Here is a 126,181-nt window from a genome sequence, read left to right as displayed (position 1 = left end):
TAAAAATAGATGGTGGCGGTGATGTCGTGTTCGCTCGTCGAAGTTGACCTAGCCATCCACCATTTCGAATGAGGTCGTTTTGTCCCCTGGTTTGTTGAAAACGGTAGGCGTACGCCTTTTTGTGTCACGTATGGATACGCTTTAATTGTCACACAAGGGCATACGCCCCGCGGTTGGCATAAATCACGTGTGACAAAGGTTACAAAAAGACGGTACAGAGGTCCATAAAAGGTCCACAAAGGTCCGTGGGTTGCGCACAGGATCAGCATTCGCCAACTCACAACTACGCAAGACTGGCTCTACAGTTGAGAGAACTGAGAGAACCGTGGCTAGCTATGGAGTCTGGCTATGGAGCCATACCAGTGCTATATTACTCTACAGGGATGATTCCAGCTGCGGTCACCGTAAACAACCTGAAACCACCGAGCATATCCTGAAAGAATGCCACGCATACAACACCATGCAGGAACAACAACAACAATAAATGAAGGAGAAGTGATGATGACATGGGATGTTTGCCCGTGGTAGCCACTGGACCCTACCCCACTTCACAGAGGATAATATGAGAGGATGAATTATGGTGAACACGAAGCGACAACAGCTTGGAGGTGCGGCTTTTTTTTAACTATTTTTATAGCCCTATCACAGAAAAGACATGTATATTGCATGATACAGCCGACAACAAGGCCCGTTAGCTTTTACAACGCCATACAAAGTGATTTACGTAAGATAATGCGATGTCTCGCCGTTTTGGAGTGGATGTTATGATGGTGGCCGTACCTAAACGTGTGAATATAAGTCACTGCCAGGGAGCAAGTTGCAGTGATAATGATATATAGCTCATGCTATAGGCGATACAAAAACTAAAAACGCGGCGTGTTTACGCATCTCATACAACACGTCTGCTGACGTGTCAGGCGGCACTACAGCTATACTTGCGGATGCAGGTGCGCTAACGAGAGCAATATCCGGTATATCTGAGCCCCACAAGCACAATAGAAACCTCACTACACTGACTCATGCAAGTTAGGAGATTTCTAACAAGAGTATGAAAAAAAAAAAAAACAGCCCCCCACTCCTGCGATGACTTCACTCGCAAAGGGGTATAGAGTATACGCTCTTAGAAATGAACTTCACCGCATAGCACGCTCCTAGCCAACCATCATCTTTAATGATATCGTTATCTGCCCTGATTTGTTGAAAACGGGAGGCGTACGCCTTTTCTGTGACACTTATGCTGTTCATAACTGTCACAGAAAAGGCGTACGCCTCCCATTTTTAACAAATCGGGGCAGATAACGATATCATTCGAAGTGATGGTTGGCTAGGAGCGTGCTATGAGGTGAAGTTCATTTTTAAGAGTATACACTCTTGGAAAAAAAGGGTGGAGTAGTTCCACCACTTAGGAGGTAATAGTTGTCGCGTATGTTGTGCCTAAAAGGTTGCAAAGTTCTACACTCTTAAAAATGAACTTCACCGCATAGCACGCTCCTAGCCAACCATCACGTCGAATGATATCGTTATCTTCCCTGATTTGTTGAAAACGGGAGGCGTACGCCTTTTCTGTGACAATTATGAACCGCATAAGTGTCACAGAAAAGGCGTACGCCTACCGCTTTGAACAAATCAGGGCACATAGCGATATCATTCGAGATAATGGTTGGCTAAAAGCGTGCTATGCGGTGAAGTTCGTTTTTAAGAGTGTACCTGCTACCTCACTCTCTCCCACGAATGATAGGGTTCCCGCATTCTAAAAACAGGACTTCACCGCATAGCACAGTGTGCGCAAACCATTGCCACGAATGATAGGGTTATCACTTTTGATTGGAAGGACAGAGGGAGGCGTACGCCTTTTTGTGGCAACTTTCATATATTCAAATTGCCACAAAAAGGCGTACGCCCCACTCTCCCTTCGAATCAGAAGCGATATCCCTATCATTCGTGGCAACAGTTGGTGTACAGTGTGCTATGTGGTGTGAAGTTCTGTTTTTAGAATGCGCTTATGATTCGGTGAGCGAGGGGGGCGTACGCCTTTTCGTAGCAATTTTGATATATGATAATTGCTTTCACCACCGTTTTACACCCTTTATCAGACGCTATGTTGACCGAGGTGGTAACTATAAAAGTTACCACTTTTTTCACACCCTTTTTCTGGCGATGAAACACCCAATTAACATCATCAAAATAAAGTTCTTGTTGTTGTTCTTGTTGTTGGACCTCATTCGCATCGCAACACATAAATCGTTATTAAAACATGATGTGTTAATTATACATACACGCAGGGCTGGGCAGGAATACTTAAAATTTGTATTATAATACAAATACACAATACTTGCTAGAAAAATTGCATTATAATACTAATACACAATACATTTTATTTTCAAGTATTATAATACATAATACTATTACTTCCCTGTATTACTCAAGTAATACTAGTAATACTTTTGTGCCGGAATCCCATAATAATAGCAGTAATAGTAATATAGCAGTGCATGATGGCCAGTAGATAACTACATGTAGTTAAACTACCTTATTGTAGTTAAAAAGTAGTTATCAACTACTTGCAGAAATGTAGTGGCAACTGCTAGTTAAACTACTATTTTAAGCAGTTAACTACAGTAGTTAGGTTACTGAAGGCGCCAACTACGGCACAATTGTGCTTCCGAGTTTTAACTTGAGCTACTTGTTTGATGAGAACGGAGGTGCAGAGCGATTATGTCGTGCATGTGTACTAAATCTTCACTTTTGTTGCTTGTCTAGTGAAGCCTCATTTGCTGTGAAATAATTCTGCAACTTAGTTTATCGCGTAGGCACAGAAAGAATCCTGCTGCAAGATTTGTATTTGACGGTCGTAGCAATGGCTTGAGCCAAAATTTATCATTGCTCGTGATACATATTTAGGTGTTCAAGAACACTACAAAGGATTGGTGGACAACGTTAAGTAGTTATAGATGTAGTTCAACTACATTGCAGTAGTTAAAAAAGTAGTTTTGACTACTCCCCTCAAAAGTAGTTGAACTACTAGTTAAACTACTCAATCGCAAAGTAGGTAGTAGGTAGTTAAACTACCGTAGAAGTAGTTAGTGGCCATCACTGAATAATAGTGCAACTATTACGTCTATGTTTTCTGAACGGCCACGGCAATGCACTCTGCATGTCGGCACATGTACCCACGAGACAAAGGCTTCCGTAAGACTGAATGATTGAATGGCCTGTTCCGGTCGATCTTCTGGTGCAATACAAAATAACGAAAAGAGACGAGGATAACCTTAGGTGATTTATAGGTACTGCGAAGGTGAAAGTAATTAAGTAATTTCGGCTGGAAGCCGCGCGTCACAGGAGGTGTTTACATGGTCCGTTTGACGGCAAGCCACCATCCTGCCCTTCCGGAGGTCATGGCATCAACGTTGATGCTGTCATCTTTCGAGGTCACTTTTATCATGCAACAAATACATAATAGACCTTTCGGTTTCTCTCGCGAAGAAGAGTAAGTCGTGAAGACCGCAGGCGATCGAGCCAAGTCAACGACGCCACTTGCCCCAGTCGCTCTTCCTGTAGCCGACCCGTTTTTACTTGTTCCGAATCGTAATGGGTTACACGCTTTCGTGCATAATGGATAGACGTAATAATAGAAGTTCCCTCCGTCGATCCGGGTTGGATAGCGGCTCCGTTTATTCCTCCTGTGTATCCTGTGTATTTTGCGCGGTGCAAAATAATTCGATATGTTCTTGCGGAGAGCATCCCCTATTATGCCCTTGGCAACGATCGGCTGATAGGTAATACCCCGTCGCTAACTACATCACTACACGATTGTTGTAACGACCCTATAAGACTCGTAATACTTATTTTAGCTTGAATTCAAGCAAGTCCCTTAAACATGATGGTAAGTAGTATCTGCTCCTGCTGCTTCTTGGAGTTTTCGACGACTGCCATATGTTTCAAGTCCTTTGAGTTTGAGAGGGCCACTTGGTCAATGGTACTCGTCTTTACGCCGTTTGACCATCAAAGCTCTTGAACATTTCGGACAATTACGGATACGGGACTCGCCTTTCGTCTTTAACCCTATCACGATATCATGTCAATGCAGGTGCGGTTCATTTGGATGTATCACACAGAATAGAAAGTACTTTTTACATATACAATACACCAAAGCGATACGCTACAGATTCCCCTCCCTCCAGACACCCTTTAGTTCTTCCTTGTATTTTCATCCTTCCTTCATCATCTTCACATAATGTTCCACGTGCAATGGGGTAGGGTGCCGCACCCCCGCGGTGAAACACCCCATCTCATCGTCACCATTTATTGTTGTTGTTGTTGTGAAGACCACAAGGTAGTGGATTCGAATTCCCGTACGGCTGTGCTGTCTTGATGTTTCCCTACACTCTTAAAAATGAACTTCACCGCATAGCACGTTCCCAGCCAACCATCGTCTCTAATGATATCGTTATCTGCTCTGATTTGTTGAAAACGGGGGGCGTACGCCTTTTCTGTGACAATTATGAACAGCATAAGTGTCACAAAAAGGCGTACGCCTCTCGTTTTCAACAAATCAGGGCAGATAGCGATATCATTCGAGATGATGGTTGGCTAGGAGCGTGCTATGCGGTGAAGTTCATTTTTAAGAGTGTAGGGCTTTCCCGCGCACTCTCCAAACGGTTACTGACCCTGAACCTGTGGTCCATGTCGTACACTGAAACCCTTTGTTCCGAAACGACTTCACCCTCTTCATCTAGTCACGTCTGTTTGCCGCTGTATGCCTACCTACGAACACATTCACTTTAGTTTCAGTCTGAGTAGCGCGCACTGGAACATCAACGGGTGCGACCGGTTAGTTGTGTTCTGGGGTTAGCTGTCCTCGCTTTCGTTATCGATCCATTGAGATGCCATTGACACTGTTAGTGAGCGTTTTCATTCCAATAATTTTTGCTTGTTGTTTGACCTTGCAGAAGGTCGTACTGCGTGTAACAAACAACAAGGGGACTCTTGGAGGCAAGTCTCTGGAGGGTAGAAGCACAAACAATTTACACGCACGCACGAGAAGCATCGACAGAGAGAAGGCGAGAAGGGTGACCGAAGGGGATATTTGCCTTCGAGGCGAGTCACCTTGCTCGAGAAAGAAGGTGAAACATAATGGGTTTCTCCTACAATCTGAAAACAGAAAGGAGACACCTTCCTTACCAGACACCACAGACTCGTTTAGCAGTACTACACCCTAAAGACAGAACTTCACCGCATAGCATGCTGTGCGCCAACCATTGCCAAGAAAGATGGGGTTATCGCTTCCGATTCGAAGGGAGATGTGTGCGTACGCCTTTTTATGGCGATTTTAATATATCCAAATTGCCACAAAAAGGCGTACGCACACCTTCCCCTTCGAATCGGAAGCGATAACCGTATCTTTCTTGGCAATGGTTGGCGCACAGCATGCTATGCGGTGAAGTTCAGATCTCTTAAAAATGAACTTCACCGCATAGCACGCTCCTAGCCAACCATCATCTCGAATGACATCGTTCTCTTACCTGATTTGCTGAAAACGGGAGGCGTACGCCTTTTTTTGTGAAATTATGCACTGCATAAGTGTCACAAAAAAGGCGTACGCCTCCCGTTTTCAACAAATCAGGGCAGATAACGATATCATTCGAGATTATGGTTGGCTAGAAGCGTGCTATGCGGTGAAGTTCTGTTTTAAGAGTGTACGCCTTTTTGTGACAACTATGAACAGCATAAGTGTCACAAAAAGGCTTACACCTCCCATTTTCAACAAATCAGTGCTGATAACGATATCATTCAAGATGGTGGTTGGCTAGGAGCGTGCTATGCGGTGAAGTTCATTTCTAAGCGTGTACCACAAGACCTATAGGGCAACACTTCGCTAATATTTTGCGCCTCTAAACAGCCTAAAACAGGTGGTGGTGGTCATAGAAGTCGTCCCAGGACGCACATTCTCCCCAAAAGCGTTAGTCGTAACGTTGTCCACATCTGCGAGGCTCACAACGGCGAGCTCTTTCATTAGCACAACCACCGCCAGCTCATTTTTAAGACTGTACGGCAAGTACCACCACCACGGTTTCTCAATGTAATATCTCAGAACTTCTCGAATACCTTTCAGGCTACAAGAAACGAGGAATGCAGATACGGAAGCCTCTCATGATATACAGCTTGAGACCACAGATTATACTGGAGGGAACTTCAAATAGAGAGAGCCATGGGAAGGAAGACGCTACGAGGTTAACTACGAGAGACACCAGCGACATATTAAAGACAAGAAGACCGTCATGTTCACCATTCGCTCCTGTAGACTTTCACGTTGCTACCTCCGCGCTACAACTTCCTTATTCAATAAATCAACGAGGAACACATTTATATCACTCGAAATGACGTCCTGCCAGACGGTATATACTGTGACAGTCTAGAGATTGAGCAACGGAGTTATGTAAGCGAGAGGAAGGTAACAAAGTCATCTTCGTCCGCGTATCTGGGATTCCGGGATTTTGCTGGCATCGGGTGACACTTAACGTGTATTAAGTACCGCGGAAGGAAGTGTACCTCTGTGAAGAAGGGGGTATAGCGTATATACCTATACCAAGGACAACAACTTCATTTGGCGATGATGAATAGGTGGGATGATTTGGATGTAGGGACAAGAGATTGACTGTCTCAAGAGCCGCGAAGCGACTCTGGCTATATGAGCGGCGTACAGACATGGACAGACGGAGAGAGGACAAACAGGAAACATCCCAAGCAGCACAACATCTTGTGGGTTATATAGGGGGACCGTCCCTTGCCAACTTCAAGGGGAACTGTGTCGATATTCGTCCGGAAAGTATGCCGGAAAACCCAGGGAAAACCTGAGACAGCGCAGAACCCACCAACCTCCAAGTTTTCAGCACGACCGTGGCTGCCCTCAAGAAGCTGAAAAAAAAAAAAAAAGATGCAGAAAAGGAGAAAGTAAAAAAAATAATAATAACTGGTTCAAGACAAATGGTAGGACATTATGTTTATCACATGTAAGTTCAGAAGTAAGGGCCGTCAGTTGCGCATGCCGAGAGCCGAAATAATGTTTTGTGGAATGCGCGGTGATGACTCCTTATCCCCTTGGGTCCCCAACGCGCTTGGGTGCCCTATATCCTGAAACTGCCTAATATTTGGCGACGTAGAACGCGAGTGACTATCAATCTTTAACCTTGCTCCTCGTTAATCCGTTGCGCGAAAAACATCATCCTCACCTGCCTTCAGGTCCATTTATCATCCATGGCGTCATGATACGTTCATTCGAGGGAAGCTACGCGCAGTTAACGTCACGGATGCCGTATTCCTGCTGCTGAATAACCATAAAGGTTTTTAAGTGGTTTAAACAACATTCCTCGATCTTAAACGGATACTGGAAGATATGAAAAGGCGCTGTGGGTTCAAGGCTGTACCTATTTTCCTCGTGTGGAACACGCTAAAAGAAGGATATATGGGAAAAATTGGTTTGGCGCCGTCTCAGTGGCTCGCGTGCTCGCATGCATGATCACAAGGTTGAGGGTACGGTCTGGAACGGCGAGAATATAGGAGATGGGTACCATCTTCTCTGAGACATACGATATGGTTTCATCGCCATATTGGGGCAACCTGGTGTGATCAAAATTATTCCATGGGGAGGGGAGTATGTTTATTCAAAAACGAAAGGGAGGAAAGGTTAGTCAGGCGTAAGCCGACTTACTATTCCTTCAAAAAAAAAATACGGACACACACACATAAAAAAAGAAAATAATAAGGTGGGTGGGGTGCTTAGAGGCTGGTCGAGAGGCCGGAGGCATGAAGAAAGCGCAAGAGGGCAGTCGTAACCGCCCACTGTATGTGCAGGACTGGGCCGAGCAGAGTGGCCAAAGAGACGTTGAGGTAACCAAGTTGTCGTAAGTGGCGTTGGAGGACGAGTCGTTGAGAGAGATACAGATAATAGAGAGAGATATAATGAGATGCAGTGTAATAGATAGTGCTCTATGTCGGCTTCCACGCAAAAAGTTGTGCAGTTGGGGGAGCTCGTCTTGGGACATTCCATACAGCAGGAAGGTGTTGGAGGACAGGGGGGTTAGTATGCGTCCTGGGCCGACTTCAGGGGGAACTGTGCCGACATTCGTCTGAAAAGCCTTCGGAAAGCACAGGGAAACCCTCAGACAGCACAGCCGGTGGTAGGATTCGAACCGACCACCTCCCGTCTTCAGCACGACCACCACCGCCGTGGTATCCAAGGAGAGACGTCCCGTGACATTTCGAGCAACTTTTTAAACGATCATTACATGTGATATCCTTGAAACGTGACATTTTATTCTCAATTAAGTGGGCGGACATTCTGTTTCCGAAATGGCGGCGGCGGTGGTGAAAGGGGTCGCCGTTGTCGGCCTCACAGAACCCGGGTATACCTCCCATTCTCGTGACATATGACCAGCACGCTAACCACTGAGCCATGGGAGCTGAGACATGGGCATAGCCTAATCCTATCTAAGTCGAGCAAGTCAGTATAAGTCAGTCAGCTGCAAACAATTTTTCGACGTCAACTCGAAAACTTGCCGCCTTGGAGACGAAGAAATACGCGGTGATGAAGAAGATGATGATGATGATTATATTTGTGGCGGCACTGTCGTTCGTGGTTGCGTCATTGCATTGAGAACCTCAAACCATCAAGAGGCGACAAATTTCCACGAGATTTTCTTACAGACCCTCGACGCATAGGTTGTCCGCACCTCGTGGGACCCTCTGTCGTTTTTACGCGTTGGTAAAGATCACTCTTGGCAAACGGAGGCGTTATATAGATGACGCTGCTCTTAAAAAACACTTTGCTGGTCGAATACACAGCGTTCGTCTATGTATCGACGTTAAGCGTGCGGGCGTGACAAATCGTCGACAGCCTCGCGTGCCGTTTACGCTGGGACCAACAAGAAGGAAGTCCACTCATCCGGAAGCGTCACCGATACTATGCAGGCATGCAGATCTCTTTCTTCCGCCAAACTTTTCCTCGATGGGTAGAGAGAGTACGCGACGCCGTTCATTCTCAGCGTAAACAGGGAGGTCGAGGACCTCGGTGTATGCACTGGCAGTTACATCAATTAGGGCGACCGTATAGTTATGGGACGCGATAGTTGGGGACGCATTGACGTCATTGAAAGTAGTCTTTCGCTGTCCGAGATGGGCGTGAGTACGTTTTAAGAAAAGAAGAAGCAATTCGGGAAGTAATTATACAGTTTCTGGCGCTGTGCAGTCCCCTTGATTGCAATTACTCTCAATATATATAGTCCTCTGGTCCTGGAATTTACTCCCGATCACAGCGAATAGTATCTAAACTTCGCACCGAGCATATAGTTTCGAAAGGGACTATATATAATGCTTGCGGCAGTTCATCGTGTCCCCGAAATGACTAAAATTTAGAGATGGGACAAATCCAGATTTATCCAAATCCAAGGAAGGTTCTGCGAATCCACGAATCTTACGAATCTCGAATCCTTTCTTAACGAAATAATAGTTTAAAAAACCAGGAGGTAAAACACTTCTCCTGAAAAGTGTTTTGAAGCAGAATATATCTTTGTTTAATGAGAAACAAATTAAGTACTAGTTCACTTTCAGGAGAAATCATACCCATATACTTCTTAAATGTAATTTATTTAACCTGTTGTTCATCCACTAATTCTGGAGTCTGAATTGTTTTCATAAACAATCAAAAGCAAAACCATGCTACATTTAAGCCTGTAATGTAAGAGTTCCTGCCTGAACTCTTTCAGTCCAGAGCAATGTAAACAAACAAACAAACAAGAAAACACTCACCGGCCAATCAGGCTTTCGGTGGCCTCCGCAGCTCCGCTGAGCTACGGCTTGATGTTTCTGTTCAGGATATATATGCCGAAATATATATGCCGGATATATATGTGTCAAAGTACACTTGTGCAGTACAATTTCAATACAATTGATGTTTGATGTTTCTGTATACTTTGTAGCGCAGTCTCGTCATATAGCGGAGCCGTATTGTTGATAGCGTTGTTCCTTTGCGAGCAAACCGCCAACTATTGTCTCTTCTCTAATCGTTTCGTCATTTCGATAATTTTTCCAGCATTCGATACGTAATGAAAATTTAGTAATGATCATCCTCCTTCTGGATTTTTGTGCGGCGAACTCGCGAGCGACGCCATCGGTCTGTGGATTAATTTTGTAAACCCGCGGGTGTTCTTTAACCGCGCACTGAAGTCTCGGCACGTGATAATGGAAATGTATAAGCTCTCACTATCGAGTGTATTCACCTACGTCACGTTGTGACGTGGCATGCGCATAACAACAACAACAACAACGAAATCATGACTATGGCCTGGGGTGATTCACCGCTTGAGAGCAGTACCCTACCCCATTACACGAGAAGCATGAGATGTGAAATATGAAAATGAAGTTATGTGCAAGTCCAACTCGAACTCCCGTCGTCTGGTTGCGCAACGCTATACGTCGCACAAAAGGAAGAAGCACATGAAAGAAGCGCCAATGGTCCTTGAGATGCAGGGGTGGACCCTAGAGCGTCTGGAGCAAGCCGGTAGCCAAGAGGAACTCCAAGAACATCAGAAGTCCTCGACGGTGTTGGACATGGCTCTGACATGGGCCAAGAATTGCAGCCAGGTTGAACGTCTGTCGGCTAGCACCACTCAGCTGAGCACAGAGTTGCCGCCTCTCCGTTTCGTAGAGCTTACATTCTATTAGGACGTGCATGCGCATAAGCTCCTCACACTGGTGGTCACTTTTCGTGGTAGCGGCCTTGAATTTTTGAAATATGACAAACTGCGCGATTTTTCGATGCGGCAACCATAGTTTTCTTAAAAGAAAACGCGAGAACGACAATGACGAAATGTCTTCGGGATAAAAGAAGGGGATGGACGCGACGGGATTTCAAAACACAATTCTCGGCTTCGTTTTCGAGCGAACACCGAAAAAATGACCACAACCATGGCGCATGTGGCCAGACGCGTTCGCTTGACGTCATGTGAACTACACCCAAAGAGCCGCTTTCTCTGCTACCGGCACGTTCGAGATCCTCATCCGTGAAGAGTGTTGAGGCGCACTTCGTACTTCGGAAGCAGCTTATTCTAATCGCCGTGAAGAAACGCAACCTTGCGATGAAAAAAGAAGAAGAAGAAGAAGGAAAAGAAGGAAGCACCATTTAGGACCGATTGGTGACCGCGACTCTACAGAGTCTCTCTCTCTCTTTTCTTTCTCTCTTTCTTTCAGCCGAAAACCACGGAGGCGAAACATTCGACAGTTACCCGACAAGAAGAAGAAGATTAAAGAAACCAGGCTGAACTCGGTAACCGTCGTGCTCATTTTTCCTGTTCGGTCGCCTTGCAGCGCGACCCATTACCGCCTAATCGGTTTTATGTGATGTCGGTTCGGATCCTTTTTTGTTGTTGTTGTTGTTGTTGTTGTCGTCTTACGCAACAGGCAAAAAAAAAGGGGGACCCAAACACGTGCGTGAGGGTCACGTGAATGAGCGAGCGAACGGTGAAGATGGGAGCATCGAGGTGTGCTCATGGTCCTCGCGGACACGGATCATGTGCACCGGAGTTGCCACTCCGGGGTTGGAATGATTCCGGAATCATTCCAGATTTATCAGAGCCCGGAATGGAATTGGAATGGAATGGCGGAAACTGTCCCGGTAATGGAATGGGAATGGAATTAGGCATTTTTTTTCGCAGGCGGAATGGAATTGGAATGTAATGGTCTGGGTGCCACACGGTCAAGGGCGACGGTTTGGTTTGGTGTTCAGAAAGAAAAAAAAAAAGAGATTTTTGCTTCACTAGTGTGAGGCCCGCAAGCCCACATCATTTGCACCAGTTACTTTAGTGGAAAACTCCTGTAATAATGATGCCAATGAAGAGGAGGAGGAGGAGGAGGAGGGGGGCGAAATAACCTGTCTTTGTGCTTTTTCCGTGCTGGGTAATGTCAATCTCCTCTATAGCCTCCTGAAATAAAGCTGTTGTTGTTGTTCCTCTATAGCACTGCCTGGCCATAGCCTCCTATATACTGATCAGTATATAGGAGGCCATGGCCTGGCTAGCTAGTACGGCTACCGGTCCTAATTCTTTTATTGGTGGAATTAAAGGAATGGAACGGGGTTGCCAAGAGCGTTCCAGGAGCGGGAATTGACCGTACCTTTTCATTCCGACGAATTGAAAGGAATGGAATTATCACAAATCTCTGCTGAAAAAGCAATCAATTACTAAGTAATCGATTACTCCGAAATGTAATTGATTGCTCGAAAAATTACTTTGACAGTAAAATAACTCATTACTCGAAAAATTACTCAAAAAGTAATTGATTACAAGTAACGCAATTACTAGTAACGCGTTACGCACAAGTCTGGACGCGTGTTAAAAAAAGGACGGTGTATAGCACGCGGAACAAAAACGCTTGTGTGAAACAGCCCTTGCATTACTTGTTCACTCGCACGTTCCGTATACGCGAGCGATCCCTGTAGCTCCATAGGAACGTGACGCCAAAGAGATTTTAAAAAATAGACCGGTCTCGGTGGATAATACGCGTAAATTGCGGAGGCTGAATCAATAATTAGGACAAACACAACACAAAAAAATTTCACCAACGCCCAAGCAGTCCCGCTTGCCTCGGTTCGTTCGTCTGTGTACGAACGTGAGGGTGCTACGGAGGAAAAAAGTTCTGTCGGTGTCTTTGTGAACGAGGCGTTGAGACGTTGACCAGAGCACCATGTCGGTGTGGCTACATATGGCTCAAGAATAAGTTGTGTGAAAAAAAAAAAAAAAAGTCGGCGTAGCGTAATGTAGTGTAGTGTAGTGTATTGCAGCGTAGCGTAGTGTAGTGTAGTGTAGCGTAGCGTAGCGTAGCGTAGCGTAGCGTAGTGTAGCGTAGCGTAGTGTAGTGTAGTGTAGCGTAGTGTAGCGTAGTGTAGCGTAGTGTAGTGTTGTGCAGTGCAGCGCAGTGCAGCGCAGTGCAGTGCAATGCAGCGCAGTGCAATGTAGCGTAAAACGTAATGTCGCAGCAGGTGCAGTGCAGCATAGCGTAGCGTAACGTAAAACGTAATGTCGGTGTAGCGTAATGTAAACAGAGGCGTGCGAGTTCGATTCCCGTTGCCGGCAATCGCTGACTTTTCGTTGGCTGTCGTTCGGTGGTTCAGTTGATAACGTGTCCGCCTAGTGATCCCCAGGTAGCAGGTTCGAACCCGGTGAGGACACCAGCAGCTTTGTGGCGCGGTACCTTCGATAGCTGGTATGGCTTCGGTACCTGGTATAAATGTCTTCTTGCCCCAGCGAACACACAGCATCAAGTTCCAGACACAGCAGGCGCTGCAGTCATCTTCTTCAACATTGACATCATCCACAACATCCCATAGCAGTTCATCGGATCTCTTTTGCTACTCTAGACAACCCGAAGGATCCCATTCATCTAAAGTACCAGGGCAATGTGACAGATCTCTCGAAAGTAAATCGCAGCACAAAAGACGTCCAAGTGGTAAAGAGAGGTTGGATGACCGTGATGCTCTTACATAAGGTACTTTCAAGTACAAGTTAGCTTCCGGGAGCCGCATATCTCGTATCTCCGGCTGACATCTCACGATCAACTTCCTCTTCGATGAACTTGTGCGCTCTTTGCACAAACGAGGTTATATTTGGTAACACTCCAGTGCATGATTCAATCCCCATAGGAGATATACCCAGGCACTGGCGGAACGTTTGCTCCGGGTTTTATTTGATCGTTTCGAAAGAAGGTCCGCTTGACAACAGATAGTGGGTCTTTTGCAGACAATTAAGGTTACACGGCCGAGAGTATGTACACCCTCAAACATCCCGGATTCAGGAATTGAAAGATATATCTCGAGAGACCTATAGCTAAAAGCTGACACACCTCAGTATACTCAGTGTGTCAGCGATCTGTGGCTATGTCCTCATCATTAATGACGAAGCATGTACGTCAGAAATCCGCGAAAAAACAAGTAACTGTTCAGGTAGAGTTGAACTGTTGCTTTGCGATGAATATTAGTTGCTCGTTGACTATTCTTTTATATGTGGGGAAAAACGGCTGCAACCACGTTTTGCGGATTCATTGTAAGGGTGTTCCGTGACGTCAGAGAACTGTACACCTTCTGGATGACTTTGAAGAGGTTGTTGCAGCTGATGGCGCGACGTCGGTTGGGGCTACATAGGCGAGGCTACATAGTACGTGAGGCTACGGGACACCATTGCTAAAGTTGTCTGATGTCTATACATATACCTCGCTGTATAGCGTTGCAATACGGGAAGCCACAGTGCTTCATCGTGCAGTTTGGTATGGTTCCCCATACGGGTATATGCATTCGTTAAACAACAAACAACCTGACATCCCCCACTGTCCTCTGTATATAATAGTACCTTTTGATATTCCACGAAGCCCAACATCTAAATTCGAACGTAACACAGATACTGACATACCCCAGAGTCGTTTGTCTTCTGGAGCATTCTATGTATCTCCCACGTCAGCTGCTCACGACGTCATCGCTAAACGTGGACATATCGAAACTGAATGCCGCTCTCCCCGGTTGATTCTGTTCCAAATGAAATTCGTATTGGAGGTATGATCCTCAATTAATTGTGCTTCGGACGTTCCTCAAGCTTTCGCCCTCGGTCGGTGACGTCACACGCGTGATCGTACCGATAAGCTCTGACTATCAAGGTCACGCCAGCGGTCAGCGATGTAATGGCGCCACGGAGCTGAGGTGCACGTGATCGGTCCGTGGATGGAATGGAAGTGACCAAGCACGTGGACGAAGCATCAGAGCGTGCTTCAGAGGAGGCGGGAAGAGTATAGGTATTTCCGACGGAGCTCCTGCATTCTCGTAAAATTTCGTTTCCTCGACTATTACTGTCAGAATGTCAAGTGAACTCGTCTTGAAAAGGCGAAATTACGCAAAACGAGGAACATATAACGTAGCGCTCATAAACCGAAACCTGACCCTCCACGCTTCTGAAGTAAGCAAAATGCTACGATGACGCTGCGAGCTGCATGCATATAGCATGTACGTATATAGCATGTTCACGAAGGAGCTTTAGAGGCTTCAGAGGTATATTGCTGGCACCACCACCAGCAATGTGCCATCCAGCGAAACTTCTGTAATGAACTGCTTCACATCCGGAACCTCCGAGCACAAAGTCCCAAGTGCCTGACATGTCCAGGACCTCCAAGACAACACCTCATGGTTGTCAGAAACCGCCTAGCGACGCCTTGTCCTTTAGGCTCACCATATCTGTGACAGACTGCTGTGTGCAGTCCTTGCCACAGAGAGAGAGAGAGAACCCGATACAGGGGACAAGACGAACACAACACGATTCCAAACACAGCAACACTAGCAAACGACAAACGAACCATAGGTACCCAGCAGCTTACTGAGCGGTGGCTGTGAAGAAGCCGAAGGAACAGTGCAACACTGACGTTGTCATTGAAAGGTTGGTGTGTTTGATGTCCTTTTGTGTTCGTCTCGCTTCTTCCCCTGTCTCGGGTTATTTCTCTTTCATATTTCTGTATTACCAGCTCACCTATGCTCTTGCCCTTTTAGGAATTTCTCCGACCAAGGTATTCTTGCCTTTCGACGGTCAAACTTAGCAAAAGGACGAACGTGCCCCATGGGTTCCTTTCGTGAATTCTGTCCGTCCCCGTCTCGTCTGCTGCAGCTCACGTCATGAGCTATTATCAACAGGTCCCTTGTATTATATGTATCTTAAGATATACGAGGGTGGTTCCATAAGTTTCCGGCCCGAGGTAGAAAATGCGCGCGAATTTGAAAATGCGATTAAGGACGCGTGGCGCCATCTGTTGGATGGCCGCAGCACCACCCTCAACCCTCTCCATGCTTTTGTCGGTTGGAGAGCGGGAGAGTTGGAGAAACGTCTTGCTGGTTTTGAGCCTTCGTGTCGAAACGTCTTGCTGGTTTTGAGCCTCCGTGTTGGTGTTTGTTTACGTGTCTTGCCCATCGCTCAGGCTTGCCTATCATGGAGCGGCATTTCAAACAGCCAGGGTTCACCTTTTGCACGCAGACTTTAATTTTGCTACCTAAGCGCAACAAGTTCCTTATTCACTTCGCCTTCATGTATTGTTGTTGTTGTCCTTATTAAATAAATCAACGAGGAACGCGTTAATCTACCCGAAATGATGGTATACTGTGACAGTTTAGCGATTAAGTAACGAAGGAGTTATGTAAGCGAAATGAAGGCGACAAAATCAACTTCGTCCATTTACTTTCTCAAGACAGTAGGTTGTCGTGCTAGTGGCACGACATCTGGGATTTCGGGATTTGGCTAGGACCGACTGCTACGGTTGTTGATTCGAAGTCACGAACACGTATACCGTAATTTTTCGGTGTATAACACGCGTGTTATAAACGAAAAAGTTGGAAAAATAGGCCGTGCGTGTTATCTATGAGTGCGTGCCATACACCGATACATTTCCGCACGGGACCACCAGTGACCTTGTGTAACACGCAGGGTCATGACGGGTCAAAACCCCGTTGAAATCAACGGGTGCGCGTTATACGTGAAGCGTGTTACACTCCGAAAATTATGGTGCCGCCAGTATACCGCGCAAAAAAAGTAACTTTGCCTTTCCGTTGCTGCGTTCAATGTGTTATTTATTGCTGAGAAGAAGGGGGTATAGCATAAACACTGGACAACAGCTTTATGTTGGTGGCTGGATTTCCTTCGTTACTCATGCTTGTGTCGGTCTCACCTATGTAGCTAGCACCATGAGTTATTACCACCGGGATCCGTTATGTATCTTTGGTAGCCAGCCAAGTGTCAACAATGGCAATGAAAGGAAGTCGTTGTCCTTTCTCCCGTGTTCCAGCATCCGAGCATCAATTCCATAATGGCGCGCAACACTGGGTAACGGAGGCAAACCAGTCACGTGCAGCTCATCATTTTCTAGATTGCAGAAAATGATGAGCTGCATGTGGCTGGTTTGCCTTCGTCTGTAATCCAGTCTTGTGGGCCATTATTGACACTTGGCTCGCTATACCAAGGATACATAACGTAACCTGGGGGCTTAATCGCTTCATCGTCGTTACGGTCGTTACAAGCTAACGAGTGGCGGGAAATTCAAAAAGGCGGGCGGGAAAATTTAAAAAGGTGGGCACGTGATAAAACACGTGCACGGTGCTCTTCGCGCGATACGTGAAGGCCGTGGTATACGTCACGCGCAATGTGTCACGTGCCCACCTTTTTGAATTTCCCGCCACTCGTTAGCTTGTAACGACCGTAACGACGATGAAGCGATTAAGCCCCCTGGTGGTAATAAATTACGATGTTATAGCTACATAGGTGAGACCGAGACAGACAGAAACAGAGAACGGTATAGCAGTGTTGGGGAGGTAAACATGGCTTCCATTACCGTTGTGTCGGAGATTTCCGGCGCACGTCAAAAGAACGTATCCCAGGTGGTCGAAATTATCCGTACTCCTACCCTGCAGCACGTGCTACATGTCGCCATAGTATAGGCAGCAAGCCTTACGTGTAACGTCACGGTATTATATTACTATTTGCTCATCATTTGAACGTGTCTTAGTTACTTTATATCAGAGTATACGTTACTTACATTTCAACTCATTCAAATCTATTTTATATCGCATTTTCCGACGTTTCATATTCACAAGATCGTCGCAAAAGCCGAAAAAAGTGAACAACTCTTCCTTCCCTGAACAAAAAATAAGGGTGGGAACACGATAAGCATATATTTCGTGCTCGGCGCGAATTAACGCCGTTCTTCCTTTTCGATTACAGGAAGATTAGAAAAAAGATATTCCCATGGAACACTGCAAGTACAGGAAGAAGTAAAACTTTACTACGCCTTACCCCCGAAGAATGTCCCAGTTTCTTATAGCCTGCTATCACGACTATACCGTAAGTCAACAACCGGCATTGCAGATATTGTTGCTTGTCCCTCATTTGTGTATCGGGAATGTATTACAGGAAGAAATCTAACTTTCACTATCGCCTTGTGCCGACAGACAGGCATAATAACCCTTTTTCCGCTCGAAGCTCTCATCCCCGACCACGTAAGTCAATGACCGGCGTTGTTGTTGTTGTTGTTGTTGTTGTTGATCCCTTATTAGTAGATCGAGAACTCGTATCACTCTTCCGGTGCATTGCTACAAACGCGGGATGCTATGCTGGATATACGGCAATTATCGCGGTAGATTTAACCCCACAAACTGCAACTTTCACTGCTCTTACGGAACGTCCTCGTTTTCGCCACCGACTTCCAGGCCACTAAGCCAATCACGAGTCATATCTTTGTTTGTGCATTGTTGGTGTAGAAAGCGTAAACACTTCCGCTGTACTGCTGGCTCTACAGGCGGCGGAACTGGAATTCGAGGACAGGAAAGGGTGCACGACGATCCCTCAGGGAAAACGGGGACCCATCTTTTCAGGATCGAAGGTACGTTCGCCCGCTGCATATTCACTACTTGTTTACATCGTCCCTACAGGCGAAAACGAAAGGTAGGCGATTAGCGGAGAAGTGGCGACCGGCTTGGAATGATGATGATGACTGCAGTTTTTATGGCGCATGAGCAACTAGACTGGCTTGGAACGACTACATCGCATGGTCCGAACAGGTCGATGTCCCTTGGGCTGGTGTCGATGAAGCGGTGTTTCACGAAAAGGCGTTCGACAAAATGGCGTTCGAGAATTAATACGGCGGACATTAAAACGGCGTCGACGAAAAAGCGTTCGAAGAAATGGGCGAACACCTTGTGAGAAAAGTGTTTTTTTTATTACGTGTTAGCGCCGCGAAGCAACTGTGGCTACGAGCGGCGTACAGACGTGGACAGATGGAGAGAGGATAGCAGGAAGGAGTGGGGGACAGCTAGGGGAGGTTAGTATGCATCCTGGGCCGACTTCAGGGGGAACTGTGCCGACATTCGTGTGGAAAGTCTTCGGAAAACCCAGGGAAAACCTCAGATAGCACAGCCGGTGACAGGATTCGAACCCGTGCCACATCCCAGTTTCGGCGTGAAAAGCGATCACTATATGCCACGGGAGCTGGTCGTTGAGACAACTGTGATTATAAGCGACGCCATATTAGTTGGTTCGTCGATTGATTCTTATTCTCAACTGAGGGTTCTTTAGCGTGCGCAGACATCTCTGGTAGTGATCTTTTCCGCGATCTCTGTTACTCTCTGTTTGCTAATCCCTTTCAAATTTACCTGTATCGAATCATTTTTGGATATCTTCCTTAAGATTACGGTCAAGGTAAATCGAAACATGCCTTCGGGCTTTTAACGTATTAACAATAAATAAATAAATAAATAAACGCTAGGAGGAAATCGCCTCAATCTATCATTGTGCCTTCTTCTCTTTTTTTTTTTTTTTTTTTCAGGAAATATAGGTTTTGACGCAAAGCATGTTGCATGCGTCTGGTTTATTATTTTATTCAATGAATATTGACGTGAGCCGCTCTTTTGTGAATATACCCTGTTTTGCCGTTGGTTACCACCAGGCCCATATACAAGCCTTTCGGCTTAGTCGGGCCTGTTGTGTTCTGTATACTATTTATTTTAGAACTTTTGCAACGATAAGATTAATTATAATTATTGTTATCATTATTTCAGCGCAACTCCTCGGCTTGGTTCGAACACGGAACCTTCCGATAAGTAAGCGAATACCTAGCCCTTATAAAAATGGGTGTTTCTGTTTACTTTCTACAGACCCCAGTCAACATGGGTAGCAAACTCTCTTCAGAGTTTTTGTAGACATCGGTTGACAGCGTATGGTTACTTCTTGTTGACTTATGGCCTTCAACTTTCTGTAGATATTTGGCTACAGAATAGCTGATAAGTAAGCGAATACCTTGCCAACTTATCCACAGCGATGCCGGTGAGTACGTTTGGTGGGAGAAGAAAGGAGAATGGAGGATGTGGCGCTCATGAAGAAGGCTCTCTACTCCAGCTCCCCGGATCGGAAGAAGAAAGAAAATAAATGAAAGGAAGGTGGGAAAGGTGGTGGATACATGTAATCAGAGAAACAAGTTGCATTCATAATCACAGAAGATCTACCAACTTGGTGACTCTAAAAAAACCTGCCTGCGCGCACAGAAGCCTATATGATTTAAAGATCTTTGGTCGCAGGCCGGGGACCTGGAATCTTCGTCGCGTCATGCTGAGATCCGTTGCTCCTATATTAAATCAGACACACAGCGCCCTGTTTCTTTTTGTTTTGTTTTTTTCTTTTGAGGAAGGGGGGAGGTTAGTAATGTGGCCTACAACGCTACCTAAGCTGATCACGCTCTGTAAGCTACGTAGTCTGTAATCAAATACAACCGTTGAACACGCGGTTTTCAAGTCCAGCTGCACCCACAGGAACTGCGAAAGGGCATGCAAGACAACAACAACAACAACAATAAATGATGACGATGAGATGGGCATGCAAGAGCCTGCTGATCGCCGGGCCAAAGCAACAACAACTTTATTTCAGGATGATGGGTGGGGAGTTTCTTCGCCGGGGGCGATAGCTAGAGCACTGCACGGGCCGACTTTTCCGGGCCCGACCCGGCCCGGGCGCATCGAAAAATGGCCCGGCCCGACCCAGGCCCGGACCTTCATATTTTTATGCGGCCCGGCCCGGCCCGGCCCGGTGACCCAGTGACTAGAGCCCGGCCCGGCCCGGCGTCTAAGCAAATAGAGCCCGGCCCGGCCCGGCCCGGTGACCCGGCGAGTAGATCCCGGCCTAGTATTTCCAGCCGCGACGTACGCGTTTCTGGCGATTATCAAACAAATTTATTAGTAAATTTATAAGGAGAGAAGACAAACATACAAGTGATGGCGGTTTAACACCGTAGCCGCACGAGACCAAATTAAATCCAGAACGCACGGGGCGTTATCGTTACACTGTCAAGATTTTGCGGAGATAGAGCATGCTGTCGACAAACTGCTTCTCCCAGTCCCTATCCCTCTCACCAAGCTTTGCCAAAGTGATTGTGAAATATGTGAGGAGTGAGGAGCAATGTAAAGTGGCTTGGAGAATGTTCTAGAGGGTCGAATCATATGCATAATGCAGTACCCTTTGCTTGTCTTTGCAAAATATGCACAGGAATGACGCAAGCGCATGATGATATGAACTAATGCGTCTCCAATGTGTGTAATTAGCTGCGTGGCCCTGCCGGGCCTGACTCTCGGGAACATATTTGTCGGCCCGGGCCCGGCCCGGCCCGCGGTGGTGGCGTATTTTAACGGCCCGGGCCCGGCCCGGCCCGCGGTGCTGCCGTATTTTGTCGGCCCGGGCTCGGCCCGGCCCGGAGCACACAGCCAATAACAAGCCCAGCCCGGCCCGCGGGCCGGGTCGGGCCCGGGCCGGGTCGGGGGCCCGGGCCCGTGCAGTGCTCTAGGCGATACACTCTTAAAAACGAACTTCACCACATAGCACGCTCCTAGCCAACCACCATCCCGAATGACAACGTTCTCGCCCCTGATTTGTTGAAAACGGGAGGAGGAGCCTATTTTGGGCCATTATGCACGGCACAGAATAGGCTCTTCCTCCCGTTTTCAACAAATCAGGGGCGAGAACGTTGTCATTCGGGATGGTGGTTGGCTAGGAGCGTGCTATGTGGTGAAGTTCATTTTTAAGAGTGTACTCTACCCCACCGCTGGAGCTGAAGCGCGGAACGAAGGAATGGGTCCCGTTACAATGAGGATCCAAGTCCTGTGGCGTCCAAAAAGGCGAAGAGAGCCAGTGAGGACAGAGCGTTGGTGAGCTGGACGCGGCCAGGGGCCAAACAATTTTGTGAGGGAGAGGGGACGGGAGTCTAGCTCGTTGAGGGAGGCGGAGAGTACGGAGCGGGAAGGGAGGTAGTGTGTGAGCAATCGCCGGGCCAAGAATCTTACGGCTTCTTTGAAAATGAAAGGTTATGCTAGTGATGGCGAAGTCCCTCTTATGGGTGCGACAGCTGTCTTCGTGATATGAGCAGTCCGCTTAGGTGGTGGTTCGTATCTTCACGACTACCAACACACCTGGAACCTTGGAACGATACCTTGGCCTTTGCAGAAGACCTGCACCCTATATGGTATACAACAAGACGCAGAACAAAACGCACTGAGTATAGCAGAGATATTGTGCATGCAAGCTGGTACTGGTACATACATTTTACGGTGACCCTGTGTCCGGTGACTTGCGGTTCTCGATTATGTCGTGGCGCTCTGAGTGTTCGTCTAATATAGAGTTCTTCCTAACTTCCGCAAGTAACTCAGGCCTCCTCCGCAACAGCAGTCGCTCTGCGTCACTATTACCGAAAACAAACAAACAAAAACGACGGAATTGTGCCAAAGTGAGGGTACTCATTAGTGAAGGTTGCAATGATTAGGGTCCCCAATGAAGAAGATAGATTGATAACAGAAAATACAAAAGGTTCTACCTCGCCAAGCTACATAATCGCTAGCAGTTTTACTCCATGCAAGAGGAACAGAAAAAAAAAGTTTTGTTGTTCAAAAAACAAAAGTTGTGTTTACCTCTACGGAGCTTGAATGCTAATTGTGCCTCAGACGTTCTTCCAACATTCGACAAATGCGGATGACGCAAGCGGTTTAAGGATAAAAGCTTACTATCAAGGCCACCATGCACCGCGCTCTTATCCTATATAACTATACGGCAGGGGTCTTACTATGACACGTGGCCTCTCCGTGGTCAGAATGAAACTGACCAATGGTGTACCGCTAGTAACAGATCAGCGCAGAGCCAACTTCCGTGACAAAATGGTGCGTGTAAGTATCAGGCAGAGCCGTTCCGATGGGGGGAATCGCCCCGGGCGCCCTCGCCAAGAGGGCGCCGAGCAGCAGGTCCTGGGAGGTTGGTTTGGAGTGGTAGAAGATGTTTCAGTAAGAACAGATCGCGCAATAAAGCCAATAGGAAAGTAGGCGTGGGCTCGTCCAAAGTTGTCGAAAACTCCCTGCCGTATTATCTTTTCGTGTCCCTACATCACGTTCTTCGAACACCTAGACCCGGCCCTACCTCATGCATGGTGACACGTATAGTATTACAGCATTCTAGGAGACATTCCTTCTTCTGATAAAGCTACATAACGTCCAGTTACAACTGCTGTAATGGAGCATACACACTGTAAACTGAAAAACACCCTTATGGGTGTAAATGGCTTGTCCTATAACTGACACCTCTTTTTACACCATATGGTCTGGAACACCGTTTTTAGAGGGCATATTCTGTGTAAAACACCCTTTGAAAGGGTGCTTTTCCTTGAAAATGCCTTCTGTTGCACTATTTACACACCCTTTTAGGAGGGTGTAAAATTGTTTATCACCCACCTAAAGGGTGTATAAAGGGTGGAAAAGACGGCATCTTCAAGGAAAAGCACCCTTTCAAAGGGTGTTTTACACGGAATACACCCTCTAAAAACGGTGTTCCAGACCATATGGTGTAAAAAGAGGTGTCAGTTATAGGACAAGCCATTTACACCCATAAGGGTGTTTTTCAGGTTACAGTGCACGGTAAAAGCGCTCTGTCTTTTCGTCGACGGCAACTCTTTGCAACAAGTCGCTGTAGAGGTTTAAGAGTGTGTGTCTTGGTTGGTTGGCATTGTGTTATTGCCGAGCGATCTGCCTGCTCGTGTGGCGGCACCTTGTATCTTGGGCCGACTTCTCTGGAAAGAAAGCCACGTAACTTATCTATTGTCTGCCTGCCTAGGGGAGACCTATAGAGGGATGAGGCAACTTATGGCCAGGGCTTGCAACGTTTCGTGTTCCACAGCCTGTACCTCCGTTAGGACTGTCCCGCCACTAAAGGTCACCCTAAACTTCATTTACAAGCCATGGCGCATTCCAGCAGGGTGAAGCACACGCGAACGGGTCCACGTAACTGGATATATCTCTCCTATTCATTTACCGCGGATACTTCAAGGGCGAGCATGCAGCGTCTGCTGTCTCGCTTAGGGAAGGGTTGACTGACATCGACAGTCACCTTCAAATATACGTGACGGGGACCCCGTCCACCTTCGAAGGGCTTCCAGCCCTAAACGTGGTCACCGGTAAGTTTTATACCTAGGATTATATAATACAGCGATTAGAAGGGAGATACTTATCGCTGGAAGATATACTGCTGGCTGTATGGGAACCCAAGAAGAGAGGTGCGGCGTTATCAGCACTCACTTGTCAACTTCATAGTGAGCAGTGATATGGAATCTGTATATTTTAGAACCGCATTCTATAGGGTGTCGTCGAGTTCTTCGTTCCTGTTAGTTTCTCGCAATTCATTTCACTTTTAGGGGATGCAGCTTATCGTGTGTACGTACAGTTCGGTGACCGGGAGGGGTGATGTTTTTTGTATTCTTATTTTCCCTTTCTGTGGGGTTCATTTTGAGGATCTTTGTGGGAGTAGCAGAATTCCTCAGGTGACGAATTGAATTTCTTACATTTATATATATATATATATATATATATATACGGGACTGTCCCGTCGAAGGCAGCGCTGACTGCCGAAACGTCAACCCCTATCCCTATATGTGTTAATAAACTCCCCTTTGTGTTTTCCTGTAAGCTCTTTGTCGTCTTCTGATTTTTCCTGCTTATTTCATTCTCGTGGTCAACCGCCCTCCTAAGCTTCTAATCTATATATATATATATATATATTCAAACTCAAGGAAGACACTGTCGATGCGAGAGGATATACATAATTTTGAAAAGAGAGAGAGAGGGAGGTAGAGAGAGAGAGAGAGACGAAATTGGTTCTGTTGTTATGATGTATTGAAGGCGTTATTTATAAGATTTTATTGTGTACGTCAATTAATTATCGATCGATTAAAATGGCCGCTGGGATCATAAGGACGTTTACGCCAACTGCTTATGCGGGTGCCAAATAAAACCCTCCCTGAGATCGGCTGCCCACCCAGTCTCGGGCACCAGCACTGTTATCCATCAGCAACACTCTGGTATTCCCCTGCTGGAAAGGACCGACCGCTCTAAGCTGCATATCTCTCGGTCATATTCCAGGACAGACACTGGCCGCCCTTGAACTGCATACGGTATGACTTCACGGAAGACGGGAGGTCTCCGCGGTTATTTGCATGCGTCAAGAGTGTGTCACGGTTAATATATGCGCCGTGGGTTGACGTACTGCTGTCGGCAAACCGTGCAGAGTGGCACCTATATCTTGAAAGGGTGCGGGACTAAACGGGTTCTCAATAAATGCTCAGTAATAAAGTTTGTTTATGGGAAATGAGTCATTCACGTCGTGTTACGGGATGCTATACTTTCGTTTTTAATAATATTCATCGAAACGATTTTTAAAAAATAAATAAAAATGAAAAATATGCGCCACAACATTTCAAGGTCATGCCAAAGTCTGGAGGGTGCTGGGGTAGAATCCTATACCATCGAATGCGAGGTTTTTCTGAGTTTTCCTGTACACTTTCCAGGCGTATCTCGGCACCGTGCCCCGTGAAGTCTGCCAGGGACGCATACACCTTTGGCCCCCACTCTTTGCTCCTGTTCTCCTCTCTCCATATGTCTGTACGCCGAACATAGCCATACTTGCTTCGCGGTGCTAATACAGGACAAAAAAAAAAGAGAAAAAACAGAGGACCCGTTGCACATCTATGTACAGCACCTAATCTAGTGCTTTGAGCACAGAAGTAGGGTACAAGCGAGCTGGTGTACATTCGATGTAGGTATCATTTCCTAGAGCCTGAGGGAGAACACACACACACATAAAAACTCACAGGACGACACGAGAGGAAAAAAAGCGTTGACGCCGGCTAATGTTGTCCCAGTTGGTGTCCTCGTTAATTAATAGAGTAAACGACAAAATGCCCGAGCAACATTGGTTGCAGTCTTCCTCATGTCGACGCCGCCTGGTCCAAAACGTGTGTACCCTTCCTATACGGGTACTACAGTCCCGCGGTAACCGATGCTAACCTCGCCACCAATGCGAACTGCGTTCCATTGCTCACTTTCATTCTGACCACGGCGTGATCACGTGTCATAGTAAGACCCAACGTCCACGTGATCAGGATCAGGGTGTAATTATGATGACCTTCGTGGTCGCCACTAATGCGGATTATGTAGCACGTCTGTCGTCACCGGCCGACGTGAAACGTTGGAGGAAGTTTCCCGTAAAATTAGTGTTCAAACCACGACCTACTAGATTATAACAACCATGTCATAATCGGCAACCCCTACACTCTTAGAAATGAACTTCACCGCACTGCACGCTCCTAGCCAACCACAATCTCGAATGATATCGTTATCTGCCCTGATTTGTTGAAAACGGGAGGCGTACGCCTTTTTTGTGACACTTACGCTGTTCATAATTGTCACAAAAAAGACGTACGCCTCCCATTTTCAACAAATCAGGGCAGATAACGATACCATTCGAGATGATGGTTGGCTAGGAGTGTGCAATGCGGTGAAGTTCATTTTTAAGAGTGTAGCCAACCATAATCCCGAATGATATCGTTATCTACCCTGATTTGTTGAAAACGGGAGGCGTACGCCTTTTTTGTGACAATTATGAATCGCATAAGTGTCACAAAAAGGCGTACGCCCCCTGCTTTCAACAAATCAGGGCACATAACGATATCATTCGAGATGATGGTTGGCTAAGAGTGTGCAATGCGGTGAAGTTCATTTTTAAGAGTGTAGCCAACCATAATCCCGAATGATATCGTTATCTTCTTCGATTTGTTGCAAACTGGAGGCGTACGCCTTTTTTGTGACAATTATGAACAGCGTAAGTGTCACAAAAAAGACGTACGCCTCCCATTTTCAACAAATCAGGGCAGATAACGACGCCATTCGAGATGATGGTTGGCTAGGAGTGTGCAATGCGGTGAAGTTCATTTTTAAGAGTGTAGCCAACCATAATCCCGAATGATATCGTTATCTACCCTGATTTGTTGAAAACGGGAGGCGTACGCCTTTTTTGTGACAATTATGAATCGCATAAGTGTCACAAAAAGGCGTACGCCCCTGCTTTCAACAAATCAGGGCACATAACGATATCATTCGAGATGATGGTTGGCTAAGAGTGTGCAATGCGGTGAAGTTCATTTTTAAGAGTGTAGCCAACCATAATCCCGAATGATATCGTTATCTTCTTCGATTTGTTGCAAACTGGAGGCGTACGCCTTTTTTGTGACAATTATGAACAGCGTAAGTGTCACAAAAAAGGCGTACGCCTCCCGTTTTCAATAGATCAGGGCAGATAACGATAACATTCGAGATGATGGTTGGCTCGGAGCGTGCTATGCGGTGAAGTTCATTTTTAAGAGTGCATGAGGGGCCCGTCCGCACGATCCGCTAGGGGCGCTTCTCATCGGTCCGCGAGATCTACATCATGATTGGACAATGGAAACTTGAATTTTGAACGCGTAGAAGCGGACGTAGGACTACCGTTAGCGTGGACGTGGTTAGCGTGGTTAGCGTGCTGGCCATGTCACGTCGAGACTGGGAGGTACCCGGGTTCGAATCCCGGTGCCGGCTGTGCTGTCTGGGGTTTTTCCTGGGTTTTCCTCAGACGCTCTCAGACATATGTCGGCACAGTTCCCTTAGAAGTCGGCCCAGGACGCACATTCCCCCAGGGCGTCAGTCGTGACGTTGCCCACATACGTGAGGCCGACAACGGCAAGCCTTTCGCCACCACCACCACCACCGTAGGACTACCGTAGCAGACGACAGCAAACGCCCAGAATGACGATGATAATCGACTTTAGAAAAAAGCATCTCCCGTGGGGACACCCACCGGCATTGAAAGATGAAAAACTGCGCTATTTTTTCAATGGGACAACCATAGTTTTCATAAAAGAAAATGTGAGAACGACAATGACGAAGTATCTTCGGAATAAAAGAAGGGTATACGGACGCGACCGGATTTCAAAATACCATTGAAGGCTTCGTTTTCGTGCAAATGCTAGATAATCTCGGCAGCTGCGCCGAAAAAGTGACCACCGCCATGGCGGCCAAACGCGTTCCTTTGACGTCACGCGAAAACACCCTATAGTTCGTCTCGCGACGTAACACCGTACGAATTACTATATCACGCATTATCATCGTGCCAACGGGCTTCCACGTTTGAAGACCTTATCGCTGCACTCTGAAACAAACACTACTGTATTATAATTCTCCGGCGGATTTTAATCTAACTTTGTATAGCAAATTAACAGCCTGTTCACTTTCTCCTATGGCATCGCGTCCTTGTGCAACCATAGTATGGTCAAGGCTGTGAGACGGATAACGATCGCGGGAAGTGAAAGATAGGTGATAGAACATGTAACAGATGCGTATCTACCGCCGGAACTACTTCATTTTTGTGCTGGTTACGTAACTCCGTACGAGTACGAAGAGCACAACCGCCGCGCCAAAGATAACGGATCAGCGTTTCGCTTACGACGGCGTTGAAGAATGGTGCGGGTCAGCCTTGCACCAATCGACGGTCAAGGTCGTGTTACGTCGCTGGCAGACCTCGGCACGTGGGTACTTTTTCATCCTACACTCTTAAAAATGAACTTCACCGCAGAGCACGCTTTTAGCCAACCATCATCCCGAATGATATCGTTATCTGCCCTGATTTGTTGAAAACGGGAGGCGTACGCCTTTTTGTGACAATTATGAACGGCATAAGTGTCACAAAAATGGCGTACGCCCCCCGTTTTCAACAAATCAGGGCACATAACGATATCATTCGAGATGATGGTTGGCTAGGAGCGTGCTATGTGGTGAAGTTCATTTCTAAGAGTGTAGGAGAGTGATGGTGCGGTACCTTGCACTCTTAAGAACGAACTTCACCGCATAGCACGCTTTTAGCCAACCATTATCTCGAATGATATCGCTATGTGCCCTGATTTGTTCAAAGCGGTAGGCGTACGCCTTTTCTGTGACACTTATGCGGTTCATAATTGTCACAGAAAAGGCGTACACGCCTCTCGTTTTCAACAAATCAGGGAAGATAACGATATCATTCGACGTGATGGTTGGCTAGGAGCGTGCTATGCGGTGAAGTTCATTTTTAAGAGTGTGTGTTCTGGGGCGAACCCAAGCAGCACAATGTACTGAAAGTCGAGTGCAATAGGGGTGGACGGTATGTGTCTTATCAATGTTCTTTAGTTTCCCGGCTCTGTTCAAGGCCTTCCCGGGTAGGTACCTACCCGTCCACCCCTATTGCACTCGACTTTCAGCACATTTTGCTGCTTGGGAAGGTTGTCTTCTGTCCCAAAGGCAATGCGATCAGTTCGGGCGGTACAAACAACCCCTATGAACAACCAAAACATGAACAACCGGATATGTGAACGTGTAAAACAAACAACAACAACGAATGTGTGACGATCAGTGATATAATAGACGAGTTCAGAAAATCCCTTAGCGTCGCTTTGAACTGTGGGAGTTTACTAATACGAAAGAAACGGGTGGCCTCCAAACTGTTCCGATTTCTCCCGTACCAGTCCATTGTCCACGACGTGTCGAGGTAGCGAAAGGGAAATGTGAAGGATAATTCTTCGTTTCCCTGCTCAGCAAGCGCCCAGGATGCAATGCGTGCGCAAAGAGCACTGGGATTTTCTGAACTCGTCTATTGGCCACTTAATTAGTGAATGGCTCCATCAGGGCGCATTCGTTCGTACGTGATAAGAAATGATGAATGTAGCATTAGTGTTTTGAGTATTGACTCAGTTCTGCGACCCACAAAGCTGCCTGTTGCGAACCTCGTCCTAGGCGCAGTTTTGCAGGAGGGGCCGCCAGCTATAGCTCTGCATTCTCTTTGTGTACCGGAGATGTAAATTCTGGACGTAACTCGGTTCAAACTCGGGATAAACCAACTGAAGTTACAGATATGCAAAGTTCATACGCAGCGAAAATTATTTTTTTCGTTTACCAATTACTTTACGTTACTAATTCCTCTCTTACTGAATATCTTACTAATCGCGATATGGTACTCGTCAAGTGCGCACTCTGCAGACGTCGACAAGCCAGAGGAAGGCATTGTCTCATCAGTCACACGTGCAGCGTCCATTACAACAGCAGCAGACAAAACACACGAAGCGAAAGACGTGATTATAGGCTTAGCGATCGCGTGGAAGTGCAAGTGCGTGCGCCGAACCGTGCAAACGGGGACGCCCTTCTAATGCAAGGTATGCTCTTTTGTGGCTGCACCCGCCTCAACCCGTTCCTTCTCTATGGTTTGTGTCGCCTAATACACGAATGTTCTAGATTGAGAACTGGGAAGCTGTGTTCTCTCGGAATATGCCCGAGGTTTTCATACGAGGAGGGTGTAGGACTCCGTGTATTCATGTATAAAATGTGCTCACATCAGAATTTTTTTTTTTTTTTCTGTTTTATAGGTGGTGCGTGAGATGTCTCCATATGGTTTAATTGGTTCAACCTACATATTAAAATTTTAAACATTTCAGCATTTAAAAGGGGTGTTTCGTGGATGAACATCTTCTTTATTCATCAGGCTCAAATAAGAGGTGAAATAACAGCGTTCAAAGGGGTGTTTTGCACCCATATACAGAAGTTTGTTTTCAGTCATTCATCACATCTCCTGGTGTTTTCTGTAGAAGAGAGAGAGAGATGATGACGATGGTGTGGGGATGTCTTCCGCTGATTGAGCAGAATGCTACCCCATTGGTGTTGGGGGAAAATGAAAAGATGATGCTGACGACGCTGACGACGCTGACGGGGTCTTAGAGGGAGTCGATCAGGCCGGTAGTTTCAAGGAATTTGATAAAGGGTCGCAAGACGGGCATCTGCTTTCGTTTGTACCATGGTCCCAAAATGAGTCTGAAGTCAAGGGGCCGGCTGTCAATCCGCGCGAAGTCCTTTGCCAACAAGTGACGCTCCCTCCTGTAAGTGGCACGTGCGATGATCACATGGTTTGCGGTCGCTGGCACACCACACTACGGGCACAGCTACTGGCACGCCCTATCTTGGCATAAAGGCAACATTCAGCCGTAAGCGATGTAGGAAGGACTTAATGACGCGCGGTAAAGATGACGGAAAGCGGCACGAGAATGTTGGGTCCCAGGTGTTTCTGTAGAAGATCCCCTTTGAAGTTGTGCTTTCTGTAGAATACGGCATTTAGAAGGGCGTTTTACAAAACATCATTCTGTATATGGTGTGAAGCCCTGTGGTGTGGTGTATATGGCAGTATATAAGGTGTGTGCCGCGCATGACTCTTACACTCGAAAGGTGTAAAGAAATACTGTGTGTATATAGGGAGGGAACGCTCGGAACTTCCTTCATGAAGCATCTTGCAACGTTTTCTTATAGTGAGGGCAGAAATAAGGCTTCAAGGCCGTATAGGGGCGGCACAAACAAACGCTCCGTAGCACATGCCTTCTCCAAAGATTGTCCAGGCTGAATATAGGATCGAGGACACGGCGTCGGCGACGCCGGTCTTACCTCACCGTGTACTGAACTAGAGTTTGTTACGACTTAACCTGCCTTTTCCCATCGCGACAACAAGATACAAAGAAACCCCGATGAAGCCTTTATCCGTCAACACACGTACACTCTTAAAAATGAACTTCACCGCATAGCAGGCTCCTAGACAACCATTATCTCGAATGATATCGTTATCTGTCCTGATTTGTTGAAAACGGGAGGCGTACGCCTTTTCTGTGACAATTATGAACAGCATAAGTGTCACAGAAAAGGCGTACGCCTCCCGTTTTCAACAAATCAGGACAGATAACGATACCATTCGAGATAATGGTTGGCTAGGAGCCTGCTATGCGGTGAAGTTCATTTTTAAGAGTGTACTGTACGATCAAAATGTCGCTTGTGATCCTCTTCCACATTTTTTAAGTTGATCTTATACGAGCCGTCATTGGGGTTAACACAACACTGTCCGACATCAACCAAATTTCAACATTTTTGCACACTCTTAAAAAAAAAAAAAGTGTACTTTCACTTCTTTTCCTTGCCACACATATCACTGCCTTTTGGCGAGTGCAATTCTCAAAAAGGAGTCCCCTCACTCCCTGAAGGGAGTGAAGAGACCTTTTAACTCCCTACTGGGGAGTAACTGTACACTCCAAAGGGAGTGATATATGTGGCAGGGAGTACTCCCCAAAAAGGAGTCACTGTACATCTCTTTATCTTTTTTTTTTTTTTTTTTTTTAGAGGGCATCGTGAAATCGTGTAGGGAAACTGGATACAGCGACCAGCGTCCTCTACGTCAGCAAGCATATCGCCCTTGACGACAACCACTGACACGTGAACGATAAAATGGAGGAAGCTCGGAGATCAAAAGACGTAGTCCTATTACCGTGTGGTATACTTAGGACCTAGGGCGCTATTGCGGCAGTTCGTCACGAGGTGTCGTCGCACCTGGCCACTCTTTCAAGCAAGACGCCAGTGTCTAATGGGAGGAATCACGCGCTTCTGAGGACCAATAGGAATCACCAAATCGCGAGCTCCTCTGATGTAACAGCTTTATACTCTTCGTGTGTTGTGAACTATGTCAGGTGGGAATATATATATATCTTGCCTGCCTATATATATTCTATATGTATGCCTATATATATATTCTTGCCTGCCTGCGTACTGCTGATGAGGTCCAAGAAGGCCGAAACAGCTGTCCAGTACTGGCATGGCGATGTTTGAGTTACATACATATATATATATATATAGAACAAATAGGTTAATATATCAGACGGCTACGAAGTTGAATAAAAGTGAAATAATAAGACTTGGACTACAGATTACAGGAACGTTAACAAAAACTAATTTATTTAATGGGCAATTTAACACATAGATTAAAAAAAGAATGGTCGACGTTTCGACAGTGGCACTGTCTTCGTCAGGACAAAAGAGGTACAAGGGTTGCACATTGCTTAAATAGGTTTCCTGGGTGACGTCACAATCGGTGCAAGTATGCCACGTGGCAGTTGTCTGAGTCATATTCTGGAACATTCCGCAAGGTCAAGTCCGGGTGGTGATGTCATCTTTCTTGGGGAGCCAGCTCAGGGTGAGCTGTACTGAGGCCATAGCTGAAAAGAAAACAAAGGAAAATAAAAGGAAAAAAATGGGAAAGTATATCCCATCTAGACGACCAGATTCCTTACTGTTGAAAGTACACCGGGATCTTCGTTAATGATTGATTGGAATTTGTAAATGAGGTAAGACTCTCGTTGTTCCCTGCCTCTATCGGAGCTAAAGTTTGATTGAAGAATAAAAAGGGCAACGTCATTTATTGAATGACCCGGCTGGTTGAAATGACGAGAAACAGGAAGATTTGGCTTTTTATTAACGTCCGACCGGTGGTTGTTGAACCTGATCCGAAAAGATGTTTTGGTTTGACCTACGTATTGTGCTTGACACGCGTTGCACTGAATGGCATAAATGACGTTGGATGAATTGCAGTCAAAGTCACCATGGATTTTGACGAAGAAATTAGAATTTGTGCTGTTAAGCACGTGGGCACTTCGCATTAGTTTGCATATTTGACATCTGCGGCCATTGCACGGGTGGCAGCCTGCCGTCGGACTTGTTGGTCGGTTGACTTTGGAGCTGACTAGATTATCGTGGAGGTTTTGCGAGCGCCTGTAGGTCACACGTGGCGGTTCCGGGAAGATTTGTCGCATGCGCTCTGACTGACAAAGAATACTGTGGTGGCGATTAAGTATACTGTTGATGTTGGAAACATTATTGTTGAATGTTACAACGAGGTTGACGGAACCATTGTCTGATTTGCGGTTGCGGTTTTGGAACAGAGCTTTGCGATCTGCCCTGCGGGCCTTCCTTATTGCGTCCTCAACTAAACTGGGTGGGAATTGGCGACTGATGAATGTTTGCTTGTGTTTATATATATATATATATATATAGAAATGAGAAATAGCCGAAGCTCTGTAGCTGCACGTTGAGCATATGTTTGTAATTTGATCGTGCACTCCCAGCATATATATATATATATATATATCGTCCTTTTGTCCAGACGAAGACAGTGCCACTGTCGAAACGTCGACCCTTTTGTTCGTTTAACTTTTAATTGCTGCCCATTAAATGAACTAGTGTTTCTAACTTCCCTAAAATCTGTTGTCCGCGTCTTTTTCCTTCCACAACTGTAAAAATTCGTGGCCGTTTGATTTTTTGTACTTCCCTCGACCTATATATATATATATATATATATATATATATATGTATACATTAAAGAAACAAGTAAATGACACTAGACGTATTTGAAATGAAAAATTACATGTTAAGATGGCTTCTATGGCTGCACGCAGAGAAACAGATACTCATGGAACGATGCGACAGCACCAGAGGACACGTGTTTTGCCGTGTTTGCGGCTCGTCAGCTCTGGGTAGCTGCGCATCGTTCGGAATTGGCAAACCAGGGGTCACTCAAAACGGGGCGAACACGCGAACACGAAACGCGGCGAAACACGTGTCCTCTGGTGCTGTCGCATTGTTCCATGAGTATCTGTTTCTCTGCGTGCAGCCATAGAAGCTATCTTAATCTGTAATTTTTCATTTCAAATACGTCTAGTGTCATTTACTTGTTTCTTTAATGGCTTTTTTTCCCCTTCATTATGTATATATATATAGGTCGAGTACAAATAGACTTTACTACAAATGGACGCGAAAAAGATATATACTACAGGTAATGAAGATACTTTAAGGATTGGACTTTAATAAGGACTTAATAATGATAAGGACTTTAAGGACAATTGCTACTTTTATTACATTAAGAAAATTAAATGGGAAGTGCTAGAAATAGATGTACAGTTACAGTTAGGGGTCGACGTTTCGACCTTTTTTAATGTAATAAAAGCAGCAACTGTTTTTAATCTTTATACGGCTTCCCTAGTCTCTTCATTACTCGTAGTCTATATTTATAAATCCCGTCATGTTATATAACGCGTACACCACGTAACGAAAGTCATGCCACAAAAGGAACAACAGTTACAGTTGTAACATCTTCCGCGCCGTCCTCTTTTTCGTTTCCCCGGCGCTCCATTGGTGTTCTTGACAGCGGGTGAAGAATACTCGTGACGTTGCCCACCTCCGTGAGGCCGACAACTTTCACCATCACCGTCATCACCACCACCACGTAAGAATAAGTTGACAGTTTGATTGGCGAATTAGTTGGCACATTGCACTAACTCTTGTTCCAAGTATATTACAGGGTGACTTTTTGTCCTTTACATCCGTAAGTAAAAAGTAACTCAATAAAACAACCGCTACACCTCTTGAAGGAAGACGAGAAACACGCGGAACGGAAAACCGAAACCAATCGTGATGCCTTGTCATGCACGCATTGAGGGCGTTGCTCTTCGTTCGAATTGAGATCAAATTATCCCCTCGCTGCTCACATTAGCATCTGAAAATGACAGCGTGTTCGACTTCCGCTTATTTCCGGAACGTTTCCAGATTCGGGCTCAAAATAGTGCCCAAAGAGCATTCCCTAATCGAGTAGACGTGTGCGGTTCTATTTTAAGAATGATTAGGCCACAGGTTATGCAATTTATGGGTAACCAGAACATTGTTTTTAGTATAATGTGCGTAGTGCTGCCTAGAGCACTGCACGAGTCCGGGATTACCTGAAAGCCCGAGCCCGGCCCGGCCCGTGGGCCGGCCCGGGCCTTGCGTTTTTTATGCGGGCCTGGGCTGTCTTGTATTGGAAATAAAGAAAAAATGAGATGGTGATCTCTTTTGTTCACCCAGTAAACCCTTCTACCTCCCATGTTACCCCACCCCCGTCAAATACAAAAAAAGAGACTAGGAAGTACTTTCTTTCTATCGATCGATCGTATATTTACTCTAAAAAGGGAAGAACGTCGAAGTCGAAAGCCGGAAGCACGCTCCATGCAGTCGGATATCCTTCCGCGACATCCCACCTGTTCACCTTACACACACCGCATCGCATTCAAATGAACCAGAATATTCCTGCGGTCGTATTCGCGCGAGCCAATTATCGATGACCACCATCTGCATGCCCTTCCCCGATAATGTCAACGCGTCGGCCGTTGTGTTTTAGATGTCTGTACCGATAATCCTTACCGTCGGTAACAGGAAGAGACGTTCTCTTGCATAACGTGCGTGTTTTTTAACGCAATTAATGCGGGACGTTAACCCTGCTGGTATATCTGCTTTCTTCTCCTCAAGGAGTGTTCTTGTGTGACAATACACTTCGGAGATAACCGTATCCAAGATTACTGATCCTTCTGCTTGTACTTCACCTATCCTGAGGTTAAGTCACTCGTAGAAAAAGCGGTCACTTGAATGGACGGCGAGGATCGCTCACCGAGGATAACGATTGTGATTTCGCAAGGGGGGACTCGCTCCCTGGAGAATTTTCAAACGTACAATAATAATAATGATAATAATAAATAATGGTAGAGACCCGAAGTGCAATTTATTGAGCGCAGTTTGCACCATCTGTCAGGCCAATTTGGAGTCTAAAGTGAACTAGAGAAGAGCCACCACGTACACAGAGCCTGGCACGCGCAAAATTGCGTTTTTCTTTTTAATGTTACTATTAGAGGTTGTTCATCGGAATTACGCCTTGGGAATAAGTTTGTTGTAAATTAACCTATCTGCATTCCAATGTTGGGCAATGATGAGAGATCGATTTTGCATGTCCACAATAATGGACTTCAGAGCTGATGGACTTCGTCTCGGAGCACCGTCCTTGTGGGCGTATGGTTATGTCCACGTGGATGTAAGTTGGTGCGACAACGTATATTCCAACAACAACAACAAAAATCAATTTTGAGATGTGTGTGAGATAAAAGACACACACTAAAAAAAAATGGAGAAACTGTCACCACTAACGGAAAGCCGGCTACTCCATATACCACGTGAACAACTATGAGCACATGAACGAACATATAGACACTTACTGCAGACACTCAGGTTCGAAGAGACACACAGAGTCACAAAAAAATCAGCGAAAAACGAAGAAAAATCAAAGGAAAAGAGAAAGGAACAACAGAGACAGAGGCACGAAGGTAAAAAAAAAAAAAAAATTTCGCCAGCAATTTCACGCAGGAAAGAGACCAACGCACGTAGTGCAAACTGGCTTTGATGCGGGGGTCGTGTGAGATGTGAAGCTTCTTTTGTGCGGTAATAAAAGAGAGCTGCTGTTTCGAGAGAAAAACGTCGTGATCCCTGCAAAAGGTAGTAATTTTCGTGATGACCTAATTTTCGCGAATATAACGAAGTCATTTTTTTTTCCGAAAAATTAAAATCCCGCGATTTTTTTCACGAAAGAGAGTTTCACGAAGTCAAGCTGCCCCACAAAGTGATATTTTGCGTAATTTACTGCACTCGTGGTATTTATCCAGCCTTAGTATTAAACCATGTCTAACGTCGTTATTCTGGCGAGAACAGCTGTGCATTTGGGAGTTTCGACACTTTCAAAGTGCCCGTATTCGACGGTGATGTCGATTTTCGCCGACTTCAACGTCGGTGATAATGGAACGCAAATTACAGAGGCCAGATTCGACTCCAGACAAGGTGTCGAACCCACAACTCCATACGCTCATTGTTCCACAGTTCACCGTGTATCGCCGAATTTAGAAAGACAAGCCGCCACGCCGAATCCGATTTCTTCTCCGTTGCAAATGAGATTCACGAAGTCGGAAGACGCGCCTTCCGCTCTCCCATTTTGTTTCCTTCTCTCCACCTATGTATTTGTCTGTGCTTGCTTTTGTTGCCTCCCGTTGAGAGCGATCGCATACTTAGACAGCCAGACACATCCATCATCCAAATCGTGAATGCCCCTGAAAAGACGCAACACTGCCTGCAAATTCGCCTGAAGCATTTTTTTGTAGCCTCGCACGAACGAACATCAGCGTTCTGCCGTTTGTCTAATTAGTTGTGCCTTGCGATTGGGAATCATCCGCGTGTTTCCCTAGAAGACCGCAAGAATGCGTCCGTATAAACAGTATATACTGTAGGATGGTATGACGTCAAACGCTTCGGAGAAAGCGCCGCAGGAGGGCATCACGTGCGATGGTCACCGCGTGTCTAGTATACCTTTTACCTGGCAACAATGTGGACCCTTTCTGAGAAACCTGAGAAAGCACGTGGGTATTGTCTTGACATAGCGAAGTCTGACAGACCGGTGCAGAAGCTTAATGACACATCGCTTTTAGTTATGCCGGACTAACGTGATACGTAAGTTTTAGCAGACAAAAGACGTCCATAGTGACGTTAAATGTAACGAAAAAAAAGAACATTTTGGAGTTTTAGTAGCGTTTGAATTGTCCATTATAAGTAACTTCTTATTTAGTGCGCATTTTTGTACGACCGTGCGTTGCGTCGACTCCGTGCCGGTCCGTGACATATGTAATTAACCCTAATAACTGTTACACTGTATATTTTCAGGACTTTTCATGTAGCACTTCATGCAGGTTTATTGCGCGCGTTTGTTTAGCGCGTGCTTGGTCGCCGATCAAGAGAGTCTGCAGTTTTCGAGGACCCTTGACATCATTGAGGACCATCCGAATCAATGGTAATTCAAAGTGGTCGTGTAGCAGCGTCCGGTTACCATTCAGTTTTATCGTCGTTCATTTCAAGGGCCATCGAAACGCCCGTATGACAGCGGTATAAAATCGGCTATACGTGCATCGATGTGAACCTGCATCCCGCAGGTTTTCCTGTATATGCATGGGGTAATAGATCGGTAGAAAAATCGACACCATCAATAGCGGAACGCATCCGTCTCTGTCATCATCGAAGACACACCCTCTATGAGAGACGGCCGGGAGCGAGGTCACGTGCTTTCGAGAACCAATGAGAATGGTCATTGTGTCCCACTAACTGTCTGGCTAAGTCCGACGACATCCAGAAACGCTTTTTTTTTTTTTTTTCGTCGATGCTCTAGTGTCAGGAGTACAACGCGTATACATGGTGTCCCAGAAAACGTGTCATTGAATTATAATTGAAAAAAACTACACCTAGAATCACGCGGTCAACGGCATTGGTTCTTACTAGGTCTTTGCCACCTCCTGATGTGAATGTCGCGTTACGTAAGTTTAATTATGTAAATTTTTGCGAACTGAAGTCGGAAATTTGTCACGGTCACTTTTTTTTTTACCACGCCAATGTGAAGAGCGTGTCTAATTTACTCAAATTAATGATAATTGACAGGGATATTCAGGAGCTATCCCATAGGAAAAAATTGCCGCACATCATGCTCTACGGAGCTCCCACAGGATAGCGCGCGACGAATTTTTCAGCGCAATCGTTCTCAGTAACTAGTTAATTTTTACAGTAACTAGGCATTGTTCTATAAAAGTGACCTGTAGCTGTAACTATAGTTATCGCTTTTTGTAAAAGTAACCGTAAAATGCATGGTTATATTTTCGTTACTTTTGCAAAAAATCCGGTATTGCCAGGTATTGAAATAGTTTGCACGCATCAGTCCCCTTGGTGTGATTTTGTCGAGGCTTGAGTACCCGTCGTTTTTTCTGCGAGTTGTCTCATCTCACTCGCAGCCAGGATGCTCGAACAGTAAAAGTGATAAATCAGGTTTCTGAGTTACATTCTCTGTTTTTGTTTTTTTCTACCCCGTCAAGTGGCCATGCAGTAAATGTATTTGTAACTAGATACATTTCAAAAAGACTCTGTAAACTGCAACTCAGTTACTATTTGTGCGGGCTAACTTCAACTGCAACTTAAGTTCCATACTTTTTACATTTTTCATTTACACTTTTCCATTTTTAAGTTACTTTTTTTTTAGTAACTTACCCATCTGACTGTCTCAGCAGGTCTGCCAAGTCTGCAGGTTCGAACAAGGACGAACAACTCACCGACGGTCGCTCGTGATAAAACCCAAGAGCATGTAGAGTAAGCGAGACCTCTTCGCTTAAACGACGTGACGTGTAGTCATTAAGAGTCCGCCAATCACGACCACGCTTCGGCGGCCGTATATGTGACGTTTGCGTCACATACGGCGTTGGTGCCGGCTGTGCTGTTTGGGGTTTTTCATGTGTTTTCCTCAGGCGCTGTCAGACATATGTCGGCACAGTTCCCTTAGAAGTCGGCCCAGGACGCACATTCCCCCAGAAGGTTAGAGTCGTGCAGTTGGCCACCTTTGTGAGACCGACAACGGCGAGCTCTTTGAGCTCTATCACCACCACCGGAAGGAGCATCAAGCCCGCTTTGTTGAGCATAGGTGGCGCTGGATGATACCCGGTATATACATATACCAGTATTCTTATTACTCAATGGTTTGTAACTGCTGCTAATTTATTTTGCTAACAGGTTCGCGCCGAGCATCCTGAAGACGATTAAGCGCATGTAGCGATCGCAATCTCGGAGAGAGTTTATTCGCGTGAAGGTCGTCACGATTTGTTGGCCACTTTCCTCATTAGAATCTTCTCCTGTGACGTCCGTTACTCGCTATTAGCAACAGTGAGATCAGATAACGCCAAAAAAAAGGAATACCAAAGGGGATTTTTCTTTTCTTTTTTTGTAGGGCAGGGGCAACCCTCTTTCTCTGCACCGATTGTCATCGTAGGTTCGTACCAGAAATAGCCGGGAATTTTAATGCAGCATAGCTCGGCGACATGTTATCGCGAGAACCAGGTATGGGGGAAAACTTTCAAGTCCACCTGCACTCTTAAAAATGAACTTCACCGCATAGAACGCTCCTAGCCAACCATTATCTCGAATGATATCGTTATCTGCCCTGATTTGTTGAAAACAGGGGGCGTACGCCTTTTCTGTGACAATTATGAACAGCATAAGTGTCACAGAAATGGCGTACGCCCCCCGTTTTCAACAAATCAGGGCAGATAACGATATCACTCGAGATAACGGTTGGCCAGGAGCGTGCTATGCGGTGAAGTTCATTTTTAAGAGTGTGGAGCCAGCGGCGCACTACACACTTCACCGCATAGCACGCTCCTAGCCAGCCAACCACCGTCTCGAATGATATCGTTAATCTGCTCCGATTTGTTGAAAACGGGAGGCGTACGCCTTTTTTGTGACACTTATGCTGTTCACACTCTAAAAGTACAACTTCACCGCATAGCACGCTGTACGCCAACCATTTCCAAGAATGATAGAGTTATCTCTTCTGATTCGAAGAGAAAGGTGGGCGTACGCCTTTTTGTGGCAATTATAATATACCCAAATCGTCACAAAAAAGGCGTACGTCCACCTCTCCCTTCAAATCGGAAGCGATAACCCTATCTTTCTTGGCAATGGTTGGCGCACAGCATGCTATGCGGTGAAGTTCTGTTTTTAGGGTGCATAATTGTCACAGAAAGGCGTACGCCTCCCGTTTTCAAAAAATCAGGGCAGATTAACGATATCATTCGAGACGATGGTTGGCTAGGAGCGTGCTATGCGGTGAAGTTCATTTCTAAGAGTGTAGGGGGCTGGAAGGGGTGCGGTACGTCCGCACCGGGTGACGCGACATGTGGTAGAGAGTTTGAGTGCATCGTACGCTCTCGCCTTTGGGTACGTAAGGGAAACCCTTTGGTGGTTCTGCGCACGCGCAAAACATAAATAGAGCTTCGCGCATTGCGCAGAACCACCACGCTATACGCTTGTTACGTCATCGTCAGTCATACTCACTAAAGACAGTACTTATCCCAATGGGAAGAGCGATTCTGGCAGTCCACCCCTGTTGTGTCGTCGCTGGGAACGAGGCTAAGGAGCGCACGGAGACTATAGTGGTTTGAGAGTAACGCGACAAGGTCTATAGCTTTTGCTTCATATAACAGATGGTGCCACAATTGTTTTTCTCCACGCACTTAGACAAACAATTGTGCTTCGTGTTACATTATGTTCTCTATCTGAACTACATAGTGGGGAGTAACGAACACTACGCAGTTTTCTCGCCCGGAAAGTTTGGAATTATTTGACTTGGAACGCATGCAAGAATGTTTCCATGCCCTTTCCAAAACTCATTTATCCGTTGAAAGATGAAAGTCACTGAAAAGGTTAGCCAGCTGTAGGACTCGAACCCACGTCTTCTGGATTACCGGTCCAGGGCTCTACCAATTGAGCTAAGCTAACACGCCTTCTTCTTTGAGGCTTTGTATGTGTTTGTCCTTTCTATGTTGTTCCAGCCTCAGAACATCAGTTCTCTCTTGTTCATTTATCCGTGCTTCACGAACATTTTGCCAAACGCTCTGTTTCTTACGGAACATGTCACTGCAAGTACTCAGATATACAGAAATGAAAAGAAGCAATTCCTGAATGTTGCAAATGATAAGAAGCGTATGAGGACTGTATCAAGTGGAGAAAATGCAATGCACACACGAAAGCCTGTACCTATTCGTGTCCTCCAAGTGTGCCATGTACGTTCTTTTTTATTCTTTTTATTTTATTTATTTATTCCTACGTAATTCAGTCCGCAGCAATACATACAGACCAAAAATTCCGCACGCTTTGGTACACCTGAGTGCCACAGTACAGCTTCAGGTGACGGAAAAGTAATCGTGCTCCCGCTTTGAGACATCTGGCATGGGTAACCGAAAATTCGCGGATTGTCTCGAGGTTTTCTAAGCACAGGGTAACTCGAGTTCTTTAGGCTTTCTGCCAGTAGGAGAAGCAGCATTTTTTGTAAGGGTGGTCGATGGAAACTTGTATTTAGGTACATGTTGTCTTTCTCGACATTCCGCCCGTGCTTACGGGCGATTCAGATGATGATACTAATCAAATCATTCATCAGCTGGCTTCGTTTAGATGCTTCTTTGCAGGGCCCTTGGGTGGGACAGCTGTAGGACATCAAAAGATATCGGCTCCGTCACGGGTTACGTTCAAAGGAGTCTGCATGCTCGAGGGTGGTGACCCTACGAACCGCTTAACGAAGAGGTAAAAAATAGGCCGTGATTTAGTTGGTCGGCCTTGAACCATGTCAAGATACAGCATAAATATAAATGTTCTACACGAAACTTATCAAAATTTCACCAATGCGCAACCAGGCGAGGGCATGGCTGTTATTCACTCAAGTACAGGACTGCCACAGAAGCCGCAGTCGATCAGTAATAGTATAGCAGATGATGTTCTCGTCGGCACATGCCATTGGTCCGTGGCTGTCACGTGACTGCCCTCCTCCAACCCCCGGTACTGCTTTCCTCCACCCTCGAAACGCAGCCACTTTCAGGAAGCCACAATATCTTCCTCACCATATGTCACTGTTATCGTACAGGAAGGCATAAGAGTCTTTCATAGTGCAGCCTGAAATCTCAAGCAAAATGACCGAAACTGTGGTCATCGGCACGGATCCGCGTCATCTGAACCGTATCATATAGGTGAAACACAGCGGCGCCATCGAGCCGTCATTCGGATCGTCTGCAACAGTACAGCTGTCCCCATTTATAATCAGCAGAAACATTTCATTTTCCCACTGAGACCTCATCGTTTCACGTATTTTCCTCGTACATCTGTCGCGCAGATAATATCGTAACGTTATATATTACAGCGTAATATTCCTTTCGAGTATTTTATCTAATACGTATGACACATTTCTCCCTGTAAAGCCTGTCAAAATGCGAGACATATGAGACGCCGTCGTACTGTACCTCTGACGTTTCCTTGGTCTCGGAAGTGCAAACGCTCCAGAACATAGTAAATCCACTCTCATGTCTTGAAGCACTATGTTAATGCGAACAAGGATCCAGGTATTTAGATATGAACAGTCTAACGACGAGTAACGCAGAGAACACGCCCTACAGGCTTGTTGATCGTCCTTGCCGAAAGCTGTCGTCTGCTATGACTGTCGTCTGCTTCAGAGCTGCGATCGCGGAACTTTCCGCAGACGGCAGAAAACGAGGAGGCGTAATATTTGAACACATCAATGCGAGCATTTTTCTGTGAAGCAGTTGTGTGAACTTTATCCATCGTCTCACTATCACATCACTGATGCACTGCTGTTACATTCTGGCCTCAATGTTGCCGATATCCAAATCCCACTTCGCATGTGTACTTACGGATTGCGAATCTGACACCCCGAAACTGACAGCAAAATAAATGCGATAAACTTTTCAGCTGAATCTTCTTCTTCTTCATCCCATTAGACTAAAGCAGGTCGAAAAAGAAATAAGGCGCGTGACGGTACCAAAATAACCCAAACAAAATTAAACATTCCCTTCCTTCTTCACACCCTTCGCATTTTTGTGGAAACAATATCCACACTTTCGCTTCTCCCACTGTATAAAAGCACACGGACAATTGAACACAAGGGAAAAAAAAAAGTGTTTCTGCTCTTTTCTCCTGTATAAACAACTATAATAACAGTCTCTCACTATCTAATCAGATGTTATCTTGGGCTGAGCAATTCAAACACAATTCAGGCTTCCTAACACTGCACTTTCTTTCTTCTGCCTTGTTTTGTCCCGGTCATGCAGAACAATAACAACGCTCACCCCCATTACTTCCGTCTCCATCTTCACTGAGAACGTAAGAGCGGCAAGAAAGTACAATGTGAAGAAAACGTTACGAGAGGCTGGGAGTAAGGACACCGCCCGCCGTTACAAGAAAACACAATCAACAAAGATACACAACAAAAAGCACATCAACAAAGGTACCGGAAAAAGAGGAAGTAGGAAGTTTTCGTACCTAAACAGAGAGCAGCCGAAGGATGCCGGCAGCACTTTCACTACTTCCGGTCGGGCCTTGAATAGTGCACGTTACGTAAGGGGACGGTATAAACGGCCATACCGGAAGAAAAAAAAAAAAAAAAAAACGAGAACCAAAGTCACGCCACAGCTTCGTCGGCTCCATCGAGTCGGGCATTCACACCATCTTGATGCGGGAGTCGCGCTCTGCGTGAAGAGGTCGTCGTCTGCTAATGAAAAGTGCGGCGGCCGTTGTTGTAGTGTTCCGCGCGCACACCCTCCGACTGTTTAGTTTCGACTACTCAGACAAAAAATAAACAAGAAGAGAAATCGCTTTTAGTCAGTGAAAGAAGCACAGCCGGCATCTACTTCTCCCGAAGTGCCACAGCTCCGTGACGTGGTCAGTAACGCGAATATGCGCGCCTCAGCTACTGCGTTTACACGACCGAAAACACTGTCGACTAATCGCCAAGGTCGAATGGCGGCCTAACGACGAATTAACATACTGATGCTGTTACTTTGAGTACCCAGTTATTTTAGTTGAACTAATAATTGGGGGTTTACGTCGCGAGACAATAGTTGGAGTAACTGCAACAGAGAGTTACATAGTTGAGGGCGACGCAATTGGAGCTAGAGTACTATATCACATGTCACGTGGCATTTTCAGATTTGAAAGAATTCAAAAAGAGGCATTCACGGCAGAATTCGTCTCGATGAACACCAAAAAATACGCGGAGGTTACGCAATAACAGACTGACAGAAACTGTCGTCTGCATCTGGCCTTCCCACATCCCCATTGGCCGATCGCCTCAAAGCAATTCCCCTCGCTCAACAGGTCAAAATCAGACCGACAGTTCTGCCACATCACGAACGTGTGCTCTTGGTACGTATCAGACGAGTGAGATTATTATTATTTCATTCCTATTGGTTCGCGGGAGCACGTGACCTATCCCGCGGCCGCATCAATGGTGCAGTGACGTCACATGCGAGAGAGAAAAGGCAGTTGCTCTCCCTCGCATTATGTATGGGCCGGTGAGTCAAAATTGCCTCTAAATCTGGCGTTCTTTTTTAGGCCATTTCTTCGCTCTAACTGGACTTTTTTCGCAACGGCTTATGCGCATGCGCATGACCTTGAGGCGCCGGAGAGAGTTATCTCCGTCTTCATTAGATGACGCAGTATGGGTCGACAGAAGTGGGGACCAGTGGGGAGACCGCACGAACGGCGCGAGCTCGTCGGTCTTTCGTGCTAACCACGTGGATTTGTTTTGACGCGCTCCGAGCGTAGTTCGCTGGAGAGCCGCTAGAATGCGAAGAGTATGTGAAAATGGTCCATTGGTTGAAACATTTGTCTGAAAATGGCAACGACATCAGCACACCAAAAGGAACAGATGATGCCAGGTGGTTTCAGAACCCTTGTTGCCATTTAATTTTTTTGCATGTTCTTCCCTGCCTTGCCAAGTTCCTTTCGGGTGAGGTCGTGACTTTTTCCCGTCGTGACGACCATAACCATGCTCAAATGTACTATTTATGCAACTTATTCTGTGTCACTTTATTATATTCGTCTGCTCGAAATTACAATGAGGAAACAAGTAGGTCACTTGTCACGCACGAGCGTGCAGGATGCAATTTTTCTAGCAGCAGTAGTGTACAAATAAACATCCCAGGACACCGACACAGCACTCGGCAGCCAGCCAGCAAAAGCCGCTAAAAGTTGCCCGAGGCAGAGGGAGCAAATATTCGCCGGACACTATTCGTCGGCGTACCTTACTCCGGCAGTCCCCCCTCCCCCCGATATCCCCCGAATGAAGTCACAGTGATTGGCTCGACTCTTCCGCGATCAACACAAAGATGAGAAGGATGAAGAACTGCTTCCATCGTTAAACCCTACCTATGTCTCTACAAGTTCGTACTTAGTGATTTCGGAACGTTAACTCAAAGCGAGCCTCCAGACGGCGCTGCGGTCATCGTTGTAGAAAAGCGCGTCGGGAGAGCCTTGCAAACCAAGGGTGGCAGGTCCTGAGAAGACTCCATTACAGATTTCGGTCGCCTGGCAATGAACAATTCTCAACACTCCACTCGTTGTTAAGAGCACTTAGATAAAAGCACTGTTAGTGGAGAGTCTCAAAAGGGGACACCTCTACAAAACAAAGAGAAAAGGAATAAAAGAACAGGGAAAAGAAATCTTGTGAGTCGAGAGAGCAACTTTATGTCTCTATCCTTTGAGCCTTCCAATACCTGAGGGGAGGACCAAGACTAGCAGGAATGCCAGACTTCTTAAAAATCAGGTGCAAGTGGCCTCGAGAATTTGGATATGACGGTGATCTCTGTACAGCAAAACAAAAGAGAAGGGCACCTCGCCCGTTCAAATGCAGCGATCGAATGTCACAAAACTTGGACACAAAAAAACACACAAAAAAGTGGACAGCTGTCTAGCAGCAACGGTTTCGGAGCTAATTTTTGCGACATTCTCACAGTCTGGGAACTCGGTAACTTGTGTTACGGCTAAAAACCAACAATGAAAGTAAAAACAACACGATCGAGTTAAGCCAGGAAAATGCCTCAACTGAGTTACGCTGGCTGCGCTGCCCCCACAAAAGAAAACCTGATTTTTTGTTTCCTTACTCGCGCCACCCCCATAATGCAAATGTGTGTGAGGAAACTGAGAGGCAAATGGTAGGATGGGGTGGGAATGGCTCAATGCAACATGAGGGGTGCGGATGGGACGTCGGGCTGCGCCAGGCCCTGAGGCGCAACCGCATCCAGTCCCAACTGGGCCAGGGTCCTCAGCACGGCCAACGCTGCTTGGTCATGGGAGGCTTCCAGGGTGGGGCCGGCGCCATGGCTCACCTTAGGGAGGATGCAGGGATGAGCTTCTTGTAGGCAGGTCCCCCAAACTCACGTCGGGAAAGCGTGCAACGAAGAAGGCCGCCACTAGATACCCCACTGTTGCCGTTCCGGATCACTTCAGCGCGCTAAGTTTAACGGCAAAATGTTTTTTTGTTTCTGCGAATGAATCTAGTCTTTCTATGTCCAAATAAGACGCGTATAACAACTTTCGGTGTCGTGTTTCACTTTTTGGTCCCATTTTTAAACGTGTTGAGCGATCGGAAGGATCTAGTGCACGGCTGCGTGCATCACATAGCGTACCTGTCGTACCAGGCGCCGCAGGCGCAGTCGTCCATTTCTCCTTCGGTGACTTGGCCTGGCTTGGATTGTGCTTCAACTGGATCTTTAGCGCGCTACAATCAAACGCAAGCCAACGTCTGGTAACAATGGGGTATCTAAGGGCGGCCTCCGGCATTGCACGCATCGGGATAGGAACAAATACATGGGAAAATGGCGACCTTGGGGGACCTGCTTGTAGGTGTCGTGAAAGAGCACACACACAAGCCCTCTGTTACATGCACGCTTAAAGGGATAGTTCGCTCTCCGAGCATAGATTCGTTTATTTCTGTTGTACACGGTAGTGAACCGAAAGGGATTGACGGGGAGTTGTTCATTCCTGGGGGAATGAACTATCCCTTTAACTCGACTGAATCCCGTGGGATAATTATCTGACACCCACGGAGCACGGCTTTTGTTGTCCGACTCAGTGGAAGCCAACAGAGAAATTGTGCATGACATAGACCATTTACGTTTACGCCCATAATGATAACAGAAAAAGGTTAACCGCACGAACCTATTAAAGGGGCACTGAAGTGCTTCCTCCTCGCACAATGAAAGATGCCATCGTCCTGACACCGACGCAAAAGGAACGCGATTCATCGGATGTGTCGTTTGTGAGTCTCATCTTCAAGAAGGCAGACAATGCAGATCGAGCTCTCATTGGTCCCCTCAAACGATTTGTCTAGTCATTACGGGAGACTGTCCGAGGAGACCAATCCGACCTTTCACTCAGTCTTTCACTCCGCAGCGAGAAATTTTTGCACTTTTCCCCCTTCAGCACAGTTTAGCAAACACACAATACAGGTAATATTTTCTAGCGAAAAATAACATGCACATCGTGGAAACACTAGAAAAGTTTTGAATATTTATAAAACATGTTTTTCTAAATAATATTTCTTTTTTCAAAACAGGCACTGGTATTTAATGTTTATGCACCTTGATTAGAATCTTCAAAATTTAGAGGAGTCTGTAACGCACCAGGCAAAAAAGCATCTTCTCTCACCCGCTGCTGTCGCTGATATTACAAATGCAAACAGACATATTTACTGTGTACCGGGTGTCATAGTGTCTTTTCAGGACTTTGTGCAACGACATAGGTAGTTGCACCGCAAGGCTGAGGTTTAATTAAAGCAATCAAAAACAACTCCAAAGTACCCTCTCCATGCTTCCTGGTCATTAAAAAAAAAAAAGGAAAGAAAAGAAGAACAGCAGTTTACATAATCTCACCTGCGGTGGGTTTGTGGTCAACGTAACCAGAGAGAGGAACTCCATCTTGTTACCCTTGGGGAAGTCCGTGAAGTGAACCTGGAACGTTCAAACCAGTGCTCGGACATTTTGGTTAAGTCGCCGTTGAGCAGTCCACGAGTACCTGAAACCCGAGGACGTCTGCCAAGTACATGAGCTGTTGCTTGGGGCGCACCGGGGCGACCGATTGAGCCGCTGCAGGGGCAGCCGTAGGTGGAGGAGGAGGCCTCAAGGACTCCGCTGTGGGTGACACCCCTAAAAAGAGACGACCTTCTGTGAGTGGAACACGAGTGGTAGCAGCACAGGGGCACAGGGTAGAGCCCTGCACGGGCCGACTTTTCCGGGCCCGACCCGGCCCGGGCGCATTGAAAAATGGCCCGGGGCGGACCCGGGCCTTCATATTTTTATGCGGCCCCACCCGGCCCGGTGACCCAGTGACTAGAGCCCGGCCCGGAATCTAAGCAAATAGAGCCCGGCTCGGCCCGCGGTGCTAGCGTATTTTGTCGGCCTGGAGCACACAGCCGATAACAAGCCCGGCTCGGCCCGCGGGCCGGGTCGGGGGCCCGGGCCCGTGCAGGGCTCTAGCACAGGGGGTAATCCAGGACCAGTGAAATATGGTACTTTGCTAAGACTGTCCTCGCGTTTGCTGACCAAAAGGGAAACAACGGTAATGCTGCGCCATCGCTTAGGCGAGAGCAGAGGCCTGCCCTCCGCGTCCTCCTATTGGCCGGCACCTAGGAGGTGGAGCCTCCCTCGCTCTTGGTCAGCAAACGCAAAGCTAGTCCACTGCTGCTACCATGAAAAAATTCACTACCTCCAGCATTTTAGTATATGGTGCACCTACTGCCTATGCTCTAGTAATAATACAGTAGCCGACCGGCTATTCAGACTTGTTCGATACTTCGGACTCCCACGGGGAACCGTGACGTTCGATTAATACGTGGGATTAATACGTTTTAATTACCATTTTTTTCAGTCCAGTCAATGTCCAAAGGCCCAATTTTCCGGATTAAAACGGTCGCAAACAATCACCAATAAGACCATTTTCTGCACTACTCCGAAAACTTTGAAACATTCCGAGCGAGCCACAGTTGAACTTGTGACGTAAGGGTCCACCCACCCTTGTCCAGGAGCTCCTTGGCAATGGCAGAAGTCGTCTGAAGCGTACGGGTCGTCAGGGGCTCCTGGCGCGGAGCGGACTTTTCCGGGACCAGCAGCAAGCCAGGCACCAGCTGGCGACCTCCACGTGGGTCGACCCGCGTCTCGCAGCCCTGGGTCTGGGGTGCCTTGGGAGTCTCCTCCCAGACGGGAGCCTGGTCGCCGCCTTCCATGACTGGGCGCGTCACCGGTCTGCACACAGCACGAGCATTATACCTCTGTCAGACGGGCACACATACGGCCTTTAAGGCAACAGCATTAATACCTCTGTCGGACGGGCAGATATACGGCATTAACGGTCACGGCCGTAAATGCATACTGTCATTAACTTCCTGCCAGACGGTCAGCAATAAGGCCTTTGCGACAAAACTGAGGTAGAAGGGCAACGGAGTTCCCGCAAGACAGATTACGGCATCCCATCGAAACTGCCCAGGCCTCGTTACCAAGCACACCATAAACAGGATTTAGCACATTTAATTCAATTCGAAATAAAATGCTTTTTACCCGACGTAATGTTGTCATCTTTTTTTTCGTGTTTTTCCAGCGTTTTGGTGCTTTGCTTCGCTTTTCATCCCATCTGTACAAGTGTTACGTTTGTAGTTACACCCTCGAACCACTGCACGCGGCATCGCACCGTGTCGTCTGCATCCAATAAGTCGGACGCAACTCAAAAAAATATCCAAAGCACTTAAAAGCAAATATAGTTTGCTGTTGTCTTTTGAAAATACCAACAAAACGTTGTTTTCGTGTACTTTCAGTATGAAAAAGCGTGATTTCGCTACATTACATTCAACGTTACAGACTTGTTTATCGACGTGGACATCATCGACAAAATGCCTTCACGGATACTGTCTGGCAGCTCCCCAGAGCTTAGGGCCGTATCTAACTTACGGCCATTTCTTGATGCCGTAACTTTAAGGGCCGTGTATGTGCCCGTCTGACAGAAGTATAAGAAAAGGCCGTAGCTGAAATATGGCCTTAAACCCTGGGAGGCTGAAAGACGGTATCCGTGAAGGCGTTTTGCCGGTGATATATCCACACCAACAAACACATCTGCGAACGTTGAATGAAATGTAGTTAAATCACATTTGTTCTCACTGTGAGCACTCGGAAACAACATTTTGTTCGCACTCAGCCAATTTGAAAAACAGCAAGCGATATTTGTTTTGAAGCAATTTCGATGCTTTGTTGCGCGCGCACAGTTTCGGATGCAGACGACGCAGAGTGCAGTGGTTCGAGGGTATCACTACAAACTGACGAGATATAATGAGAAGCAAAGTGCAAATATTCACCAGAAAAATCTCAAGGCAGTGAGCACGAAAAAAGTTCGCGGAACTTTACGTCTCATAAAACATTTTATTTCGAATTCAACGAAATCTGCGCCATCTTGTTCCTGGCGTTCAGTAACGGGACTTCGACAGTTTCGGGGGAACGCCTTAAACTGCCTTGCAGGAGCTCCACTGCCCTTCCATCTCAGTTTTGTCGCAAAGGCCGTATGAGTGACCGCCTCGCAAGAATTTAATGACAGTATGCACTTAAGACCGTAACCGTTAAGGCCGTAAGTGCGCCGTCTGACCTGGGCATTACCCTCTTTGTTTTCACGAAGCAGGGTCTTACTTTGAATATCCTAGGCACTGCAGCATAGCCTCTGCAGCGTTGCGCTTGGCCGTCTTCTTGTTTGGGCCTGTGCCCTGTGTATTGAGGTTCCCCAGGAGGCACTGCATTACAAACTCTCTCTGTCGGGGGTCGCCACGCTCCGCTAGCACGGTGTAAGTGGGCTCACGTTCTTTCTTCGCCTGCTGAATCTGCACAGCCAAAATCGCGCCACATGACTTGGACTTCATTTAGGATGGCCTAACACACTGGAATATGCAAGGTGCAGGATCGTTTGGGGAAATATTCCCACCAGCGTGAACAGGGGTCAGTATTACAAGCCTCGTTTACATGAATGTGATCGGAGCAGATCCAGTCAAAACTTGTTTTGAAACAAGGCGACGTGTCAGCATTTACAAATATCACATTACAATTCATCCGGACGTAAACATACAGTAGAATCTCGATCATGCCATCAGGGACGATATGAATTTCGCAATGATACGAATTTTTTTCTGGTCCCGGCCGGAATGCCTATTCTTTCCACGTATTAGAGTTCGGATGATACGAACATGTTATCTTGCCTTTACGGATGATACGAAATGAGCCGAGGATGCGACAGAGGTCGTTCCCCCGTGACGCGAGAGCGCGTGAGAGTAGGGTTGCCACCAGGCCGGTATCATACCGGCACGGCCGGTTATTTGCTTCCGGCAACCGGCAGCCTTTTGCCGGTATTTGTGGCTCAAGACCTTTCATAAGGGCTTTTACGGGGTTTTTCCTTCAACATTCCACTACAGCTTGAATAAATGTGAAGCACAGACCAAACTCCACAGTCACCAGTAGTTTTCTTAGTTATTCATTATTATTATTATTATTATTATTATTCATTGTTAATCATTACGTCTTGTGTTCGGAGGGTACAAGAGCAGTGGTTGTGCAAAGCTGTTGGTGGTTGTGTGTAGCCAGCTAGAACGTTCCTCACCCACTTTCCCTTTCCCACGAACTTTTCCCCCTTTCCCTCTATTCCACCTCCTCTCCCTCAGCCGGTATTTTTCACTCCGAAACGTGGCAACCCTACGTGAGACTCATACTTCTCCTCCTTTCGAAAAGGAACAGAGATCCTCACCACAAACTCCCATACATCCTCTTGCACAATGCAAGCAAGGACTCTCCCTTTGGTGGTGCTGGGGGAGATAAGCTCAAAGGGATTACACGGCCTGGAACGTTATCACCTTATCTCTGTTGTGACCCTTTTACCCCCCCCGCAACAGTAAACCGCGAAGCTGCGCGACATCGCACTAGCAGGGAAACGGTGACGTGAACACGTGGAAGGAACATATCAGGACAACTTCTGGCAACATTACGAGTCTCCATTTCGCAAGTCGGCTTCACCTAACGCGTGCGTGCTTTGGGAGAAGCTTGCTCTAGAACACTGTCACGCGACCCGTGGGTGGAAAGCACGTACTGGGGATTTTGAATCATTTGTGCGCGAGTTTGGGCAGCATTGGCCAAAAATGGAGACACAAAAGCGTTACGACCGACTTCTTTCACTGACAGTAATGGAAATATCTATTTTCTTGCCTCAATTTTCATGACAATGAAAAAATGGCTAGGAAGCAAGCGAGCTGGCGACATTATGCATCAATTTTCATTTTGGTTTAATTCGCTCGATACAAATTTCGGATGACGACGAAGTTTTTCCGCTACCCCGTGAGATTCGTATTATCGAGATTCTACTGTACCGAAAAAAATAAATAAAAAATCGATATATGAAATGCAAAAACCAAAATCTGAATTTCAAAAATAAATACACTAAAGCAAAGCTAAAAACAAAACTACGCGGTGGGACCGAACTAAGAACAAACCAACATACTAAACGCGGCAAACCCAAGTGCCGTGCAATGTCCCATCGCTGCGGATTTTTTCGAATCCTTTCCCCCGAAACAACTGATGCTCCCATACTTGAATGAGTCTCGAGATGGGGTTGAGAGCAGGCGGTGGCCCGCCATCCGTTCGTGCCTCCCGCACCAGGTTGCGAGCCTTCTTCTTGGTTGGTGCGGGCCGCCTGGGCCGGACGGGAGATGCGGGAGGCGGTCCAGGAAGTTCTCGCAGCTTTTCCAGCATGCCCTCGGCCGCCCGTTTCTTTGAGACCTGCGGGGACGATCGGCAGCGCCACCTTCGTGATTTGGGCGGCCACGTAAGAGACGTAAATTGGGTCGCACCTTTTTCCCGTTGCCCTCGCCCTCGGCTACGAGGTCGCCTACTCGGCAACATGTGACAAAGGTCCGCATGTGGGGTGGGCCAGCTTCCTGGATAACCTGCACGTAAAGGTGGTCGACGAACCGAGTTTTCTTTTAGAGTTCGAGACGAGTGAATGCCGAAACGTAATTATAAAGACTGATGCGACTGGCGTAGGCGGGCCTTAGAGTCACCGCATGCTTCAAACTGTTGCTCGTAGAGTGACGATGCTGCAAAAACACTCATCAGAGACGACGTAATATTTGCGTTAACAAAACACATGAATTGGCCTGGACGTCAGCCATCTTCTCGTACATCCCACTGTCCGTGGAGTATGTTATCTGTTATCTGCCAGATGTGGATGTAGCTTGTATGTTGCTTTGGAGTACATTTGTTTCGTTGTTCTCGTACTTCGCTGTGGATGGCTTTGAAATAAAGAGAGAGATTCCCCCCCTAAACACAACTTTTTCCCCTCACCTCGAAAGATACAGGCAAATTCCGCTTGAGTGCGAGCTCGTGCACGAGACTGACGGGAGACTTGAGGTCGTCGCCGTCTGCCCCTCCGGCCGCAGTGGTGCGCCCCTGGTCGGGTAGGGGTAAGTCCCTGAGTGCACGCAGAGCCTGGGTGGCGGCGGCATGACGTGCCGCCTGCTCAGTGGGGCCCTCCCCGCGGAAGCGACGCTGCCCCACTTCCAGTGTGGCACAGTAGCTGGGTGGCGGTGCTTTGGGGTAATGGTATCGCTGGTTGTACATTCCCTGGGTGAAAACCACTTTCACATGATTTTGGTTTGTCATCATCGTATCATTACGTTAATATCGCGTTAATAATACGTAATATCAATGTTAATAATAATCGTACGTTAATAATGTGCAACATCAATGTTAATAATTATATGTTATTATGTAATATCAACGTTAATAACAATTATATGTTAATCATATGTAATGTCAATGTTAATAATAATTCTACGTTAATAATACGTAATATCAATGTTAATAACAATTATATGTTAATCATATGTAATGTCAGTGTAAATAATAATTATATGTTAATATGTAATATCAATGTTAATAACAATTGAACCTCTGTATGCAATAAGGGGATAAGTCGACTTATCCGCTTTTTACTATTTTTGCTGCAATGACATCTACATACCAGTACGCACCTGCCAATGAAAATTTAGGACCTTATTGTGATTTGTTGGCCCGCTACAGCATGGTGAAAGACGGGAAATGCATGTGTGTCAATGGGACGGAAAATCAGATCAGGCCCCTCTTCTCTGTTTGGGATTTTTCGACTTATCCCCTTATTGCATACACAGGTTCAATTATATGTCAATCATATGTAATGTCAATGTTAATAATAATTCTATGTTAATATTATGTAATATCAATATGCTAATATATGTCATATGTTAATATCATATCGTTAGGATTATATATGTCCAAGGATTTGTGCAAGGTTTTCGCCTCATGAGAGTGGAGGCGTTAAAATTCCATAGGGAGGTGACACCCACATCTGCTGGCTTTGTGGGCTTTTGTTCCCTTTCTTGGAGGCAGTTGAGGGAGAGGGTGATGTAAAGTGTTGGGGGATGGGGGGTGCTAGTAAATCCCTGCACATTAATGTTAACCCTAAAACGTTCACGAAACAGGCAAGAAAGCGTACCTGGAAATTAAGAGAGGGCAGGTATGCCAGGCGAGGCACCTCGGCGACCCGATACGTTGTCAGCTCACCACGCTTCATGGCGAGAGCATTGAGTTCGACCGTGGGCGTGAGGGCTCCTCCCAGACCCCCACTCCCCGCCCTGCCCGTCCCACCGCCCTTGGGAGCGGGACGGGGTAGGGACGTCTCGTCCAGTGCCCGCTGCGCGGCCGCGTGCTGCGCTCTCTTGATGCTCGACCCCGACGCACGGTATTCCTCCTAGGGGTTACGGGCAATGCATTCGTGGATCTCAACGTGCCCTCGTCTAAGAATGAAGGAAGGACTCACGTGTGCGGCAAGGCGGAGCACCACGGTGAAGGTTTTCTTGTGTGGAGGGCCAGCCTCGTCCACCAGCCGGTACTGGTGTTGCACCTTGTTGAAGCGTGCCAGCTCGTTGACGAGGCACATGGGGGTCTTTTTCTCTTTGGTGTTTGCCACGGTCGCGGTGGGCTGCTCCCCGTCGACGGCCCCTGAGGTGACCGCTGCTGGTGTCATCGGGGGAGGGCACCCATTGCCTGGACTGCTGTTGCTGTTCGGCGCCAGCATCCCTCTGCTACTGCTGCCGCCGCTAAGGATTCAATGCCACGTCACGTACTATGATTAGGGCCTGACTTTTTAGGGTTAAACCCGTATCCGCCCGATATTTATCCCCCGAACGAAATCTGTAAAATTCGGGTTTAACCCGAATCTACCCGAAAACATCCGGGTTGCGTGGCGCACTCATAAGTGTGCATTAAAATAAAGTTTGATAACATTGCTAAACATTAGTTCTATGTTAAGACAAATTTTTATTAAACAAAAAAAAAATCACCAGAGTACACCCGAATTCCTGACGACAGAATATGCCGTAACGGGATTTAACCCGAATACACCCGAATTTTCAAACGAAAAATAGCGCCCGATATTTACCCCCCGAATTTGGCCAAAAATAAAACCCGAAAAAGTCAGGCCCTAACTATGATACACGATGCTGCTGGGTTGCGTAAAATTAGCGAGATATGGGGGGAAGCACCCCTCGTAAGGGAACAAAGATGGCGAAGTGTCCGGGAATGCAATTGTAAGTAATGACTGGTGCGGTGTTGTCGCCTCTAATCAATCTTCCGTTTCCGTGACTTGGCTCTGCTAAGTGCTCGATTGGCGGGTAACGAGAGAAGCAGTATTGGAAGCGGTATTGGAAGGGGGAATGGTATTGCATGTCGCGTGCACAAGCGTAGACAAAAAGAACAAAAAGAGAAAACAGACAATATGGTGGTTAATCTGTAGCATTCTTGCATTGTCCCCTTGTGCCCGTCTTGGGGCTTACCTTACACACTAGTACAGCTTGGGACAAGAGTTTACAGAACACGGCACTGGCGTATTTCTTCGTGGGAGCGGCCCCCTGCTAGATATAGAGAAGATATCGAATAAGAAACGGGTGTCCACCTATTCTGTCCATCTCTCAATGTGTGCATCCACCTCTGTTTGCTGCTAGGGCGTCGTTCAAATGAAGAAATGTGGCAACCCGGTGTTCCGTAAACTCTTGTCCCAAGTTATACAAAGGTGCTCTAACCAACCATTTGTCGAGGTGTGTTGGGCACAGTTTAGCAGCGTGCTCGTACAAGATTGTCGACTGTCACTGGAAGGGGCGTGGTATCAGCGAATGTTCCGCACCAAAATCAGACCGCAGTCAGATCATGGGAAAGGGGACATTGGTTAGAAGTGGTGATGACTGTATCTGTAATGCAGGTATGCAATTCTTCTGTGATCAAATAATCGTTACAAGCCTCTGTCCGATGCTCTGGACTTTCTTGTGAGTTATGATCTATTAGTACGAGAAATACAACGTTTGCTCGTACGGTGCACTGCTGCAAGTCATACAAAAGCAGAAGACACACTTGAGCTCCAGCCTATCAGACACTCTCAGAGCCAATTGCTTTAGAAAATATCATCTTTATATTTTCCCAGTGCTTTTTAGGATTATATCAACTAAATGCAAAGAACCTGCAGTCCTCGTGCAGTCTTTTCTTAACGGTGCAGCCGGCAACCAAAACGCGAAGCCGGCTATGTCGTTCCGCTGTACATAAACAATGCTGCGCATCTCTCTGCTTCGGTTCGCCAACGCAATATAAAACAGCGACCTTTGCCGTCGAGATAAACCATATTCCCCCTTCTCATTCATTCAGCCGAAAGCGTAAACGCACCGACGGCATGGGCGAAGCATGTGGAAGTTTTACAGACGACATTTCATTCAAACTATGCACCTCTTTGCTGGCAGCAGAAGTGACACTGAATAACGTCTCGGCAATTGTACGCGTTTCTCATACGACTACGCGACTACGCTGCAAATAATTCGTAGTGGAACTATCGCGGAATCTTAGGCCTACGTGTGCAATCGCGTCATCCGAGCGCGTTTCTGATTTTGCTTACCGTCAATATCGAAATAGAAATGACTAGATGTCGATGATTGTCCAGACAGTGGATGCGTTTTAATACCACAAATGGCTTAAAACAGACCACTAAACGTTGGCAAACAATAAAGAAAAATCCCAGGCTAACATGCAGCCATGTCAGCCTGTACCCGGGTTGCCGTCTGCCCGTACCCTTGCGTTACAAATGAACCAGACAGAAAAAAACAAACGCCACCAAAAACACGCTATATTACTCTTACAAAATCGTTATCGACAATGGAAGTACGCGGGTGCAAACTTGATTCGTAATATTTAATGGTTCTGAGTTCCTGATATGTTTAGCGGCTACTTTGGAGCACGCTTTTGAGTCGTGCGCGCTGGCCGCGCTGGCATACGCAAATGCGAGCCACGGAGCCATGGACCATGGATTATCTGAACATGCTCTTTGTATCACGTATCACACTGTCGCTTACAAGTGTCAAGTCCAAGCACGTGTTTGCATGCGCAGATTTCAACACGCAACGCGTGGCATTATGCATCATATTGTTGCTCTGACTCTGATGCGCGCCACTTGCCAGCAAGCAGCAAGCACATCAAGATCAAAATGAAAAAAAGGAAAAAGAAAATCAATTGTAGCCAACTATGACGGTAGATGTCAAGCCAAGCCGTAGTCAAGCCGAAAGCCAAACTCGAGCAAATCTGCGGTAACCGGTAAACGCACGTGCTTAGTTGTTTACCGATGGTCGTGCGCGCAGATATCCGTAAATTTCACCGCGACGTTACGTTGCTACGTCGCATTTTCACGCGCACCAAAGTTTTACGATGCGTGTGCGTGCGCCAAATGAAATCAGACGCAAAGGTGAGGTACCGATGATGGGCTTTCGCCGCGGTCGAAGATGTGGTGTAAACCGAAGTAGTATTTTAATGCGGTTATATGAATCTGAGACGAAGGGTCCACAACCAGAGCATGTTGTATGCACCGCACAACCGCGTATTACGATTTCGTGTCACGTTTAATCGGCGGGTATCCTCTTGTCAAGCCGTTCTTCCGCAAAAGGAACAGTAATATCCTCCACTGTTTCAGAGGAGTTTCCCACGCCGAGCATTCTCAGGCATTCAACCCACCGGAGTGCCTCACTTAGGGAATTTATTTGGGGCCATCCGACAGTGGACGAGGCTCCAGGATTCAGGCATGGAGTGCATCTTTAGCATTGTGGACCTCCATTCCATAACATTGCCTCATTACAGTACTGAAGAGCTCAGGTTGGGAGTCAGATCCAGGCATGCAAATTTAACTGGACGACGCGAAATTTGGGTTTCAGGTCCAATATCGAAGTGATGACAGCGAGCCTACTGGCCTGTGGAGTAGACCCAGAAAAGTGCATCCTGTTCCTACAGTCTCAAGTGCGCCTTTGACTAAATGTTTTTGTGGGACATTATTCGAGGTTTCTTTCTTTTTTTTCCCCTTTGCAGGTTCCTGAACATGGACAGTTAGCATGGATACTATGTTGTCTTCAAACTATGGCCCAACTTCAACATTTTCCGCAGCTTAAAGTAGGTAGCAATGCATGGACAATGTCATATGGGAGTCTCTGGACTCTGTCTGCATACATGTACATATAGTGGTCGAAGTATAGTGTGAGAATATGCTATGACAGTAGGCCAGCCTTTCGTGCCGCCCCTCAGCTATCCCCCAACGTAAAACGGTCTCATTGCTTCATCTTTTCATCATAGTGTTGTGGCCCGTCTGTGAATGCTCCCTTATTGCTGCTTTCTGAATGGAAAGATACCTTCACGTGCTTTCTCCAACCTTTTCTTCCTATCATGTGCAGAGACGTACTGTTGTAGCGTATTAGAGCCAGGCATGGCTGTAAATGGTGACCATGTTGAAAAGTACTTTTACCACATGGACCAGGCACCTGGCATAATTTGGGCAAAAACATGCGCTCGCAGGAAAAGACATCAGGGATGAAAGAAACGCCCCTCGGACTTTACCTTTACCCGGTCCTACAGAGTGCCGACGTCTTACTCTACAAGTAAGCGGAGTTCGTTTTTCCGTTTGTTGTGTTCTCCTTTCAGGTTTACGTGCTGGAGAAACAAAATCTTAATTCAAGGTCTTTCTTACCACTTCACTCGACAGGGGAACAGACGTTCCGGTCGGAGAAGACCAACTTCCGCATGTCTACCTCATGCAAGACTTGGCGGAAACATTCAACAAACGTTTTGGAACGGTTTTCCCACCCCCGAAGCCTCTGCTAGGTGAGGTGGAAAAGTGTATTGCCATGGGCTGACTAAAACAAATGAGCTCTTTGTTTATATTGTAAGAACTGACAATGAAATACTGTCACCCAATTTGAAATTAAATTCGAACAAAAACAAATGACACTTCATTTAATAGGAATCCCATTCAAATTGATGGGTAATTTATTAGCAGGACTGCAGTAAACTTTTTGAATTAGCGGTACTTTCTTAATAGAGCAGCACCAACTTTTCAAATTAACAGAATTTTAGTATTATCGCAGCAGCAAAGTTAAAAAATAATGGTGACTTATTAGCGGGTCTGTATAATACCTTAAGATAATGCTGATTAATCAACAGGACTGCAGCGAACTTTCAAATGAATGGCAACTTATTAGCGGGACTTGAGGAAGCGCTAAGATATTGGCAGCTTATTAAAGACACTGCAGCAGACGTTCAAATCAATAGTAGTTTTTTTTAACGGGTCTGCAGCGAAACCTCAGAGCTAACAAAGTTCAAAGAAACAAACTTTCTACCGCCTTCGACAGTTGAAGGACCTGCCGTGCGTCTACGTAACCTGCGTGATCCCACTAAGAAGATGAGCAAGTCCCACCCCGACCCAAAAGGACGGATCGACCTCGATGACTCTCCGGACCAGATCCGCAGCAAGATCCGGAAGGCACTCACGGACTTCACATCCAAAGTGACGTACGAACCCGAAGAGCGACCCGCTGTGGCCAATTTAGTTGCACTTCACAGCCTGCTTACGGACAAGACCCCCGAAGAAGTAAGTCCTACACGTTTGTAAGTGTACCTCGCGCAAGGCGTACACGACTTGTCTTGTGCCTTTGCAGCATTGACACTCTTTCAGGTAATTTTTAACATCACTGACATTGGAACATTGTTTCTTTGAGGCAAAAAATTTCTTTAGTAATTCGAGGAAAATAATAATAATAATTAGAGCCTGAAGTTTTAGGGTGTTAGCAGCCTACATTTGTCCTCTGTATCAGTAGGACTTAGACAAGCTTTTGGGTGTTCACATGGCCGCAGATGTAATGAGGTGCTACGGCAAATACGTGTATGGAAAAAGGGACAGGTTCTTCTTCCTTTCCAGATATGCAGCTCTGTCCAGCACCTCGATACGGGGAAATACAAGACAGAGGTCGCTGAGGCTGCCGTAGAGGTTTTGGTACCAATACAGCGACGTCTGCAGGAACACCTCAAAGACAGGGCACATCTGTGGAAGTTACTGGACAGAGGATCTCTCAGGGCGAGAGAGATCGCCATACGGACTTTGGAGGAAGTGCGCCGGGCTTCAGGGATGGCGCCCACGTAACTTTGTGCGTTTTGTAGATACGTCGTAGGTGGACTTTCTCTAACCGTTGAGGATAGCCAAGAATTTTTGTTAGCAAAATTAAACTGCGCAGTTGTCTAGGTTTGCAAATTACTGGAAGTATGTTGGTGAAGCTTCCCTGTCTAGATGTCCGGACACCATGGAGTTCGAGTCGTATATTCCTTGGATGACTTTGACGACGAAGGTGACAAATTGCCTGGAATGCTGACTGCAAAAAACCAACCTAAATGTGATATATTTCAAGTTCCTAGATTTTCGAACTTGTCATCTGCAGAATTTTGAAAAGGAGTCTGAAACAATTGTAATGACTATAGTCGTAAACAGCAGGGAGGATTGGGCAAGTTGGTACATTATGCCACAAGAACAAGCGCAAAAAACACAGGGTCCAGCAAAAAACGCACATCAGAGTTACTTCCAACTGTATTACGGGAAAAGCACTTACAAAAACACGAAACGCAGGACAGTTTGTCTGTACTGTACTGTATTTGTCTGGACTGTATGGTCCTGCGTTTCATGTTTTCATACGTGTTTGATAAGTGTGAAACGCAGGACCATACAGTCCAGACAAATACCGTACAGTACAGACAAACTGTCCTGCGTCTCGTGTTTTTGTAAGTGCTTTTCCTGTAATACAGTCGGAAGTAACGCTGACGTCTGTTTTTTGCTGGACCCTGTGTTTTTTGCGCTAGTTCTTGTGACTATATGACACTATGCTGCAGCAGAAAGTGCGCTCCCCTACTGATGGCACATAGTGGCGCTGCAGTAATTCTTGTGGCATGCTATTGTGTCTCCATATCTCTGATGGCGTATGTAGTTGACGGACTAGATTTCTTTTCCTTCTTAGCAGCCAGTGTGGAAGCAGTGAGAGTATGGTGGATTACATTATCTGGCACAGGGAGAGAGCATGACCTCTCTGCATCCAGCCATCCTATTTGCGGCACAGTAATATTTTGAGAGCGGACAACTATAAATATAACAATAATAAATATCATAAATCAAAGGAACAATTTTTTTTTTTTAATGAGGAATGGGATCAAATGCACAAATTTATAGTTTGCCAAGGCGAAAGCAGGAAATGTTTCATTCAAAAGAACCGTTGTATACTATGAATGACAAGCAACGATTAACCCCCTTTGTCACATCTCTGGTCCCGCATAACTTGCTTTAACACAATACATTGACACCATTTTATTGCAGTTGTATTGCCTCTGACAAAGTTTTTTTTTTGTTATGTACGAAACACTTCCGTATAAAAGCACCGGCAGGAGAAATATCTACTGGAAGCCCACATTTTGAAGGCAGCCCCCACGTTTTATATGATCTTTAGTCCGCGTATATCCGAATGTGGATTTTCGATGTGCTCTTTGCTCTGCACGAGACGTAGTTCTAGGGTGTGCGTCGGTAGAAGCCCGTCCTCTCCTTCTTTGCCCTCTTTGTCTTTCTCTTTCTCTGCAGGAGAAGAATAAATGTGATTACTCGCTTTTACTTGCACTATTTTCTGAAACCTATTTTAATGAAACTAAAAGAAAAGCAAAAAAAAAACAATTTGTGCACACTTCACAATTAATGCCAATGCTGTCTATGCTACCGAAGTTACTGTCACTGCTTTGTTACTTTTGTTTGCTACTGTTCACCCTGTGTTCGGACTATGGTACACTGACGTGATACATGATACTGTCACTCAAACTACAGACGAATTAAGAAAAGACTCTATTAACGTACAACACAATGTGACAAAGTTGGCATGCTTTTACAAATAGGTAAATGAGTGGATGCTCCATGGCTGCGCATGAGGTATGTGTTTACAAGCCAAGCCAAGCCAAGCGTGCCACAATCCCAAGGCCGTTTCAAGCTTGTTGGCTTTTATCAGTACAGCACATATCACATGCAGATTATATATATAAAGTTTTGTTTTTACCCGAGGCATACTTGAAGGTCCTCTGTATGACACCCTGTACTGTCGCCACTGCCTTTTCTAAAGCCTCCTGAAAATACAATGCAAAGTATAATCAAGGTGAGCCCAACACACACGCGGACAGTAACTACACTCGAAGATGCCAGACAGTAGTTGCCAGACAAGATCATAACTAGAGCCCGAAGTTTTAGGGTCTAACCCAATTCTTCCCCGAATTGACGGTTGCCTCTTTAGCGTGAGACACGGTGTTTACCAGCAAATTGCCCTCACTGAGACTTCTGTAGGAATGCACAGTAACTTGTTTGGCAGCAAATGCAGTTACATCACCGTTTCTACCAAGCCCAGTTCATTTCAGTAACTGGCCAGTACAGCTCGTTTCAGTAACCGAGTCCAATCTCTCCCCAAATTTAGCATATTGGAAGTTTTTCCACCCGAATTTGCATGAATTTGGAGCACATGTTCATTTTCCCGATTTTTATCCCCGAATTTAGAAAAGATATTCCCCAAAAGCTTCACACTGTGTGTGGTACATCATTCTTATTGTGAGCCCACTACCATATATGGACAGTTTTGGACGTGGATCTGATGAATGAGTCGTGCTAAATGACCTTGAGGTTGTTTGTGCGTGTGATCCACGCAAGAATGCAGGCAGCCAGCAGGTCGCCCGTCCCCGTGAACTTGGCTTCGAGGGCAGGGATTTCCACCTTGACTGCAGTGCGGACACCGCCTTTCCTGCTGCTCCCATACAGGATGATTTCCTGCGATGCCACAATTAAAAAATATATATATTTCTAGTTGGAGCCGAATGACTCGTCTCCAAGAATTCAAAGCGCCGACAAATTGCACCCCCAAACTTGAGAAAGAGAACAGCAGAGTTATTCTTTATGTAAAAATTCCACAATTTGATCTATTCCAAGTAGAGCTGTGCGTATATTCGAAATTTCGCATATGAAACGAACATCTGATCTATTCCAATGCTGTTCGCAACCTGTTTTCAGAATTCAAAATCTTCTAACATTTTTCGAATAGCACTGAAGCGAGGTATCGATATCACCACTCTGCAAGTGGGCTTTGCCTCATTACATACTTGAGTTAGGTGAAGCCCACTTCATATTGCAGTTCTTTTGGTGTGTGGCTCGGCTTCACCTCACTACTTTTGAGCGTTAGGTGAAGCCCGCTTTACACTGTTTACAATATTCTGTCCGAAGCGTGTACGAAGAGGGGAGTCAAGTCCTGTAGATCACATAAACAAAATATAGAAACTGACACTGAAGATTTTTTTTTAAAGTTTAATTTATACAAGCTTTCGCATGGAGGTCCACACGTCTTCAGGTACAAAGTGAAGTGTACCTGTACTTTGTACCTGAAGAAGTGTGGACTTCCACGCGACAGCTTGTATAAATTAAACTTAAACAAAAATCTTCAGTGTCAGTTTCTGTATTCTGTTTGAATATTCTGTGCCTAAAGTCTACAAAATTTGTGAGCTCATGGTCAACACTATACTCTGCGCATTGCAGGTTCCAGTAAATGTATTCCCAACTTTGAGAGTTATGTTCAGTAACAGATGGAAATATGTGCAGCTTTTAAAAAAAAATACAGGAAATTTACAATGTAAACACAGAAATGAGGAGATGCACACAAAGCAGTCTGCATGGAGCATGTTGACTAACTCTCAATGCAGTTCATCAAACTAATGCAGTCTTACCATACACGACACAGAGGGACCCTTCTCTCACAATATGTTATGATAGTTGAAAAGGCACACATGTTGGGGCAGAACATCATCTAATGAGCACAACACCAAAAAAATATTTCACCATGAGGTATTTAAAATTATTTGGATGGGACCATTTCTGATTATTTGAATTCGATTCGCTATCTGAAGAAATTATTCGATTCGCAGTGCAAGTGAAATATTCGTAAACTATTCGCAATGGAAATTTTGCTATTCGCACAGCTCTACTTTCAAGTATGTGTGTTACGATGCGCCCTTTCCCACTAAGACACTCATGCGACCCTAACTGTCCAGTATTTAATTGAAAACGGAACTGTGGTCAATGTGTGTGAAGAAGACATGGCCCACCTTTGGCTTTGCTTCACCAGGTGTGTGAAACGAGGTCAGTATCACTATGGGAACGCCTTTCTTGTGGAGGTCCTCCATTGCTTCTAGCACGTCAGTCTCCGTGATGATCGTTCTAACCGAGAGCTGCCTGCGTCCACACAGGCGTACACTCTAACATCCCCACCCCAAACAGGTAGAACTGCTTGGAAGAATTTCAGATTCCTCTCTCGGAATATTGTCTATACTCACTCCAGTTCAAAGTGGTTTGGCGTTATGACGTCTGCTAAAGGGAGCAGCTGGTCTCGGTAGATGGGCACCAAGGATGCTGGGACGTACTGTGGACAGGATGGTTAATGCGATTTATCGTTTCGTCTTGCAGTTTTCGCTTTATCTACAGGGTGTCCCAGAAAACGTGTCATTGAACTATAAGAAAAAAAAACTACGCTGCCTAGAATCATGCAGGTCAATGGAATTTCTTCTTACTAGGTTTTTGCCACCTTCGCATGTTACTGTCATGTGATGTAAGTGTTATTATGTAAATTTTTGCGAACCGAAATCGGAAATTTGCCAAGTAGAGGTCATTTACACCACCAATGTGAAGAGCGTGCCAATTTACTAAAATTCATAATTATTGACAGGGATAATGAGGATAATGGACAATTCCATCGGAAAGAACATCCGAACATAATGCTGTTCAAGGCCACCTCCCTGTCCGAGGCACCCCGCCTCCTTTCGTCGGACTGACAATGATTGCACTCAAAAAGTCATCAAGCGCTACGCCGTCGGTGCCCCGAAAAGCATGATGTCCAGCTATTTTTCCTGATGGGATAGCTGCTCAATATCCCTGCCAATTATCATGAATTCGACTAAATTCAGCACGGTCTTCGCCAGTGATGGCCACTAACTACTTCTACAGTAGTTTAACTATAACTACTTTGTGATTGAGTAGTTTAACTAGTAGTTCAACTACTTTTCAGGGGAGTAGTTAAAATTACTTCTTTAACTACTGCAATGTAGTTTAACTACATCTAGAACCACTTAACGTTGTCCATCAACAGCAATCCCTTGTAGTGTTCTTGCACACCTAAATATAAATCACGAGCAATGATAAACTTTGGCTCAAGCCATTGCTACGATCGTCAAATACAAAGCTTGCGGCGAAATTCTTTCTGTGCCTATGCGATAAACTAAGTTGCAGAATTATTTCACAGCAAATGAGGCTTCACTAGACAGGCATTAAAAGTGAAGATTTAGTACACATGCATGACACAATTGCTCTGCACCTCCGTTCTCATCAAACAAGTAGCTCAAGGTAAAAGTCGGAAGCACAATCGTGCCGTAAAGCTTGCAGCAAAATCGGAAGTAGTTAGTGCCTTTTCAGTAACCTAACTACTGTAGTTAACTACTTAAAATAGTAGTTTAACTAGTAGTTGCCACTACATTTCTGCAAGTAGCTGATAACTACTTTTTAACTACAATCAGGTAGTTTAACTACATGTAGTTAACTACTGGCCATCACTGGTCTTCACATTGGTGGGGTAAAAAAGTGACCTTTACTTGGCAAATCTCAGAGTTCAGTTCGCAAAAATTTACGTAATTAAACTTACGTTACAAGATATTCACATCAGGAGGCGGCAAGAACCTAGTAAGAAGAAATGCTGTTGACCACATGATTCTAGGTGGTGTCGTTTTTTTAATTATAATGCAATGACACGTTTTCTGGGACACCCTGTATAAAAAGACTTACCAGTCTTCCGTCGTCTCCCATCACCGGATCGCACACTGTAAATGATAAGATTAATATGGTAAGCTTGCGACAACCTAACTAAGCCATCCACATAACTTTCAGGAAGGAACGTACAATACATGAGGTTTGGGTTGTTTTGCTTCAGTTCTGTCACTATGTCGGCAACCTTGCTCAAAAGGGTATCAGAAGGAATATAGCCTGCAAAAAAGTGTGTGCATATGAAGAGGAAGCATAGACGACCAAAATTTGACACAATAATTTACCGGTTAAGACGTGAGAGTACTTGTTGATCCTGTTGAGCTTCAACCCATCGTACAGTTCCTGTAGTTCCTCAGCGTTGAGGACTTGCCCTCGAAACAAGGGATAACCTTTGAAGAGACAGTACTGTTCAAGTGTTATCTTTGCATTGAGGAGTGACGAGGCACATTCTTTTAGAGGGTTATCATCAAGTAGATCAAGTTCTCCCAATATGGTTTTTGACCTTGAAGCCACACAGCAGTAACACATACTCTCTGGGACACCGATCCTTATATGGGAAAACAGATCCTTGAGTATCAGTAGTCAATAAATATACCCAATCCCTCGCGTTTAAAAACATCACGCGCAGTTGAAACGAGATAGTTGTGGGCGAAAATCACTTCAAGGTTGCTCACATGGGCAATATCATGGTTCATAAAGGAGGAGGAGCCGGCAATAATGTACTGCCTCGGTACCGCAGCAATAAAAAGATAACAGCACAGCACAAGGCCGCGAAGACAGCTGACTCGGAGTTGCAGAGGATGTCCGCAGACTCGTTCACTTTGGACTGCTGAAAAATGATCGCAAAAGAAACGATAGTACGTACCAGTGTGGTTTGAAAACTGCACGGAGTTTATGAAATCCACTTCAAATCCCAGAGTCTAAAACGAAGGTTGTGCAGTGACTGTCAGTGAGTGTGGTATGTACGTGATGATTAACATATGCGAGACCCCTTCCATCCGCTTAGTGATTATTATTAGTATTATCTAATTCGCATGCACAGGAAAGGAAGCAGACGTACCTGTAGTGGAAAGCAGGCGCTCTTATTACCCACATACCCCGACACTACGTGGCTTTGTATAGAAAGTACTCGGTAATCACGAGCCATTGCATAAGACAACGCCTGCTAATCAGCTGCCAGCACTAATCCCGTGCTGCTGTGGCCACTGCGACTGCCGGTGTGTGCTGCGGCCGCTGGTTGCTATCCGTTCCGTCCGTTCTCTAGAAGGAGGTACGCGTTGCCATGGGAACAGAACGGGATATGACTGCTCCGCAGTGTTCATTGTGAAGGTGTTCGGTGATGGTTGTCTCTGAAGATGAATTAACGCAACAAGCATTACTCCCTAAATGTATTAATAATTCAATATTAAATGTTTAACGTAATACACATTAAAGTAATAATATGGGTAATACACACGTCACACACGTGCCACACGTGCCTTGCCTGCGATCCTATCCTATCCTCCAAAGAATCCAAGAGGTGTCGGAAGGAGAGCCAACCCGAGGACCCGAGTTTCTGGGGGGCCCGAGCCGTTAAAAAGTTGGTTTCTCCCTAATAAGCTAGTCTAAGTACCACAAGATCTAATTTTGTGGTACTTAGAAGGAACACGTTGTATTCTAGAAATATTTAATTTATTCTGCCGATGCCAGTTTTAAATATATCACGCTTGTTTCAACTGATAGAGATTTCGAAACCTCGCGCAAGGTGAATCCATTTCGGTCGCAATAGAAAACCGGCTACAAACATTGCGGTATTGTCACCCTTTGAGTGGAAAGATAAGTCAAAATAAGAGCAGCCTTCGAGAAACTGATAAGGTTGTGGAGTATCAAGTGGCGACCCTTGAGAATCTTATCTTGGGTGAGCAGGGGGTCACAGTTGTGATCGACCCGAGCTAAGTAAACAGAACGACTACTCCGTGTTTTGATGAACGTCCGTGAGCATGAGGACAGAACAGCTTCTGAGGCACGTATTGCCCATATTGAAGTGCAACTTCGGTGTGCAGCAGCAGCATGTCAGGTGTTTGGCAGCCACACATACCCATGGTGAGCATGACAGCTTCAGTAGCATGTTGGGGAACACGATATATATATTTCGGCAATAATGCACGTTTGTGTTACGATAACCCATCAGCGTTGTTCCGGCGCACGTAGTCTCGGGGATGGTGTACAGAAGTCTGGTTCACGAGTGTGCAATTGGTTACTGTGTACAAAAATATTATTACAAGGTGCATGTCTTTTATTTTGACAACAAGCACTTAATTATGAATGGACGTGCTTGTGAATTGAATGGCATGACAATCTTGAATGTGATACAAATTTGTTAAATGCTTTTTATTTTATTTTAATGCAGACGACGTGTTGTCTTACTACTGCCGGATGGTCGGCAAGGGCAAATTGGTTCCCGACGAGAATCAACTTAAAGTAGCCCAACTCCTCAGAGATCTCCAAACGCAATTGGAGAGGTATGAGCCTGTAACTCCAGGCATCTTGCAAAAGGTAAAACGTTCCTCCATTCTACTTTTTGAATAAATTGCCTTAATCGGAACAAAAATTTGAAGGTCATGCTTAAATGTGCAGTGGTTCTCCAAAACAAAACCCATACAGAAGCCACAAGGTCTCTACATCTACGGTGCAGTCGGTGAGCATTTTTACTTGTTATAGTTCATTTGTAGTAGCAGTAGTAGTAGTAAGTAATTAGTAGTAGTTCAGGTGACAGTTAGTTTCCTGCTGTATGAGGTAGCACTTGAAACTGCAGACACGAAAAATCAAGATGTGTGAATACGGATAATTTAGCCTTAACCTATGCTTTTGCTGCTGAAATTTTATGGGCAGGTCGCGGAAAGACAATGTTGATGGACCTCTTCTACGAGAGCACCCCCGTGGAGAAGAAGCAGCGCGAGCACTTCCACGAGTTCATGCTGGACGTCCACTCTCGCATTCACACCTGGAAGCAGCAGTCAGCCGAGCAGGGTTTGGGGCGCAAGTCTCCGCAGTACGACCCCATCCCCCCCGTGGCACAGGCCATCGGAGAACAGACGTGGCTTCTCTGTCTAGACGAGTTTCAGGTGACAGACATTGGCGATGCCATGATCCTCAAGCGCCTCTTCAAGTACCTCTTCGCAGCGGGAACAGTGGTCGTGTCTACTTCCAACAGGAAACCTGAAGGTTTGTTGCATGACTGAACTCCAAGAAAGAAAGGAGTAATTTTAGTCCCTCTGGACTAAATGTGTTGCTGTGGCCATCAGTCGCTTTTTGTGACGAAATACACGGAGGCTTAAAGCGTAAGTTAGGGACTGTTTAATTGTGCTGGGAAGTACCAGATAAACCGGACTGCAAAGGTTTTGTTTTAAAGAAACTTGGCGTGAAAAACTGCCCTCGTCTTATAAGCTGGTCAGTGGGCGCAGATCGGGTTTTCCATCTGGCAGGATATATGTCGTCACGTGATCAGCACTGCATTCTGCGGATCTGGCGCGACAACACGTTAGGTTCGTGCTTCACTCACCTTCATTCTGCAGATGCGTGCTGTCATTCTCAATCAACCCTCGAAGGATCATATTGCCCCTGTGTTTTAGGGTGAAACCCGCTTTTACTCCCCCCCTCCCCCCTACAATTTACATCACCAAAAAACCCTGAAAGCTAACTTGGTAAAGTGCAACTTCAGCCACCGATACTGACACTATATGACGCTTTGTTCCGCATCTCATGTTCATGTAAAATGCAAGAAACACTACTTTTTTAATTTTCCACCCTATTTTACCCTCTTTTACCCTCTTTTACGGCCCCTGCAGCCTTGCTATTTATGGCCTGCTTTAGTGCTAGGCCGATCCCCCCCCCCCCCCCCTCGATTTTCAAAAAAGAAATAAACCCGAAAACACAGGGGCCTATATCATGAACAGTTTTAATGAGTAGACGTCAGAAGATAACCCGTAGACTCCAAGTCGGTTCGTACAACGGTCGACACTCTCAACCATGTGTGTGAGTGGGTTTCGCCTGCGTGGAAGAAATGGGGTTGACATACATGGGATCGACCCATAATATGGTTTCTACGGTAAAATGGAGAATACTGGACCTTTTTTACAGCTGCTTATGTGCACGCGCTGCAGCGTCGATGATTTTGGGAGGTTATCTCCGTGTTCATGAGATGGCGCTGGGTGGGGACGACAGGAGTGGGGACCAGTGGGGACACCGCACGAGCACGTCGATCCCATTCCAAGACCGATTTTGTTCCTTTATGCTACCCACGTGGGTTTGTTTTGGCGCGTGCCAAGTTTGGTTCGCTGGTGAGCCACTAAGATATGACGCCTGTATGTTAAAAAGGTCCATTCCCATGTAATGGACTACAGTGTGTAATACCTCTGTCTGATGGGCACACATATGGTCTTTAAGGCTATGGCATGAAGAAAGGGCCGTAGCTCAAATACGGCCTTAAACCCTGTGAGGCTGCAGGCCGGTATCCGTGAAGGCATTTTGCCGATGATGTCTACACTGATAAAAACATCTGCGAACGTTGAATGAAATGTTGATAAATCACATTTCTTCTCAATATGAGTACTCGGAAACAACGGTTGGTTCTCAGTTAGCCAATTTGAAAAATACAACAACAAACGATATTTGTTTTGAGGCGATTTCGATGCTTTTTTTGTGTGCGCAGAGTTTTGGATGCAGACGACATAGAATGGAGTGGTTCGAGGGTAACACTAGAAACCGACGAGAGAGACAAAGTCCAAATATTAACCAGAAAAACTCTAAGCATTGAGCGCGAAAAAGGTTGGCAGAACATTACGTCTCGTAAGAACATTTTATTTTGATTTGAAGGGCATCTGTTCATGGCTTTGGTAACAAGACTTTGGCAGTTTCGGGAGAACGCCGTACACTGCCTTGCGGGAACTCCATTGCCCTTTCATGGCAAACGTCGTATGGCTGACTGTCTGGAAAGATTTTAATGACTGTACATACTCAAGGTCGTAACCATTAAGGCCGTAAGCGCACCCGTCTGACTAGATTGTTGAATCCTAGTTCTGTTAGGTTGTTGGTGCCATTACGAACATGAGGCAAATGTTAACAAATCTCTCATGTAACGTAGTAACGGTAATCAGAGGCTGCGGGTTCGAATCTCATTGCTGGTGCCTTTTCTTCAACTGCCATCATTTAATTGACAAATTTCTCATTCCCAGACCTCTACAAGAACGGACTGCAACGTAGCAACTTCCTGCCATTCATCGACGTACTTAAGGTGAGGAAATTTTGTGAGGTGTAACTGTTATTGTAGTAGTCTGTCTCATTAATATTAATTACAGAGTAACTGCTTGCCTGTGGCCCTCGACTCTGGCATCGACTACAGGCTTAAAAACAAGACTGGGAAGGATTCCTTCTTCTTTGTGTAAGTTGTCCTTGTCACGTGTGACCATAGGTCGGCACTTTTCTACAAATTAATTCGACGCCACTTCATGATGGGGCTTAGTCCCAGCTCATCACATCACTGTCATAACCCATCATTCGACATCAACATTACAACCCATCACTATACCTCAACTTCAAAACCCATCATTCATCTTCAACATCACATCACATCGGAGCTCATCACTCAATATCACATCATTCTCCATGGCGTGATTTTGAATGATGTGCTGGCTACCATAAGTGAATTTGCTGACCTTTGCATGTGACACACACTTTTTCGATGACAATTGATTTTTTTGTTGATTTTTTTCAGGATAGGAGATTGTGAAGCTGACAAGGAACTGGACCGCATCTTCAAAGTCCTCGCAAGCCAGGAAAATGACAGTGAGTGACGCGAGGTTTTAAATGTTATCATGACTACTTCAACGACTACTTCATGACTACTTCAACGCAGTCATACGGCCACGCACGCTGACCATCAAGGGCCACAACGTCTCGTTCAAGAAGACATGCGGGCAGGTTCTCGACTGCAGCTTCGAAGAGCTCTGCGATCGGGTGGGTGTCGCAGGCATCCAAGAGTGTCTGCCAACGAATTGACAAATATTTCTGCAGGCGGTCGGCGCAGTCGACTACCTGGCCCTCAGTCACATCTTTCACACGGTGATCATCCGCAATGTCCCACAGATGACACTCCGCGAAAAGACTCAAGCACGACGGTTCATCACCCTGATCGACACCTTCTACGATAACAGAGTACGATTATTTTGAAGAAATAATGCAACAGAGATTTAATGTGAGCATATTTCTCCAGGTGCGGGTTGTGGTGTCTGCGGCGGTTCCGGCCAACCAGCTGTTCAAGACTGTCAGCGATTACGGCAACTTGACGGATGAGAACCGGAAACTGATGGACGACCTTGGGATCGATGATCAGGTGCGGCATAATTTGCCCCGATTGAATTTTTCTGTGACAGTAAAATGTGTTTCCAAATATGTGACCTACAGAATGCAAGCATCTTCAGCGGAGAAGAAGAGATATTCGCATTTGACCGAACAATTTCGCGCTTGACAGAGATGCAGACGGAAGAATATTGGAACCGGACTGTGCCTGACGAACCGGAAGAAGAGAGTCAGCAGGCGAAAGTTAAGGAGTGAGATTTACAAAATGCACACCGCACACTCAAAGGATGTTAGTGGTTATTACTTTTTAGATTTTAGGTGTACAGCTGTAATAAATGGAATAAAATATATTTTTTGGAGGCCCACAACCAGTGTGCAATAAAAGTAATAATGATGGTGTTTTTTGGGTGTGTTGTCCATCCATTCGCATTATGTTGTTCTGTCTCTCTGTCTGGAGAAACAAAAATGCATGTGGGTTGGCAAAGTTTGTCGATGCGATATTTATGTAAAGAAGAGGTCTACCTTGTCCTCATTTGCATATTCCAGCAGTATGGCTGAGCTCGCGCAGATGGAACGATGTGCGTTCTGGTTTGGCGAACCATTTACTGTGTAGCTTACTTGCAAGCTACATTTTTCGCGCAAGAAAATAAAATAAATTGCAGACTTAAAATGTGCAAGAGAGGCATGCGTGAATATATTGCATACACATCGTCGTCAACAACAGCGGGAACTCACATCCGTTTGTCCACACTGGGTGCAACATGGCATCTCACGTCATACACGAACTAGAAACTTCGGCACAAATTTTACTCGTAAGTACATTAATATCTGTGCTATTTAGTCAATTTACCATCTCAATTCGTTCAATGGACTCCGTCCGTCGCTCAAGCGTGTCTGCATAGCTTGACGCCGACCCCAAGGGCGTTTTCATGGGACGCTCAATGTGTTGTTCTGACTGTGTTTTTTATCACGAACCTCCGAAATAGTCAAGAGTCTTTCAATCATTACTTGTGATCAGTATTACCTAACGAAAATATACTGCACAAGACATCGAATACAACAAGTCTCCCTTACTCACAACGTCAAGAAATTGCTATTGACAAGGTTCGTTCGCAACACTCAACATCGTTGGGGTTATTGAACGAAAGCCGAGAAGCTTTTTTATTTTTTATTTGCAAGCAAATTGCTCAAAAGGCATTGATTTGTCACGTGCATCAGCTTGTCTGGAAAGCATACTCTTCCAAGTTTTTTTATGATTGTGAAGCTCTCCCTTGTTTGAACCACAACCCCATACAGTTGTGCAATGCCCTGCCAAAACGAAGAAATGAGAGAACAAACAAAAAAGAAGAAGAAACTTCTTGGGAATTTTTGCAATAAGTTACGCCGTTGTTCGCTCTGTATTTATATTGATGCAGATGTTCACTGTATTTGTATTGCAGGCCCCCCCACAGTTAGTGACAAAAGAGCAGAGGCACGATGCTGAACGAGTGTTCCTCAGTTTTCAAAACACCCGGTCACCCTTCGACCTCTGCAAGAGCATTCTCGGTAAATACTGTGCTGCTTTTCAATATCGAACCCGTTGACTAATTAAGGAGCTTTTGTGCAGAGACTAGCCGTGCGCCGTACGTGCAGTTCCAAGCGGCTGCTTTACTCAAACAAGCGGTGATTCGGGAATGGAATCAGTTGCAGGACCTCTCAGCACTGAGGGACTACGTCCTACAGTATTTGACTCAGCGTCCTGAGTACGGCTTTTCATTCTTCTGTTGACAGAGAATCTTAGCTGGCGCTGTAATGCAGACAGTACCATCTCCCTGTGCATGGCTCATAGAATAGGGCTTTCATAACGCAGAGCAGTGCGCTTGAAATTTCCTCGCTCGCAGCGCCGCTGTGGCCAAACGAGACTTAGAAACAAATTGAGAAATTTGTTACAACACAGATTTTTTACAGTTTGTTTGCAAAATGTGTTTTGTAGACATGCTGCAACATGAACAGTACAAAGAACTGGTATCGTAAAACAAAACCTTTTTGTGGTCAGTGTTTTTTGTCCGTTTGCAGACGACACGTTTACGTGGATTCTCGTTGCCGGCGTGAGTGACGCGAGCGGGCTTTGGGTCTCAAAAGCCAGAAGTGTGGTTTGGGTTTTGGGCATGCGCATTCACAGTGGCGCTATTTCTTTGGGGTCCCCAATATGCTCGGGTCTTCTATTCTAAAGCTTCTACCAGCGGAGCTTTAAGAAAGATCTTTGGCCTCAGAAGAGTGATAGAAGTGCAGAATTACATCAGCGAACTGTTAACCAAGCACGTTTGTTAAACGTTACGCAGTATCGAAAGCTATGTCCGCGAGGAACTGGTCCTCGTAGTCGCGATCATGGTGAAACGAAGCAGCGTCGACGGCGACACTCAAATCATCCACACTCTGCTGAACAACGTGTCGCAGCTCATCACATCGGGGGCCACACATCTTGTGAGTGCACCACCCACTTTTTTGGCGAATAAGCTTGTAAGACTCTTCAAACTCATTACAGCAAACTGTAGGATGTTCGTTGTTGAGCGCGCTGCTGACAGAGTTCTCCAGCTCAACGCGGGCGACTGACGTTGGGCTCAGGTGGGAGGTGCATTTGTGCGCGAAGAAGTCGTTTGAGGTAAATGCTGCTCGGTCATTTTCGTCTGTAGCATTATCTTGTTAAGAACTGTGTCTTTGAGTTACTCGTCCATTACCATCTTCCTTCTCAGAGGAGAAGAATTTCTTTATTTTTACGCGATATCCTCAAAATCGTCGGTGGTCCCTCAGAAACATCTTCAGACTTTTTCTTTTTTTTTTAGTGTGTGTGTGTGATTTTAGATCCGTGAGAAAGAAAAAGTCACGTCTTTTCTATTATTCATTCCATGATGAAGAGCTGAGACATGGTCTCACTTCATCCATTTTGACTTCCATAAAACTGCTGTCTCAGGCTTGTGTGAGTGATTCTGTTCAGCTTGACTCCTCTGGGCTAACAGCCTAAACTAGATAAGTTGAGAAATGTAACTTCTTGGTTACCTTGGCTGTCTCATTTTTTGTGGTATATTTTCCCGTGCTTTGTTGCATTTCTATCTAAATCATTTTTAAAAAAGAAACGCGGAACATAAATTGCCTGTTTTCCAAGTCCATAAAATACCGTAAGGGTGCAATATTATTTCGAATCATGCAGACGACACACCTGAAGAAGATCTTCCAATTTTGCCTTCAAGGGCTGAGCGAAACGCAACAGCTGGCATCGGGCGGTGCTCTGTCCTCTCCTCCCATCCGCAACCTTCTCAGGAAACTGCTTCTCTTGGCCGAACAAGTTCTGTCGTGGAACTTTCACTTTGCCATGCTCTGTATCCTGTTTGGTTCTGGAAAACAGGTCACTTTTACTATGAGTGTGAGGCTGCACAAGGTGATCGTTTGGTGCTCTCGAGTGCTTCGGAGCAGGAAGCATGCTTTCATGTATTGTGCATTTCACATTCTACTGTAAAACACTTCAATTTTGAGGCCCCAATTTTTTCGCGCACGTATTCGCTGCCGCTAAATTTTGCAAAATACAGATGCTTGATTGCCTCACTTTGTCATACACCTTAGACCGCCCTTACTGTATTTATTTCAAGCGGTATTTTCACGTGCTTATGGTCTAGTGCAATTCTAATGCTTGCTAATCACAATGAAGTCTGCAATTATATAATTGTTTCTGAAGTATCAATTTGTGCTGTAAAATTTCCGTGTCTCTTTAAAATTTGTGAATTTCTTTCAGTTTGCAAAATTTGCGAGAATTAGAGAGACACGAACGGTAAGGGTTTTACATTATTCTGCAGCTTCATGCCAGAAGAGTTGTTGGCAAATCTGCAGGCATTGGTCTGTCGTCTGCCACAGACAGCTGCATATCGAAAAAAAAATTTTTTTCTTCTGTGTATTTTTTTCTTTTCAAGACTGCACCAGAAAAAGCAGACCCTCATTCTATCCTACCCCGAATCCTCATCCTCAATAAGGTGCGGGCACTGACATGTTTGTTTATTTTTTCCCCTCCATGTCTGCCCAGTGTGCTTGTCACCTGCGTCATTTTCCCTTCTTATCCCTGCATTTTCTGATCAAGTGTATTATCGACGTAACATTTGCCCCTTCGTGGGTTTAAAAAATGTTTTTCATGTACAATTCGTAAGTTTTGAGAGTCGATCTATATACGGGTTTATATGGTAGGTTTGATGGCTGCGGAACACTACTTTATATTTGTTGGTAATTGGTAGTTATGTCTCAATATTACCCAAGTATATTGTGCATTTATATTGGTGTGTTTGCCGGGATATTGAGACTCCTCCACCACATATTTGGGCGAAGCTGTGACACCATTTCCTCACCGTATTTCCATTTCCTAGCAGGGTTGTAAAAGTCATTTTATTGCTCCTGCATACTTGAATGCACTTAAGGGACTAACCATCTCCTTTAGTAACGTGAACTGACTCATTTGGAAAGATGTATGCGAAGTGAATCACGGAGACAACCTGAAACTGTCCTGGTTAGAGCCACTAAATAAGCTTCGCTTCAGAGTATCGACACTGAGGTCCAAGGGAGAGCAGGAGCGCCATCTTGTTTCCACACCACACTGGTATCTGGTATCGTCCCCATTTGAGGATCAAAGACTGCTAACAAGTGCTCCCAGTGGGATAGAGAAGCGTGCATGATTGTTGTACGATAATCCATGATATAATATAAGATATAACATAAGATAATCCATGTATTGCCAACCAGAGCATCACGAGGATGTCGAGGTGAGCTCAAGGCCGTCAACTGCTGCTTGCAAACGAAAGGAGCATTTCACCTGTGCACGCTAGATGGCGTCGTGTGCTAAAGTGCGCGTGCACGTGGGTAGCGTGGCGCGGAAACAAGATGGCGCATGCTCGATCTTGGCACTCAATGTCGATACTCTGAAGCATAGCTTATTTAGTGACTCCAGTTCTGGTATGCCTGAAATGGTCCTTAGCCTTTCGACCACAGTACCACGGAAGTTGGTGGGATTATTTGAGTCTCAGCAGTGCCCGACGCTGCGTCCTGGCGCCGAGTGGAAAGACATCTTCATCGATCAGAACGTCCCGCAGTTTTTCTTCAAGGTACGTACGTCTGCTATGGATACAGGCTCTATCGGTACTTGCGTCGTGACACGGATCGTTCTCGAAGGTGTACGAAGCTGTGTGGCAAGAGCCGGAATTAGCCCACCCGACGCTGCAGTGCCTGCAGCAGTTGGCAACACTGAACGGTGCAGTTACAGGAGGGAAAGAGGATCGGACGACATACCTGGGCCGTTTCCTGGAAGGGGGACTGCTAGACCTCATGGCTACCGTGACCACGAGGACCATTTCTGCGCAGCTGGGAGTTGCTCAAGTTAGTTCACGAGCTTGGGACTTCACATTCATGAGACATGACACAGCAAAGTGATTGGAGCAAAAGCCTCATGTCTGGTACCCTGTGTCATGTCTGGTCTCGAATAGAGACTGTCCTTTCTACAGGGACCAGTAGAACAGTAGTGCCTGAACAACCTAAAGCTTTTGCTTCAAACTTACCTTCACTGGATTGCTGGATTTTTCGCTTTTCGACGATGACGCAGCAACATTTGGTGAACCATGCTGAATGCGTGTGCTTACTCATCAGGTGTTGGGACGGCTGTCTTTGTTCTTCCCTCCGCCTGTGCTGTCTCGGCTACCAGAACCCCTGGTGCTGACCTTCCTGGAACGGCTAGAAGGCCTGAGCTGCCACCTGGTGGGGCTCGTGGGCAGCGCTCCAGAGGAGGAAGAGATGGTGCAGGAAGCCCTGGAACATGCCCTCGATGCGTGGGTGCCCCTCCTTCAGGACACTCAGATCTTTGAAGGCAAGCTTGTGCAGGGGTCGCAGATCTTCCCCCTGTTCCTGAGACGTCATATAGCACCACCAGATGGCACACGTGTAAGTGGTAGGGAACTCGAGGGTTTCAAGTTTTTATGACTTTGTTGCTTTCCTCGTACTGCAGAACGTGGCAGAGGATAACCAGGAGATAGCGGAAGAGGAAGAAGATGATCGCGTTCGCTTCAAAGATCAGCTCGCCGTGATTGGGCTTCTCGGGAGGCATCGCCTAGAAGCGAGCTTACCTCTGCTCACGAGGTACGAACAAAATCGAGACACTGTCACGGTGAGCTGGTCGCGGTGGCCGTACATTATCAGACTCAAAACTGCACAGTGAAGCCTATGTGTTCGTAGGGTTCTTCGTTTTAGGGTTAAACCCGATTTTTCATGATACTTCCCCCCCCCCCCCCCCCCCGTACAAATTTTCAAGAATTCGGGTAAAACCCGATATCTACCCGAAATCCTTGCGGTCCTTCAACTTGTCGTTCTTGGTAAACCGTCGGGAAAGTGAATCATAATATCAGCATAGAGAGCTATTTGTGACACCCTGTTTGTCCTCTTTTTATCATTTCCTGATTGTCGGGGGACTTGGGAACTAGGGGGACTAGGCGATTGTCCCTGACTTGCTGCAAAAGTCGAATACAAGCTTTTGTGGAGCTCGGGCAAGTGTTTGAATATACCGCGGGCATTCACTGCCCCAGTTCCAATCCGAAATATAAAGATTCTCGTTTCTTGTCCCATTGCCACAGCAGTGGCTTGTTTCATATGCCTTTCGTTTCACCGGAAAATTCCCCGGTGACATATCACACAGAGATCATAGCGCCCGATTTCTCCCCGAATCCTCGTGTGTCAATAACACCCGATTTTTCCCTCCCGAATTAAAAAAAAATCATAAAACCCGAAAACGGAGAACCCTGTGTGTTCAGTGTCGAATGCTTATCATCGACAGCATCATGGAGGATCGCGTTGGCCGTCTGCAGTGCATGCTGCACCAGGCTCAGCAGCAGGCCCTCAGTCCAAATGATGGTCTCACTCTCAATGCTCTCAATGAGGATCTTCACTGGGCTCTCATGATTACTGGTGAGACCGTTCTCATAGACTTAAGATCTCGTGAACATGGTCCAGTATATTTCAGGTCACACTCTGACCACGGTGAGCGACGGAGAAACGACTCTGATCCCATCGGAGGTGATGCAGTACTCGCTCAAGTGTGCACCACAAGTTGATAAAGAGGCCACGTTGAGGTTGCTCTCTGGACAAGGCGTTCCAGGCACTGAACAGGCCACTGATCCTATTGTCAGGTGAGCAACTGTTCTGTCTGTGAAGCAGAACTCGTGTTGTCCGTGTGTGGTTCGAAAAAACACTGTTTTGCACAACAGAAACACTTAAAGAAGAACAGAAAGCACTCCAGCCACTACCCTTCTTTTTAAACCAAGCTGTGAACTTGACTGTGAAACTACACTATGCAAAGTGATTCATTCGACAGACGCACAAATATCGCGGAATTAGATTTTTAAAATCGCGACCGTGCACAGTCGTGGCAATGCCCGCGACTAGCCCCTCGAGTCGTTTTGACGCCATTACGGTACAGCCCGCTGACTGGTTTGGAAGAATGTCGTCTGCTTCACAGGGAGAACTGGGAGAGAAACAAGGAAAAGCGGAAAGCGCCGGCCCCGATTGGAGCGTGGTTACTATTGCAACCGTAATGACATCACCTCCTCCTCCTCATTTCGCCCTGCAGAACGAGTTCAGCGGGAATGCACACGTCGATGTTTGGGTGCTTTGTTTTGTTTGTTTGTTTTTGTTTTTGTTTCTGGAAAAAAAAAATTGCGCTGAGAGAATTTTTTTGTTTTAGTTGTCAAGTCACAGCCTTTCATAATGTGTCAGGAACGGAATATCTTTTGAGATGGCTTTCGGAGCTCCTTTAAAAGGCGCAGTGGTGACATTTAGTACGTCTCAAAACCCCGTTTCACTTAAAAGGAGCAATGAGGTGACATTTAACGTGGCTCGAAAGTCCTGCCTCGTCTGTCAAGCTGTCCACCAGGAGTCACCGTGCAAAATATTTTTGCCCTGCGGTGCGCTATAGCTGTACAATCAAATTTACAAAAAAAAAATAGGTGGAGAAAGCTGTCGCGGATGGCAGACACGATGCGCTCGTGACATAGTGAAGTACCTTGTGTGTGAGAAGCATTGTTTCTTTCTTTGTTTTTTTCTTCGCAGTTCGCGCGCTGCTTATGCATGCTTGAGCTGTGCCGCTGTACGTCACTGTTCACGTGAGGGAAGTAGCATACGTCACGACGTCCTCGCGTTCTGGGATGCGCTCTTTTCACGAGGAGAAGGATTTTTCAAAGGTGCGCGGAACAGAGCCCTCGTACTCGCTCTGTAGGGTCACCTATGCTCATTGTTCTTTCACAGGCCACTCATTTTATTGGTTGGAGAACACTCCGCACCGAGAAACGGAAAAATTTTTGGGAGTCACCTCAGTGCCCCCTCTTTAATGAGGAGTCTCTCAGGGGCCGCTTAAATATTTTTCAGGGCACGGTGTCTTCCCACTACGCAATTAACTTTAACTTTGCAAAAACTTTAGAAGAAGCAACTTAACAAATTAACAAAAAACAAATTAACTTCACAAAAAAATGCTCGGAGAAAGCAGCCACATCGGCCCCGTCCCGTGATCACCTTGCGCGATGTCGGCGGACCTACGAGCAGCCATAAGCTCTCGTTGACCGTTGAAAACTGGTCCCCTACTGCCTTGGCCGCACCTGCTACGTAACGAGTCACCTGATTGGCCCTCCCATTGTGATTGCGAATGTCACAGAGTGGTGTGAACTTCCCCTTCACTTGCATGCGTCACTTGCGGAATGCTTTCCTGTGGATGTTTCGATAGAGTTTTTCTTGGAAAGAGTAGAGCTAAGTAAAATAATTTTTTTTGCATAGTGCTTGTTGACACTTGAGCTTTCACATGAGAACAAGTTGTTTTTGCATTTTAATGGCCCTTTAAAGCCTCTGTAAAGGTATCTGCGAAATTCGAGTGGTTCATGAACCAACATTCTATTACAGGCTAACGGTAGCCGCTTTCCGTCTCTGCGAGGTGGAACGCGGAGCCCTCGAAGCCAACCTGAGCCACTTGCTGAGCCCGGAAGTAGCCACAAGCTTGGTCTGGTTTCTGAGACGTTGGGCAGCGACGTATCTCCTCCCGAACGAATCCTATTACACTGAAGTAAGTGCAGTTGGGGGTGTTGCTCTTCGCGGTCGGAGATATTCCTTTACGATTTTTGCGCGCCTTTTCCGGTAGCTGAGCCCCGTCCTGGTGGCGGCTTTCGGACGGGACACGGAGGCCGGGACGTGGGTGCTCAATTTTCTGCTGGGAAAGCTCAAGAGTAATCTGGAACACTGGGCGGCCGAGCCGGACTTGGTGTTGTCCTCCAGCCTCACGCTCGTTTCATTGCTCAACAATGTTGAAAGGTATCATCGCTTGATGATTAGGGTTCTTGGCGTGTGGTCTTTGTCATTTTTTAGAGCCTGAAGTTTTCGGGAAAGATTTTTTTCTAAATTCGGGGGGTAAAAATCGGGTAAATAAACGTGTGCACTAAATTCGTGTGAATTCGGGTGAAAAAAAACTGCCAGTATGCTAAATTCGGGGTGAAATCGGGCTCAGTTACTCAACTAACTGTAGTGGTTTGGTACAAATGGTGATGTAACTGAATTTTTCTGCCAAACAAGTAAATTAACACATTCTTACAGACATCCCAGTGAGGGCAGTTTGCCGGGTAAAAATCGGGTTTCACCCTAAAGAGGCAACCTTCAATTCGGGGTGCAAATTCGGCGAAGAATCGGGTAAAACCCTAAAACTTCAGGCTCTATTATTTTTCTAATGTTGGGGCATCATTAAAGGGATGGTCGCCTTCGTCCCCATCAATTCGGAAGCTGTGGTGTCATTTTATTCCTTTTGTGATCGCTGACCATTCATGGTACCAAAAATCCCGAAGCCAAAATTGAATTAGTTTTTGTGCAATTCGACTAAATACACCGCAAGAGCAGATGCCGTATGTTGAGAGTATGGCATACCTCTCAGAAAAAAACAACAAGAAAATAAAAACGATAAAACATCATTCTGTAACCAGCCAATGATGGCACGCCTTTGAGAAATGTGAGCCGTTTGGTCGGCGGTCGTCTGGAAGGCACCGAGCAGAGATATGCAAGTGTGTCCAGCTTTGAAAGTGAAAGTGATTCCGTCACTGCCGAGTGATCTTTGTGTCGACAGTAGTGATGATGTTTTAGTTGACTGTAATCCATGTTCAACGGATCGATTGTGGATAGGGTTGCCACCTTTCGTAGAGAAAAATACCGGCTGAGGGAGAGGAGGTGGAATGGAGGGAAAGGAGGAAGTGTTCGCGGGAAAGGGAAAGTAAGTGAGGGGTGGAGAGTATACAGAGAGAGAGAGAGAAAGAACGAGCGTACTGGCTCAAGACAACAATGATAATAATAATGAATAACTAAAAAAATGACTGGTGACTACGGAGTTGGGTCTGTGCTCCAGATTTATTCAAGCTGTAGTGGAATGTTGAAAGGAAAACCCCGTAAAAGGCCCTATGAAAGGAGTTGACCATAAATACCGGTAAAAGGCTGCCGGTATCACCTTCCTACCGGCAACCGGCAGAACGAGCAAATAACCGGCCGTGCCGGTATAATACCGGCCTGGTGGCAACTCTAATTGTGGATTGCCTCTACACAGTGCCGACGATAGAGGCCTTGTTATTCAAGATGACCTGTGGGACGTCGGTAAAACAGGAGTGGCAAATAAGCTAGCTGCTCAGCAGAACATGCTGGATATGCTTCAAACTCTCCCGTTAACGTACGTTCATGTTGGGCAATAACAATGCAGGGGCCACCAGGCTGCTTCTTGTCCTAACCTGGCAGAACTTGTCCGTCTGCAAGCAGAAGGCCGTTTTGCAGCTCTAGCCCCTGCTGCCAAGAGAGCTCTGCTCAAGGCACTGGTCATAGCAGGAACTGCCAACCGTTCGGAAGAAAGTTCTCATTACTGGGACCGCCTGTTGGGGCCACTACGCGACAGGTTTCAGGCCTTGGTCGGGGCCCCCTGTTTCCAGACGGAGTATGCAACGCCGCAAGTGCGCGAAAGGGTAGGCCCCTCTTTTTTTTTTTTTTGTCGCATCCGTCTGCGCTTCCCCCTTTCACTAATCCTGCACACAAATAGGTCCTGGACCTCCTGGAAAGTCTGACTGGTCTTGTTGAAGGGATCACCGCGCAAAATCTGTCAACCCTGCAACCCTTTGTGCTTCCCCTGCTGAGGGAACTGGTCCCACTGGTGGGCCTCTACCACAACTACACTACAGTAGCGTCAGCCTGCCTGCAGGTGTTGCGGGCAGCTGTGCGGCGCATGCTGTGCTTCCTCTCTGCGGTAGGTGTGAGGGGAGCAACTCGACTCGAATACTTTTTCCTGACGAGTTGATGTCTTGCGCGCAGGCCGACTCAAACCAGGTCTACGAGTGTTGCCTCAACATGATCAAGGAATACGCAAAACATAACACAGGTAGTTCGATAACAGATACTATTAAGAGAGCGACCGGGTGGTGACCGGACCTTCCGTGCGATTACAGGGAAGGTAACGGTGGAGGCATCTGCAGAGGAGAACCAGTATCAGGACGTTCTGGACCTCATGGAACTTCTTATGGAACTGCTGTCGAAAGACTTCTGCCAGTTTCCTCCACCAAGTAAGGGACTTTGCTCTGCCTGGCTTCTGCATGAACTGTCGTTAGGAACTGCCAACCAGTGCCCAAGCAGAACCAGCAGAACTCGAGCCATTAGTAATTAGGGCTGTGCGAATAGCAATATTTCCATTGCGAATAGTTTAAGAATATTTCACTTACACTGCGAATCGAATCCAAATAATTTCTTCAGATGGCGAATTGAATTGGAATAATCGGACGAGGCTCAATTTGAATAATTTCGAGTACCTCGTAGTGAAATATTTTGTGGTGTTGTGCTCATTAGGTGATGTTCTGCTCCAAACTTGTGAGCATTTTCACCCAGCATAACATATCGTGAGAGAAGGGTCCCTCTGTGTTGTGTATGGTAGACTGCATTAGTGGGATGAACTGCATTGAGAGTAGTAGAGAGCAGACTGCTTTGTGTGCATCTCCTCATTTCTATGTTTACATTATAAATTTCCTGCACTTTTTTTTAGAAACTGCACATATTTCCATCTGTTACCCAACATAACTCTCAAAGTTCGAGTACATTTACGGGAACCTGCAATTCCCAGAGCATAGCGTTGACCATGAGCTTACACAAATTTGTAGTCGTCAGTGACAAAATATTGTAGACAGTGTAAAGTGGGCTTCGCCTAACGCTCACGAGTAATGAGGTGAAGCCGACTTGCAGAATAGAGCCGCACGCCAAAAGAATGGCAGTAACGTGAAGTGGGCTTCGCCCAACTCTTGGATGTAATGAGGCAAAGCCCAGTTGCGGAATGGAGATAACGATACCTTGCTTCAAAAAAATATTCGAAAATTTCGAATACCGAAAATAGTTGTGAATAGCATTCGAATAGCATCAGATATTCGTTTCATTTTCGAAATGCGGAATATCCTGACAGCTCTAGTTATTAGGTAGCCGTAATGAACCGGAGCACCTTTTCTGACTGTTAGCAATGGACAGTGATTTATAAAGAACACTACTTCAGACATGAACCACCAGGAAGTATTTTCAGACGGCTCACCACCATTACCTGATCATTATTTTGGGCAACTCTCACGTTTCGTGCAGCTATTATGCTTGGACCCGGTCAGCTGCTGGTGATGTCCCGCCCAGAGTCTGGAGACGAACCGCAGACATGTGCCTCAGACGTTGCTCTCTACGGCCTCAACATCCTCATGCCTATAATGAGCATAGAACTACTCAAGGTACTGCCATTCTCACGCTGTTCTCTTTCATTCAGTGAACCTGTGTCGCATTTCAGTTTCCGAGCCTATGCCTGCAGTATTTCAAGTTGGTGACGCTGATAGGAGAAATCTACCCCAACAAGATATGCCAACTGCCTGAGAACCTCTTTCAGAACCTCATGTCTTCCATTCAAATTGGTCTCACACAGTATCCTTTACTCTCTCTGTTGCCTTCAGTGGTTGTGCCTTCAGGATGTTGTATTTGTCCTTGATCGTCATGGTAACCAGGTTTACTGCGGAGGTGTCCAGCATCTGCCTCGATTTTCTCTCAGTTCTGGGAATCCACGTGTACAAGGCTAAACTCTTTGGATCCCAGGCACATCATGCTCTAGAGCCTTTCCTCAAGGTGAATTTTGAGTTGCTTTGGTGTTCCGAAACACAGTGATGTTACTATAGTCAAACCCCCATATATCGAACTCGAAGGGGATGGCAGTGTAGTTAGATAAGGTAAGATAACTTTATTTCACACTTTCGAGTGTGGGGTGTAAAGCGGGAGGAAATTTGATTTGATTTGGGAATTTTATGTATCGGGTGTGTGTATATTAGCAGTGACTGAACCACCCGCATGCAACACTAATCCCGCCCGCAGCCATTAGAGATGACAAAAGTAGCAAAAATACGACACACTTTTTAACAACGAAAAATCGGAGACCTTAGCTTGTGTCTTGCTGCAAGCCATGAAGTTCAGCACACACGTTTAACCTTATCAAAATGCTCGATGTTTGTAAGGCCGGAGCCCTCCATTGCTACGCAGCAGCAGCGAATAACTTGGAACGCTGATATCAGCTCAGCGGCTGGCCGCTGCGATTCCTCGTCGTCGTATGGGCTATCCGCTTTCTCAGCACCGGCAATGTCTACCATAATGTCTGTGTCAGTGCATTCTCCCAGAGCTTCTACGGCATCGTCGACACCGGTGTAGTCGCTAGCACTCATGATTGGATTGGATTAGATTGATGGAACGATGCCTGGACACACTGATGGCTCATGAAGCGACGCATTCCAAACATCCTACATTGTCATCGCCCTCCGTTACAAAACATGCATTCTCACGTTCCGCAAACAACATTGAGCCGCCTTTTCAGAGGCTGACATTCGAGGTATCGGGTGTTACGAGGTACGGAAGTTCAGTAAAACCATATTTCTGAGCTATACGTTTAGTACACGCAATTGTCAAGGGGTCATTTTGGTTGTTTGATATAGGCAATAATTCGAAGTATGCGGGTTCGACTGTATACCATAACAATTTTGGATATATGCTAGGGGAAGACCCGTGCATGCACGAGGGCCACTGTGATTGGGGAGCCACAAGGGTGCCCCCCCCCCCCTGATGAATGTGACGCATTCTAGACAGATCTCGGGCATGCGTCATCGCAAACATCAAGAGTATAAAATACCACGAAAATGGCAGTGCCCACTGTCGGGGGTAAGACCGTTTGCAGACAGTCCAGTTGCTGTTTCTGCACATTGTTTAGTAATGTCTTTAGACCTCAGTTTATCCAATAATCTTGCTGTAAAAAAAGTAGGTCTGCAAATTTGGTCTCATATTGCTGGCCACTGCCAATGATGCTATAAGCAAAACGGAATTCGGGCAATGCAGTGCACTACATGCTTCGGAAGAATGTAGAAGCATCATATTATTCACACCAGCGAAATACCCGCACCTGAACATTTTGTGCTGGCACGGTTCTGTCTTGGCAAGTGCCAAAACAGAACACAAACAAGGTCCATTGAAGACTCAACCAGAGGTCGGGCACAAGACAAAACGCCAAGCAGCTCTGTGTCCCTTCGTGTTTGCCCAAGCTTGGGCTTAGTCTTCAACGGATTCCTTCTACCAACTTACCTGCACCATTTTACCACACAGAAGGTCACCCAATCTGCACATCATCTCTGCCCAATATTGGCTTAACATTGGCAATACTGGTCCAAAGTCGGACCAGTAATGCCGATATTTAGCCAATTTTGGGCCAAGATGCTGTGCCGCTAGGGCAGATAAGGTGTGACCAGAACAAGATGGTGATTATGCCACAAGTGACCGCTTCAGGGTGGTTACGAAAATTGCAGGTCTAGGGAAGCCACATCATATTCCTGGAGATTTATTTTATCAAGGAAATTGTTATAAGGAATGCGCGAGATTTTTATACCTTTATGTGCCTCTCACTAGTGGTACTTACTTACTTTTTTTCTCCCCCCACCCCTTGGAGATGGTGCTCGAGATGGTGTTACTGCAGCCCTTGGACGCGGAACTGACGCAGACGGCTGGCAACGCGTTGTTCACACTAATTTGCTGCTTCCACGTAAGCATACATCTGCGTGTCTTGCCCCGCAAATTACCGTACCAACAAGCTTCGGCTCTCTCCCTCTCCCTTCTCCAGGAACAGTTTCAAGAATTAGGACGTGTCCTGGTGGCCAGTCAGGCAGACGCAGCGACTGGCGAGCGCCTCGCCAGGGCCCTGCAGGCGCTCGGGCTCAACTCCGGAACCCCGCCGGCGCCCGACCGTGCCCAGCGCATGCGGTTCAGGGAGAATTTTGAGACGTTCGTGGCGGACGTACGAGGGTTCCTTTGTGTGAAATGACGGCTCTGCGTGCAATCAAGATCATCATCATCTCTGTACAAAGCTTTCATAAAAGTTTCTTTTTGCATTGTTTTCATCTATCTGTACTGTTCACTACCCCTCACCTGTGGTAGGGTATATGTAGGGCAACCAGCCGTTGTGTGAATGAACGATTACGCGAACATGAACAATTTTCGTTCTCCAGGACGCGAACTGTCCATAAAAAAAGATTCCCTCGTACATTTGCCCGCCCACTGTAAATGCTGCACGTGCAAACAGATTTTAAATGAGTTAAGGATGTTGTGCAGGAGCAGGGATGTGACGGCACAGGAGATAGAAGCTTATCATATAAAAAAACTAAGTGACAAATGTGTACGTGACGCACAGATATACTTGCACAAGATCGAAACGAGCTCTCTGGAAGGGTGATGAGAGATAAACTTGTTGCTTGACTGTAGACACCGGACTGAACTGGTTATATTCTTGCTTCTTTGAAACTTTATATCTTCGGCTGATGCCAATTAAAGCTAGTTGTAAGTACGCGCTCGTCCTGTCTACATCTGCTCAGTGGTCGTCTGTTCCTAGCGCTATCTTCTGTACTGTAATGTTCACCGAGCTGTAGCGGACTCGTCAAACGAGGAGAAAGCTTTTGGGAGTAGGCTTCGGGAAGCCGAGAATAGGACTGTGCTTAGGGCATTTGGGAAGGCAGGCGCCCTCGCTTATTTTGGAAGTGTTTTCTTGACGATAGTGTCCCCATTGCAGAACTTCCTGGAGACAAGGAAATTTTAATTGTGAATTGCTTCTTGCCGAGGTTTAGGCCACAGCCTTAAGAAGTGCACCAGAATATTTTTTTGCAACGTCCCCTCTACAAAAGTTGCAGGTTTCTAAATATTGCTCTACTAGCAAGACACACATACTGCTTCAACAAAACAGTTTTAATCAACAACAGTCAACAACTAAGTAATACTATGAATTATATAAGTATTGGTGTCAGCTTCGCAGCAGTCCCCTTTTTCACGTGGATGATGAGGCAGCGTGAGTGCATGATGATTTCGTTACTGCTTAAGCATATGGAAGTCGGGGGGGGGGGGGGGGGGGGGGGGTTGAAATACTTTACAATTGTTTTTACAATCAATCTCTATGTGGCAGAATTCTGGATTATCGAGTCTTCTCTCGTCTGGTATGGATGGTTGGGGAAATTATGCCTTTGAACCACCCAAGTACCTGGAACCATTTAATGTGGGATTATCATCGCAAGTATTCTTAAACGAGTACTTTATTAATAATAGCAGAACTCACTCATAGTTGATTAGTCGGCAACCCTGAGTGATTTGAGCAGTCTCATTCGTTACATGGCAGGCGAATAAGAGAAGGTTTCGGGGTTGGACCTTGATAGCGAAACGCATGAAGAGCAGCGAATATATGCATAAGGCTGAAAGGGAGGAAAAACATGTTTCAAATGTCTGCATAATTCTTCAAACACTTTGTTGGGTACCAAGTGTCATCTTGCCACTAATAATACTTGGGTCTTTCCTGATGTCAGCGATGGCTGCAAGGGGAATCCCCCAATTTGCAACTACAAATTAGAAAGAAACGCTGTTACCTTCGGAGTGTTACTAAGAATTTCTGAGAGCGCAGTTCTTACCCGGACCCCAAAAGTGCTGTAAAAGAAAGAGATAAAATTGATAAACATCATGTACAGACGCAAGGATATTGAATAATCATGAACAGATGAACGTGCTATGAATGAAAAAGAGTGATTTCAAGGAGACATGCGAATTTTTACTTACAGTACTGCAAGGTCAGCAGTGGAGCAGTCAACAATTAAAGAAAACATAAGAATGGATCAACCACAAGCACACATCCACATGGGCAGAATGATCCTGCGGCATTTCCAAGCCTCCTACCTGCACAAATATTCCCTGAATTCTTTGCTTTTCAATTGGTTTACCGTCTGCCGAATGAATCGAGACATAGCGGTGCGGTAGTCTTGGTAGTCTATCGGTCTATCGCTTGAACGAATGTCACTTGGGTCACTTCCGGGGCGCTGCCTTTAACTTCCGGAACGCCGGTAAGTTGTAGAGAGTTGTGCCCAGTGGTTGTGCCTGTGTAGTTTTGGTTTCTCAGACCCGGCTCTGGGTCTCTGACACACGGGGGTCATTCGCGACAGCGACATACGAGGAATTTCATAATTTGTGCTTTCTGAAAAGCGATAAATCTGCTGGCGAATTTTCGATACCGCTGCTCGTGATTATTACGATTCCCATAAGTCCTCTTTCCGTTTCCGGTGTTTGTTGTTAATGGCGGCGTCCACAACTCTTCTATTCAGTGTAGTTTAGTTGATCAGTAGTTTGTCAAGTACAGAGTTCACAGAGATGTCGGCGGCACAAGGAGTTCTGTCAGCGGCAGAGCGTTCAGTCCGCTCCGTATTTGGTGAGTATATAGCCGGAACACTAATACACAGTTTTTTCTTGTAGGATATGTTTCTATGATCACGCGGCTCTCCGTTGTAATTATGTTTGTCCTATCGTATAGTTGGAAATATTCCTTACGAAGCCACAGAAGAACAGCTGAAAGATATATTTTCCGAAGTTGGACCCGTAGTCAGCTTTCGGTAAGCAAGGCTGCTACAAATTGCTTCAAAGATGAGTGCAGGCTAACACGTCTGCATTTGTTCCCCCTTAGCTTGGTGTACGACAGGGAAACGGGAAAGCCTAAAGGTTATGGGTTCTGCGAGTACAAGGACCAAGAGACCGCACTCAGTGCGATGCGCAACCTCAACGCCTTCGATTTAAATGGACGACCTCTTCGCGTCGACAACGCTGCGAGCGAAAAGAGCAAAGAAGAGCTCAAAAATCTGCAAGCGTCCCTGGGTGGTCCACCAGTCGAGGTAATGCTGATACATACCAGAGGTCGCCACCCCTCTAGAAATCTGTTCAACATGATATATCACATACTTGTCTCGCTACGTAAAGCCACAAATTATCGTTATGACATCAAATTGTGGTGGGCCTTACCCAGAGCCCATGACGAGTTCAGAATTCCCAGACAACGACTCCGCATTTCTCTTGTGTTCGCCGAGCCGAGTGTCTAGACACCGTCCAGTGTGATCTACATAGCAAAACCCACAACCTAGCGGAATAAAATACACCACAATTTTTGCACAGGTCGCGAAAGCATTTTTGTGAGAAATACCATAGCCGGAGTTCTGTGAGAGGAAAGGGGCAAGCTTTGATAGACGACAAACATTTGAGAAAACAACCTGAATGTTAAATCTACGTGCGGCAGCCAAAATATCGGGATAGGCTCTGGTTCCGGTCCCTGATTCTTTGTACAGTGTTGCTAACAAAAGCAGTACAACCTCTCGAACTGTACCTGAGCATAAACTCTTTCCAGAGCCCCTACGGGACTGAAGTGGAACCTGAACGTGCTCCAGAGGCTATCTCGAAAGCTGTGGCCAGTCTCCCGCCCGAGCAGATGTTTGAGCTCATGAAGCAGATGAAGGTGACCCATACTAGGATTGCCTACCAGGGCATGTTTGCACATAAATCGTAATAGGACCCTATCATAATGAAAATCCTTAGCCATATCTTTGATAATGCTTTTCGCATGAGATGAAAGATAATTAGAGCCTGAAGTTTTCGGGAAATATTTTTTCCTACATTCGGGGGGTAAAAATTGGGTAAATAAACATGTGCACTAAATTCATGCAAATTCGGGTGAAAAAACTTCCAGTACGCTAAATTTGGGGAGAAATCGGGCTCAGTTATTCAAACTAATTGTAGCGGTTTGGTACAAATGGTGATGTAACTGCATTTTTCTGTCAAACAAGTAAGTTAGTGCATTCCTACAGACATCCCAGTGAGGGCAATTTGCCGAGTAAAAATCGGGTTTCACCCTAAAGGGGCACCCTTCAATTTGGGGTGCAAATTCGGGGAAGAATCGGGTAAAACCCTAAAACTTCAGGCTCTAAAGATAATGAAGTTTTAAGGCGTAGGGCTGGAGTTGTAAAGCTGCACTAAAGGGAAGTTCCCGGAGGTCAGTATTCACGAAGAAAAGCAGCTGGGAACCAAACAGCAACGCGCTGACTCGGCACTGCTAGCTCGAAACTAACAAGTTTATTGTTACTGGAGCCTACGATTTTCCCAAAAGAGACGAATAGAATTATGTAACTCAATCGAAAAATTTGTGTTTGCATATCAGAAACAAGATGTTGAACAAACAAACTGCAGCATGTTTGAGAACCGAACCCTCCATTTCAGCTCTGCATACAGAACAATCCAAACGAAGCACGCAACATGCTGCTGCAGAATCCGCAGCTCGCGTATGCCTTGCTGCAGGCGCAGGTCATCATGAAGATCGTGGAGCCTCAGGTGGCTCTGAGCATTCTGCACCGCCAAAATCCAACCGTGGGGCCCCTGCAACCTGCACCAAATGCAGGCATGCCGCAGCAGGTGCCGCAGGAAATGCAGCCACCGCCGCAGGTAAAAGCACGTGCCTATTGCAACACTCGAAGATGCTACCAGCACAGACATGTGCTGTCCTACATATTCGTAGCTGTATATACTCTTATCTCCACAGTTTTCACAGCCCATGCCAAATATGGCAGGTGGTCCTGCTGGCTTTGTGCCACAGGCTGTTCCAGCTGACCCTGGATTCCAAGATCCTGCTTTCGCAGGTAAAGTCACCTGCCGCACCAATTCCTGTCATGGGAACCTCTCAGTGGGTGGATAGGAAGTGGTTGTAGCACATCCATAATGTCAAACCCAAGCCTGGCCAACGCCACCTTCGGACTGCTCGATTATTCGAACTTTTACGCGATCCTCGCTGAGTCCGAAAAATCAGACGGCGACTGTATTTATGTGGCCTGAAAACTATAGGCAATTTTATGGAATTGTTCCTTTCTCCTTCCACAGGCCGTGGCGTGGCTCCCGGTAGACCAGCCCTGCTGGGTGAGCGTCCACCGGTGTCCGAGCCCGGAAGGCCCAGCGTCCCCTTCGACCCTCGAGGCACGACATCTTTTCGTTTTAAACGAAACCTTGTATGTTGCCAACCTTGTCTCACTTCATGTTGATTTCACTTTTTCAGAGCAAGTACGAGGAGGACCCCTGTTCGATCCCAGAGGTAAACCTCTTCGCCTAATACTTTTGTTGTGTTTAACCTAAGAATGGCCCGCGTGAGTTCTGCCCAGTGCTTGTTCCATTGGCTGCGATAATTAGCTGCGTCGGTCTACGGCACAACATGAAGCGTGCGGACACCTAAGCCTAGGTGCCCCGTTTGCGGCAACTGGTGGCGTTGCAGGTTAATTACAGCCCTTAGTCTTCCGCGGTGGGAAATTTCATTTTCTGCGAAGTGAGATTTACAAATCTGCGGGATTCTACAGGTAAAAGAAAAAAAATAGGGATGTGCCAACCGAATCCTCGAATCCTAGGCAGGGATTCGAGATTCCCGAATCCGAGTCCGAATCCTGGTGCCTAGAATGGCGAATCGAATCTTTCGAATCCACCAATCACGTGTGTTTGTTTCTTTTTCAAATTGGCGCCTCCGGAGTCCGCCGAAAGCCCTTTGGCTGACGGATGTCTTCTTGTTTTGTTTGTTTACATTGCTCTGGACTGAAAGGGTTCAGGCAGGAACTCTTACGTCACAAGTTACAAACATAACCTGCTTTTGCTTTTGATTGTTGCTTAGTTTTATGGAAATGATTCAGACTAGAGAATTTATGCGTTTCTTGTAGTCTATGAACAGCATGTTAAATAGATTACGTTTAAGAAGAAACTGAAACATTGTTTAATTTGTTTTTCAGTAAACAAAGTATAATTTTTTAATTAACAATTGTTTAGTTTAATTTAATTTATTTAATTGTTTAATAATTAATTAGTTAATTAATTAATTATTTGTTTAATTTAAACAAAGTGTTTTTTTCATGGCTTTTAAAACTATTTTTTAAAGAACGGATTTGAAAGATTTGTGGATTCGTAGAACCTTCCTTGGATGCGGATTGGGACTTGGATTCGTCCCACCTCCAGAAAAAAAGCAAAAAACAAAAGTGCAGCATTCTCCCCAAGATCGCACCGACTCATCCCACGTGGTTTTCCAGCCTTTTGTAAGTTTTCCGTGTGCAAAGAAAACTGGACTCCACTCTGTCAGTCTCTCTCCAGGCACTGCTGTCGTTAAATTTCCTTTCGTCGCGGCACATTCAGCCGTGTAGGTGCCAGCATTATCGGTGGTGCCGCAACCGATCGGGTTTAACCCGCGAAAGTGTCGCAGATTGATTGAGATCCTTCGATACTTCCGCGAAGGCTTCTGCAAAAAATGCGGACGATTCTGAGGGAAACAGCGACAGGGATTCCGCGAGACACGGTCAATTCCACGAAGTTTTGCGGATTCGCAGGTAGCTAGGGGCTCTTAAGTATAATTTCTATGGTGGAGTAAATTAAGGTTGACGGTAGAGCACTGCACAGGCCACATTCCCAGGCCCGACCCAAGCCGAAATAATTTTTAGGTTTCTCAGCCCAGTGTACCGAGCCGTAAAAGTTCACCGTGGCTAACTAACGGTGGGGTAACACAAGCTCGAGCACTATCTACGAGAGGGAATGTACGGGCCCCAGCCTGCGCTCTGCCCAGTCCCACAAAAAGAAGGCTCTACCCGGCCCGGGGTTTCGGGTAGGCAACACTGTAATTGACGGGCCACATTGCGTGTTGTTCTTAAGTTGAAAACGGGTATACAGTCAACCCTCGATGTATGAACCTTCGCTTTATGAATTTCCTCGTTTTATGAACATGAGCACGGGGAACCAAACTTTTTCCATTCATTTTTCCCTCAACCTCCATATTCGAATAATGAACGGAATTTCTGGGAACCAACTAAGAGTTGCCCAGCGTTTTTGCCCTCAATTTATGAATGGATCGTTCCGAGGTCTACAGAATGCTCCAAAGGGATAATTCCGTGGTCTTATGAATGACGCCTGAACGGACAAAACGTTTTCCAGGTATTGCACGCTCGGTTCTTAACCGCTCGAAATCGGAACAACAAACGGGTTTTCCGGGGTCGCACAAGGTGCGACCAAGTGTTCCTGACCTCAGTTGATGAATAAGGTGGTCGCTGTCACCCGGAGATTAATAAACGGAGGTTAAAAATCCCGGAGGAAATCCGAGACCAGTCCAGTGCGAATGTGGTGACATCTCTTCTTTCCAAGATTGACACAGCGGAAGGCATGGTTCAAAGCAAAATTAAACAATTTAGTATTGCATAATAAACAGAGTGTGAATGCGCTAACGTCTGTTCTTTGTGAGATTGATACAGCAGAAGGCATGGTCAAAAGCAAAATTACACAATATATGGCATTATAAACAATCCCAACTCGGAAATACTGTTCCATTTGCTCGATAGTACTCAGTTAACTGAATTTTCAATTTATGAATCCCTCGATTTATGAACTATTTTTCGGGGAACCGAGGGTGTTCATAAATCGAGGGTTGACTGTACTAAGGAACTACTGACCATCAACATTCCCCTATCATCAAACTCGCAGCTGCGGAGCCCCGCATGGAAGCTCGTGGCGACCGGGACATGCGACAGGGTCCCCCTCCCGGGTCCATGGGCGATCGGGACATGCGACAACCCCTCGAAGATCAAGACCTGCGGCACATGGGTCCTCCAGACCCACGCTTCCGAAGCGGGGCGTTCGATCCCAGGGCACGTGGTGGCGGAGGTCCCGCACCATTTGGGGGCGGAGGGCCGCCTCCGAGGGACGACCCACGCTTCATGCCGCAGCGTCCCCCCGCACCACCCGTTCAGCAGCAGCACCCTCGACCGGGTCCCAATCCCGTCATTTCACCGCAGGACCAAGAGAAGGCAGCCCTTATCATGCAGGTCTGTGTGGGATGCTGTGTTGCTGAGCAAGGCATGACTCTGTAATAGGATGTAACTTAACAGATATGTTTCTTTCATATACAGGTGTTGCAGCTGTCAGACCAGCAGATTGCGTTGCTGCCTCCTGACCAGCGTCAGAGCATTATGGTGCTTAAGGAGCAAATCGCGCGTAGCGCTCAGCAGTGACATTTCCACCTTTGTGTTCTCAATACACTGTTTTACAGTCTCAAAAAGTCCTTTCTTCCTACGAGATGGTTCGTGGAGGTTACCACATGACGAGAGCAGGCCAAGTGGTATTAAAGGCTTAGACATTCCTTAAACTTAAACAGACTATGAAATTTCCTGAACACCATATGAACTTTTTTTCTGAAAATAGTTCTTCCTGTCCAGGAACTCGTACTCAGAAACTTTTTCCTAAATTAAAACTTGCAGTTTCGATCACCTCCGGACCTCTCCTCCAGGTTCCTTGTTCACTGGAACGTAAAACTTTGGGTTGTTACAGCCGTAACATCTCACCCCTCTGTGTATTTAGGTGTATTGTCCCCCATGAATAGAGACTTACCCAGTGTGTCAGGGGGGGTGCACCCCGCAGCAGAGAGCCGAACCGAAAATGTTATGGGTTCGGGTTCAACCATAAGGGTTCAGTTTTGGTTGAGCTCCGGAAGGCAACTATAGCGGTTCAAACCAATTAGTTCTAAACAGTTCAATAATATAAACATGCCTCCATCGAGATATCACTGTAGGTGAAATCAACTGTGGTACGTCCATTCTGCTGCAACATTTTTGTTGTTTTATTTAATTTGTTATAGCAGACTGGGACAGGAGATTGCCCCCCCCCCCCCCCTTTCCATAGACACCGACCCTGCAGTGTTGTTCCCTTCCGTTGGGTGCAAGACAATGAATTGCACGAAACGGCAGACTAATATTGGCAAAACCTTTATCATTTCATTCCCCCCTCACGTCTTTGATGACGGCCAGTCATCCACAAACGAGAACAACTTCACAGCCGTCGAGCACACACCTTTGCCGGCTGTAAAGTGCGGTTTCCCCTTTCTCGGACACAGGTCCGGTAGTCCTTCAAACGCGTCTTCATCTACGACTTCCTTCGGATTAGCCTTGCCTATTCCCTGCGGCAAGACTCCTTCCGCGCCTTCTGCCAAGTACCGCGCGACTGTGCGCACTTTGGGGGCAAAGTAGCGCCGGAGCAGGTGCAATTCCCACAACGTCCCAGCGGGAACCGCGGCCCCCTCTTCGTCTCCGAGGTCCGGGCGGAACATTCCGGCATTGTCGCTCTCCGTGTCGATGAGTATGTCCAGTCGGCGGTCCACACTTATGACTCCGCGGATGCTCAGAAGGAGGGAGAGACAGGCGTCGTGGGAAAGGGCGAGTGTGGCCAGACGCTTCAGGAACGCAAGGAGGCGCGACACACTGAGCCGCCTTCTCCGTCGGACGATCATCAGGTCGAAGCAGTTCAAGAGCGGTTTGGCGTTGAGGGGACCCTTTCCGCCGAGCAAGCTCCGGTAGAAGACTGAGTAGAAACGCTGCGGATCGACGTTGAGGACGTCACCTTGACCGGACAGGACCTGTTAGATTGGTTGTAAGATTCAGTGGTGATAAACACACTTTGTTGTTTCACTTCGCACCTTTCAAGTGCCCCATTTGGAAGCTAGCGGTGGCGCCACTCATCGGCCCGGTTATTGCTTCCTCAATTTCTGCGATACTTTGTACTTCAGCTTACCTTAGTATTTTTGTACAAGCGGTGGGTGTCCCACAAGAGATGCTTCTTTCTAAAGTTCATTATCGTCATCATTTTACACGTTTTCATAGGAGCTGTTGCTGTCGTCTGCTACGATAATCGTACGTCCGCTTCTGCGCGTTCAAATTTCCACTGTCCAGTCATGATGTAGATTTTGCGGGCCGACGCGTGGCGCCCCCAGCAGATTATGCGAACGGGCCCCTCATAGGGGTTGCCGATTGTGGCATGGTCATTATAATCTACAGGTCTTCCGGGCCATTTTAATCCAAGTGCCAGCTAAATTAATCCATGCCCCATAAAGTTTGCATGGCACACGGATTAATTTAGCTGGCACTTGGATTAAAATCGCCGGGAAAACCCGTAGAAGGTCGTGGTTAAAACGTGACACGGTGGAACGCACATGTCCGTGTCCGTCAGTGTCTTCTGTGCGTTCAATCATTTCAAGTTGACTAGCTACAGCTACACTTACCACGTCGAAGTAATTTGGCTACTTTAGCTGTATATTTCGGTAAACTAGGTAAAACGTTGTGTTACGTGAACACTGCGAGAACTTACAGTGAAGATTGTGATGAGGCAGTGGAGGGTGTCGCGAGGCTTAAGCTCATTGATGAGCCCATGCAGGACGTTGACGAGGTCGTCGAAGAATTCCAGGTTAATCATGTGGGCGAAACGTGCTAGGCCTTCCAGCACAGGTCCCAGCAGATCCACGTGTCCAGCTTTAAGAACGTGGAAGTACGTCCAGAAAACTTGTTTCAGGATAGATGCCTAGAAAGTGGGTGTTTTGTACTATTTAATTGTATTCCCATAGGAAGAGCTATCAACTAGGGCTGTGCAAATGGGCCCCCCCCCCCAATCTGTAGAACCTAACCTCACTAAAGTGAGGTGATTTAGCCCCCTACCCTTCGTAAGATGACAAGTTTCAAATCCGTTAGGCTTAGCACTCCCGTGTTTCTCCAGCGCTACAAGTGCATCAGATGGGGTTGTTCAGATGCATATAACATAACTTCTAGACCACAAATTCTTGTAATTCTTGTTTTTTTATATTCGCTATATGGTCTTCTCTCACTTCAGTGCATTATTTCTCTTCTGAACACTCCGGCTAATTAGAAAAAGCAATAAGCCCGTCTACGGAACTACACCCCCATTTAGTTTACATGCCTGGAAGTGGTCCTTTCGTTCCCCGCTCTCCTGTGCCTTGGTCTCCCGCAGTTGAGCCTCCAGTTTGAGCATCTGCTTCGTCTTGTCTCGCTCTGTGCGTGACATCTTCTTCCATTTCTCTCTCACTTTCTCCATGTCAGGCTTTCGGTTCTTGTCCGGACGAACGTCGCGGATGCGGAGCGACAGGAACGGAAAGAGCACCCTCGGTTGCACCTGGGAATATTGCACGTACAACGTGTATACAGTCAACCCTCGATTTATGAACCTTCGATTTATGAATTCCCTCGTTTTATGAACACGAGCACGGGGAACCAAACTTTTTCCATTCATTTTTCCCTCGTTTTATGAACCTCGATATTCGAATAAGGAATGGAATTTCTGGGAACCAACTAGGAGTTGCCCAGCGTTTTTGGCCTCAATTTATGAACGGATCGTTCCGAGGTCAACAGAAACCTTTAAAGGGATAATTCCGTGGTCTTATGAATGACGCCTGAACAGACAAAACGTTTTCCAGGTATTACAAATCCGAAATCCGAACAACAAACAGGTTTTCCGGGGTCGCACAAAGTGCGACTAAGTGTTCCTGACCTCAGTTGATGAATAAGGTGGTCGCTGTCACCCGGAGAATAATAAACGGAGGTTAAAAATCCCGGAGGAAATCCGAGACCAGTCCAGTGCGAATGTGGTGACATCTCTTATTTCCAAGATTGACACAGCGGAAGGCGTGGTCCAAAGCAAAATTAAACAATTTAGTATTGCATAATAAACAGAGTGTGAATGCACTAACGTCTGTTCGGAAATACTGTTGCATTTGCTCGATAGTGCTCAGTTAACTGAATTTTCGATTTATGAGTCCCTCGATTCATGAACAATTTTTTGGGGAACCGAGGGTGTTCATAAATCGAGGGTTGACTGTATACCACGTTAGCTCGAACATGAGTAGGGTTCTTCTATCTACCCGAAATCCTTATGGTCCTTCAACTTGTCGTTCTAGCTGAACCGTCGGTAAAGTGAATCGTAATATCAGCATAGAGAGCTATTTGTGACAGCCTATTTGTCCCCCTTTTATAATCCCCTTCTGCAGGAACGAAAGACGAGCTTTTGTAGAGCTCGGGCAAGTGTTTGAATACCGCGGTCATTCACTGCCGCAGTTCCGAGCGGAAATACAACGATTCTTGTTTCTCGTCCCAGTGTCACAGCAGTGGCTTGTTTCATATGCCTTTCGTTTCACCCGAAAATTCCCCGATGACATAGCAAACAGAGATCGTAGCGCCCGCTTTCTTGTGTGTAAATAGCACCCGATTTTTACCCCCCCCCCCCCCCCGAATTTGAAAAATCATAAAACCCGAAAACTAAGAACCCTAAATATGAGGTGCCGTGTTTCTCTGCCACGCGTGGTGGTTCCGATGTGCGAGCAATGTCCAAAGATCTGCAAATTTCACGCAAACCGTGGGACCCTGGTTGGATGTTTTCTGGATGTTATTTGGATATCACAGTCATGGGGAGGCAGTGCACTTTATGGTTGAGTAAATATTCAATAGCAGGGGTAATGACATGAAAGCTAGCAAGCTGTACTGCTGTTCAACCTAGGAGAGGCACAAAATAGTGTGTGTCAACCCTAAAAGAGTTATACCCCAGCTCCACGGGCACGAAAAATGAAGCGCTTGATGCCTTGAGTTTTAACACCATTACTGGGGTACTACGTCGATATATTTAATGACGTTTGTCTGAATGAGATTGCCACAACTTATTCACCAATGAAATACTGTAAAAACGTTACTAACTGATGCAACAACATCTGGATGTGAAACCGTTTCATTAATCGGGGCATCCTAGCTCTCGAGAAAGCTTCACAACTGGAGACTCGTTCTCAAACTTCTACAACAAGGTTCCTCGAAGGAAACTCGAAGCGTATGAGACTACGCTTACTACTAGGTATGTGCCTGGTGTTCTCCCACAGCTAACCCCGCCGATGACTACGCAGGATGATTTCTCGGCGAGGAATTGCATTGTTATCACAAGTGGCTTGGTCTTCGTTCTAATGTAGCTTCAATGGGCTGACCTCTGACACCAGAGGGAAATGTGAGCTATGATTTTCAGCTAATTTAAGTTCGTGCAAACCGTTTCTCAACTAAGGCAGCCGCCAAAACGCTAAAATACGTTCCATGCGAAATCAACGGCTTTTACAGTACATACTCGCACTCGCATTGCCTACCAAGAGTCACACTTTAATGTATTGCATAAAACTACTGTGTACTGCGCAGGACAAGATTATTTCATAATTTGAGGTCACACAACTGTTCTTTGGTGAAGGAAAAGCTGGACTTGTTTGAAATTTTCGCTGACAAGACCGAAAGAACGCGTGACGGCACCAAAGGGGTGACATCGGCATTCTGTCATTACATTGTCATTGCAATATAATACCATTCGGGACCCTCATGGCATTAGACGATAATGTCATTTGTTCTGCCCGTGTGGAACAGACATTACCTCTGCTGGAGCACTTTTACTACAGTGACCACGGGGTCCCTGTACTTCCAGTGCGGCTAGCTATTGCAGCCAGCCTAGCTTAAAAAATGCTTGTTCTTAGGTTGAACACAATCATAGTCAGGGGGTGTCACTAGGAAACATCTCTAGGGCTTCCTGTACTTCAGTACCTTGAAGTTCCTGGATTTGATAAGGGCCTTTGTCCTCTTGACCGCATCCAGCGCAGCCTCTCCCAGCCTGTCCTGCCTGTACAGCTGCGATAACGCGATCCGTGCCGTATTTGATACGTGTCCATCTGTGCTCCCGAGGCAGTCCACTGCCAACATGACAAGGTGGGAGCGGTAGTTGAAGTGCGGATGAGCGACCAGCAGTCCGCAAGCGCTCTGCGCGCAGGCCCTGGCCAGACTGCACCGCAGGCGCGAGGTAGGATCTGTCTGACGAGGTTTCCGCTTTTTCTTGGAGCTGTAATGTACAAGAACACGTGAACATTACAGAAAAGAAATGAAAAAAAAAAAATGTTCTGTCGGAATTGACACTTTGTGACACCATCTGAACTGTGGTTGCGTGAAGACACACCCAGGCAGCCCTCGCAATTACTAATATAAATTACTAATACACCGCAGTAACGCTCAAAACGTAGTTTTTTTCCACGTCCCCACCAGGTACGGTTTAACTGGATTTTACTATAAACTAGTTTATTGATAACTTTCAGAAATTTTTTGGGACTATTTCGGTTCTAAAGCTACATTTTAGGGGTAATTGTGTCCCCTACACTTTTTCCCTCGATAGAAGCAGTGGTGTCAATGTTACCCCATGTGGGACTTTATTGCATCACCATGACGAACTGCTTAACTGTAATTATACCACAGAATAAATACCCATAGCTAAAATGTACCAGCATATTTACTTTTGTAACAATGCAAGTAACGGTGCTCTTTCTCACGCTGGTTGCTGCTTTCGTCATCATGCTGCAGCTAAAAGTGGAAGCATGGCGATGAGGTTGTCAGCCAATAGCGTCACCTAACGCCTGCTGCACCGCTTTTGAGTATAAGACTATCCCACATTTTTGTTTTGTGACAGGTATGTTTCTTTTGTATGTTTTGTATGTTTCACTCTACAGCAATCTAACAAATTGTTAAGAGATGTGCTAAAACTAGATCTAGTAGCATCCTCCTGACACGAAGTGACTCATGCGTACCTTCTGAGAAACTTAGCATATGAAGTCAATGTCTTGTTCAGGAAAACTAGAAACCTCTTGTAATAGCGCAGGAGGGCCTCCTCGTAGCCCTGCAGGGCACGCGTCTCCTTTTTAAGTTTCTTGCCCCTTTCCTCTTCCGCCAGCGGTCGTATCGCGTAACCAGGGACCACATCTTTCAGGACCTCCAGGAGAGAGAGCGTCACCCAACGTTGGACAACGGGACTCGCTCCTGGTTCCGTCAACATCCCAATTAGTTCTCTGAACAGAAGCCAGTGTTCCTGAAAAAAAAAAACAAAAAAAAACAGAAACATCGTCAGTCAGTAAAATTCGTTTCTGACATCCTGCCTGCCGAGAGGTCATTTATAAAGGCGCGCACCGGGACAAATGCTCAGGTAAGAGTCAGTTTCTCACCTGCGGATCTTCCACAATAGTGCTTGCCAATACTCCGATCCGATGTTTCTTGATCTGCGCCTCCTTGTATTTGTTAGCTAGTGACTCAACGTAAGCTTGAGGTTCGTTTTTATGGTGTTGTTCCACATTTCTTGCGTCATGATCAGCACCGTTCTCATCCAACTGCTCCGTGACAGCTTCGTTGTCGGGATCCGTGCTTTCGATTGGTACAGATTTATGTAAAATACCATCGCGTGTTTTCACTGGTAGAAGGGTACGCATTTTCTTGTCAGGAACGAAGTTGTTTTTCCGCACTTTCTTCTCGTACTCTTCGAGTTCATCCTCAGAATCACTGTCTTCCGAATCAGAAGCTTTGCGTTTTTTGGCAGACGAATCTGCCAGTCTGCTGAACTCGGGCTTCTTGAGACGTTTTACGTCTTTTCCTGTCAACTGCTCGGAATCGCTGGTCTCGTTCCCATAATCTGAACTTTCTTCTGGTGAACTAAGGTTTGTCATTTTGTCTCTTAACTGACGATTTTACGGCGGGTCACGAACGATATGTGTGAAAACAAGCAGACATGTGCGTCGCCGCCATACATGTGGCCAGCTTGGCCATTCGTTCGTATTGGCTATTGGCATTGGCGCTGTTGCTTTGGCTCAATATTGCGAAATGCTCAGAAAGCGCAATGATCCACATAAATATGTCCAATTTAATGGCGACTGAAAATTTAAATTAGTTAATTAGATGTGAAAATCTTTTTATGCAGCAGCGCCGCACAACGCTGCTGCTGCTGCGCACTGCCGCCCAATCCGGAAGAGACGAGTCCGACAGGTCCGTGCGCGTCCGTGTACACCTGAAAGTCTGTAGTAGGTCAGCAGTTCGGCATTTAGATTTGGCAGCGTGAAGGTTTATCGAGTTTGTCATGTTCAACTGTCTTGGAGGCTGTGTAAAGAGATAAGGGGCGCGTTTCCTCTGTGTCGAGTTGCAACATTGCTCTTCGCATCGAGTGCATCACTCGAGTACATAAGCTTTTGACGCACTGCAGGCTTAGAAAAAATACAAAATAATGGGAAAGAAAAAGGGAAGAGATCGTCGTCGACAAGCAGCTCAAGGTATGTCTGTCTCACACGAATTTATGATTCGAGTACTAAGACATTAATTTTACCTTTAGCGCAAAGCTTGACCGACGTAAACACTTCGATACCGTTCCCATAGTTTCGGATTCCTTTTTATGTAGTGCCACGGCAGCGGTGCGTTTCCAATAACTCACTCTGAATGTGAAACATTGAGAATGCCGTGACGAAAGTTATTGGTTGTGAGCAAGTTGAAAAGATTCCCGTTTGATCAATGCATTGCGTTTGAAATGCAACTGCTGCAGCAGTTGCGCAATTGCAGGCAATGGCTACGTCACCTGTTTATGGCTAGGAGCTTGTACTGACGACAGGTAATGCGAGAATGCTCTTGTCGGATTCAACTGAAACCGCTGTTCGTTTCTAATTTTGAGTTAATGTAGTAATATTTTGTCATATTTCACATAAAATTGTGTGCAGTTCGGCACCCACGTCGCTTTCGAAACGCATTTCTTTGAAGTGTGTTCCGGACGAAAGATAGGATATCTCGCTGCTTCTACAAATACCTCTCACGGCCCGCGCCTGCGCGAAAAAACTTCGGCTGTGTCTAGAGGTCCGTCGGATGGTCCGTGGCATGAGGAACTAGACCCTGTTTCCTAACTTAACCAACTTAAACTACAGGGTTATTCTAGCAAACGTTGCACATTTTGATCGTACTATCAAAATAGAAGACTGGGTTTTGCCCATCTGAAACTTTGTAGACTGACAGCCATTTATCTGAAGTTTCATTCGAATTTTTTGTAAGCGCTATGGTCATGTAGACAGAAAATTAAAAACAAAGCAAAATCTCGCCCCACGCATTTTCAATGGCCTATCCCCGCAAACGGCGCCGTTTTTTCTTGTGTGTGCTTCACATTCGCATGGCATCACTTCACACAGGCAGCGCTGCCTAGAATGATGTGAAATGCCGATTGTGACGTTATGCACCAATTAATCCACTTGTTCCAGTCTTGTCTGTATGCTGGTGCCACCTGTGTGTGGTGAAGTGAAAATGGAGCGTACACAGCAGGAAATGTCGGCTTTTGAGCGAGATACGCCATAGAAAATGCATAGAGTTGAAATTTTGCTTGATTTTTAATTTTTCTTCTACAGGGCCATGATGCCCACAAAAAATTCCAACGAAACTTCAGACAAATGGCTACGAGTCTGCAAAATTTGGTGTAGAATAAACCCTGTCTTCTGTTTTTACGATACGATCAAAATGTGCAACGTTTGCCAGACTAACCCTGTAGAGCTGTATGCTAACTTGCACTAACCTAACCTAACCTAAACTAACTTGATCTAACACGACATAATGTTGAGCCGACGGACCCCGATATATAAACAATCGCGTCCGTCTGACAGATCTCTCGTGTCCGTCCGACGGACCTCTAGACACTTCCAAAAACTTTCAAGGAATGTATCAGAAAGAAACAGTATATATATGGCTGTATGATGGCTGTATGTAATGCGATGCTGAGTCAACAGCTCATGGCGAGGCGGACGCCCCCGCAGCACAAATGCGACAGTCGAAACACTCCTTCCCTTTACTTCTCGTAAGCGCCGCTAGGGTGTCTCTCTCCTTGCTCCCCAGGTCGGAGGCGCGTTCAAGTTAACTCTGCTTCGCGCTGTACAGATTCTAGCGGCGTTGAGTGTACTGGATTCCCAAACTCAGTTTTCACACTCAAGAGGGAGAAAACATCACACTTATGTGACACTCTTTCAAACAAATGCTCCATAGCAGCAAATGTTCACGTAACAAGAAATAGGCTTTCTATGAGTGCAGGTTAGCGACTGGGTAGTATATGGGGAGTGACTTTTTCGGGTTGAACCCGATTCTGCCTGGTTATTCCCCCCCTCGAACTGACCTCCGACCCATTCGGGTTAAACCCGATTTCTCCCCGAATTCCAGTCACCATGAAATCCTCAAGTGACGCTTCCACTGGAGACGAACAAAGGTCGCTACATGTAGCACATGAAAGAATGGGTCACTTCCGTTCCCAGAAATATACCCATGTGTGTCAGCACTGTCTATGCCCTCGGGTACTAGAGCTGGTAGGTCACCCTACCGTCAGTTCACACCAGAAAAAACTTAGTAAACAAGAGGAGAAACAAAAAACACCCGAAGGCACAACCATAGCCAGATTTCTCCCCTAATTACAGATTTAAAAAGCGCCCGATTTTTACCCCCCGAATCTGAGAAAGGCATTTAAACCGAAAAAGTCACTCCCTAGATATATTGGGGTTCTTCATCTTCGGGTTATTCTCCCCCCCCCAACAGGTTTTCAAGGATTCAGGGGTAAGACCCGGTATATACCCGAAATCCTTGCTGTCCTTCAACTTGTCATTCTAAGTAAATCGTCGGAAAAGTGAATCGTAATATGAGCAAAGAGAGCTGTTTGTCCTCCTCTTATAATACAATACTGAAGGAGTCAAGGACGAGCTTTTGTGGAACTCTGGCAGGTGTTTGAATACCGCGGGCGTTCGCTGCCCCAGTTTTTGTCTGTCGTCCCGGAGTCACAGGAGTGGCTCGTTTAATATGCCTTTCGTTTCACCCAAAAATTCCCCGACGACATATCAAGCGGAGGATGTGGCGCCAGATTTCTCCCCGAATTGTCGTATGCAACCAGAACCCTGATCCCCCTTCCCCCGCATTTGAAAAATCATAAAACCCAAAATGAAGAGCCCTTGGGTTATAGAAGTTTCTCGAAAAACAAAAGCGATGTTATGAAGTGAAAAACATGTATGGTGCATATAGAGGCTACAAAGGTCGTTGCAAAAGACACCAAGGGTACGAAAGCCGTTGGAACACAAGTGATGAATGCCCCGAACAAAGTCTTTTTTTTTTTCATGAAGCAGAAAGATAGCACATTTTCACTGTGCCACCGTTCTGGGACTCTTCAGCAATAAACATATTGGGGGGGGGGGGGGGGGCAACTGCACATGGGCTCTGCTTTTCACGGGTACCTGGCCTGAGTGTCTTGTCACAGCACTGTAGTGTCAAAGCAAGGTACTTCACACATATGTTCCTGCGTTCTTTTTCACATTTCAGAGTCTGGCAACACAGAGCCAATTCCTGCAAAGGAGAATGGCAGCGTTTCCACTAGTGGTGTCCCTGACAGTGCAAAGGAGGCAGCTACCTACAAAGAAACACAGCATGTCGTTCCTGATGGTGCAGGTCGCGGTCGCGGTCGTGGTCGTGGTCAGACACCTGCACAGCAGGCAGGACGTTTGCCTGGACAGCAAAGCTTACCACAGGGTAGGCCAGGCCCTGCTGTGGGGGGCAACGAGCACATGAATGGAGGTACCAGAGATGTTGCAGACCGTAGCCCACCACTTGACGACCAGAGCCCCGAGCAAGACAGGAATGGGACGTCTTTCGGAGCACGCCCTAAGCCGCAACCACTTGTTCCTGCAAGACCCCGTACCCCGCAGCTTGCGCGACGGCCAGGTTACGGAACGAAAGGGACCCCGATCGCCCTCCTCTCCAATTCCTTCGCAATGACAATTCCAAAGGGAATGTTATTTCACTACGACGTCGACATCAGGTCAAGTTCCTGTCAGGAGCAGGAGCAAGTGAAGTTGAAAGGCAGCGCAAAATATCGCTGCATCGGAACGAAGCTGAATCGTGCGATCATAGACACCTTGGTGAAGCAGAAAGGTAGTATTTTTGGAGGAGCAGTGCCAGCATTCGATGGTCGAAAGAACATCTACCTGCGGCAGAAACTTCCAGAAGACGCTTACACGGAGACGGTTTCCTTGGACAGGGAGAACAAGTCGGACGCGTTCATCGTGACAATTAAGTTTGCTGCGGCTCTGTCGTGGGATTCTATTGAGCGGGTCTACAAAGGAGCATCACAAGAGGACCCTTCTCCAGTAATGCAAGCTCTACATTGCATCCTGAAACATGGACCAACTATGACGTACACACCCATTGGAAGGTCGTTCTTTCAGAACAGAGTCGCAGACCTCGGAGGCGGCAAGGAGGTTTGGTTTGGATTCACGCCTTCCGTGCACTTGGGCCAGTGGAAGCCATTTCTGAACCTCAATGTTACAGCCACCGCATTTTACAAGAAGGGACCACTTGTGGAGTTCATCGGGCACGTGGTTGCCAACAACCCTGACCACGTCAGGTCATTGAATGGGAGCCCATTGTCGCTGAGAGACATTAAGAAGGTGGAGTCGATCATTAAGAACTCTAAAGTGAGGCTCAACCACCTCTCCTACCGCCCAAGCAAAAGGGTATGTGGATTGACCAAAGAACCAGCGTCCCATGTCATGTTCAATGAGAACGGCAAGCCAACGACTGTTGCGGCCTACTTCAAACAGCAGTACAGGGGCCTTCAATACCCCAATCTGCCATGCATTGTATCCGGCAGCAAGGACAAGCCTGCGTACTATCCTGTAGAACTGTGCGAGATTCCCGAGAACCTCCACTGCAGGAAGAAGTTGGAACCGCAAGAAACTGCCCAGATGATACGGCAGGCGGCCATTCCTCCTGATCAGCGGTTCAAGGCTATCCACGACAAGGTGGAGTCATTAATTCAGGATAAGAACTCGATTATCGATAGTTTTGGCATCACCATTAATCCGGAGTTTATGGGAGTTTCAGCTCGCTCGCTTCAGGCTCCAAAGATCGTTCTACAGGGCAACTCTGTGGTCCAGCCCAGAGATGGCCAGTGGGGTTTGCAGGACAGGAAGCTTCTTTTGCCAGCCCAGATTAATGCGTGGGGTGTCATCAACTTTTCATTCCGTACAAACGACGACGTGCTCTCTTGTTTCCTGGAGATCATGGGCAAAGTCTGCGTAAAGCTGGGGATTATGCTGCCCCGTCCGAGTTTTGTGCGGAAGGTTGCCAAGGGGGCCACACTTCAAGACCTTCTTCAGAGAGCAGCTGGTGACGTCAGCGTGAAAAGCAACGTGCCCAACTGGCAGGCTTTTGTGCTAATCGTTCTTGACTCTAGTCCGTTTACTATTGGCAAGTACGAGGACATCAAACTGATATGTGAGAACAGGTTGGGACTGAAAACACAGTGTGTCACAGGAGACAATGTCTTCAAGGTTGTTACCAAGATGAAGCATCAGCCTTTCCCACAGTTGGTTGCCAATATTTGTCTCAAGATCAACACAAAATGTGGTGGCGTGAATAACTCATTCTGCGACAGCCTCTGCAACGGTAGCCTCTGGGGATCCAAGCTGTTCCGAACACCAGTGATCATTTTAGGGGCTGACGTCAATCATCCTGGTGTGGACAAGATGCATCAGCCCTCGTTTGCTGCCCTGGTAGGAAGCCTGGATGCCCATCCTTCCAAGTACTACGCATCTGTACGGGTACAGAAAAAGGCAGAACGCACAAACGAGAGGGAGATCATCAAGGATCTAAGAGACATGGTCAAAGAGACCCTCCGCGCGTTCTACAGGAACACTCAACAAAAGCCGCAGAAGATCATCTTCTATAGAGACGGCGTCAGTGACGGACAGTTCAACGAAGTGCTCTCGTACGAGTTGCACGCAATACGTCAGGCCTGCACGGAGCTCCAACAGGATTACAAGCCGCCCATCACTTTCATCGTAGTGCAAAAGCGGCACAGCCATAGGCTGAAGCCCAAGTACCCTAAAGATGCCAGCCGTAGCGGCAACGTCCCCCCGGGGATAGTTGTCGACAGAGAAATCACACATCCGGTAAACTTCGACTTCTTCCTCTGCAGCCACGCAGGAATTCAAGGCACCAGTCGGCCGAGCCACTATTGCGTCCTCCACGACGATAACTCCTTCAGTTCGGACGACCTGCAGGAATTGACGTACTCCCTCTGCCACACATATGCCAGGTGTGCGAGAAGTGTCTCGATTCCTGCACCAGCCTACTACGCCCACTGGGTAGCCTTCAGGGCTCACCAGCACGCAGTAACCTCGCTCGGCGACGAAGACGCTTCGACTGTCTCGTCCGATTTCACAGACGTGGACCTGCAGAGGTACATCGAAGCAGTTCGTGTGAGTGAAGGCCTGAAGAGCTCGATGTATTTTACCTGAGACGGTATACTGTTCATGTCGTCTGTTTTGTGATTCTTTTTGTTCAGTGATTTTATTTTATGTTGTGATCTTACATTATTTATTCGGTTAGATATTATTTTATACCACCTATGTCACTCTGTTTACAGAACATATCGTGTATTCAGCACATCATAGTTTTAACTGATGTCCTTTTATTTCTTATGGCGGCTTTACCCTCGTTTTTATCAGGTTATGGAAGGTTGTGCCTAACGTGTAACTATCCAATAAAGAGAATGCCAAATGAATGATGTGGTCTTTGTATGTCGTACGTATTTTTAAAGGCATGCAAGTAAAAAGGTTCGTCTCTCAATAAAGGTGCATAGTGCGTTGCGAACTATGGCTATGGCAGCCTACTAGGGAGCGGATCCCTCTTGGATGCGCCACTCCAACAGGACAGCAGGACAGGATGCACGGTCACCCCGTGATGGTCGTGTATAGACGTTGCTGGCTGAAGCGTGGCAAATTGCGGCAAGCAGTTCCAGTGCCTGAATGTGTAACAAAACAGAGGATGAGGCGACTGCTGTTCTGCCTTGAGCAGGCTGTCGAACCGAAACGCTTCGGTTCAGTTCGGATCAGATCCAGAGTGAAAAAATAATGGCTGGAACCGATCGAGTTCACGAGCCTGTCTTGCGCATGGTTGTGACCTGACCCTGTGTGGCCTGATTATGAATTCCCTACCTAAACACCGATGGATGCTAGATATTGTGCCCTTGTTCACGGGTTCCCTGTTCCTCCAAAATCGCCTTTCCTTCTTTCTTTTTCTTTCTTCTTCTTTTTTTTTTTTTTTCGTTTTTCAATTCCCCCCGAACCCGCTTTTCGTAGCTTAGTCGTATAACTAAGAAGAAAGAATGAAACTATCGAATTAGGTACGTTAATTCAAGAAGAGAGGGGCAGATGATGTGATTTAACACCGTGGCTCCCCGAAAAACCAATATTTAAATGCTAAACATTACGCAAACGATCGTAAAACCGAAAGCGAAACTCTAGTAGTGCTGACGTGTGTGGCCAACGGGACTTTGATACACTCCGCCAAGCCCGCCAAGGATCTGTCACTGATTGTCTAGTATGTAAACACTGCAAGAATAAACATCAGGAACTAAACAATTGATGCGAAAGGGCGAAAGTCGCTTTATATCGTTTTGAATTTCTCAGCGGGGCGAATGTGCATCCCCAGAGCCGCGAAGACCCCAATATAAGCCGCAGGAACCAACCAACCACTAATCCTTTCTGTCATGGCCGCTGTGTGCGTTTCACGTGAAACACTGCAACGTGTGAGTTTTAACGTCAATACTGTGAGGATTCGTGCCTTAACCGAGCCATGTAAAACACAGACTGACATGTGAACCTTCTGACCATCTTCAAACTGTGTAAGTTTTACTCTGAACTAACTAAATAAGGAAAGCCGGGCTGCTGTTGCCATTTAATGCTGCATGTGATAGTGCTTATCGGGCACATTTACGTCGTTCACACTGCGTACAACTGCATACAACTACATTAAATGCCCTTATGGTCTTTTACCTCGAACAAAAATGAAAAGGCAAGGGAGCTGGTGTGACGGTGTTGAGGGCAACATTTCATTGAGCCCGAGTAACTGACGAGCCCGAGACGATGACAGAGAAGTGGATAGAACGAGATTCATAACCAGAAATGGGTTTATTTTCACAACGGGGAGGCAAGGTTGAGGATATGTGTTTTGAACTACGATTTTTTTTTTTTTTTTTACAATACACAATTTGATTTACAACCCTATTACTCTCAACATGTCACACCTTCTACGTAAACAAACTGAGGCTGGTGAGCTGGTTATGTTGATGCTTGCGGTCATCATCGTGGTCACGCACAACCATGAGCAGTGCTTTGGGGCATTAAGGATGAGAAGTTGTCATTTTGCCAAATATTATGCCGTGCATGTAATAACATTGTTGTAGCAAGCTCTCTATTTATAAAGTCAGTACAAAATGCTTGTGCATACATGGCTATGCAGTACAGCAACAGCTATCTAAGTGCCTCTTTTGGCTTCTCAAAGTTCCTTTCTGTATGTCTTAGTCATGGCCCGGAAAAAGAAGAAGCACCAGGAAGCGCCTGGTGCACTTTCAGATTCATCAGAAGATGCCCAGAAAGAAGGTGAGACAGTGTTCCTTCAGACTGACAGTAACATTCCCCAGAATACTCCAGTGGAAGATGAAAAAAAAAAAAACACGTCATAGCTTTCTGTTGCAGCGTCAGGGCAAGTGCCCAACGTCATGTCTTTTGGTGCAGCGCAAACCATGGGTAATATCAGGAGTGGTGTATTGCGCTCTTAGCAGATGACACTGTCTGCATCTTTTCCTGTCATCTGCTACAGAATATCTGGCAGCGCATCTGCTAAGTGTACAGCACACCACTCCCGATATTTGGGCACCGTGCGAATACTCAACATAACACCCGACAGAACTCCTGCCCCATGAGCAGCTTCTTGCTTTTCTTCCACTAGAATATTAAGTGGGGGTATCACTCATATGAATACACTGTGACGAATAGATGCTATAATAGAACTGACCAGTTGCAGGGTGCCCACACGTGAGCAGGGCACTGGACCTTGGCAATCTGAAGAGGGCGCTACGGAATGGTTTGCCAAATCACTGCCAGGGTTGTGGTCCCAAGACAACTTCTGTACTTCCGAAAGCGTCTACCAGCACCACCTGTGAAGAGCCTCTTCCATCTGATCCTTCTCTGTTGGCCCCTGTGGTCCCTTCCTCTGCACCCACAAACCAGCATGCCTCAACACTCGATGACTCGGAAGCGTCCTTGCCAGTGTCGAGTGAAGCTTGTCTTCCCGTGCCTTCTGTGAATGGTGCTAGTCCTTGTCCCGTGGACTGCGAGCAGTCTGCGGAGACCAACGCTTCCGTTAATGAGCTCAACGACTCCGCCTTGTGCCACGACACATCAGCTGTAAACAGCAGGACTTCAGGAACTTTGGAAGATTCACGTTGCAATCGTGGCGCATTCATCTCGTCCGACTGGGAAGATTTGACAGTGGAGTCTCTCTCGCTGGAAAACCCAGAATTGAATACGGAGGGGATAGCAACGAAGGAAACGAGAGATCTGAATGCTGATGCTTCTGAACCTGGAGACCTGCCAGTTGCTGCAGTGAGCTGTGTCACAACTGCAGCTTCCTGGAGTGCCACTTCCGGTACACCCCTACTAAGTGAGCAGAATTCGTCCATTCTGACCGAAGGGCCTTTTCATGTTGCTGATTATGATACGGGTTTATCGTTCCTCGCAGAAGGCCTTGCTTCTCCCAACGCAGTTGGTGAAGCAATGGAGACACCCCTGGAGGACCATGTGTCATCACACACTGAGCCCTTCCCCAGTAAAGATGCTACCCCTAATGACACAGTCGTCGGAGCAACAGCGACACCCCTGGAAGACCATGTGTCATCATACACTGAGCTCTTCCCCAGTAAAGATGCTACCCCTAATGACACAGTCGTTGGAGCAACAGCGACACCCCTGGAAGACCATGTGTCATCATACACTGAGCCCCTCCCCAGTAAAGATGCTACCCCTAATGACACTGCTGTTGAAGCAGCAGAAACACAAAATTGCCATTCGTCGTCGAACCTCGGTACATTGGATCCCACCCCTGCAAATGCATTAGACACCCCTGACATGCCCCTGGACAATGGGAACTCCTCCGGCTTGGAACTGGGAGCACCAACCCCTGCACAGTGTGTAACTGCAGCTTCAAAACTGGTGTGCCTACGATGCGGCCATTTAGGCTGCGGTTCTCAGGGCCCCCATCATGCTTTGCAACATTTCCTCACCCCTCACTCGGACCCTCACTGCCTGGCCCTGACACTCGACATGTGGCAACTCTGGTAAAAATACCGTTTCACTGTCGATGACACGCAAGCACAATTTTATTCTTTTTCCTTTTTTGTACACCCAGCTCATAATGATGGGATATTGTCTCGATGCATTAGTACACAAAAAAAGAAAACACACACACACAAAACTTGAGTGACACACAATGTGACATTCTGGCCACCTGTGCAAGAATGGAATCGTTGTGTAATAATAAGTGTAAGATAAAAATCTATAAGAACAATTAGCATAACTTCATAAGCTTCTAATATAGATTATAATAAACGTAAGTTTAAACCAGAGATGCAAGACCCGCATCACGATTGGACGATGGAAATTTGAATTCCGAATGCGCAGAAGCGTACGTACGACTACCATAGCAGACGACAGCAATAGCTCCTATGAAAACGCGTAGAATGATGATGATAATCAACTTCAGAATGAAACATCTGTGGAATATCCACCGCTTGTACAGAAATACTAAGGTAAGCTGAAGTACAAAGTATTGTAGAAGTTGAGGAAGCAATAATTGGGACGATGAGTAGTGCCACCGCTACCTTCCAAAAATGCGGCGCCGGGAAGGGGTGCCATGACATGGTCCTCACAGACAAGTTTGCAGAACATAGATTGGAATATTGTACTGTATTTGAGAAATTGAAGTGGCACTTGATTGCAGTGACGCAGACGTTGATTGCAAACATTTTCCTGTCGTGCCCTCTCGTTCCAGGTGCTACCAGTGTAACCACGCAGTGGAAATCAACCGCAGGTTGGCTCAGGCAGTTCAGTTTGTGCAGAAACGGGTCGGTCAGGACAGTGCGCGGAACAACGCTTCCATGACCCGCACAGCCGCAGTGGCACTGAAGAGCGCCGCGCCCCACGAGAATCCGAAGGCTCCGCAGAACGCGGTCCGCGAGAGAGTGGTGGCTCCCGAAAAGGCGACTGCACCCTCCGCGAAATGTGTGCCAAAAGCAAAAGATGCCCAGAAATGTGTGAAGAAGGAAGACAGGGAGGAGGATGGGAAGAGAGTAAAAGGTCTAACAAACCTGGGCAACACTTGCTTCTTCAACTCGGTGATGCAGGTGAGCGTGCACAGTGTCCATGGAGATGCGAACTTGATACATTGTCCTTTCTGCGGCTAGAACTTGGGCCAGACGCCGTACCTGGAGGACCTACTGCGTGAGAGGTGCAGGGGGGGACTCCGTTGCACGTTCGAGCCTGCGGAGAGTGCCACGGAACTGGTGGGTGCCGTTTTACGTTTGTTGCCTCCGCATCCTCTGAGGAGCCATCGCAAGCGCATGGACAAAGATAGGACAAGACACACGTTGCTATCTGTCCTTGTGTTTTGGATGGCCCCTGAGAACATGAACTTGCACCGACAGACCCGATCCTCTCGCACCATCCAGGCTTCTGCTCAGGATACGATATTTAGAACTAACAGTTCCAAGTACGTCTGTTGTACAGGGCCAGCGAAGATAAGGTTCCGTATTTTGTTCGTTAGAAATACCGCTGTCACGGGAGACACAGGAACTTTCGTCAGTGACGTATGGAGCGCCAAAAAAATTGTCTAAAAATGTTTGGCTTCCATATTTGTTACAGTAAATTATGAAAAAAAAAGAAGAAAAAAACGTTCGTTCCTATACATTGTCAATACTCTGTTATGCAATTTTCTTTAGCCGACAGGAATCTTCGGGGCTTTGCAATTAACTGTGGAGCTCATACATACTAATAGTGGTGACGCATCCATATTATGTTTTGGAATTGTTAAAGGACTGCAAATTAAATTTCGTAATGAAGTTTACGCTCCTACAAAACCACGGAAGTGTGTGTACACACAAGGCTTAGCAGGTTGTATAGGCCATTGGAAATGGCAGCTGTTTTTAAATTTTCCATTTTTCTTTTTTTTTCACAAAGAACTGGACCAGAGTTGCAATCATCACGTACGACTTTAATGCATAATTCATTTCTCAATGTATATATTCTGGTCACCTGTGCAGGAATGGGATCATTGTGTAATAATAAGTGTAAGATAAAAATCTATAAGAACAATTAGCATAACTTCATAAGCTTCTAATATAGATTATAATAAATGTAAGTTTAAACCAGAGATGCGAGATCTGCATCACGATTGGACGATGGAAGTTTGAATTCTGAACGCGCAGAAGCGTATGTACGACTACCGTAGCAGACGACAGCATTTAGCTCCCATGAAAACGCTCAGCATCCTCACACGCGTTTTATTCATTTTGTCATCCTTACAAACCCAGTAGTACTTTATCTTGGCGAACCCCGTACCTAACCTCTACGTCGTGCCTGCAGTTGTGCCGTTCATTTCCCGGTGAAAAAAAAAAAAAAAAAAACGAGAGGGGGGAGGGGAGGGAGGGAAATATTGGAGAAACCTTTCCACGTGCTGTGTTCTTCTAACACCGACCATTTTTGAAAGAGCGGTACTGCACGTTATTGGCCGACAGTGTGTGCCTGTAATCATGTGGTACTAATGAGACACCTGTGTCCACAGGGCCTTCTAGAAGTGGAGCTCCCAGAAGCTCGGCCCCTCACGAAAGCCCTCCTAGAATTCCTGCAGGAGATGCGCTGCGGCGCACCAAGGCCGAGGGCTGTCCATTCCCAAGTCTGTCAAGTGTAAGCCGCAAATTGGCGACTTTTTGTTCCCGGCGTGAAAATATACACGCTTGCCATGACTTGGAAACCCGAGACGAGGTAGGGACGATAACAGACAGACACAAACACCGTGTTTGTGTTCGACCACGTTTGTGTTTGTCTGCTATCGTCCCTACCTCGTCTTGGGGTTTCCTAGTCATAGATCGTCACCACCAGCTCGCTTGCTGCCTAACTTTCCTTTCATTATACACACGTGCATCGTGCAGGGCTCCTCAGTTCCGCGGGAACCAGCAGCACGACAGCCACGAGCTGCTGCGCCACCTGGTAGAGGGCGTCTGCAACGAGGAAGCCAAGGTAAAGGGTATTCTGAGTGGTGCAGAGGAGTGGGATTTTGAATTTGAGGCGATCTTGCTCTATTGTAAGACAATGAGAACGATACTGGTGTCACCCAGGCAGATTTACTGTTGCTTTCACACAAATGACATTGATTAACATTACGTTAATGACATTAATTAACGTTAATGAAAAGGCACGCTCACAGTAGGGCAAGTTTTGGCAGACTCCCAACATACGCTGTGACAGACCGGATGTGTAGCCTGCGTAGAGCAACGAATTAACTAAATTTAAAAAAAAAAACTAAGTGGAAAACAGCTACAAGTTATTTTCGTAGTCCAGTTAGACGTGTGCCTATGTTTTCTCACTTTTTTTTTATAAAGCAATACTGTAAAAGTAGCAATTTTTGCGAGGTCCGAATTTTATGCTGTCTTCATTTTTATTTTCTATTTACGTGTGAGCTATTTAGTGGCAAATTGTACATGTGTCTACACTGTAATTCTCGAGCTGCGCGCATTAACTTTGGGCCACATGTTGGCCAGACGGAAAATAGATAACTCAGTAGCGCCCAAATTTATCAGTAATGCTTGATTTCACACAGTATCATATGCATAAAAGTAGCACCCAGTTTTTATCTCCCTAGTCCTGTAGGTATTTAAACTGAAAAAGTTAGACCCTACACTCTTAAGACAAAGGTTCACCACATAGCACGCTAAAGGCCAACCATTGTACAGAGTGATCTATCTTGACTCTATCTTGATTTGTGGAGAAAGTGAGGCGTACGCCTTTCTGTGACAATTAACATTTCTGCATAAGTGTCACGAAAAGGTGTACGCCTTTCGTTTTCAACAAATGAGGGGAGAGAACAATGTCACTCTGATGGTTGGCTAGGAGCGTGCTATGTGGTGAAGTTAATTTTTAAGAGTGTATGTACAGCTCGTTTGAAAGTTAACATGAACACTGCTCAAGCCTGCAGAGCAGGAACAGAGCCTTCATAACGAAGGTCACCCCCCTCTAACTGTAAATAGATGGCCGAAAGCATCCTCCGCCGTTACTTCTAGTAAGCACCGCCAGGGTCCGCAGGTTGGAATTATGCGTTCAATTTAACTCTGATGCGAGCTGTATGAGGAACCGTAGCAGGAACCCGGCCTTACTCTTTCAGCGACAGAAGCAAGCAGTGCTTGCCTCTTTTGGATTGTCTACCAAGGTCAAACCGAGCGAGGTGGATGAGAACACCAAGAACAAGATACAAGGTATGGACTAAGAGTGCTTCTAATTTCTGTGCCAGATATTTATTAGCGATGCATTAATTTTCGCAAATCACGCATTCAGCCGTTTGCGAGGTTATGCGCGAGTATTTAATTTCACGATTCCAGAGCTGTTTCCTTTCGCGGGATAAACGTCGAGCTCTGTTTGAGATTTTCAATTTTTTTTTTTTTGCAGTTTTTTTGGTGGTAAAATTAATAGACCGCGAATACAAATACGTTTACAGTATTTCAAACAGCCTCGTTCAGGTGTGTGTAACCTTCAATTTTTAGCGTACAAGGAGTCTGTGTCTCAGACGGTCCTGGACGAGGTGTTTGGCGGCGTCCTCCTCACCACCGTCATCTGTCAGGAGTGCGGGCATGTGCGTAACCCTTCTTCCTCTTTGTATCACATATAAAGCCCCCGTCTTTCTGCAATTATTTTTCTGCGCAGTTCCCGTGGATTGGAATTCCCACAGATTTACAAATCCACGGGCAAGGGGAAACAAAAAAAAAAAAAAAAGAAGTGCAGCATTCTTCCAAGATCACATGCCGACTAATCCTGCACGCTTTTCCAGCCTTTCGTAACTTTTCAGGTTGCAATGAAAACTAGACTCGTCTCCGTCACTCTCCTTCCGCGCGTTGCTGTCGTTAAATTTCCTTTCGTCATGGCTAAGGCCCTCTGTTTTCTGCTGCGGCAAATTCAAACTTCAGCGGCACTGACTTGTAAATTCAGAGATTTTCCGCGGCGAGCAGTCAACAGCTGCATGAAATGGGGGACACTTTATTTGCTCGGATAATGCGGGAACAAAAAATATGATGAAAGATATTGTAAAATAAAATAATAAAATATATGTTATAAAATTACAGATTCAAAGCACTGTTGTGGCTCAGCATTACATACATGATATCTTGTGTTCTCATCTGATGCGGTCTGTTGCCTGAAATCATTTTATACCTGCTGAAAGATCTTTCAGCATCTACAGAGTTCATAGGAACTTTATAGGAGGGAGCTTACAATACATGACCTGCGGAGGTTACATCTTTAGGACACCCCGTTTTGTTCCTGGGCCATTATTTAAAAGTCTTAACTTCTTGGAGGCAACCTCCCGGATGTCAAATCAAACTCCCCCACTGCTTCCGCTAAACTGCATACGGGAGGGACGCTGCCCCCTTTTTCGGGTGAAGTTTACACAATAAATGTGGGCTGATGTTATCCTAAGCTAAACTACAATCTGTCTGTTTTGTCCTGCAGCATAAACATTTTCGTAAAGCAGGCTTCAATTTTGTAGGGGCAGCTTCACCTCATGCAGGGAAGCGTCAGGTGAAGCCCACTTTCGGGAGGTGTTCGTATTCGGCGAATAGTCGAATTATCCGGAAACCCGAATATTGGGTATTTCGATTCGCGAATCGGATACTTCGAGTGATTGATATTCGATTTGAATTTTAGAACTCTAATATCCACACACCCTTAAAAATAAAGGACTTCGTGAAACTCTGTGCCAAACGAAGGATTCTGCGATTAATTCCGCGAAATTTCGCGGAATCACGGAATCGCGGAAAATGAAGGGCCTTAGTCATGGCTCATTCACCCGCTTAAGAGCGAGCATTATCAGTGGTGTCAGGCATTGTACTCGCGACTGATCGGGTTTAACCCGCAAAAAATGTCCCAGATCGTTTGAAATCCTGACACAATTCTGCAAGATATCTAATTTTCCGCAAAAGAAATGGGCGATTCTGGCGGAAATGGCAGTTCCGCGATACATGGCCAATTTCGCGGATTCGCAGGAAGATAGGGGCTCTATAATCACGCAATCGTATGTGACTTTGCTCATCTTTGTTTTCGTTTTTCAGATGATACACAGAGAAGAGCCCTTCAAGGACCTTTCGCTCTCAATTCCGGACGACAAGGTTGTTCATTTCTTGTGTTGAATAACAAAGCAAAGTATTGGAGCAATGCGTCGGATATGACAAGTGCATGTAGTAAAACTTAAGCTGTTAATGATGTTGCAGCCGCTACGTCTTGTAAAGAAAGTTCCAGAAGAAGCAAAGGCCAAAAAGTATGCCAAGCAGCAACGTAAAGACCGCCGTGACAGGCGTGCACATAAAACTTCGGTGAGCTTTCATGTTCCTGTATTCGAACTGTTTCCAAACTCTGGGTTATGTGCCTTACTTAGTGCGGTGTCGGCCATCATTGCTGTTGTGCCAAAAAACCTCCGATCAATCAGTCAATCAACCCAAATCCACTTGGATGTCTTTTTGAGAGGTCGTATATCGTGTCGTCACTAACTACAGCACCTCTAACAATAATCCTTTTTTTCCTCAATGCTCTTACGTGCAGTACAATGTACCGCAAATCCAAAAGTATCACAACCTTCTTGAGGTGGAAAGAATTGCACACAAGAAAGAAAGTATATTTCAAACCAGTGTTTGTCACCTGCAGGAAACGCAGGAGGAAACAGAAGGGGGGGTAACCTGCGAAAACTGCACCCTCAGCGGAGGGGGATCCATGGAAATGGCGGCAGACGACGAAGCGGACGATGAGGATGCTGCGGTTGTTGCAGAACACCCAGGGGCAAAAGCAGCAACAATGGCGACAACGAAGACACTGGCTCCTCGTCCTCCGCAGCCGCAGGACGGCACCCTATTAGCGTGCCTGCACCAATTCACGTCACCGGAGTTGCTCATAGGTAGGACATTCTATTGGCCAATTATGCATGATGTGAACAAACTGTCAGTCGTGTTTCTAGCAGCTGTGTTATTTGTTATGTCACTCTGACATGAAATGAGCGCTGCCTTCTGCGCGCTATATTTGAACTGTCATTTCTGCTGCTGGTTCATGATCCCACTTGCTCAGTATTCATACTATGTGGTGTCAGCTTGCAGTAAGCTTCGAATAATGTGGTTCACGATGAACGTACCTCCATTGAAACTCGAAACTTCATTCAAAAGATATTCTGAAAACGAAAGAGAAAGAAAGAAGCGACTTCTTTCTAACAATGGTTTACTGTACAGAATTAATAAATTTTAGATAATTAGTTATCCAGTGGCTACGTACTCTCCTCAAGAGGATGTCTGTGTCTGTATAACGCAGCTGCTTAAAACGGCGTCCATGCTGCTCTCATAACTATTTTTCTATAAATCTCTCGTGGAACAAAAAAAAACATCCTGTATATATATACGGTCCTGTATCTAAATATCTAGTACTTCTGCAAGGACATATATAATGATGATTTAGGTTTTCGTGGCGCATCAGCTACTAAGGCCATAATGCACGTATATAACTAATACCAGTTTTTGTACTTCGCCGGAGCAAGCATGTTTTGAGTGCATGTATTAATAGCCTCGTGGAAAGAACGCATTGCAGGCTGTTTATGATTTGGCATCTGTAGGACTGGCAGGTGGCATAGGCACTGGTCAGCACTTAATGATGCACTTGACGATGAGTGTTAAAAAGTCCAGCAGGGTTCTCATAGTGAATGAATCGTGCTGAGAACCAATGCTAAGACTGATTGCATCTCGTTGAAATACAAAATTAGTAGTGAGAATACAGAATACACGAGAGGTCTGTGACAAAAAGAACGCTAGAGGGTTGCACTCATTGAACTAGTTCAGGAAGCGCAGGCGGTGCAGGTGAAAAGAACTAACCTTTTCAGAGGCCGTCACACGCTACTGTAACTTTTAGCATTCGCATAAAGGTCGGGCCCAGAAGCACCGTGACACTAATAGTACGCTTCTTTGCATCTTGCCAACCTCCCCCCACTCTAAAACTAATCCTCCACCCAGGAGCCAACGCCCTGTCCTGCGATGGATGTGGCAATGGGAAACGTGCTGCAGCTAGCCTGCAGCTCCTGGTGCAGGATCCTCCTCGTGTGCTCACCCTCCACCTCAAGAGATTCCAACAGAATGGCCGTGCACTGTGCAAGGTGAACCGCCATGTTCCGTTTCCGCTCAACCTTGACCTTGCACCCTACTGCTGTCAACAGGTGAGTAGATGCACATAACTAACTCGATGATACGAATCTTACGGGGTAGTGGAAAAAATTCGTATCATCCGAAATTCATATCAAACGGATTAAACCAAAATAAAAATTGTGGCAAGAAAATAGACAGTGTCTGTCCATTCAAAAGACCTAGCACGCGAGATGATTCAAAAGACCCAGCACGTGCTTTCCACCCGCGAGTCGCGCGACAGTGTTCTAAAGCGAGCTTCTTCTAAAGCGAGCTTCTTCTAAAGCGAGCTTCTTCTAAAGCACGCACGCGTTAGGTGAAGCCGACTTGCGGAATGGTGACGCGTAATGTTGCCAGAGGTTGTCCCGATATGTTCCCTCCACGTGTTCTGGTCGCTGTCTTCCGCCATAGCGATGTCACACAGCTTCCCGGTTTATTGTTGGAGGGTGGTAAAAAGGTCGAAACAGAGATAAGGTTGACAGGGCTCCGGGCCATGCAATCTCTTTGATCTTATCTGCTCCAGCACCACCAATGGGAGAGTCATTGCTCGCATTGCGCAACATGATGTAAGGGAGTTCGTGGTGAGGATTGCCCTCCCTCTTGGAAAGAAGGAGCAGCATGACTCTCACGTCATGGGGGAACAACCTCTGTTGCATCCTCCGCTCGTAAAGGCAAGATAACTCGTTCGTATCATCCGTGATCCTATCATCGAGATTCTACTGTATACAAACAAACCTCTCTCACTCCAGTCCCACAAGACTCCTACTGACATTCCACTCTTTCCTTCTCATACCAGAAACTAGAGCAGGGGAGCTCAACAGAATACACCCTCTACGGCGTAGTAGAGCACAGCGGTAGACTCTCGGGCGGACACTACACCGCCTACGTGAAGCAGCGCTCCAGCGGGCACTGGTTTCACGCCAGCGACAGCCACGTGAGCGAGGTGACGGAGCCTACTGTCCTCAAGAGTCAAGCGTACCTGCTGTTCTACGAACGGTTGCGGTGACAAAGGGCTATCGCACGGACCCGAGACGTGCGACACGCCATTGGAAGACTATGAATAAAGAAACTATGCTTGTTTTCGGTAACAGATGCGTCGTCATATTTTGTCACGTGTGCCCGTGTGTAGATTGAGTTACACGTACGGTTATGCGCCTATGTCTTCAACTTTCGTGTTTTTTGAAAGTCAGGATTCATTTCATTTCGACACAGCTGTGCTCAATGTGTAGTGAGTAGCGTTCCAACACAGACCGTATTGGTGACTGAATTTATGCCCTGGCAAGTTCGTTTCAGTGTTGTTGTTTTTTTGTGTGTTTTTTTTTGGGGGGGGGGGGTTGTTTAAAGTGAGGATAGGATGCAGATGAGGGGGTGAAAAAGTGATTTTACCTCGTTTAAACCTAAAGCATGAGACTGTGCATGGTGCATGCAGCCAACACCACCTAGGTAGAGAAAGGCTGCTTACTCGTCGACGTGACTTGACAACTAGGAGTTAGCCAATCGGGATCGTGTTTTCAGCTGTGGTAGCCAATCATGAACAAGCTTTCAGCGATCGTAGCCATGGAGACGAACCACCGTCGTCTGCGAGCAGTGATTGAACGCCCCCGCATACTGAACGGGAAACTTTAAAATACGGCGCTGAACAGTGCCATATGTTTCTCGAGCCTGATTTTCTGAAAAGTGTGTGGCACTTTTTGTCTACAGATTCAGATCTACAGGTTCCAAGTTAGGTGCAATCATTTGCGAGTTTTCGAATTCGCAGAACGGCGATTCGCAGTAGCAGTACCAGACGAATTCTGACTTTGTATGTCCACGTATTGAAGGAGGGAGATTAGCAGGCCTCCTGTATCTAGGTGGGATTGGTGCAGTTGTGTATTCACCCTTTCACTGTTTCTAAACAGAAGACACAACCGGAAATTGTCTTGGGTTCCAAGCCTCAGCGGCTGCATGTGACGCCACGCCGTGTCACTCTTTTCAGTTAAACCCTTTCACTGTTTACAAATAGTGAAAGGGTTTAACTCAAATTAGTGACGGCATGGCGCCACATGCTGCCGCTGGCACTGGGAACCCTAGACAACTTCCGGTTGTGCCTTCTGTTTAGAAACAGTGAAAGGGTGGATAGTTAGGGTTCTTCGTTTTCGGGGGGGCAGGGGCATTTGCCCCCATCCTGAGCCCGCCAGAATGGCACTTGGGCAAGAAGCCATTTTAAGACCACAGGAGAGAGGAACGAAATTAATACAGATACCCCCGGAAGTGAAAAGTAGATGTGAAACCCTGCTGGTTATGTACTCGCTATGGAGCAGAAAAGCCTCCTGAAAATAACAGGATTTTTGTCCTTGTTTCGCACAATTTTTTTAGCTAAAATATTAAAACTTTTGGCTCCAAGTTAAAGAACTTTAACAGATGTAGTGATTGTTCACAATACTAGTAGCAAGGGTGCTAAATGTGCGCATTACTTTTGTTGTACCGTATGCTTTTTCTTTGTTACCTCATTGGAAGTGCCACAGAAAGCAAAACACTAGGGCCCGGTTTCGCCAACGCTGCTCAACTTTGAAGAGAGTTCAAGGATTGCTAAAACTTAAAGTTAACACTCGATTCCTTTTTATACATGTTAGTTGGCGACGCGATGAATGTTTCAGTGATGATGACTCCCTACAGTGAATCAGAATTCAGCATAAAAATCAAGTCAAGGGACTGTCAATCTCCATTCAAATGTTAATCGCCGTTGGTGAAACCGGGCTTGAGACATATTTGATCAGAGAGAGAAAGTCCTAGTCTCAACTGTACAGTGCTGGACAAAAGTTAACGTAACACGCGAGCGATGTACTTTTTCTTCAGTGCGACACCCTAGCAGCCGCTAGAAGCGGGTAAGTTCACTGTTTCGGAGGGGTGGAAGGTGTCTCAGTGGTAGTTCCGGTGTCACTTTTGTTGCGCTTGGGAAGGAAGGTACGGCTGTGTGTTGCTAACAGCGCACCCTTCCACCCCTCCAAAACAGTGAACTCACCGGCTTCTAGTGGCCGCAAGTGTGTCGCATCAAAGAAAAAGTATGCCGCTCACGTGTTCCGTAAACTTTTGACCCAACCTGTACAACAGTCACTTTTACTTTTTCAGCACTATGTACTGCAT

At 46.2% G+C, this 126,181-nt stretch overlaps 10 protein-coding genes and 1 non-coding gene across 15 annotated transcripts; 6 read left to right on the top strand and 5 right to left on the bottom strand.

The window, feature by feature from the left end:
- Positions 1-41,910: 41,910 nt before the first annotated feature.
- On the bottom strand, positions 41,911-41,983 carry Trnat-ggu (transfer RNA threonine (anticodon GGU)). The gene has a single exon. It is a non-coding gene; the product is annotated as a tRNA-Thr (tRNA).
- Positions 41,984-46,048: 4,065 nt separating this feature from the next.
- On the bottom strand, positions 46,049-58,215 carry LOC135387995 (double-stranded RNA-binding protein Staufen homolog 2-like). The gene is made up of 11 exons (XM_064617255.1): positions 58,037-58,215; positions 55,919-56,198; positions 55,595-55,849; positions 54,406-54,684; positions 53,913-54,008; positions 53,653-53,841; positions 51,715-51,902; positions 50,060-50,289; positions 49,064-49,194; positions 48,922-48,999; positions 46,049-47,376 (listed from the first exon to the last, which is right to left on the bottom strand). Exons 2-11 carry the CDS (start codon positions 56,174-56,176, stop codon positions 47,224-47,226), a joined length of 1,857 nt encoding a protein of 618 aa, XP_064473325.1. The 5' UTR covers positions 56,177-56,198; positions 58,037-58,215; the 3' UTR covers positions 46,049-47,223.
- A 439-nt stretch (positions 58,216-58,654) lies between these two features.
- On the top strand, positions 58,655-61,703 carry LOC135387993 (tryptophan--tRNA ligase, mitochondrial-like). 2 transcript variants are annotated; one of them, XM_064617252.1, is made up of 8 exons: positions 58,655-58,876; positions 59,102-59,280; positions 59,340-59,421; positions 59,491-59,571; positions 59,971-60,053; positions 60,158-60,276; positions 60,804-61,042; positions 61,370-61,703. In XM_064617252.1, exons 1-8 carry the CDS (start codon positions 58,757-58,759, stop codon positions 61,589-61,591), a joined length of 1,125 nt encoding a protein of 374 aa, XP_064473322.1. In that variant the 5' UTR covers positions 58,655-58,756; the 3' UTR covers positions 61,592-61,703. The 2 variants fall into 2 exon arrangements, with proteins under 2 accessions (XP_064473322.1, XP_064473323.1); XM_064617253.1 differs by lacking the exon at positions 58,655-58,876 and adding an exon at positions 58,973-59,041.
- Positions 61,704-62,782: 1,079 nt separating this feature from the next.
- Positions 62,783-68,582, bottom strand: LOC135387994 (pyridoxal kinase-like). The gene is made up of 10 exons (XM_064617254.1): positions 68,373-68,582; positions 68,178-68,232; positions 67,597-67,701; positions 67,448-67,531; positions 67,334-67,368; positions 65,836-65,921; positions 65,608-65,734; positions 64,133-64,282; positions 63,528-63,594; positions 62,783-63,058 (listed from the first exon to the last, which is right to left on the bottom strand). The coding sequence occupies exons 1-10, from the start codon at positions 68,457-68,459 to the stop codon at positions 62,922-62,924; spliced, it is 933 nt and encodes a 310-aa protein (XP_064473324.1). The 5' UTR covers positions 68,460-68,582; the 3' UTR covers positions 62,783-62,921.
- Positions 68,583-68,826: 244 nt separating this feature from the next.
- On the top strand, positions 68,827-74,049 carry LOC135387981 (AFG1-like ATPase). Its single transcript, XM_064617237.1, has 11 exons — positions 68,827-69,394; positions 69,702-69,847; positions 69,929-69,989; positions 70,184-70,516; positions 72,526-72,584; positions 72,649-72,731; positions 73,065-73,135; positions 73,206-73,306; positions 73,364-73,504; positions 73,563-73,682; positions 73,754-74,049. Exons 1-11 carry the CDS (start codon positions 69,292-69,294, stop codon positions 73,901-73,903), a joined length of 1,368 nt encoding a protein of 455 aa, XP_064473307.1. The 5' UTR covers positions 68,827-69,291; the 3' UTR covers positions 73,904-74,049.
- A 235-nt stretch (positions 74,050-74,284) lies between these two features.
- LOC135387972 (exportin-4-like) lies at positions 74,285-89,138 on the top strand. Its single transcript, XM_064617220.1, has 23 exons — positions 74,285-74,460; positions 75,088-75,193; positions 75,255-75,390; positions 75,970-76,111; positions 76,173-76,289; positions 76,836-77,004; positions 78,653-78,765; positions 78,833-79,036; positions 79,304-79,594; positions 79,659-79,789; positions 80,481-80,611; positions 80,667-80,832; positions 82,592-82,751; positions 82,827-82,996; positions 84,417-84,672; positions 84,747-84,950; positions 85,016-85,082; positions 85,150-85,263; positions 86,318-86,454; positions 86,511-86,641; positions 86,722-86,839; positions 88,695-88,787; positions 88,866-89,138. Exons 1-23 carry the CDS (start codon positions 74,410-74,412, stop codon positions 89,064-89,066), a joined length of 3,408 nt encoding a protein of 1,135 aa, XP_064473290.1. The 5' UTR covers positions 74,285-74,409; the 3' UTR covers positions 89,067-89,138.
- An 824-nt stretch (positions 89,139-89,962) lies between these two features.
- LOC135387991 (mitochondrial pyruvate carrier 1-like) lies at positions 89,963-91,154 on the bottom strand. Its single transcript, XM_064617251.1, has 6 exons — positions 90,953-91,154; positions 90,836-90,839; positions 90,691-90,706; positions 90,541-90,621; positions 90,345-90,477; positions 89,963-90,269 (listed from the first exon to the last, which is right to left on the bottom strand). The coding sequence occupies exons 1-6, from the start codon at positions 91,018-91,020 to the stop codon at positions 90,245-90,247; spliced, it is 327 nt and encodes a 108-aa protein (XP_064473321.1). The 5' UTR covers positions 91,021-91,154; the 3' UTR covers positions 89,963-90,244.
- Positions 91,155-91,164: 10 nt separating this feature from the next.
- Positions 91,165-97,359, top strand: LOC135387982 (cleavage stimulation factor subunit 2 tau variant-like). Its single transcript, XM_064617238.1, has 10 exons — positions 91,165-91,478; positions 91,581-91,659; positions 91,731-91,935; positions 92,442-92,549; positions 93,308-93,529; positions 93,627-93,723; positions 93,962-94,054; positions 94,134-94,169; positions 96,578-96,918; positions 97,003-97,359. Exons 1-10 carry the CDS (start codon positions 91,421-91,423, stop codon positions 97,102-97,104), a joined length of 1,341 nt encoding a protein of 446 aa, XP_064473308.1. The 5' UTR covers positions 91,165-91,420; the 3' UTR covers positions 97,105-97,359.
- Positions 97,360-97,838: 479 nt separating this feature from the next.
- LOC135387971 (nucleolar complex protein 3 homolog) lies at positions 97,839-104,538 on the bottom strand. The gene is made up of 6 exons (XM_064617219.1): positions 103,929-104,538; positions 103,518-103,795; positions 102,490-102,781; positions 99,833-100,045; positions 99,230-99,439; positions 97,839-98,501 (listed from the first exon to the last, which is right to left on the bottom strand). The coding sequence occupies exons 1-6, from the start codon at positions 104,421-104,423 to the stop codon at positions 97,875-97,877; spliced, it is 2,115 nt and encodes a 704-aa protein (XP_064473289.1). The 5' UTR covers positions 104,424-104,538; the 3' UTR covers positions 97,839-97,874.
- A 161-nt stretch (positions 104,539-104,699) lies between these two features.
- Positions 104,700-111,313, top strand: LOC135387970 (protein argonaute-2-like). Its single transcript, XM_064617218.1, has 2 exons — positions 104,700-105,020; positions 108,070-111,313. Exons 1-2 carry the CDS (start codon positions 104,975-104,977, stop codon positions 111,045-111,047), a joined length of 3,024 nt encoding a protein of 1,007 aa, XP_064473288.1. The 5' UTR covers positions 104,700-104,974; the 3' UTR covers positions 111,048-111,313.
- A 973-nt stretch (positions 111,314-112,286) lies between these two features.
- LOC135387969 (ubiquitin carboxyl-terminal hydrolase 16-like) lies at positions 112,287-124,146 on the top strand. Of its 4 annotated transcripts, none has more exons than XM_064617216.1 (15): positions 112,287-112,435; positions 113,115-113,192; positions 113,617-114,255; positions 114,334-114,928; positions 115,642-115,993; positions 116,054-116,152; positions 117,430-117,551; positions 117,797-117,884; positions 119,026-119,116; positions 119,402-119,490; positions 120,962-121,018; positions 121,121-121,222; positions 121,551-121,797; positions 122,894-123,093; positions 123,855-124,146. In XM_064617216.1, exons 2-15 carry the CDS (start codon positions 113,117-113,119, stop codon positions 124,062-124,064), a joined length of 2,967 nt encoding a protein of 988 aa, XP_064473286.1. In that variant the 5' UTR covers positions 112,287-112,435; positions 113,115-113,116; the 3' UTR covers positions 124,065-124,146. The 4 variants fall into 4 exon arrangements, with proteins under 4 accessions (XP_064473286.1, XP_064473284.1, XP_064473287.1 ...); XM_064617214.1 differs by having other exon boundaries at positions 113,611-114,255; XM_064617217.1 differs by having other exon boundaries at positions 113,095-113,192.
- The last annotated feature ends 2,035 nt before the right edge of the window (positions 124,147-126,181 follow it).

The sequence above is a fragment of the Ornithodoros turicata genome, chromosome 3, assembly GCF_037126465.1.
Source record: "Ornithodoros turicata isolate Travis chromosome 3, ASM3712646v1, whole genome shotgun sequence".
NCBI lineage: Eukaryota > Metazoa > Arthropoda > Arachnida > Ixodida > Argasidae > Ornithodoros > Ornithodoros turicata.
This window is presented reverse-complemented; position numbering and strand designations above follow the sequence as displayed.

Bases quoted from the DNA above. Each gene is read 5' to 3' on its own strand.
- LOC135387994 (XM_064617254.1), bottom strand. From the start codon at position 68,459: ATGGCTCGTGATTACCGAGTACTTTCTATACAAAGCCACGTAGTGTCG. The intron at 65,922-67,333 runs GTAAGTCTTTTT...TCCTGTCCACAG, and splicing joins TGGGAGACGACGGAAGACTG to TACGTCCCAGCATCCTTGGT. The intron at 63,595-64,132 runs GTCATTTAGCAC...TTGTATTTTCAG, and splicing joins CACGCACAAACAACCTCAAG to GAGGCTTTAGAAAAGGCAGT.
- LOC135387972 (XM_064617220.1), top strand. From the start codon at position 74,410: ATGGCATCTCACGTCATACACGAACTAGAAACTTCGGCACAAATTTTA. The intron at 78,766-78,832 runs GTACGTACGTCT...TCGTTCTCGAAG, and splicing joins TCCCGCAGTTTTTCTTCAAG to GTGTACGAAGCTGTGTGGCA. The intron at 84,673-84,746 runs GTAGGCCCCTCT...GCACACAAATAG, and splicing joins CGCCGCAAGTGCGCGAAAGG to GTCCTGGACCTCCTGGAAAG.
- LOC135387991 (XM_064617251.1), bottom strand. From the start codon at position 91,020: ATGTCTCGATTCATTCGGCAGACGGTAAACCAATTGAAAAGCAAAGAA. The intron at 90,478-90,540 runs GTACCCAACAAA...CCTCCCTTTCAG, and splicing joins TAGTGGCAAGATGACACTTG to CCTTATGCATATATTCGCTG. The intron at 90,270-90,344 runs GTGAGTTCTGCT...AAATGGTTCCAG, and splicing joins TGCCGACTAATCAACTATGA to GTACTTGGGTGGTTCAAAGG.
- LOC135387993 (XM_064617252.1), top strand. From the start codon at position 58,757: ATGGTCGTGCGCGCAGATATCCGTAAATTTCACCGCGACGTTACGTTG. The intron at 59,422-59,490 runs GTGCGCCTTTGA...TCCCCTTTGCAG, and splicing joins TCCTGTTCCTACAGTCTCAA to GTTCCTGAACATGGACAGTT. The intron at 60,054-60,157 runs GTAAGCGGAGTT...TTCACTCGACAG, and splicing joins GCCGACGTCTTACTCTACAA to GGGAACAGACGTTCCGGTCG.
- LOC135387981 (XM_064617237.1), top strand. From the start codon at position 69,292: ATGAGGACAGAACAGCTTCTGAGGCACGTATTGCCCATATTGAAGTGC. The intron at 72,732-73,064 runs GTAAGTTGTCCT...GATTTTTTTCAG, and splicing joins AAGGATTCCTTCTTCTTTGT to GATAGGAGATTGTGAAGCTG. The intron at 73,505-73,562 runs GTACGATTATTT...ATATTTCTCCAG, and splicing joins ACACCTTCTACGATAACAGA to GTGCGGGTTGTGGTGTCTGC.
- LOC135387982 (XM_064617238.1), top strand. From the start codon at position 91,421: ATGTCGGCGGCACAAGGAGTTCTGTCAGCGGCAGAGCGTTCAGTCCGC. The intron at 91,479-91,580 runs GTGAGTATATAG...CCTATCGTATAG, and splicing joins TTCAGTCCGCTCCGTATTTG to TTGGAAATATTCCTTACGAA. The intron at 94,170-96,577 runs GTAAACCTCTTC...TCAAACTCGCAG, and splicing joins ACCCCTGTTCGATCCCAGAG to CTGCGGAGCCCCGCATGGAA.
- LOC135387995 (XM_064617255.1), bottom strand. From the start codon at position 56,176: ATGCTGGCGCCGAACAGCAACAGCAGTCCAGGCAATGGGTGCCCTCCC. The intron at 54,009-54,405 runs GTGAGGGGAAAA...CTTTACGTGCAG, and splicing joins ATTTGCCTGTATCTTTCGAG to GTTATCCAGGAAGCTGGCCC. The intron at 47,377-48,921 runs GTGAGATTATGT...ATCCTCCCTAAG, and splicing joins TGACCACAAACCCACCGCAG to GTGAGCCATGGCGCCGGCCC.
- LOC135387970 (XM_064617218.1), top strand. From the start codon at position 104,975: ATGGGAAAGAAAAAGGGAAGAGATCGTCGTCGACAAGCAGCTCAAG. The intron at 105,021-108,069 runs GTATGTCTGTCT...TTCACATTTCAG, and splicing joins TCGTCGACAAGCAGCTCAAG to AGTCTGGCAACACAGAGCCA.
- LOC135387971 (XM_064617219.1), bottom strand. From the start codon at position 104,423: ATGACAAACCTTAGTTCACCAGAAGAAAGTTCAGATTATGGGAACGAG. The intron at 103,796-103,928 runs GTGAGAAACTGA...TTTTTTTTTCAG, and splicing joins CTATTGTGGAAGATCCGCAG to GAACACTGGCTTCTGTTCAG. The intron at 100,046-102,489 runs GTACTGAAGTAC...CAATATTCCCAG, and splicing joins TCAAATCCAGGAACTTCAAG to GTGCAACCGAGGGTGCTCTT.
- LOC135387969 (XM_064617214.1), top strand. From the start codon at position 113,117: ATGGCCCGGAAAAAGAAGAAGCACCAGGAAGCGCCTGGTGCACTTTCA. The intron at 115,994-116,053 runs GTGAGCGTGCAC...TTCTGCGGCTAG, and splicing joins TCTTCAACTCGGTGATGCAG to AACTTGGGCCAGACGCCGTA. The intron at 123,094-123,854 runs GTGAGTAGATGC...TTCTCATACCAG, and splicing joins CACCCTACTGCTGTCAACAG to AAACTAGAGCAGGGGAGCTC.